At 36.9% G+C, this 144,179-nt stretch overlaps 2 protein-coding genes across 4 annotated transcripts; both read left to right on the top strand.

Annotated features, from left to right (window-relative positions):
- The first annotated feature begins 74,942 nt into the window (after window positions 1–74,942).
- On the top strand, window positions 74,943–113,447 carry LOC579050 (rap guanine nucleotide exchange factor 4). Of its 2 annotated transcripts, XM_030990948.1 has the most exons (20): window positions 74,943–75,151; window positions 77,425–77,498; window positions 85,726–85,791; window positions 91,754–91,988; window positions 93,915–94,098; window positions 101,669–101,814; window positions 102,636–102,859; window positions 103,485–103,603; window positions 104,080–104,241; window positions 104,728–104,884; window positions 105,606–105,743; window positions 106,708–106,777; window positions 107,232–107,378; window positions 107,786–107,883; window positions 108,574–108,699; window positions 109,095–109,273; window positions 110,352–110,442; window positions 111,239–111,442; window positions 112,471–112,580; window positions 113,195–113,447. In XM_030990948.1, the coding sequence occupies exons 1-20, from the start codon at window positions 75,079–75,081 to the stop codon at window positions 113,265–113,267; spliced, it is 2,676 nt and encodes an 891-aa protein (XP_030846808.1). In that variant the 5' UTR covers window positions 74,943–75,078; the 3' UTR covers window positions 113,268–113,447. The 2 variants fall into 2 exon arrangements, with proteins under 2 accessions (XP_030846808.1, XP_030846807.1); XM_030990947.1 differs by lacking the exons at window positions 74,943–75,151; window positions 77,425–77,498; window positions 85,726–85,791; window positions 91,754–91,988 and adding an exon at window positions 97,622–97,648 and having other exon boundaries at window positions 93,919–94,098.
- A 7,453-nt stretch (window positions 113,448–120,900) lies between these two features.
- On the top strand, window positions 120,901–143,856 carry LOC100891122 (beta-1,3-galactosyltransferase 1). 2 transcript variants are annotated; one of them, XM_030990946.1, is made up of 3 exons: window positions 124,993–125,307; window positions 125,680–125,835; window positions 139,651–143,856. In XM_030990946.1, the coding sequence occupies exon 3, from the start codon at window positions 139,694–139,696 to the stop codon at window positions 140,966–140,968; it is 1,275 nt and encodes a 424-aa protein (XP_030846806.1). In that variant the 5' UTR covers window positions 124,993–125,307; window positions 125,680–125,835; window positions 139,651–139,693; the 3' UTR covers window positions 140,969–143,856. The 2 variants fall into 2 exon arrangements, with proteins under 2 accessions (XP_030846805.1, XP_030846806.1); XM_030990945.1 differs by lacking the exons at window positions 124,993–125,307; window positions 125,680–125,835 and adding an exon at window positions 120,901–121,270.
- Window positions 143,857–144,179: the final 323 nt, after the last annotated feature.

Genomic DNA, 144,179 nt, shown 5'->3' with positions numbered 1-144,179 from the left:
GAGAGAGAGAAAGGGGGGGGGGTATAATACGCAAGAGAGATGAATACATAAGAGGTATTTTAAAAGACGGAGAGAGAATGTTAATCCTAAATCACACTGAAAAGCCTAAAATACAGAGTTATAATGTTGTATTCCCTTCTATTGGTTTAAAGATAATGTCTATTAAATATGTCACTGGTCCACTTTTGCATATTTACATATGATTATGATCGTGATGCATTTAATGTAAAACATTTTACAAGTAATTTCTCATGAAAACGTTCACGCTTTTTTTAACAGAGAAATAAGGTCGCGATTTGGATTTATGCTGGTTCCCGAGATGAATAAAAATTGTTACCAATAAACGTTGCAATAAAATAGTTCTGTTCATGTGATGATTGTGACAATCATAATTCATCATTGATAAATAAAGTTTAAATCTTCTCAAAACTTCATTTATCCATAATAATTGATCAATACAGAGGTGTTCAATAAAGATTGATCCATAAAGTTTTGAGAAATATTATCTATCGAGAATAAGTCCTTTTGTCCCAATCATTTAATGAATTCCAACTTTTTGGTGTAATGATATTAATCTCTAATGATAAATAACAGTATAAATCACATTATAATGAGGAGAATCTCAGATTTGCGAGACGTACTATAGCCCTTGTCTTGTCATTAATTAATGAAAGGGGTAAGGGTTGCAGCTCATCCTAGAACTTTGATATCATTAATAATAGTCGCCACATTATATTCGGGTCGGGCAGCTGTCAATTCATATTCGAGCAATACCCTTTTTGATGTATTATCTTGTATATTATGTGATGTCATTGTAATATTGTCCAATTCTTTATGTGTTCGCTTCGCTCGCTCCTACAATTTAGAAACTAGGAAGTTAAGATGCGGGCAAGAAAATTCAGCCCTATAACGAAGTGTTGCCCGTATACCTTTGCCAAGCAGCCCATGCATAATCGGGCCAAATTAGTCGGCATTACACTCAGTAATCCAATTATTACATGCATAACAAACAGGAAAGAAAGAAAACATATTACCCCCCCCCCCCCTTCCCCCTTCGTCGTTTTATTCACTTAATCTTCAAAACTCTCTTTTAACACGATACTATTATGACATCGAAGAGTTCGTTTTTTGAGGCAATTATCATGCAAAGCACGTTTAAGATTACTTAATTTTTATATTTTGAAGAGCGCCACCACATGTTTTTAATAATTGTGATTGCTGAAAGAGTTCTATATGAATAGTTACAATATTTCTTAAATTAGTTTGTGTGTTAGTGGTAGTGATGGTGTTGGTGTTGATGTTGGCAGTGTTGGTGGTAATAGTTTTGGTGTTGATGTTGTTGGTGGTGATAGTGGTGGTGTCAGTGGCGTACGCAGGATTTTTCAAGGGGGGGGGGGGGGGGGGGGTTTAAAATCGGGTCCAAAATTTCGCAACGACTCAGGAAAATTTGAAAATCGCGCCGGCCAAAAAGTCGCTCAGTGGGGGGGGGGGGGGGGGGGGGGGGGGGGGGGGGGGGGGGGGGGGGGTAAGAGGACACTTTTTTTTTGGGGGGGGGGGTCTCGAAATTTGAAAATTTGACATTTTGCTCCGTTGGGGGGGGGGGGGTAAGGTCACCTTTCTCAGTTCAGCCATGGGGGTAATTTTTTTTTTTAATAATTTAAAAAAAAAAAAAAAAAAAAAAAATCCAAAGGGGGGGGGGGGGTTTTAGGGATTTTTTAGGGGGTTTAAACACATAAAAATACCAAAGGGGGGTTTAACCCCTAAACACCCCCCCCCCCCCCCCCCTGCGTACGCGCCTGGGTGGTGTGATGATGGAGGTGGTGGTGGTGTTGGCAGTGTTGATGTTATTGTTGTTGTTGTTGTTGGTGGTGGTGGTGTTGGTGTCGGTGGTGGTGGTGGTATTGATGCTGGTGGTGGTAGTCCAGTTGAAGTATGGTGATGAAGGGGAATGCGGGAGGGGCGTGACTATGTTTTCAGTTTTCGATCCACAATTTTGAGAAGTGATGAAGTCATGTCCAACCACTCTTCTCGTTTCTTACTTTCAGATGGGAAGGAGAACCAACCCCAGATTCCCTTTTAAGCTTAGAAAAGCATTTTGATTTGTTAATCAAGAGATCAATAACACTATTGCATGAAAATGGAAAAAGCAGGAATAAAACATTTTCTACCAAGTCATTTTGTTTTAATCTCTTTGCTAGCTCGCAGATTATATTTGTCAATGGACTAATGTCAGTGTACATGTTGCATAAAATAAAGGATGGAGGCCAATCACGGTACACCCTTTTGTGAAGACTCTGAAATTAAATCGATCTCCGTCTCTGTGTATCTCTTCTCTCTCCCTGACTAAGAGAGTGAAGAGAAAGAGAGAGAGAGAAGAGAGAGAGAGAGAGAGACAGACAGAAGTCCACCATATCTCTCTTTTCTTATTCCTCTCTCTCTCTCTCTCCCCCTCTCTCTTTCTTTTGTCTTTTTTTTCTCTCTCTCTCTCTCCCTCCCCCCCCCCCCCTCTCTCTCTTTTTGGTCTTTTTTTCTCTCTCTCTCTCTCTTCTCTCTCTCTCTCTCTCTCTCTCTCACAACGAACATTATTGGGTTGGTTTGTTTTGGGATTGGGGTTGGGGAGGGCGTCGATAATTTAAACTCACGCTAGCTGGATATGCCAAGCAGCTGCTATTAATATTACATTTTTTTAAATGTTTTAATCAAAGAAATGAAGAGAAGTACAATATAGATTTTAAAAATAATAATAAAAATAATTATTGCTGCCAAATTAAAAACATAATGACACAATAAAGGTATTACATAAAGAATGGATAAGAACGATTTTCTCCATTCATTCAGCTTTAGTTCAAGATAAAAGAAGACTGGGTCAGGAGAGGTTTTGAAGGAGTGAGGAAAACGTTGAATTCGAGATTCCCACACAAATAGCCCACCACCCATATTAAAACGACCGGCTGATCCAGGGAGCCAGGTGAGATTTGGGATGTCAAGTTGCGAAGTGTGTTGGAAACATGAGTCGAAATCGATAGACCGCCTTCTCTCGTTCACTCTGCGTGCTTTATAGGGGCTTTTCCCGTTCACTTGCTTGGCGGAAACTGTGATCTCTCAGAGCTTCTCATCACGTGCGAAGAAAAGACATCACCTACATTCGTAACGTGGTGGAACTCCGCCAGCTAGATCAGTGCAGAGAGTGTGCTCTTCTTCATGTGTGTGTCCCGTGCGTACACGTATGGCGAGGGAAAGCAGACTTGGCAACTCATCCAGATGTGTAGTGCTGAGGACTTTTAACGTTCATCGTATGTGGTGGCAAACAGCGCTCTTATCCACTAGAGAACCAACTGTGGGACTCCCTGTGAAAAGATATCCATTTGGTGATTTCAAGGGTTATTTCTCATCGTAGTTATTCGTGTTAGAAAGTTATCTATACAACAAGGATAATTTTTACCAGCGTATTGTCGCAAAGATGGCGACCCAACCGCATCAATCGCCTCATCCTCCAGCGGTGTGCGGACGATCACCATCGCCACTTCGTCAGGCGAAGATTTCGACTGACTGGGCTATGAGGTTGGATAAAAAGTGAGTTGTTAAGTTGCTAATGTAAATGAATGCCTCCGAAGTCTTGTAATTTTACTTGATATTTGCTATGTGAAGGAATATTGTGAGACTAGAATATGTTGATTTTGTTCAGTTTGATTGTTCGACAAGCTTACTGCTTATGCATAAATAGTCTGCTCAACTTGTTTTAATCATGAGAGAAGAGAGGGGAAGAGAGAGAGAGAGAGAGAGAGAGAGAGAGAGAGAGAGAGAGAGAGAGAGAGAGAGATAGAGAGAGAGAGAGAGAGAGAGAGAGAGAAAGGGGGGGGGGGGGAAGAACGTGATTATCAGTATGATCATGTCTTTACTTGATATTCAGTTACCATCGCCAGCAGCAGTAATCTCCCCATCCTCATTGCCATAAAGGCATCATTATATTCATCGTCTCCTTCTTGATGGATGGTCTTTATCGTCTTTATCTTCGTATTCATATTCAACATTAACATTTGTATTATTATTACCACCAATCGCCACCACCATCATCATCATCATCATCATCATCATCATCATCATCATCATCATCATTGCATTAACATCATCATCATCATCATCATCAACATCATCATCAACATCACCACCACCATCATCATCAATATCATCCTCCTGATCATCATCCTGATCATCATCAAACTCTGTCAGCTTCAATTAAATCATCACCATAATCATTATCATCTATAATTTTCAAAACTTAATAATCACTACCATCTGCCAGTTTAAATGTCATCATCATCATCATGAATATCTACCATAGTTACCATGTTCTCCAAAATATCTAATCTTCCTTATTATTGTTTCAACATCAACAAATTGTAATTTTGAGGTAGTAGGAAAAAAGACTTCTTTTAATTGATTGTATCTCTTTTCTCATATACATGAAGGCTAAACTTGTCAAACTAGAATTATCAAAGCTACTATAAGTTTGTCAATGTTTTCAAGAGAAGTTGAATGGCTGGTTGATCTAAGATTCATCTGATAAGATGATCCTTCCTATCTTTAAGAAAGTGATCAATTAAATTAAATTCAAACTGTAATATAGAGGAATTACCATGGCATTGTCAGCTCACCATGTAAACTCTCTTCCCCTTTAGTTTGTTTTATTTTCTCTTTGGTTTTTTAAACTATGTTTTAAACATTTCCTTCTTAGTTTAACATTGTCATGTACATTTTGTTAAAAGATTATTGTGTGAGCACTCAACATGAGTTAGTCCTAGTTTTCTCTTCAAAATATATGCTGGAAATTGATATGAAATAATATTAGAATACACAACTTATTAGAGCATTAAAAAAAATGTATATATGCATATGAGTGTGTGTGTGTGTGTGTGTAAGGGGGGGGGAGGGGTGGAGTCAAACACTCCTAATGATTGAAAAGTGTTCTCCAGAAACAGGCCATGTTAGGATTAGTAATTTTCTCCATGTTGGATTTTGTTCTGTCAAAATAAATACATGCTTCATTTCTAAGTGTTCATATCGTGCCCTACCAAACTATGAAATCAACTCCTTTGAAATCCCAACCACTCATCTTGCCATACCATCTCTACATGTAATGTGAAGTCATGGGGCTAGTCAAGGGCTGTTGACCCCATTATCAAGTTGCAGAGGTTTCAAGGTATGATGTTCTCCCCACAGGGATGAATCTATCTGAGATGGTCTCTTAAAGGGACTGGGTATCTTTGTCTCAGATTCTGAACAAAATCCTGAATTTAGCTCATACTGCAATGATGATTATAAACCTTTTGGTCAGTCAGGAACCCCATGACTTTTACAAGCCTATTGCCTGTCTGATTATCAAGATATTTATGATTGGAAATTGAAATTTCAAAAAACATTTTCCTAACTTTTTTTTAAATAACACTACAGTCTATGGGGGAAAATTAGTATGGTAAAACCGGGCACTTGAAATTTTTACTTTTTTGAGGCACTTCATGATCATTTGAAGTGCAATTTTCAATATTACACCATATCGCAGACACTGATAACATGTAGGGCCGTGCATCTCAGATTTAACATTGTTAAACAATGCCTTTAAAAAGATGCAGGCATGCAGGCTGGATATGGCTTTCTATACATGTACATTGATCCTGTGATGCAGATAGCTAGCGGACAACCTTCAATTCACTTCTGAAATCGAAGCTTTGAATATCACTTCCCCGCTTTCATAGATGCTTCTTGGAATTATCCTGTGGTTTTCACCGAATAAGTCATCGTTTACAAATTGGATTAGCAATATTCAGCAACAGCATTGCTAATACAGCTTTGCTAGGCTTTGAAAAGCCCTGTTGACATGTTATCAAAGTCATTTGCATTTTATATGTTTGTTAAATCTCTTGGGCAAATAATGAAATGGGGAAAGAAAAAAAAAATCAAATCAAGTACATTTAAATAATTTTATCTGTAAAAGATTTACTGAAGGCCTAGAACCAAATTTAAAAAATATAGAGAGAGAAATATTTAGAAAAAAATTGACATCAGTTTGTGGAAATATTTATGTTTTTTTGTTTGTTATCGTTTCTTTAGAAAAGAATTACAACATCATAATCGTTCAAGGAGAATCATAAACACTTCTTGAGTGCCCCAAATACCTGATAATTGGCACAGTTTGCCATTTACTCAGTTGATTAATCTGTTTATCCCCATCTAAACTATAGAGCTTCATTTGGCGATGAAGTGGACAAACTTATAGACTGACATGATAAATTTGCATTAAAATTTCATTATATGGAGCTTTCAATGTAATCATGCTTTATTCATATTCAATGTGTTTCATGGATATAGTGGCCTAATTTGTTTGAATGTGTCAAATGAAAGTGGTTCAGAATAGGAGACAGACATGTATGGTAAGGGAGGGGGAAACTATTGACAGGGATGAAGCGATGGGATAAAATGGTAGACTGAATATTTTACTGACAGTAATAAAGATGCTAATGATGATATCATTATATTCTTATTTAGTTGAATTACTTTATCCCTCCCGTGCATCTCCTTTTTCTACCGACATACTGTTATACAGTCTGTTCTGTTTGTTAATATTAATTTCATCTAGGATTTTATTCCATTAATAGCATCAGATCATAATTTGTGTATCTCTCCTCTCTTTTGCACAGGTAACTGTTATCTTCTGTACCTGTCTTATATAGGCAATATGCATTTCTTGTTTCTACTTTGATCTTTTTCAATGTTTTTCCCCACCCTTCCTGTTCAACGATACCTGCATGTTGTTTCTTTTCTATCACCCCTTGAATCTTTACCACCCCCCCCCCCTCTCTCTACAAAGACTAGTTTGAGCACAGACTTTAATTGATACTTTATCACAATTCCTAAAGCCTGGAGCAGAGTCTAGATCTGTCAGTTTCTAGCTGTTAAGTATGACGCCTATTGTAGTCTCATATTACAGCCTCTCTTATGCACAATGACAGACAAGGATTTGTGTAGACCTGCAAACTATACATAGACACCTTAATGCTTTTCTCTGTTCTCTCTCCCTTATGACAAAGTCAACTGCATTTAGAGTTGAAATTCCAAGATAGGGAGGTAAAATCTGCTGTGTTCATCTCTCTTTTAAATCTAGGAACCTTTTGTTTACTTCAAAGCCTTTAGTCCCAATTGTTCAATTGCTTTTCTTTTCACTATATTTCGCAGATAGATTTGGATGGGTATGTAATAAACACCATGCTTCCTGGTACTGGATAGTTTGTGTGTGTTAAGATCAAGGAGATAAACGTTTGCCTGTGAAACGCTCTCTCTCTCTTCTTTAAAAAGGAAATCTTTTGTGTCTCTCGTGATAAACGTTTGCCTGTGAAACGCTCTCTCTCTCTCTCTTCAAAAAGGGAATCTTTTGTGTCTCTCGTTCATCATCCCCTTTCTTGTATGTTACTTCCCCATCTTGAGAAACAAGCTTAGAAGTGTAATGTGTGGGGGCATTTCCTACTTACATGAACCTCTGTCATATCAATGCTTAGCTCTGCATCTCTTGCTACCATTAAAGTATTATCATTTTTCCCCTTTTCTTTGGGCTTTCCATCAGCTCTTCCTGCTCTCTTTCTCTTTCATGCCCCCCCCCCTCTCTCTCTCTCTCTCTCTCTCTCTCTCTCTCTCTCTTTCATACACCCTGTACCTACTATGCAACAGTTTGAATATAATAATGTAATTATTATAAATTCCCCTTACTTTATATTTTCCATTCTTACCATGTATGACTTCTAACCTACTTTTCTGCTTATAATTCAACCACTTTCTTAATCCTTTACATATATTATAGAAACAGTTGCTTGGATTTAAAAAAAAAAAATGTAAATAATATATAGTGATTGATTTTAAATGCTACACATAAATACTGTTAAATGTTACCAATACTGTTTGAATGAATGATTGTAACAAGTAAAATATAATGTTATGTAATGAAGCTCATGTATACAATGTATCGCATGACATGTAAACATGCACAATTCAGCATTTTGGCTGCGAGGCATTGTTTTTTAATAAAACCATTATTGAATTGAATTGAATTGATTTGTCTCATAAAATAAGTTGACCACAACTAGCTCCCACAGAGTGCACGTGCCACTGGCTTCATCAGGCAGGTAGTTCCATTATGTGAATGGGTAAATTCTGACAACAACATACAACCAATCAAAACAAGTTTAATACAAGAAGAAAGCTAACGATTACTAGTAGTATATTCATTAGCCGCTCACCCCAAAACCGCCTTTACCACACTGGAACGAGTGAGAGCTTGCGAGAGCGACCAAAGTGCAATTGAAACTCACTCTTTTGCTCCTCCCCAATGCTAAAAGAGACAACGTTGTGATGGATAACTATGTTTTTTTCTGAAAAAAGCACAGAGAAAGTGCATATTATTTTGTTATATTATAATTTTTGAAAGGTTACCCAAGTGACTCCCAACACCCAAATGCTGTAAAGAAACACACTTTTTCATGCAAAAATACTTATTTGTTCTTTGCGTGCAAGTTAGATTGAGCGGATGATACAACGTTTTCATATGTAGGTCAAGGCTTTATTTCGCCTCCTTATTTGGAATCTTGTTTGCCTTTCAAGTACGTTTCTTGGTCTTCTTTCCTTGCCATTTTACAGGAACTGTAGTAGTTTAAATTAAATTGAAAATTGATTTTGTTCTTACCAGTATGATGTTGACTCAACCCATAGATGCCTTTTGGAGTGCTCTTTTAAGAAGATACACACACGTATCTACATGAAGGAGGAAGCCTGTAGCTATGATCAATATTACACACTAAACAGCTGCGGTTTCTCTTTCATCTCACTCTCAGCTAAAGCACTAAATTGATTCTTTTACCAAGAATACCTCTCATAAAAATAGCATCAGCTTTTGCGCAAGGAGGTAGCACTACATGTAACTCATGATTTTGCTTTTAAGTCTTATGAATGCTTTTAGATATAATTCTTCAGTTTCTTCACCTAAAGTGATATTTTTATGTGCTTTTTGAAACAAAACAAAAGGGAAAAAGACTTGTAGATTTATACAGACTTTAAATAAAAATCTTTAAACGATCTCGGAACATAATTTTTAAAAAATTTTGTGCAGTATTTTACTTACTATGTACTGGCCTTGTAACATCAACAATGTACAGTATGTGTACAGAATTAATGCAGTAATGAGTCTCCGGTTATTGGCTTAATTCAAAGCTAATAAGTACCTTCATTTAGCCAAGGGCATGACTGTTAATTTCTACTACATGTAGTTCTCTTCAACCCCCCCCCTCTCTCTCTCTCTCTCTTTATATATTATTATCTCTCTCCCCTTTCTCCATTGCCCTCACTCTGTCTCTCTCTGTATTTCTGTCTGTCTCTCTCTCTCTGTCTCTCTCTGTCTGTCTCTGTCTCTCTCTCTGTCTGTCTCTCTGTCTCTCTCTCTCTCTCTCTCCCTCGCTCGCTCTTAGTCTGTCTCTCTTTATATCTCTCTGTCTCTGTCCCCTTCTCTAATGCCCTTTTCCCATCATACGTTGAATATTACCAGAGAGTATTACCATAAAACCTCTTCATTGCATTTGTATTCAATTATTTATTGATACACTGATAGAATTTGTTCTTTGTATTTAAAATGTTGTTACTTATAAAGTTATAAAAAGGTTGACATTTGGTGCTCTATATATACATGTAGGTAAAACAGCAATCTCAACAATTTAGTTGCAGTCATACAGGTTTTGAGCTAGGTATAAATTGCATTTCCATAATCCATTTCTGAGGCATTGTCAGCAGTGGTTAACCTGGCATTAAGTTGGCATGACAAACCAGAGATAGAAGTAAATGGAAAGCCTTGATCACCAATGTCTAGAACAGACGAGGCACCTAGCTAGCAAGCTAACTAGTTTGTATGCTTTAATAATAAATAACAATAACAACATTTATAATGCGCACATATCCACCCCAAGAGATGCTCAAGGCACCTGTGTTACAACGTACCAAAATGAGTTCAGTGTATGAATTTATTATTATGCGCTATATAAAAATTACTTTATTATTATTATTATTATTACAAGTTATGTCACCATATTACAAATGGTATAAGAATGAGGATTTACGCTGATTTCCAGAAGATCAGTGTAAATCCTCATTGCGATACCATGTGGTCAAACTGCAGTGTTTTAATAAATATGATGATGTAACTTGTAATACGCTGAACTCATTTCGGTATGTTACAACACAGAGCTAAGTGCATATAGGACCTTTGTCGAGTGCAGTTACAATGCATTTTAATGAACCTACAGAGTAAGAGAGGACCTTGGTTGATTAACATCCATGCATTGTATTAACATCTAACACTCACATCAAGAGAGGTATCTAATCACTTTGTTTCTTCCTTTTTTTCAATGATGCCTTCAATCTTCATGCAGACGTTACCATGGTGATTTTTCAAGGCAATGAATACTGGAGATTTCAAATTAACATGTAGATTGGCAGGTGGAATTATAGAATTCATCTCAATATTGTAATTATGCAAAGACAGTTATCCATATTGGTGTGTTCATATCTTACTAAGATAGTAATTGGTCCTTCCATCTATCATTGGCACGGAAAGAAATTTAATAAAGGAGAAAGGCGAGATTTGGATTGAAATCTATAGAGAGTGAAAGACTGAGGGATAGATGGAGAGGAGAAGAGATGAAAGAGAGAGAGAGAGAGAGAGGGAGGGAGGGACAGAGAGAGAGAGAGAGAGGGAGAGAAAGAGTGAAAGAATGAGGGATAGATGGAGAGGAGAAGAGATGAAAGAGACGGGAGTGGAAAGAGAGAGAGAGAGAGAGAGAGAGAGAGAGAGAGAAACAAACAACAGCAAACATCATCCATTGATAGTAGCTATCTCACCTTGGGAATTACCCTTCCTTCTCATCCATTACTCATACCCAATACCATTTCATCTATTACCCCTCCCTTCTCATTAAAACATGAGACCACCTTCCCAGACATTGTGCATGCTTTCAGGTGCACGTAATATTGACAACATCACCTTTTACCTCAAAATGCTTCCAGGAACTTTTCATTTTATCTCCCATGCTAGTTCCCCAGGCACTTTCCAATATTCAAATCCTGCATAATCCAGCCATGAATTTTTAAAGTTGCACGTCCCTAAGCAAATCACTTCTCTGGCAGAAAGAAGTGCAATGGGGAAAAACAGAAGCTAGTGTGAGAGAGAGGGTAAATTAGGGACTCTGATAGAGATTCGTAGATAGAAACAGAGAGAGGAGTAAGAGAAAAGAACTAAATAAAGAAAGAAAGGGAGATTAACAGAGTGAGAAAATAGAGAAGGAGAGAGGAGAAGAGAGAGCTGGACAGACAGACAGACAGACAGGCAGACAGACATAAAACCTATACCACCTTAACTTACAGAGCCTTGATAGATAAGAGGTTTGAATATTTGACTGGAGAGTGCAGATGTGAAGGCTATAGGTATTAATTACATTTAGCCTTGCAGGTGTTTGATTGCTACCTGGTAATATACCAAAATCCATTGTCGTTTTTATTCAGCATTGTGAGTGTTTTTACAATGGCGCCTGGCTGAAATGGTTTTGGTTATATTTATACATATGAACGTTAACAAAATGGTCATATAAAAAGAAAGAGGCTGGTATAATGGTTTTGTTATTTTGGTTTGGAAAAATGCTCCTTACGAAGTTGAGGGAGTGAATTACATTGTGTTCCTCTTCTGATCCATCCTCACTTCCTCTTGTCCACCCACCTCCACCTCCTCTTCCTCTTGTACAAGTTTTGCTTTTTATTTAGGATCCTCAAATTTACATTGTGTTTTTTTTGATAAATATTGTGTATCTACACTTCTCTAGGAACACCTTGGTACATACCACACATCATACTTAACTTCGGTTATCTACCCATTATGTTTGTTACTCTGCAGTTTGTATGAATCTTAAGTGTTTTTTATGCAAATGTTGGAACAAATAAACTTCAACACTAGTTGTCTCCTCTCCCCCCTGAATCTCAAGCTCTTGTCTCAATCCTCTCTCATCCTTCCTCTTCCCCTCCCTGTTCCTTTCCCCTCTCCTACCACCTAATTCTCCCCTCCCCCTTGCACTATTATCCCCATTGTCCCCATTGTCCTCCTTCACCTGAACCCCTCCTGTTATCCCCTCCATCTATATGTACCTCTTCCCCTCTCCTCTCGCCCCTTCTACCTCTCTCTTTTTGCCCCTTCTACCTCTCTCTTCTTATCCACCTTCCTTCCTTTCCTCTATCCTGTTTACCTCCCCTTGCTCTCTCCACCCTCTTATAATTATCACCTCTTCCCCTCCTACCTCTCTTCTCCTCTCACCTCTTTCTTCTCCTTCTCATCACTTCATCCTAACAATCATCTCCTCATGTCATCCTTGTCTGCCTCCTGTATCATATCAATCCCCCCACAGGCGCAAGCAGAGGTGTGATTTTCAAGAATAAACTCTCCAAATTGGACAAAAATCTGTCCGTTGGCCCTGAAGCCACCAAGCATATTTGTTACGCGTGCTGATGCGAACCTACCTGACAGTGATAATTTGATGAAGTTGTTCGTCTATGCGTGTATTCATCCTATTAGCGCATACTAGCGAGCGAACGCATTGCATGCATGAAATACCATAACTATCGGAACAACATGAAAATCATATCCAACATGCTCGATGATGATCATGAATACACAGGGCTCACAATCAAATGCTTACATGCAAAGAAACATATTTTCTATTTTTTTTTTGTATGGCTATTGAGCTGATTACAATATTATTTACATGTATTGTATGTCCTCAATCATTACCACTATAAAAATAGCAAAGACACTGAAAAGTAGTGTGACCAATAGAATACTAATGGAAGTGAATACATGGTTAATTGGTTATTCATTCATTTGTCTTTATAGATAAGTGACACTACAATGAGATTTATGATCTAGGACTTTATTCATCCCTTGAATGTGGCTCTTTGATATAATGGCAAATGTGGTGGTTAGTAGTGGTGGTTATTTTACCTGACTGCTAAGAAAGCATAAATGCTTGTTAGTAAGCAACCAGAGGACTGACTGCTTTAGCCCTCCGAATGACCTGGTAATAAGGATTAATGCCTTACCAAAGGGCACTAGCACATCGCCTTAGTTTTGAACCCGGGTCGCAGGATTACGAGGCCACTGCTCTACCAACTGAGCCATCGCGCCATCATAGGGAGAGAGAGAGAGAGAGAGAGAGAGAGAGAGAGAGAGAGAGAGAGAGAGAGGGGGGTGGGAGAGAGGGGGAGGGAGGGAGAAAGAGAGAGAGAGAGTGTGAGAGAGAGAGAGAGACAGACAGACAGACAGAGACAGACAGACAGACAGACAGACATAGACAGACAGACAAAAAGAAGCATTAAAGAGATGGCTTTGGAATATAAACATGTGGAGAGTGAAAGTGAGGATAAGAAGAAGTACTTAGAAGAAGATTTAGCATTTTCCTTACCAAAACCAGTCAAAATGATAATTATTTGTTTTCTGGGTGAAAGTAAGAATACAAATAGTTAAGTGGTTGGTGAATGTGTCTATGAAACAATATGAACTAGGCAATAATTTTGTGAACAACTTCACTGTGACCAGGACACAAAACTTAGTCAGGGGGTGTCAGATAAAAGAGTACTCTTTTGATCATGCCTGAAAAAAAGAACAAAACAAGTCCCTCCCAAAAGTCAAAATATAAATTTCAAATCTGTAATCTTTTGCGCATAAAGCTCCTGTCATTGTACTTCAGTTTCAGAGCCTGGGCCAGAAATATTGTGAATTGTGAATACAAATAAATTTGATTGCCTAACCATAAAAGAATCCATTTAGTCAAACTCAATTTAAATGTCAGATCCATAGCTAAGACACTTCAATATGGTGATATAAATAATATGTCATTGCTTAATCATTAAAAGTTACAAGTTAACCTGATCCGTCCCTTTAACAAAGAGGATTGATGAGAGCAATAGGCAGGACTAATTTCCTCATTTCATGGTTGAATGATTACCCAGAATGCATCATGATTGAACTCATTGAACTCTGTTTCATCATTGAGGGCTTCATCTTAGAATCATCCAAGTGGACCGGAAACCCTCTCCACCGTTAATAAATTGGCAAAGCTGCTGAAATCATTATGATGCAGTTCATTATTACACACTGGAAGTAGGTATATAGATCCTCTAGAAGGACTTTGTATAGAATGGGCAATATTCAATCAATCATTTACCTATTTAGAATTCATCAAGATATAAATAGCTTAAAATATGACTGTGTCAATGTGTCCTCCACTCAGGGATGTAGCTGGAGGGGGAGCATCCCCCCCCCCAAAAAAAAAAGGAAAATTGAAAGGAAAAACAATGAGGAATGCAGAAAGGAAGAGAGAGAATGAGAAGATGCTGCAACTGCTTCTCACTACTCTTCACTTCAAGGCCTTATTTTCAGCATCTTATTCACCAAGAAAGATTGTTGCACCCCCCCCCCCCTCTACTCCCCACCTCCACCAATACCCTCTCAATGGCCGGACCAATGCTATCACTATGAACATGACAGACAATGAAAGCGGACACAATATACAGTTCCTCAGGTAGACAAAGGAACATCCCTTCACTGCTATTATGTAAAAATGTGTAGAACAGGTGAATATGCATGTGACACCTGTTCTACACATTTTTACATAATAGCAGTGAACGGATGTCCCTTTGTCTACCTGAGGAACTGTATATTTTGTCCGCTTTCATTGTCTGTCATGTTCATAGTGTATACCTCCGTTATTACCACACTGTAATAGGTACCAGTACATTTGAAAAATTGACAATTTTTTAACTTGTGTACCCCTTTAAGTTCTATTCTGTATATTAACCAGTAAACTCCTTTTAACATGATAAAAATACATGCATATGAACAAATTAAATAAATAGAACAAATATTTGTGGATTTGTTCTTATATACCTTGACACAAAAGTTACTAGATGGTTTGAAAATATTTCATAGAATTGCTTGGCCTGTGTATGCATGAATGCAGAACATACACCTTCATAGATTAATACGTTTCATTGCAGATTCATTTGAATTGAAATGGAGAGGAATCTCTTGTAGATGCATGCTTCTTTTCATTTATGATGAAAGAACTTGACCACAAAACCCAACTAACATGGGTGTACTTCACAAGATAGTTAAAGCTTGAAATGTATTTCGGAGCTAGTGGCTAGATTCAAACCAAATGAACACTTCGTTGGTGAAGTGATCAACTTGTAATTAAATCATCAAATGCATACCCCAAACCACATTGACATTCAAGTTTTAAGTTCATTTGTTTCACATTTCACAAAACAGAATTTCACATAAATAATAAAAAAATTAGAACATGAAGAATCAGTGCTGTAAGTCAGACGCCATGTTCGTGTTCGGTTCGGTTCGGCAGAGTTCGGCAATTTTTCACCCGAACTTGGTTCTGTTCGGGATTCGGTAATATAATAGCAGGCAGCGTTATAGCCACGGTGGTTGGCACTGGGCGGGCCGGCCGACCGGGCCTGACCAGCAGGGAGGACTTCTGCCCACTCCTGATGAAAGACACTGCTTCCGACCAGCACTAATTTCACATAAAAAAACTGCTCTAAACGTAATTATTTGTGAAGAAAAATACTACTTACATTTGTATTTCCGTCTTGAATCGTGTTTTAGTTTCATTTTTAAAAGAATCATGTTTTCAATTTGTCAATTAATGATATTTTTTAAAGATTTGCCGACACTGTTGTTGTCAAATGTTAGAGTCAAGAAAGCTGCCATCTTGAATAGCGGCCCAGGCTTGTCGACTACTGTTTTCTATAAGTGTTTATTTTCAATAGGAAAAATATAAAATCCCTACTTTCCTGAATAAATAAATACCATACTATAATAAATATTTATTTCATTATTTATATTGTAAAATTTGTCCGATATTGTTACAATGAAAATATTATTTTTGTTGTTGAATGGGTTTGAGCTGAACTTGTTTTGATCAGCGCCTAGAACGCACTGTTTATGGCTTGCGATCGCGACGTAGCAGAGGTCAGGATTTGGGATTTAAATGGCGCCAGTGAAGTCGCGCCCACTACTGGATAGGCATAAATCATAAAGGAGGAAAATGGGAAAAAAGTAAATATAAAATGAGCAATCATGACATGAAAATTAGGTTCAATATGACAAGTTTTTAGCTTGCGAAAATGTTAACATTTTTCTGCCTGCCGAACATCCGAACCCGGCCTTTGCGTTCAGTTCGGTTCGGCTCGGTTCGGAAGTGCCATGTTCGGCGAACTTCCGTTCGGTTCGGCGGTTCGGCTACAGCACTATGAAGAATACTCAAAGTATGACATTATAGTCATTGTAAAGATGTCGAAATTGATTGTTTTAAATGGTAGTTATACAGGGTGAAATGTGAGGAGCCTATACAAAAGCTTAGCTTGTAGATTATAGATTCCCCTAATTTCATATAGCCTGTTCCAAACGTTATTACTCATCATTGATAATATTTCAGATCAATTCATATTTTGAAGATATGAAAATGTACATGAAATTTTAGCATTATGTATGGAAGTATAACAAGTTAATTACATGTAGATGTACATTGTTGAGACAGAGAGAGAAAGAGAAAGATAGGAAGAGTGAGGGAGAGAGAGAGAGAGATATATATATAGAGAGAGAGAGAGAGAGAAAAAAAAAATAGGTAGAGACAGAGAGAGAGAGAGGGATGGAATGAGGGAGGGAGGAAATGATCATAATTTGATATAAAAAAATAAAATACAAATATAGATTTTTTGTTTGGTTTAATAGCCCTATTAAATATAGATTTTAATGAGGGACAAACTGTAATCAATTTTAGCATGCTTTGGTAAACAGCTTCAAGCTCTCGTGGTTTCTTCTCTCAATTATAAGGGATGGAACGACTGTCAGGAAATTAAATTTATCCTATTTTCTAAGAAAGAAAATCAATAGTTCCTCTAGAGAGAGCATAATTGACTGCAATGTTTGCGTTTCATTTCAAAATTGCACTCAATTTCACCGATATTGATTATAGGAGCTAAAAAGCACATATTGCAGTGTTTTGTGTCAATAAATCATATAGCTGAGTTTACCGACAGACAGTGTTTGTTTGTGCTTTTATGTACATTGCCTTCACTGTGAGAAGAAATAATGATATAGATGCATTCTATTTTCAGCATTCTGTTTTTTGCCATTTGTCCTTTTATGATTCCTTTACTTGATGTTGAAGTTTTGTTTTGTTAAAGGTAATGCAAAGTTGTGGGAAATTTTGAAAATTTTTGATATATTTGGATGCCCCTGTTGATGAATAATAAGCACTAAAAAAATCAGCCCCTAAAACCTTTCTGCTTTTAAGAAATTTAATAATCAAAACTTTACCGGTGCTCCCGGTAAATTTGAAATGTTTCAAATAGCGCCTAAGACCATTCCATGATAGCTGCGACCATGAAAATCTCAGAATATGCAGTTCTGATATATAATTTCGAAAATGGGAATAGCAAATCGGTCGATCGTAGTCAAGAAACATTGTTTTAGAGCTAAAGTAATATCAGTCTTGAGAGGGCGCTTTACAACATAAAGAGTTTATTATTTACAATTTCATCACTTTAGACTTGATTTTAACCAATTGTAAAATTGCATATGCTTCCAATATGTTAATTTGAAACAAATTCATGACCCCATACCAAAACTTTGAAATACCTTTAAATCGTATTCATCAATCAAAATCTTCTTGTATTTGAAATGTTACTACAACATTCTGTTACCACATATCTAGAGGAGGAAACAAACTTGCTACTTTGTGTTTGTTCCTCTGCTTATGTCCCAGACAATCAAACTGTATAGGAGACATACAAATTATTTACTATTATATCATATAATTTTCTTGTCTTCACACTTTATTATCATCAGACCATACAGTGAGATTATCCATTCTTTTATTATATTACTTTTATATTGTGTCTCTCTTTATTTCCAAGATCTATCGGCCATACAGGACTCAAATTACTTTGAGATTATCTACTCTCAAATCATTTCATTTTGTTGTATTTTCTCTGTTTTATCATCAGACCTCTAGATCGTACAGTTGACGACATAGAGATCATCTACTCTCGTCTATGCACACTCAAGGTGTTTAACCGTCTTCCTCCCACGCTCATCCAACAGATCTGTAGATGCTCACAGTATGAAGACCTAGACAAGGATGTAACATGTAAGTCATTGTATGCCAGGATCTCGGCAAATAATTACATGCCTATAAGTGACTCGGTACAATGTTAAAGGTTGATGAAAAAAATGTGTTATTTTTGTATGAAATGTTATTTTTATTATATTCTTTCTACTGTACTTACCCTCTAAGAGGCAAGAAATCCTGAGAAAATTCTCAAACCACAAAGATATTTATGCTTTTCTTTGAAGGCATCACTGTTCAACACCCTCTAACAGTGATTAACAGTAAAACTCTGGGACAATTCCATTACACTATTGTATATCTTATAGAAATCATGTTAATAGATATTATGTAATACATCATTTTAATGTTTGCACATGAGCTGTCTTAGATATTTCATTTCCCATAATAGGTGTTTTTTCCTTTCTTTTATGTATTTTCTTAATGCTGCGACTATAGTCTTGAAAACTTAAAAGATTTTTCCTCTTTTATTAAAAGCTATGACCTAAAAATGTTTTAATTATGAATACATTGGCCCTGGAATCAAAATGTATAGTAGGTATGATATTCAAAAAGTACATTCAGGTTGTCAGTGAAAAAAAAAGAAAAATGAGAAGGACAAGCAAGAAGTTAATTTCTTGTAGTCATCTTATGTAGAGTATGCATATTCACAATGACTTTGCAGTAATTAAGCACTGCTCATCACCTCAGCTATATAGGTGAACCGGTCAGTTCCACATGTTATGTCGTCACTGAAACTGTAACGTCACGGCAAATTTGAACCCTGTTGACCAGTAATTTAGAGGGGTTCAGAAAATGAGGTTTAATTTGCATTCCTGCAATAATGAAAGGGTAAATACTTTCATTTCTTTATATTTGTATTCTACATTCATTCAGTTTTCCATTTAGTTGTATTTTCATTGGATAGGGTCTTTAACACCCTTCAGACTCTGAGCAGACCAAATGTAAGAAGTTATTTCAGTCTAGTGGGGTATAACAGGCATGTGTTTTGTAATTTATTACATAAGCAAAATGTGATGGTCAGGTGTTTCTTACGATTTATAATGATATTTAAATCTTTAATGATCTGGATTATTTCCCCCTTTTCTATATCAGCATCATTAACATTTGATCAGATGTTGTTAGACCATAAGTATGGCTCTAATAATGTGCTTTCCTGAACTACATGGTATGACGGCAGGCATAATGACTCACCATTAGCCTATAATAAAGTATTTGTTCTTGTCCAAAAAGTGTTAAAATGAGTTTGAATCTGTGTAGGAGTGATATGCTGAACATTTCCTTTGTTTCAAGATGCCCTTTTTGTTTGTTTTGGTTTAAATTCTGTAGTATTTAGTTTGTTAATGAGTTCTACTCAGGATTTATTTTTAAAACAAAATATGAACATAAATTTTGAAGCCTTAATTTTCAGGTACTTTTTCTCTTTTAATAATGTAAAAGAAAATCAGTGATTGCTTATGTTTGTCTCTCTTTGTATGTTCATATATATGCCTCTGTCTGTTGCTCCATATCCCCACTATCTCTTTCTCTGTTAGCCTCTTTGTCTTTCTCTCCCAGCCTTTCTATTTTTTCTTCTCTTTCACCTTTCCACTCACATTCTCTACCCATATTCCAGCTTAAATCCTTACACCCTCTCCCCTCTCCCCCCTCTCTCTCTCTCTCTCCCCCTCCCTCCTTTCTCTCTCATTATTTTTTCTCTCCCTCTCTCTTTCCCTTTATTACGTTCTCTCTATATATTGTCATTCTAAAGCAGTCTCTATTTCTCTGTCTCACTTTCTCTCCACACCTTTTCCTTTCTCTCTCTCCCTGTCTCTCCCCCTCTCCCTGTCTTCCACCCCTCCTCTTCTTCTCTCCTGCCCTCTCTCTCCCTCTATCTCTCTCTTGTAGTGTAAACCATGTCAGCACCATTAACATCAATATAATGTATTTGATTGTATGGCTCCAGCCTACCTTCTTGTGTATTAGGTCCCAATAAATGCATCATTGCTCTTCATAAGAACGCAGGAGTTAGGATAAATGAAGTCACATTAGGCTTAAATAAGTCAGACAATTGTGATGTTATTATACTGGAAGGAAGGGGTCAGGATTGAAGAACAACCTTTCAAGAGAACATATCAAGTCACAAGGACTCTTGACCTCCTGCCCGCATTATTAGAAAATAATTTGTTGATGCAGTGCAGTACAATATTAGCTGTCCTCTACATGTTTGTATGATAGAAGAAGAAAATTGTATGGTATCTTGATTTAGCAATGCAAAGTGTTGTTTACATTGATTTGAAATGAAAACAGCAGATGAGAAATTTAGATTTTCCTTTTAAAATGAAATGAAATTAAATGTACAATTAAGTCACTAAAAGTCACCAAAATTAATATCAAATTTGAGTAATAATTGGAACCCATCTATGCAACATGTAATGATAATGTTCAAGTAACCATATGGTTTATAAACGTTGTGACCGAGTTCTATAATTGAGAGTGAGTCTGTTATAGCAGAGTAGTTTGTACAGGAATAAAAGGAATACACACCAAAGACACGGTCATTTTAGCTCAGGAAGCTGACCCGTACCTTTGAAAGAAATGGATATAAAATGACTTTCCTCCGGGGAGTACTGGATAGATTGCCAATCCAAAATGGCTTTTGGCGACATCCTAACACACACACACACTCTCTCTCTCTCTCTCCCTCTCTCTCTCTCGCTCTCTCTCTCTCTCTCTCTCTCTCTCTCTCTCTTTCTCAACTCTCAGTTTTGTGACTTTATGCATTGACTTGACTTTGACTTAGGTGCATAGGACGGTGTGTCCCCTTGCTCCCCTACGAGAAATCATGTTCCAGTCTGATCTGTCCTGGGCTCGTTGCTCTGCCTCTTGTGTGGATAATCCCACATCGTATTGAACCTGGTCCTTCCATCTCTTTGGAGGGCGTCCCCGAGGTCTGCGTCCATTAAAGTCATTTTGGAATGCTTGGTATGGTAGGCGGTGATGCGGCATGCGTAAAACATGGCCAAACCATTTCAAGCAACGTTTGGTTATTTCCTCGCATATGGTGCTTGGGATGTTCAGTCTCTGCCTGATCTCTTCGTTCCTAATCTTGTCCATTAGGTGAACTCCAAGGATGGTCCGGAGACACCTCATTTCAAATACTTCAAGCTTATTTCTATCAGATTTTCGGAGAGTCCAGGATTCTGCTCCATATGTGGCAATAGGGAGGATAAGTGCTCTGTAGATCCTGACTTTGAGACTCCTAGAAATATCTTGGTTGGACCAGATGGCACTTTTCAGTCTTCCGAATGCCCAAGCAGCCAGTCGTGTACGTCTCTTCACGTCCTCTTCTATGGATGGAACTGTGCTGCCGAGAAAGACAAATTTTTCCACTTTCTCAATGTTGGTGTTGTTAAGTGAAATATCTTGATGATCCTCTGTCATGACTTTGCATTTTGTTGCATTGATTTTCATACCCCATCTTCTACAAGCCTTCTCCAGTTCATTTGTTGAGATTTGGAGGTTTTCAAATATGAGTTCCATCAGGGTGGTGTCATCTGCATATCTGATGTTGTTGATACGCATGTCACCCATCTGTATTCCACTTTCTAGTTGTTGGATGTCCTTCATCACATATTCCAGGAATAGGTTGAAGAGACTTGGAGAGAGGAGGCAGCCTTGTCTTACCCCAGTTATGACATCAAACCATTCAGTTATCTTTCCATTCACCATAACAGAGCATTTGGTTTGTTTGTACATGCTCTCTATGAGGTCAACTAAGGGCTTGTCCACTCCAATGGAACGCAGACATTTCCAAAGAGCTTCTCGCCATATGGTATCAAATGCTGCTTTAAAGTCAACAAAGTTCAGGTGGATTGGTATCCTTCTTTCTCTGGCCTTTTCGATGATCTGTCTGACGACAAACACAGCATCTGTGGTGCCCCTAAGACTTCTGAATCCACATTGTTCCTCCGTCAGATGATTCTCGATAGTTCCTTGGATTCTCATGAGGACCATTCTACAGAAAACTTTCCCGGGTATTGAGAGTAGAGTTATAGCTCTGTAGTTGGATGGATCCAGCTTGTCTCCTTTCTTAAACACTGGGGTGATAAGACCCTTGCTCCAGTCTTCCGGGGTTTCACCTTCCGACCATGCTGCATTTATTATTTTGAGCAGGAGTTGTCTCATTGGTTGTCCACCAGCCTTTAGAGTTTCAGCAGCTATTTTGTCCCACCCGCAGGCCTTGTTGTTCTTCAATAGTTTTATTGCCGTCTCTACTTCTTCAATTGTGAAAGGTTCACTTGGATTATCTGTAGGTTGTGGGTCAGGTATGGTCAGAAGAGCATTTTCGTCCCTTGGAAATTGCGTGTTAAGGTGAATGCTAAAATGTACTTCCCAGCATTTCAACACATCTGCGGGAGCAGTTTTTAAGATGCCGTCCTTGTTCTTAACAGCAAGTTGCATTTTGTCTCTCTCACCAGATAGTTTCTTCACCTTCTTGAAGAGCTCGTGGCTGTTGTTCTTTGTGTGAGCTAATTCCATCTCTTCCACCTCCTTGTCAAGAATTTTCTTCTTCCACTTCTTCACTTCATACTTGACCGCTTTATTAAGTTTTGTGTAGCTTTTCTTGTTGCGGGCCGAGGGATTGTTCATCATGAGGATTCTGGCTTTCCTCCTTTGTTCACAAGCCTTACAGACCTCCTCTGGGAGACCTTTAACTTGTCTCGACCTTTTGAAGCCTACAATTTCCTCTGAGATATTATTGGTTGTATCTCTGAATTTCTTCCACAGCTCATCCACATCTGTATCCGGGAGCTGAAGTAGTGGTTCAAAGGCACCTCCAATCCTGGCTTTGAATGCTTTTACAATGTTAGAGTCATTAAATCTGCCCACATCATAGCTTTTCGGGAGGCTCTTCATTCGCTTGGCCTTTGTAGGTGAGAACATCACATTAGCCAGTACTAGATTGTGGTCTGATCCAATGTCTGCTGAGCAGTACGATCTGCAGTTCTGGAACGACTTTAAATTGTCTAATTTGGTGATAATAAAGTCTATCTGGTTTCTGTAATGTCCACCTGGGGATGTCCATGTTGCCCTTCTACATTCTTTGTGTTGGAAGTAGGTGTTACACACTGCCATTCCTTGTAACATGCAGAACTCCAGAAGTTTCTCCCCTCTTCTGTTGATCTGACCTAATCCATACTTGCCCAAAGCTGGTGCCCATACTACATGGTCTGCTCCTACTTTCGCATTAAGGTCACCTATGACAAATATGTTCTCCTTCTTAGGTACCTTCTGAATATGCAACTGGAGTGCATCATAGAAAAGGTCACTTTCTTGCTCACTATGTGCAGATGTAGGGGCGTAGACCTGGATGATATTCATGATCCCTTCTTTCATGTTGAATTTCGCTGTGATGATCCTCGGTGAGACTGCTTCATAGCTCACCAAGCAGTGCAGGATTTGCTGGGAAATCATGATGCCGACTCCCTCCCGACTCGTGTTATCTTTCCTGCTTGATAAAAGGATTGAGTACTCCTCTTTGTTTATAAGCGTCTCTGTGCCAGTCAGGTGTGTCTCACACAGACCTAGAATATCCAGATCAAATCTCCGGGCTTCTTCAAGGAGTATATCCCAGTGCCCTGCTTTCTTCAGTGTTCTCACGTTCCAGGTTCCGATGTTCAGCACACCAGATTTCCTTGTGTTGTGAGAGGACTGTGAGGTGGCATCTTTAGTCATGTCATGTACTTTATCTGTTCGTGGTCGATGGTTACCCTTTTTCTGGATACTTACTCCCTTTACATTGTTCTTCTTCTTCTTCTTCATGGTGTTCTCTTCTGTCGGTGTACTCCGCTTTTCTGAGTTCTTCTCTGCTACGTTGTGTACCTGTGGAATTGGCAGCAAATCATCCGGCAGATTTCAATTCTTTATGCATTATCTCATAAAAATGCACAATTTCGTCCTGCAACCACCTGCCTGTAACTTGCCTCGTCCATTGCATTCAGGCAGCGTGACTAGACCATTAAGATATCGACTGTCCAAGACTGCCTGCCTACCAGCATTCAAGGGATTTACACACCTGTATACACCGACATTGAGCCTCTATCTATAGCAGCACATAGTTTTAATCTTTCTCTCTTTTTCCATCCTTACTTTTGAGCAAAAAAGCAGAGAAAGACTCATTATGGTAGCTTTCCCCTTGAGCGATAGCTGATCTTCTGAGAGACAGATGTGACCACACATTGCTCCCGGGTTCTTTCCTGATTTGTTATCAGATTGCTGTATCAGGCTTGCAGGCCGGGAGGATAAATCTTATTTAGCTCTTCTATGTAATCAGTGATTTCTGTTTATATATCATCATGCTTGCCCCCCCCCCCCCAGGTACAGCACACCAATCATGAACATCATCCCTTATACCTGTCTGGGCCAGCTTTAAAGGGAATTTGTAACATAAAATATGCTCATAAGTAAGTGACGCTAGTGTAGTCCTTGTTGCTAAACAAATAGAATAGAGCTCATTAAATGAAAAAAAGAAATACATAGGTTTTTGGAAGTAGAATTTAGCATTCTTAAGACACTGATAGTGCAGACGAAAAGGATAACTGTACTTTGGTTTTCTTAAATCAGCCGTGCTAAATCTGACTAATTCTAAGAAACCTTATTTTGTAAGTTATACAAGGTATAATGAAGATCTTTGTTTATGCAAATTATTTTTTATAATAGTTTGTCCTCCTGATGAGCTATTCATCTACATCTGTATATTTAATTTTTTCACATCGCAGCAAACTTATTCTTTTTGGTATGATTTCCCTTGTGGGGCAATTAATACTCATCCAGATTAAATCCCTTGATAATCAACTCTAATATTCCTTCTGTGTTGTACTAGAGTCACTGAATAGATGAAGTTTATGATACTCTTGCATGTGGACTTTGTCACGATCTATTGAGGGCAAGAAGGACATGACTTCAGTCTAAAACTAAATGAGTTGATGTCCATCTGGCACTCAGTAGATGATGTTGGAATACTATAGCTCATGTAACAGACAAAAACTCCTGCAAGGTGAATAGCTTGGTTACTAAGAAGTTAATCAAATGTCTCTGTTACAATCGACTCCTTAGTGTAAATATCATTTTTTTTATATATATGATATTTTCCCCACTACTCTATGTCATTTTTATCTAACATGTTTCATTTCAATAATGAATGGAAAGAAAAAGAGAGCTAGACTGATATAAAGAAATATAATGAATTTAGATTTGTCTTTATTATATGCAGTATTCACAAATGAGAAATACACGTACATATGTAGGTCATGATAATTTCCGTATAAATTGTTGAGCATGTCAAACTCCTTGACTGGATTTATGACTTCTTTTCAGCCATGCCTGTGCGTCCTTCATCCAAGCAATTCTGGACTTCCTATTGCATAAGTCCAGGGGCTTTCTCGGTCAAGAGAGAGTGCAAGGACACTCTAATACCCCTTTCATAGTGGCCTGATTTTCATCGGATGTTTCCGGACGCTCCCGATGAAACGGCCAATATGAATGGTGCAGAGGAGAAAAAGCTGATAGAATAGCCGATGAAATAAAGAGAAATAGGCGTATAAATTCTCTTTTTATCGGTGTGACTCTGACGAAACGCCTACTGTGAAAGGGTTCGGGAGTAAACACAGATGAAAACACAGAAGAAAATGGTCAAAGTTGTTATGTTGTTCTGGCTAAAGCTTGTGTATGCCGCCCTTTTGTGGAGCCCGGCTAGCTGCACACTGCGCTGTCTGCCGAATAAAAAAAAGCGTGCGCCAGCATGCAGCTAACAAGCGATTGCGCAAAAATTGTTCACTTCCTGCCGGGGCTCGCCACAGTGTGTGAATTTCAGCGGCAGTATGAAAGGGACAGCAGGGAAAGCGGCAGTTTCACCTTTGTTTACGTAAGGCAAATTCTATCAGTATTTTTATTGGTGTGACTCCATAGAAGCACTATGAAAGGGGTATCAGTCGCCTATCCCCCCCCCCCCCACTGACCTCGAGTGGAGGTCAGACCTTGTCCTCAGTTTGAGGTCAGACCCTGCCCTTCGCTCAAGGTCAGCTTGTAATATTTCTGGGAGGTTGGCCTGCTTGAAAACAGTATGAATAAAGCTCCCTATAAAAGCCGGGAAGATCCATAAGCAATGAGACTTTTTTTTTAGTCTTTGCACAAGTTTGCTAGCGTTTTGATAATACATGTAGTTGCAGAGGACTAGAGATCCTTCAAATATGGAGCTGCATGCCTTTCCACTTGATAATCAAATAACTTGATGAATGGAATTGAAATCCACTGACTCTTCTCTTCTGTTACCTATGGTTTGTGTGGTCAATGCTCAAGCGAGATCCGCATACATAGTGAGTGTTTATAGACAAGAGCACTGAGATGGACAGTGCATTATTTGTTTTAAATTTGTTACAGAAACACATAGAAATAACGAGGATGCATGAGATAGGGAGAACGAGAGAGAGAGAGAAAGAAAGGGGGAGATGGAGAGAAATAGAATGAAATAGATAGAGAAAGAGAGATGGTAAAGCAAGGAAGCAAATAAGAGATCAGATAAATATAAAACATGATACAGTGTAGCTGAAATAGGCAGTGACAGTCACATAAACAGGTTCAGACATTGAGACCAAGGCTTTATTAAGGGCTGTTTGACATAAAGACATCTACCTTGGCCTTTAGCTGAGAGTATGATACTTAATACTCAATATTGATCAACAACAACCTTAGCTTGTTATGTCTGATAGAAAGGGAGGAATGGAGATCATTGGAGGAAAGGAACTGTCAAGCAGATGAGAGAAAAGAAAAGAAAAAAAGGGAATGAGACAGATATGTTTTTGAAGGAGTGAGGAGGATTTACAATGACTGAGATAGTGATTTGATTTGATTTGATTTGATTTGATTTATTGGTTTCTGCATCTTTTTTTTTCTTTTTTCATCATACATTTTCATGAACATAATATGGTTTGATACAATATTTTAAATGTATATAATTTTATACAGATAATGAACGAATTTAAACAAATATATTGAATGCATAATTAACATACATTAGATGCAGGAGGGCTACAGAAATAAGAGGGTGAATGATGCTACTACTAATGTAAATGAATATTGACATTGTTTACTGTACATTTAGAATTGAATATGAAGAACTATTTTAATGGTTTGACAAAGTTATTTCCAATGAAGTAAAAGAATGGAATCAGAAAGGTGGATTTAACATTGAAAGAGACATCAAAAGAGGGTGAGACAATCTATAGCTTATATCTAATGAAGATGAACACTCAAGATGTGTCATCTATGTGAGATGGTGAACGTACAAACCTGATTCATTCCCAGCTTTGGAGCTACAATGATCCATCTCGTCATTTCTATTCCTACCGAACGCTCTTCCATTATGACGACGGGTGAAGATAAGACATCCGCATCCAATTTGGAATGGGAGCTCCCTCTCCCAGGGTGTGAGTCTAGCTGTGATGAGCACACCGGATGTTCTTTAGCACCTCTTTCTATTGCAATGAGATAGGGTCAAGTCACACCTGCCCAGGGCCAGTGGTTTAGTGTGTGTCCAGCCGTATGGAGTGGGTGGGGGGGGGGGGGGGGAGGGAGCACACCGGATGTTCTTTAGCACCTCTTTCTATTGAAATGAGATAGGGTCAAGTCACACCTGCCCTGGGCCAGTGGTGTAGAGTGTGTCCAGCCATGAGGAGGAGGGGGGGGGGGGGGGGGGCACTGCCATCACGGGGGATTGGTTTAACTGGGTAGATGAAATGCAAGAGGAGGGCTGGGAATAATGAGAGGGGTTGATATGAAAGCAGAAAGTACCACTAAGCTTCTTTTCATGTTACCTTCCTTCTTTCCTTTCTTTTCGTTTTTGTCTTTCTTTCCTTCTTGCCATTCTAGGTTAGGGGTGGGGAGGGAGGGGTCTCTGACTGTAGCTGTGCTGGTCCATATAGTTTCTAGTAAGATGTCATTTGATTAGATAGCAGAAGCTTTTTCCCTGTTAGTTGATTGGCTGACAGCTTTAGGGATTACTTTGCTTTAGATTTCCAACATTTCATTTCATCCAAAAGTCATTTTCACTTACTAAATAATTTATTTTCCTTTAAAGGTTTAATTTACAAGATAATTATTGTGTAATGTCTCTCACATAGTATACACTTCATGACTTTACAAATACGGTCAGTCAATTTCGTTTATTGCTAAATGTATCTTTGAAGATTAATGGCCTCGCAATAGATATAGGAATTATCTGGAGCCTCTGCTAATTGAAAGTTAGAAGCTTTAAATTTCATTCTGTTTACCTTGTTTCAATGTCGAAGCCATTATCCTAATTGGTTTTCTGTATGATATATGGCCAACCAATATCTTTAAATTGAACCTGTCTATCAAGGTTTGTGTTTAACATGATGAAAACGTAATTTCATATTGTATTGCAGGTAGAGTCATATTGTACAGTGTCCTCTGATAATCAATACATGTATAGATATAGTTGTGATATATAATGACTTAGTATGTAGTTATTAAGTGTTCTATAGCAACATTATTTTGCATGTCTCTGTTCCTTTCATACCAACACAACTCTCCCATTACAGCTAGCATAGGGCTGGTGCTCATAATGAGATGTTAATTGAAAGATCCAATAGTGCAAATGGAGGCTGGATATTGAGATCAGAGAGGGACTTTGGTCATTCATTAGAAGGTGTTCTACCACCTGTAGAAAGGGGGGGGGTGAGGGTGAGGGGGTCCCCCTCATCCACCCCCTTTAAGTTTTTCAGTACCGGCATTTACCCTTTTCTCAAGCGATATTTTGTTATAGATATTTCAATGTCCTGTCCATATTTAAGATTCTTATTACTCTTTAATAGCAGGTAGAGTAAGGGTGAGTCATTCCAGCTTGAGATAAAATACCCCCCCCCCCTCTTAAACTTTGTAATACCATCTATGCCCCTTTATTCTGCTTTATACCAGAGGAAGAACCGATTCTATGATCTAATTCTTTGTCTATATAGTAACTGACTACATGTGACTGCTGCACTGTGGCTGTGTGAGTTCAATACATTGTTGTCCTCCCTATTTGTATCAGTGAATCTTGAGGTATCATCTATTTATGAGTGTTTGGGGCCAGAAGGATGTTAACTCATAATATAGGAATAAGGACTCTTTGACTGCAATCAGAAAACTTGGATTCTGTGTATCAGCAGTTTGTGTTGATACATGTCTGCAGACAAGAATAGAAATCATCTTCAGGTTGTCTTCGAAAGAATAAGGTAGATTTGCATTCCCAACTTTTTTTTCAAGTTTCATGAAGTTAGCCCAAAGTTAAACATATTGTATGCACATTGAATGCTTCACAAGCATAAGGGTGCGCATTAGAAATAAGTCATTCTTCATATTGTCATTAATAAGTGGTATACTTGTGTATACTAACATATACATTGTATAGTCTGTATTGATTAGTTGATTCTTTCACGATACTTAACATTTCAGTCTGGTAAGACACATCTATAACAGTTTGCTGGTAGAAACATGTCTCTTTCAAATTTCTGAAACATTAAACTGTATTAACCCTAATAAGGCCGGGGAAGGGGGGCCATGATTTTTCTGATTGCTCGGGAACGCATATAATATGGATGGCGCCCTGCCGCTCGCTGACTTTTTTCTTTCGAGTCTTGCGCAACTTTTAAAAGAATTGTTTGAAAATCGGACCTGCGGTTACAAAGTCACATGACCTTTTGTCTTTGCTTGTCAGCCCAAAAATCGCTCATTTTCGTGATTTGTGTACAAAACATGGAAAAGTCATTTTTCCTAAAAACAGATCAAACATGGGTTATTGGGTCTTGTTTAAAGTTTAGGTGGTTGTTTTTGGAGTCAAAATAGTTGAATTGTAGTAAGAAATGAAATAAAACAACAAAAACATTGAAATACATAAGTTAAAAAAACAACGAAATACATAAGAAATTACAAAAACAAGGGATAACATAAGGAATAAGCTGGCTGTTCCAAATTTTTTTGTCGTATTATTATTCAGAATGGTCTAATGAATATATGTAGCGAAAAAGAATGCTTAAATATGAATAATATATGATTTATGGGTAAAAATGTGATTTTTATGACTTTATTTGCATAAATTACCATAAATATGCAAATGAGTGAATTTTTCAAAAAATTGAAATTATCATATTATTCTATACACTTCACTTGACATGCGTGCAAATTTTCGCAGCGACTGAGATCTTAAGGGGGGGGCCATAATGCCCCCCCCCCCCCCATACTAAGACCTCAAATAGCCCGGCCTTTTTAGGGTTAATCTGTAGAACAAAACAAGAAATGAATTGAAATTACTCTGACTACGGAGAGAGACAGTAGAGAACTAAATTTAATTGATTGGGAAATATCTTCAATATAATTTTGGTTTTATTGTTAAAAGAGTACATGGCAAACGTCTGGAGACCAGTAATATTGTCATATTGACAGAAGAGTACAAGAAAACATGAAATAAGATTTAAAAATGTACATTCATAGTAGTTCAATAATAACTAAAATAGGAGATCGTGAGTTCATGCATTAAAAATATGATCTTTAAACAACAGTTCTTTTTATTGAATTGATTTGGATAGATGCTTACAAGGGTATAGAGTGGTGAAATTTGACGGCATAAAAAATCTAGTTTTAGAATTTCTCAATTTGAACTTTATTTTCCGAAAGAGCAGAAAAAAAAACAATTGAATATGTGAAGTATTGGCTGAGATATGACCATCTGAATATATAGATTTCCTATAGGAACTTAGTGTTATTTTGCTCTGGCTCATAACATTACGAACCAGAGAAAAATGAAGTTCAAATTGAGAAATTCTAAAAATAGATTTGTGTGATGTCACAGCTCGATACTCTATTGCTGCAGTGGATGCCAGTAGTATATATATTTTGCATAAATGTTTCATTAAAAAAAAACACAGTCTATTTGTGACAATGGTTTTAAATAGAAGGGAAAAAATGCAATTTAGTAGTCACAAAAAAGTACCAGTTTGACTAAATTTGAGTTAATGCTGTAGATGAGGTAAATTTGGATAATGAACAAATTACATGTATATATGTATATATGTATATATATATATATAGTAGGCCTAAGCATTTCTATGATTACAAGATAGGATACCAACTTGAATTGACACCATTTAGAGTTTTTTGTGCCAACATAGCCAAATATTTGCTTTAAGTTTCTATAAGTGTTTCCTTTCTTTTGTGAATAAAATGTCACTCTCAGCTTGCTCTTCCTTACTCCGTATCCATCTATCATCCTAATTCCTGTCCCTCATTCTCTCTCTCTCCCTCCCATCCTCTCCTTCTTTCCCTCTCTCCTTCCCTTTCTCCATCTATCATCCTAATTCCTGTCCCTCGTTCTTTCCTCAAGTCTTCTTGTGTTGTTTGTGTTCCATACATCCCTGTGGACATGTTCCTTGGAATTTGCACTCGCCCTCTTTTATTATTTGATCAAGCAGTTGTTTTTCAGCACCAAAAGTTTTACTTTGGGGAAAATCTGCATAGAATAATTTAGTTTGTATGGCTGGATGCTTACCAGGGGCATGGTTCTATGCTCAGTTGCTCACGAGTATGAGGAACAAACTTGATTTTGCTTTCATTTTGTGCTTATTTCAACACAAGCAGGAATATATAATGTAATGGAAAGCAGACTGGCGAATAAAGAATAAAGAAGAAAGTGAGAGAGAGGGATACAGAGAGAAAGAGAGAGAGAGAGAGAGAGAGAGAGAGAGAGAGAGAGAGAGAGAGAGAGAGAGGTTGGGGGATTGGGGTGGGAGGCAGGGTGAGATATTTTAAAAGATCCAAAGTGTTATACCTCCTCTTCATCATATTCGTTATTTTCTTTACCTGCGAAGATGACCTTTAATGAATAGTGTTTGAGTCTTGCATCAATCTTGGATTGATTTTTATAGTTCTTTGTATTACTTTTAGCAAGTGGAATAGAAACTATAAAATTTGACAAAGGAGCAGGGTATTATTAGCATAGATAAATCTTGATATAAACCATGTATACTTCAATGATTACCAATGATTGTAAACGATATAATTCTTTGATTTTCACAGTATTTCGACAAGGGGACCTGGGTATTAACTGGTATGCAGTCCTAAGTGGTAGTTTAGAAGTACAAGTCAGAGAAACATCAAACAATAAGGTAAGTTAACTCTCATTGTAATAATAATACTGTGGTTTGTTTTAGTGATTACGCTAAGTAATAGTAAAATGCTTTTTAAGAAACAAGTATTATTGTTATTACTATAATATATATTCTAAGATTTAAACAAATTAAAGAAAAGATTTGACACAGAATAAGGTAATGATGAAGCCAAATTTGAAGAAAAACAAATTTTAAGAATACTATGGATATTTTTTCTTGTCGACAGGCTGATTTTGCATTCTCGGCACTGAAGAAAACAAACAAAAGAGTCAAAGTTTTTCATGAAATGTTAACCACTTGAATGATTTAAAAATAAGTTCTAGAGTTTATTTGAGTTTATCATTGTCTATCTGCTGAGAGGCACAATGGAGTTAACTTTCATTACATGTATGTCCATGCTCTGCAGACGATCTCTCAGACAGTTCTAGTTCTAATTACCACTGTGTTGTAATGGAGAGGAGAATCTCATTTCCTTTAGTCCAGTAAACTGTACACCTGTATTAGGCATGGTTGAGCCTAGCTGTCACACTAAGTATGACCAACGATGCACTCTCTGTAACCATGGCGCAACATCCACCCTATAGCCTTCTTCAGGGATGAGAGCATGGTTGATCCCGCCTCCTATTCTCTGCGTTACGCTGGTAGATTATGAAGGCTGTTTTAGAGCTTATCTCATCAAGAAAGCAAGCAAGAGACTCATCTGGCATCCCACTCATCAAATTGACTCAGGCCGTTATGGAAACATCGATTCGGGTCGGGCTCGCATCATTGCCACCGGTTGTCGTGGAGATTACAGCATGGTAGATTTCCAAATCAACGGTGATAGGATAACCATCTGATCACCATACTCTTTCCTTTTTGAAAGTGAAAGTGAGATTCTTCTCCATCTTTACACTGGATATGTGAGGTTTAGGTGTCTGATCCTCCCTAAGTCCCGTTGGCAATTAGGGTTAGATGTTAGTTGATTAGTCTTCAGGCGTTTCGAAGTACAAGTGGATCAGCAGGATTGAAAAAGAAAATTATTTTGTGTGAGATCAAGATTTAAGGACACAGTCTTTTGGAGACCTTTCCAGCAGAAATTCAGTCTTGCCAAGATGATAAATTCATTCTGTTACAAGTTTATAATACATTTAGCATTTATTTATGTTTGTTATTGAAATTCTGTTTCTAATTTTAATCTAGTTTCATCTTCGTCTAGTTGATTTTTCAATTGCTATCTTTCCTTCTTTGATAGAACAGCTCTGTTTATGTTTTATCTTTTTCCTTTTTCTTTAAACAAAAAAAATTGTTTTAAATATTTTCTCTCTCTCTTCTCTCTCTCTCTCTTTTCTCTCTCTCTCTCTCTCTCTCTCTCTCTATCTATCTATCTCTCTCTTTTCTCTCTCTCTTTTCTCTCTCTCTTTTCTCTCTCTCTCTCTCTCTCTCTCTCTCTCTCTCTCTCTTTTCTCTCATTCTCCCTCTCCCTCTGTCTGTCTCTTCCCTTCTCCCTCTCTCTCCCCCTCTTTCTCTGTCTCCCTCTGTTTCCCTCCTCCGCTCTATCTCACACTCTGTTATTCTCTTATTATTTAACTCTTCCCTTCAGTCTTGCTCTCACTCTCTCTCTCTCTCTCCCACTCTCTTGTTCTTTAACTTTTCCCTTCAGTCTTGCTCTCTTTTTATCTCTCTCACTCTCTTGTTCTTTAATTCTTCTCTTCAGTCTCCATCTCCCTCGCTCTCACTCTCTCTCCCACTCTCTTGTTCTTTAACTCCTCCCTCCAGTCTCTCTCTCTCTCTCTCTCCTCGTCCCCACCTGCCATGCTCCAGCGATTGATTCCTCTTGTTCTCTTCCTCTCTCTTCCTCTCTCTCTCTCTCTCTCTCTCTCTCTCTCTCACTCTCTCTCTATATCTCTTTCCCTCTCTCTCTTTCTCCCCCTCGTCCCCACCTGCCATGCTCCAGCGATTGATCCCTCTTGTTCTCTTCCTCTCTCTCTCTCTCTTTTTTTCTCTTTCTCTCTCTCACTCTCTCTTTCTCTCCTCGTCCCCACCTGCCATGCTCCAGCGATTGATCCTTCTTGTTCTCTTCCTCTCTTTCTCTCTTTCTCTCTCTTTCTCTCTCTCTCTCTCTCTAACTATCTCTCTCTCTCTCTCTCACTCTCACTCTCTCTTGTTCTTTAACTCTCTCATTCAGCCTTTCTCTCTCTCTCTCCTCGTCCCCACCTGCCATGCTCCAGCGATTGATCCCTCTTGTTCTCTTCCTCTCTTTCTCTCTTTCTCTCTCTTTCTCTCTCTCTCTCTCTCTAACTATCTCTCTCTCTCTCTCTCTCACTCTCACTCTCTCTTGTTCTTTAACTCTCTCATTCAGCCTCTCTCTCTCTCTCTCTCCTCGTCCCCACCTGCCATGCTCCAGCGATTGATCCCTCTTGTTCTCTTCCTCTCTTTCTCTCTTTCTCTCTCTTTCTCTCTCTCTCTCTCTCTCTCTAACTCTCTCTCTCTCTCTCACTCTCACTCTCTCTTTCAGCCTTTCTCTCTCTCTCTCTCTCTCTCTCTCTCTCTCTCTCTCTCTCTCTCTCCTCGTCCCCACCTGCCATGCTCCAGCGATTGATCCCTCTTGTGGTTGAAGAGGTAGATTTTCTCTTCCACTTGACGTATACCTCAAGAGTTTGTTTGACAATCCCACACACAGCTATAGTATGATGCCCCATACCCTCTCACACTCAGCATTTAATCTTAAAGTGACATCCCTCAAGCCCTTTCACACTTGATGTGTAAACTACTCTTTCACATTCAACATGAAAGCTTATTGAATGTTCATGTACCTGTAACCTTTTTGTTATTGCAATTATTTATACCATGTATTTTTTTCCTTTACTGGGAACTACTCCATACAAGTTTTTATAAACTTTTTTGTAGTTTCCATTTTTTCTCTTACTATGTATTGTTTAAATTATGCTTGAGAAAAATTAATAAACTGAACTGAACTGAACTGAATATGTAAGGTCCTATATGTAGTACCCTTTTTCATTCAACATAAGAAAGTCTTACACTGTTTCAAGCACTTTTCTACTCATTAGGCAGGGTACTCTTGAATCGTATTGTATTCAGCAAACCTTTTGAATAGACAAAAATGAAATAGGATTATGTATTATTTAAATTGGGACAGAGAGCATATTAACATCATTTTCTTCAGACCATTTAAAAATGCTTTCTTTTCTTCCGCTTTTTAATCTTCAATTTTACCAACATCAAACATTGCAATATTGACTATTGTTTGTATATTTCTCAATCCTTTAGGGCTCAAAATTCTAGAATTTTTCATTATTTTTGTATTACCTTATATGAAGAATAATAGCCCGAGGACTCATCCCTCATTGAATGATTTAGTGTTTTGTAAGTATTATCTATGTTCAAGGTCAGACCCCCTTCTTCTGCAAATCCCCTGCATCAATTCGAAGAAGGGTCAACAAAATATAATTTTTTCTGGTCCCACTATTTGGAATAGTCTCCCTTTAAGCATTCGTTCTTGCACCTCAGTCGCGTCATTTAAGAGAAATTTAAAAACTCATTTGTTTTCTTTGTAATTGTTATTTTTTAGAGTGTAATGCACTTGGAGAGTATATAACTATTCTGTTTGTATTTTAAAATGTAAAGCGCCTTGAGCATGCTCATGTAAAGGCGCTAAATAAATACCAATATGTATGTATGTATTAGATGTGAAATGGTGCCAGATCATCCATTTTGTTGCTTAAGGCTTGTTTTACGTTGTGTCCTTACCAGGAAACCTGATCTGATTGTTTTCAGAAACCAAATTACATGCAGCTGCCGAGTGCTCTGTCTTCTTGTTCCATTCTTTAAGAAAAATGGGAGGAAATATGAAATACTTTGTGACAGTGGACAGTGGGGAGGATATCAGTTAACCAGCTTCCATAATATAGATGCCATGTTGCTTTGCATGCATCTTTCAAGATTCAAGATTCAAATGACTTTATTTCTCGTGCAAAACATAGTACAATGACATTGTAATGTTATTTGCAATTTAATATTAGTATATATATATATATTACAAATAAAAGACAATGAAACAAGACAAATTTATATAATAGTAATGGCACGAGAAAGGAGGAACTAACTAGAAGCAGAACTCGTTGAAGTATTAGTTCATCAGAGGCTGTTTTACAATACATCTTGAAAACAAAGTGTACATAGCAGGGAATAATTTTCCTCAAATTTTTTGATTAGCAATTTCAGCCGATGGATTAATATTTCAAATGAAATTCTGTACATTTCTATGGAAGAAAACTGCTACACAAAAGATATTTTGTAAAGCAGTCATGCAAAAATGCATAGCAAATTGCGATGCGATACCAGGAAAATTATTCCCTGCATAGAAAATCACAAGTTAAAGAAATATGCAACAATAAAGAAATTATGAATTTGGGGAAGGAGATAACAAAAAAGAGGATAAAATTAGGGGAAAAAAAGAAGGCAAAAAAGAAAGAAAGATAGAAAAGGAAAATGAATGATTGGAAACGCTCTAGAAAGAGGAGTTTAGATCATCAGAAAGACAGCGGAAAGATGGAGAAAGGGATTGAGCCGATGAAACATCTACTATAGATATGAACTTAGCAGACAGATCAGATTAGGTTTCAGCCCTCTAATGCCTCTATGTATCATAACTGGTTTAGACTCTCTGATTTTTACCCTGTAATAAGAAAGTATATTAACATGGCAGACAAATACTTGCTTTTAACCCATGGTCTTATTTTTAATACTACATTTGTTTATTAATCCAATTGTTCCTTGTCAAAGAAGAGCATGAGTACATCTTGAAAGTATGGTTTCACAATCGCGAAGTCATATAACGTAGTACAATTTGTTCAGGCAAAATAAATGATCTAATTCATCATTCAGTTGGTGATATCATTTTTTTCTTTGTGTAGGGGTTACAATTTTTTTAATACTATTTTAGTCTGATCAAAGAATAGTGGGTTCCTGTATAGGGCTCATATCTGTCAGATTTGACACTCCTGGCGCTCTATAACCATTACCCCAGCATTAGCATGGCTGCCATTTCGGCACTCTAGAATTTCAAGGATTAATTCCTGCCTGGTACTCATTTACCTCACCTGGGTTGAGTGTGACAAATGTAGATTAATGTCCAGCCAAAGAACAAGGATTCAAACTTTCTATTCAGTGGTAAACAGTCTGGTGACTAGTCCAGACCACCATTCTTTTTCATATGAATATAACTAAGCATTGTTTATCCTACTAGTATTAAAGGTAGCATGATGTCATCAAACTACCATAGTGAAATGTTGTTGCATAGTTAGATGCATCGAGAATGTAGAATGGATAATTTTAGAAGATGATTATGTCATGGTATGGATGTAGAACCACATTGTTAAGATGATGGACCCAGTGAACCTTTGTACTACCCTTATTTGACTAAACAATAGCATTAATAATTTGAAAGCTTGGGCCTTGTGCTATGTTTGGTGAATCTTATATTTTATTTTATTTCATACTACATGTCATTTCTTTTCTATTCTTCTCTAACAGGAAGCAGTAACTGTTTGTAAGCTTGGTCCTGGTGCTATGTTTGGTGAATCAGTTCTGGATGATACTCCACATCAAGCTACCGTCGTTACCAAGGAAACGTGTGAATTGATAAGAATTGAACAACCAGACCTCAGATATCTGTGGGAGGTAGGTAACAAGAAACCTTGATTGATTGATTGATTGCTTGATTGATTGATTGATTGATTGATTGATTGATTGATTGATTGATTGATTGATTGATTGATTGATTGATTGATTGATTGATTGATTGACTGAATGATTGATTGATTGATTGATTTATTGATTGATTGATTGATTGATTGATTGATTGATTGATTGGTTTATGGATAGATGGATGGATGAACGGATGGACGGACGGACTGACGGATTGATTGATTGATTGATAGGTTGATGGATGTAAGTATGGATGGATGGATTGATCAATGACTGGAAAGGATGGATCAATATATGGATGTAACCACTCAACCTAAGATATCAATGAGTACAAAGAAAGTTGATTAATGAATGAATTAGTGGATTCGTATATGGATAATTTATTCATCTTAATTATTTTATTGATTGATTGCTGGTATTGTATTGATGATTCAGTAGACAACATTTGCATGTACATTGATGGATCATAGCATATACTTATATTCAGAACAAATTAGGTTCAGAACCATGTTGCATTATACATTTTCTAGAAACATTTTAGATCAAACTAAATAACCGTACTGATAGCTACTCAATAAGATGGTTGATAGAACAAGAGAAAGAGAGATATAATTAGGCTGAGATCACAGGAAAATAAGGAAAGACAAAAGGGCATAGTTTGAGAGAAAGAAAGAGAGATAGTTTGATTAGAAAGAAAGAGAGAGAACAGCAGAAAGAGAGTGAGAGAGATACTGAGTTAATTAGATAGAAAAGGAGAGAGACAGAGAGAGAGAGAAAAAAAATATGGAGATCATTAGATGGAAAAGGAGACAGAGACAGAGTGAGAGAGAGAGAGAGAGATACTGAGATAATCAGTTAGTAACAGAGGGAGAGAGAAAGAGAGGGAGAGAGAGAAAGAGAGAAGGAGAAAGAAAGGGCAATGGCTAGGTGAAATGAAACAAGGACCGACATTTTTTCCCATCATTGAAAACCTCTTTAGTGCTAACACCTATGTAACATGACCTAACTGCGTGCTATTTGCATGGTCTTATGTTACATGCTCATTGCTACTCTTGAGTTTAAATCTTAAAAACAGATGTGAAATTGTTTTCAAACACGATCAGAGATTCTTCCAAAGCCCTATTCTCTGCAGCTTTCCCCAGCCTCAGGTTACTTCTATCAGAGTGGAAATTTGAGAAGTATGTAATGAAATCTAAATAACCTAAAAACATAATTTCAATTGCTACACATCACAGCGCCATCCCGTACTAATGTCTTTTGGCAAGGCATTAATCTACATTTGCCACTCCATTACCAGGAGAAAAATGGGGATCTGGTAGGATGCTCAAAGCAAAGCCTTTGTGATAGTAATTGCCATATGCCCTCACGGTGCCAATATTGAAGGAATGCTCCCCAGGGTGTGGAGATGGTGCACACTGTGTTTGAATGAAGCCCATGACCGAGAATATAATATTTGAAATGCCCTTAGAGACAGTATTTTGTATTAAGCGCTATATAAGTCCATATTCACTATAAAGAGAGAGAGAGAGAGGGGGCGGCTAAAGAACTACATGATAAATTCTCTGAAAATACGACTTGTAGAGAAAGGAAGAAAGTGGTGAAATAATGTGATGATTGGAGACAAAAGGAGGCAGACAAGGAAGAAAATTCACTGAAGGATCGAGGTGCAACCACAAAATTGCTGAGGGACGATACTTTAGGGAAAAACTGTTTTTGATTCGATGGGAACAAAACTCAATTACAATTGAATTTTGTCGTGTATTGATCTTGATGTCATTCAGATGGTAGGTCGTTCACATTGAGAGATATAGTTTCAATGCTTGATAGATCACTTTGAGCTGTTAAAGGTAATACAAAGTTTTGGGAAATTTTGGAAATTGGATGGATAGTGATTCTTTACAATTTTGATATATTTGGATGCCCCTGTGGATGTTTTATAAGCACTAGAAAATTAAGCCCCTAAAACCCTTCTGCTTTTGAGGAAAATTGAACATCTAAATTTACCGGTGCTCCCGGTAAATTTTGATAAATTTCAAATAGCGCCTATATACGACCGTACAATGGTAGCTGAGACCATGAAAATCTCAGAATTTGTAGTTGAGATATATAATTCCAAACGGGAATAGCTAATCGGTCGTTTTTAGTCAAGAAACATTGTTTTATAGCTTAATTAATATCTTGAAGTTGAGAGGGGCTATGCATCATAAAGAGTTTATTATTTACAATTTCATAGCTTTAGACTCGATTTCAACCGCGACAACGATTACCGGTACTTAATATTGTAGGATCGCATATGCTTCCAATATGTTAATTTGAACCAAATTCATGACCCCATACCAAAACTTTGTATTGCCGTAATTAACGTTGTATAAACCGCCCTCGTGTATTAACCGCACCCCTCTTTCGCCCTAAAACTTAAAAAACAGTAGAGGACCCAGGATAGAACCTTGTGGTACGCCGTGTAATAGAAGAAAAATTGGAGGAATTATTTTTATCAACTACATATTGAAATCTATCAGAAAGATTATTTTCAAACCAAGATGACAGACACATTTGAGGTGTTGTTCTAGTTTCCGAGTGGTGAGTCAACACACCGATTACTGGGCTGGGAGACATAGCGCCAGGTGGAGGGGCATAAATCGAAACTTTAATTTTTTTTAATTTTATTTTTTTGTGTACCGTGTATAAACCGCACCCCCGACTTTGAAGTTTTTTCGGCGGCAAAAAGGTGCGGTTAATACACCATTAATAACGGTACCTTTAACTTGAGCTGCAAATCATACTATAACTGCGCAATATATCTAAATGTTTGACAGATCTTTAGTTTGACCCATATCCAGGGTCTTTGAGGTGTTCACACTGAAATAAAAACCACAATATTGAAACATTTGACAGACACACGATTCACACTCATGATACAATAGATGCCTGCATATTTGAAACGTTTAATGTGTTTGACGTTTATTGCAGTTCTTTAAGCTGTTCACACTCATAAGATGAAAGCACTAGTAAATAATTTGATCTTATCCCTTTAATCTGTTCACACTGTGTAACTTAACATTTTGACAGATGATTTGTTTGCCTGAGATCACAGATCTTTCCGGTCCACGCTCTGCTCTAAAGTGTCCTCTTGATGTATGGTTGTCATTGGAACAGCAACAATTTATTTGCTTGATTGAAATTGATCCAAGTCTACTCTCTCACTCCTCCCGGTTTTCCTCTTTTAGATTTGATTACGACCATGATAGATCACTTTGGGGAATCACAAACCTCTTTAACAATATACCTTTACCTTTCCTAAGATTCCTGTAACTGTTATTTCTTGTGTCCTAAGCGCAAAAAAAGGCCTTTTTACTTGACAGACCTATAAATGTATGGAATAGAATAGAAATGTCAAGTTTCTGAGAATACTGCATGGAGACCTTGATTATTAATTGCAAAGTTTAGAAGGCATGTATTATGATGATATTTGTGCCATGGCATGATAATTTGATATCAGAGTGTATCTTGTCTTTTGTCTTTTAACTTCAAAAAGTTAAGTTCATGTAAGCAATGGGATCACCATTAAGCACCTATAATACCCTTATCTTATGTTCTATGACTTTAACCTACCTTACCTTCCCCAAAGAAATCTTCCTGTGTGTTCTCATGATCTATACCTGTAGCAGCTAGAGTGCCTAGTGAAATGAATTTCACTGCTTGGGTGACTGACTGACATCACCTTCTTTCATATTGAGAGGTTAACGTCAGGTTTAATCTAGAGCTTTTGTCACTGTCTCATTTTCTTTACAAAGTTCTTTCTTCAGATCTGTAAACACACTCTTCATCTATGAAAGCTTCTCTGTCTATTGTCCCCAGACAATCATAAACCGTCTGCGTAAAAAAAGGTTAAGTCGACCTTAATAACTTCCCCTATGAATTCTCTCTATAGAACTCACAATGTCAACACCTTCAGGTAAGCCAAGTCCCCTGGGTATCGCATGTCGCGAGCGAATAACACATTCTGCGTGTCATCAGTAAATTTCATTAAAATGACTTTCACCATGCTCCCCTCCGTAAGGCAAGCTTTTTTTCCTCCTCTTACGAGGTCAAAATTAAATAGAGAGCGTAAAATGAAATTTCTATCCTGTGTAAACAGTGTTGGAAAAAGCTGCGTAAACAAGAGATTTAGCAAGGTAACCATGTCGTCTTATATTCAGGTATTAAACTTGCTATAGAGTTTACCCAACCTACATCGTGTTTCATTCTTTGTGTTATAAATTGGAAATCCTTAATGTTCAAATACTAGAGCAATTCGATCAAATATGAATAGATTTTGTATCTTAGATATTTTTCAGAAGCTCACACCTAAGCTAATTTTATCAATTTATGAAAGTGTTGTCTTATTATAACTGCATCTTTACAATGAATAGTCACTACTATTAATTCTTTTCTAATATACTTTTCTTAAAGAAATAGTGACATCATCATGTATTCTATGGTGTTGTGGACAAAAGTGGTCCATTGTTCAAAGATGTGTGATCATAATCTGGGTGATATCTGAGCCCCTTTGTGGCATTGTATAGTTGACATGAACAATGAACAATGCTCCCCATTGATAACAATAAATTGAAGTAATTGGGAGATAAGAAAAATCATGATACTAGCTTGTTACCTGCTCAAACATATCCCAAATGGACTGATTCCAGATCTACTGTAGATAGCTGTTTGTTCAGAAGCAGGAGGTGCACTCTACATGGATTACTTGCATCCAAGCTTCAGCATTGATGATACAGGGAATTTTTTTTCAAATAGGGGTTAATGTCACCAGGGACCCGTTTCACAAAGCCTTTTTTGATTGACAAATTACAACAATCAGTGACAAATCTGCTGATAACGAAAACTGTCATTTGTCACTGACGACAAGTTCTGTGAAATGGGGCCCAGGAGTTAAAAAAGTAAATATGTATCGTGCTGAAGTATTCAATACAATAACAATCATTCTAAAAAGTATTAAATAAAAAACACTCATTGGAATGAAAACCTCTCGAAGTGTCTGATTAGGCACTAACCCTCAATCAAGAACTTCTTTAAGAATATATACGTAATTCACTTTGAGATTCACTTGTAGGGTGATACATGATGATTGCAAAATCAAAAGAACCTGTCAGATTCAAGTTAATAATTTTTCTCTCTATCAAAGTGCAAGACAAATAGCAAGAAATCTCTTGTTTACATTAAAAAAATAGTCAAATGATATATGAAGAAATAGTACAGGATGAAACTATAGGTTAGTTTATTAATGTTCATAATGGTAGTTAAAAGCAAGAGGTTCAGCCAGATGAAATGGAGTATTGATGCTATCCATAATGCATGGTAAGGATGCTGCATATCAACCATGGATAGAAACTGTTTGGGGTCTAATCCAGGAGGATTTAGAATGAGATTCTGTGGATTTCCATAGGATATTTTACCTTCAATATAATGCTTAAATGCATTGGAGTTATTTTAAAAAAATGATTCCCCTTTCTCGATACTATCTCTCTGTCTTTCTCCAAATCTTTTTCCTGAATCCCCTTCTGTTTTAAGCATTCTTTGCCTCTATTTTACTAATACTTTACTATGCTTGATCATCTTTTCCCTCACATCTCAATCCGCAACTTGAAATGGATCATAGAAAATTATTAATATTTATAATTTACGCCATGCTACACAAATATTAACATAAGATATATACAGTGAATAATGACACAGGAAAGTTACCTAGAAAGGTATAGATAGTGGGTTGTGGCTAGTTTATCGCTGACAGCCAACCAACTATGATTATTTTATTTGAATACTGTACATTCATACTTTTCTCCCTGTTGATATTCAAAAAATCTTAATAGACTTAATTAAGTCTTTGAATTCAAAACTAAATATTTACTGAATTCCTACAATAAAGTTTACCCCTAAGAACTATTATAAGTCATTTTCTTTCATACTACTCCTTTGAAATCATTAATCCAGTAACCTATAACACAGATAATGAAAGATAAAACCACCTTAGCGATTGATCTACCTAGCATAGTGGTGAGATCTTCCCCAGTTATACAACATTGTGGAGGAGTTAAAAATGAAGAGAAAGTAAGAGAGACTCTTTTGCTGCTTTCCAACAAGCCTTATGGTTTGATGCATCAATTATTTTTAGAATGCAGAATAACATTTAAATTCAGAAATAGCATGTGAGATTCTGTGGTCTGTCCCGGGGATACATTCTTGTGGTTTTGTGGTTTTATTAGGAGTGATTAATGATGCTTAGCTTTCCCCGCTCATGAAGTGCCTTATTACATTTAGGGGGATTTTATTTCACTTCATGCCTAATCCATCATTTTCAGCAATATGAAAATTATTCTTGCCATCGTCACTTTCTTCATCACCGATTTCATCACCATCTTCATTGGCAATCAGCATCATCATCATCATCACTGTCATCTTTACCATCCTGATCATCATTTTCATCTTCCTCCTTCTCCTTCTCCATCTCCTTCTCTCCCTTCTCCTCATCATCACCACCATCATCATTTCAATCACTGCATCATCTTTGTTGTCATGTTTGTCACCATCTTTCTAATTATCAAAGTTTAACATTCAACAGATATTTCAACCCTCATTTTTCTTTAAGTTTCATCTTTGAGCATGACGTATATGGCCCACAAAATATGACATTTTACTTTAACAGTGTCTGTATAATTGAAAGTCAGTCAATAAGTTGTGCACTTGAGTGTTTGCATTCACGTCTATCATCCTTCCTGATTGTATATCATCATATAGTATGATGCTCAGTCTAAGTGATACTTGGTAAAGTTCAAATCTATATTCATGTAAAAAGAGCAGAAGGATTCAATAATCATTAACTGCATCATGAAAAACATACTCATAAAATCTATGAATTTACTTTTCGCGATATTGAGGATGATGTTTGCATTTCTGAGTGCATTTTGCAATCGATATGGCATTTATGATCTCTTTTATAATCAGGTGTGTGGTGAATGTCAAGTACATGTATATATAGTCTATGGAGGAAAGGAAACAGAACACAGACCAGTCACTGTGTATTAAAGCTTCTCTAAAGTGTTGGGAGCCTAAAATTATGATGGCAAAATTTCACTTAAATTTATTTGTATGAGAAAGAGAATGTCATTTAAGACATGTTTCTGCAAGGATTTTCAAAACAAATGTGTTTGAAGTCGAATATTGATGAAATAATTCAAAATCTAGGTTTTCTGCCTACAACAGAAAGCACAAATTAATAATTCTTTTATCAATATTTGTCTTCTAACACATTTTTGTGGGGGAAATCTTTGCAGAAGTGTGTATTTAATGATATCCTCTTTCACATTATGTTTAAATTTAGTGAAATTTTGCAATAAAATTTGTGACGAGTTCGGGGCTCCCAACACTTTAGAGGGGTTTTAACTCATTAGCTGCTGAATCTTAATCTTCAATCCCATAGGCTTTAATACAGGAGCCACCCGTTACCTATATGCAAAGGGTTAAATATGTTTTATTCAGTCAGGCAAGTAAGTCAAAAGATTACTTGCTGGGATACGAAAAACAACAACATTTTATTCAACTTGATTTTCAACCATAATATATGATTTGTATAGATTGACCATTGTTTGTTGGCCAAGGTTGTTTTCTTAATTGTAAGAATGTATTGCTGGTGAATTAAGAGTTAAACTATTGGACTTCTGAATCAGTCATCTTGCCCTGTCTAAAGTACTAAGCATCATTGAGCCAAGGCTCCTCCTACATGTATGCACTACGGCATATATTGATAGTGAAATCTTCTCACTTTGAATTCATGCAGACAGAAAGAAACAGGTCGAAGAGCATGCAGGCAATATGATTTATTCCGCATCCCTTCCGCTATAGCTGCATTAATCTAAATGCAGCGTAAATCATTGATTGCATGTAGCCTAGGCGTCCGAGTGTCAAGTCAGTGTCGTGTTGACCATACATACCACATGCCCTTCAGAGCTTTTGTCTCGTCTTTTGCGCATTTCAGTCTCAGTTTCAGTTCAATTTTCATTTCCAACAGAATAATCAATATAAAGAATTATGACAAGAAATCTATGGCAGAAATCAATGGACATTAATATAATGCATTTTGCAAATCATGAGTTGAAAATACAATAGAATGTAGGTCTATATATTTGCTGTAAGTTATGCTTCTCTTTTTTTAGTAAACACTGTGGAAAATGAGGTATCTACTGAGAAGCAGAGCTTGGTGACAATATTGCTTTGAAGTTAATTGATTAGAAGTAAATTGATTGGAGAGTATAATGTTGAATAAATAGTATCTAAAGAAAATATACATCTACAAAGTGATTGATGAATGTGTATATATCAGAGAGATACTCTCTTTAAAAAAAAGGAGTGAATTTTCACTCTATTTTCACTTTCTTGGGAGTGACGTCCGTGATCACTTGTTTAGGAGTGAAAATCGATTGAGTTTAGAGTGCTCTCTAAGAAGAAAAGAGTGAATGTTCACTCTATTTTCACTACATTTTCACTCTCCAGAGGAGTGACGTCCGTGATCATTTTTTTTTAGAGAGTAGAGAAATAGAGAGAGGCAGAGAGAGGGGAGTATTGACAGAGAAAGGGAGAGAGGAAAAGAAAGTTAGGTAGAGAAAAAGAGAAAAGTGTGAGTGTGTGTGTGTGTGTCTGAGAGAGAGAGAGAGAGAGAGAGGTAGAGAGAGAGAGAAGGAGAGAGAGAGAAAGAAAGAGAGAGAGAGAGAAAGAAAGAGAGAGAGAGTAGTAGGTGTTAACCTTTTAGTTTAAAGAAGTACGGAATGAAGAGTTAGCAATAGACTGTTTGACAAAACGATGTCATGAAAGCTGTGTTAGATATTTATGAGAATGAGCCATTTCCTCTGCTCTGCTCTCCTCTGTTGAAGACACATTATTTCTTCATCAGCCAATGCTTCTATATTTAGACCCACCCAAGGCTTTATAGACATGGTTTCCTAGCCATAATGTGTTAATGCTACTGTTTCTCGATCGATCGTAGACAGGATGGGATAAAGTTAGTGTTTTTAAGGTCAGCATCAGAATCTGATTATAGTACTAACTGATCATCTAACTCCATGGAGACAGTATACACATCAACTCAAAATCTTCTCTAAAGAAATAGTATTTCATGAATTTTCATATAAAGTAAAAATTGGGTAAAATTAAGGCCTGTTTATATGTGCCCTTAAAACCCTACATTGGCTCTCACCTACCTACACAATGCCTCTCATCACATAGAGCGCTTTGATATTCTCCTCTGACACCACAATACTTCTCCTCTCTTATCAACCTTAAAGATAAACTCCAGTACTGGTAAAAAAAAAATAATAATTCTCACAGAATCAAACGAAACTTACACTGAATGTTCAAGATTACAAATAAATGACATGTGCCAAACAATTTTGGAAGAAAATGTATACTGGCTGAGTAATGAGCATAGAAAGACAAGGAAATCAAGGTAGTACTAGCCCCGACACCATGTGTGTTGTCCCATATGTAGCTTTCTATGTGAGTGCTTGTTACTTTACCAAGACTCGGTCAAATTTATTATGATTTTGATGACTCCAGAACCTTGCAGTGCACACCAATACTTACATGCTACATGATCAACTGTTTCTGATCCTTTCCACACCTTTTCTTTCACAATGCAATCGCATTACCAGTACTAACGTTTATCTTTAATGAGCCATGTCGCTCTGGTTTCTTTCATCCAATCAATCTACTCTACTTGTCCCCAAAACTAAATGATCATGGGAAGATAGAATGTTTATCTTTGCATCTCCCAGGATGAGGAACAGACTCCCAAAATCATCGAAAGATTGTAAAACTGTAGATCACTTTAAGAGAATTCTTTATAAACATCTTAATGATAAGGGTTTTCCCCTAATTTTGTTCTGTTCTGTTAGCACTTTCAGAATATTTGTATTATTTTATTTAATCTTTATATTATAGGTGTCTTGGGCACCATCTGGGTTGATATGGTGCACACTGTAAATGTTTGCATATTATTATCAAAAAGTCATGCGATTCTGCCATTTGCCTTTGTAAGCAATCAATGTTGTACAATTACAACTTTCTAATACTATTATGTTTAGGTCAGTATTCTCTCAAACTATGCTTATTTTTCTTTTCTCAAACCATGTTGAATATATTATATAATCTTGTATATTGTATTCTACTTTTTTGAATCAATGTCAACAACCGAAATAGATTTCTTTGCTCCCAAGGTGCCATAGTATAAACATCTCAACGTACATCCTGAAGTCACATAGCTTTCTAGGTATACCATTGCTATATGATTCATCCTCTTTAATATTCCGGAGTTCAATAAAGTACTTCTGATGTACATTATGATGATATTTCCTTCCTGGAATGGCTCTTGTTGTCGTATCCATTCTGAATCTCACCTGAACCCTGATTGATTTCATAGAAGCAAAGCCTAGCTTTCTGCACTGTGAATCACCTGCCATGTAGCTGTATGTATACACACATAAAGCTTGTAGCCATTAGGTAAATGATGTGACACGGACGAGATGGTATTGTTATTCTAAAGGATGTACGTATTCCCATCACCAAAGAATTATGAAATGTCAGCATTAGACACACATGTACATGTATGAAAGCCTTCTATGTGAGTTGGTACCAGATTGCTAGTTGATGTATTTTTAATTAAGGGAGTGGAAAATGCAATACCGTGTTTGCTCGCGATAAGGCCACAGCGCCGTATAGGCCGCACTCCCGATTTTGACATTTAAAAAAAAAAAAAAAAAAAAATTGTTGAAGTCGGGATTTGATCTCTTGCGTACAAATGTTGATGTGACTAAAATCACCGCCTAAGACCACTCGAAAAAAGAAAAAAGAAATATTTTTGTGGAAGTCGGGATTCGATCTCTTGCGTTCAAATGTTGATGTGACTAAAATCAGCACCTTAGACCGCTCGGCCATGCCACACTGATTGCTAGCAAATGGAGTTTTCTGTAATGTATACATTGCGCCTCTCTCTTGTGTATTGAAATGGATTCAAAATAGCGACTTCGTGTGCTAGATGCTTCGCGGCAGCTCCGTTAAACGGGCCCTTCTTTTACTTTTGCAATGCATTGGCACGAGCTTAGATCAAGATCTATCGGTAGATGTTGTTTTTGGAAGTTTATTTTCATCTTCATGTCAACAATGCAAGATAAAATTGTAGGTAAGATGTGTGGAAATGTATAGTTATTGTACTGTTCGTAGATCTAGTCCCATATGTGCAAATTCGTGCTGGTTTTGACTTTTTTTAATTTTTAATTTTTTTAACTCTTTCGCCGCATAGGCCGCACCCGACTTTTTGATATTTTCTCTTCCAAAAATACTGCGGCCTTTACGCCGGCAAATACGGTAAACCCTTTTTTGAGGAGAAGATGGTGCTTTCAGATTTAGGTTTTATTTTATTTAATTTTGTATTATTGGATGTTTAGGCTCTATGTACAGTCTCTGTATTAAAAAAATTAAAGAGATGAATATTATTATTATTTATAGTTATGATTATAATACAGATGATAATAGAGTTGTCTGTACATTTCTTCCCTGTGATGATAACATGCCTACCTTAATCCAGGGTGATAATAATGATAATGTGGACTTATATAGCACATAATACAAAATACTGTCTCTAAGCACTTTACAGATATTATTACACTGGTCAACAGGTTTATTCATGCACGATGTGCACCATCTCCACTCTTTGGGCAGTATTCCTACCACAGCATGGTCACTGTGAGGGCATATGGCAATTACTTCCATAAATGTTTTCGCCATCCTACCGGGTCCCCATTTCTCTCTGGGGTATAGAGTGGCAAATGTAGATTAAAGCCTTGCCAAAGGACGTTATTGCTGTGTCGGGAGCGAACCCACAACCTTTGCATTTCAAGTCAAGTCCTTAAAATATAGGACTACAACACCTCTGATAATATGGGAGGGCTTTTAGAACCATGCATATTAGAGATAATTTTTGTTTTTACCAAAATGGTACTATATATGTGTTACATCATAGGTCATACAAGATTTGATATTTTTGAGAAGATCCAGGAGTGGAAAGGAAATAGAATGTGATGATAATAGTTAAATTAATTGAACACATATCTATCCCAGGTGATGCTCAAGGCTCTCACAAAGAAAATAAAGAAAGAGAAAATAGAATGAATCAGTAATGCCCTTGTAACATGTCATTGAAATGCAATAATTTATTTAAATGCATCCAAGATATCCATCCTGGCTCAGCTAGGATGCCCCATGTACGTGATCATAATTATGTTCTCTACACACGCCATTAGCTGAAATAACCAACCATTATCAGAGGGGTTTTTATTTGCCAGCTCTTAGCCTCCCAAGGACGTGTGTATCCATAGAGAGGGAGAGTGGAACAACTCTACAATCTGGAAATATGATATCATGCAGAGGAAAATACCTAATGTGGAGAATTGAAGGGCATCCACTTAAGATCTGCAAAAAAAAGGGGGGGGGGGGTTAAAGATCAGTTCTTGTTTTGTACAAAATTACATATAATCTGCTGAAAGCTAGGAGGACCTAACTACCATCATTTTATAAAGAATTAATGACTTTCTAGTTCTAAGCCGACAGCGTTTCTGTCTGCAGTCTGTGGTAATTACAAATGCTAATATCTGGCTATGTATAATTGTTGGATGAAAAATAAACTATTTAAATCAATCAATCAAATAAATTATGTATGATAACTTTATTTTTAGTAAAATCATACTACTAATCAATTCAAATTATTCCCCCATGTGATTTAGTAGATTGATTGATTGATTTTTATTCGACAAGCTTCCAGCATACAACAATATACACACCTGTACAATAATAACAGATCAGAATAAGTCAGCTTGAACAGGATAACCCACGAAAGCTCGAGAGCTTATTTCCAGTGGGGTCCCTAAGCATCTCTAAATCACAGATCATATGTTTTTCTAGCTACATCATTTCATTTTCATCTGAACTTCAAGTTAACCTGTTAACTACTGAATTCTCATATTCACAATATATCTAATTTGGGAACCATCAGGACCCAGTAGACAATGGGTTAAATACATACATGCAGACCTCTTGCTGCGTGACCTAGATAAAAGTTATTTGAGGTAACAATGTATTGATTGTCAAGATGTGACTTTAAATGTTGAATTACTTTCTCTATGAGGGAGCAGTCACTAAGAGCTGCTGCCGTGGATGTCTGTAAGTTTTAATGTTAATGCCATTTTTACTGTGCTGAAGAATATACATATTATATAGAATGACACTTTTCTTTTTGAGCTTTGCTTTGTTTTTATGTTTATTTGATAGCATATATGGCTGCTAATAACAAGTTTAAGATTAGGACAGACATTGTAGGATTCTTACCTTGAGTTATGCTCAATGTGAAACAAATTTTCTTTAAAATTATCCTTTATAGATATTTTGCAAAAAATTATTCATTACACCATCATAAAATGTGCCTTTAGGTTTTAAGAAAAGAAGTTGCCAAACTGTCTTTGTTGGAGCCAATGGGGTGTTAACTCTACAGTAGTAGACCTTCTGCTTCTAAAGGAGATGGTACCCTGCATTTAAATGAACTCAATAGGACACACAGTGACTCTCTTAGCAGGTGGTACTAATACATGGATAGCCGTGATGAGAATAGAACATTGAGGTCAAGAAATCAGTTCTCATTGTATACTAAACACGCTAAGGTCTGTCTACATCACAGCCAATTCTTCACTTTCTGCTTTCTCTTCTTTGATAATTCACAAGGTTTTATGAATTGCTCAGGGCAACGACTTGTCTGCTTCAAATCTTGGCACAGAGTGTTTGTATAACATCAGGGTCCTAAATGGCAAATTGTACGGTGGGCTGGACGTCCAATTTCCTGTTACGTCTGGTATGCAGACACAGCATGCATCAATGATGTAAAAACCAACGTGGTTACTCGTTTTAGAGTGTCAGAGTAAAAAAAGAATTTATAATCGAGGATGGATCCTTGGTATTTGTGAATATGTATGAATGTCGGGTATGGTTATGAGCATTAGGGGATGGAAGCTGGGAATTTATGAATAGCCACTGTCTGGTCCTTGGATTGCTATTGTTCGTCACTATGTTTTTTTCAAACTGTCTTTCCATTTGGAATAATCTTTTGAGAACCAGGGAGGTGTTTCACAATGATCCTAAGTCGAACTTAACTCTGAGTTGGTCTTAAACATTATGGAGAGCCTTGTGTAGCCTTGCAATAAAATATATTCACAATTAAAAAAATTGAGGTATTTTAGACTTTCCATAAATTCCACATCAAGAACATGAAATCTCCCTGATAGTAGAAAATATGAATGATTTGAATGAACATTTTATGCCTTTTGAAATTAGTTTTTACAAAATATTTTCAAAGATGCTAACGGCTTTCCATGATTGTTAAGTCCAACTTAAGTTCAAATTAGGATCTTTGTGAAACATCACCCCCCCCCCCCCCTCCCCCCTGTAGGCGTTATTTTTTTTTGCGGCACAGATTGGGGTTAGGTGCATGTTGAGCCTATGGGAAAGTTCAGGGTTAGGGTTAGGGTTAAATCAAGACCTCTTTTTAAAAAAAAGCCCCAATCTGTGCCGCAGAAAAAAATGACACCCCCTGGAGTTATACTCTAGTCAATCCCCTTCCTTGGCTCTCTCTTATCAGACATGTCTGTCTGGGGTTACTATCAGATGAAGATATGAAGGTACTAACTTACAGAATTAAATGTTGTGGTCTAAGGGATATTTCTTTGGACTGTCGATCACATGATGCGAGGCTTGAGTCCCATCACAGCATGCATGACTTTTGGCAAGACATTAATCTACATTTGCCATTCTCCACCCAGGTGTTCAATAGATACCGGTAGGAAGGAATTCCTTGAATTCTGTGAGCACCATGCGTTGTGCGCTTCAAAAATATCTATTATTATTGTGTCACATGAATAATCTTATTCATCTCTACTATCACACCATTATAAATTTAATCCTGAATAATTATTGGTTAAAACAAAGGATTTTTTGTTTCAGACATGTACATAGACTTCAAATAAATCTCATCCTTTTGAATCGATTATGCATGTTACCCTTAGGTGAAAAATGAATGCCTTTTGTACCTACACTTAGGCCTATTTTTTTTCTATCTCTCTTAAAAGTTTGTTATGACCACTAGTTTATTGTGATGATCAAAGGTTAATATATAATTCATACAGACAACCTTTTTTTATTTTTACAACAAAAGGCTTTGTATCGAGAGTGTATAAGTTTACTGTCCATAACAAAAAATGAAGGAATGAGGGTTTGTGTTTGATGAGAAAATAAAAACAAATGTTGTATTTGTAATACACTCATAAGGGCCATATTGAGAAACAATGAATGCAATCGCCATTATATCCCAAATTTTTTCATTGGGTTTCACATCATACTCGTCAATTAACCAAAAATCACATGATTTGATGATTTACTTAATTCTTCAAAGTATAAAAACATAACAGTATGTAATATGATAGCAGATACGATGAAAAAAAGTCTTTTAAAAGAAAACTGATTCTTGATGTATCTTCCCTTATCTCAGTCTGTCTCTCTGTCTCTGTCTCTCTGTGTCTTTATATCTGTTTGTGTGTGTGTGTGTCTGTCTGTCTCTCTCTCTCTCTCTCTCTCTGTCTCTGTCTTTCTCGTTCTATTCACCTGTTTTATAGAGCTATTGAGTTTATGCTGTTTCATTTAAATTAACTGCTTTGTATTTATTTTTCATCAATTAATTTACAAGCAGTGACCCACGGCTAAAATCCCATTTAAAATGGATTTTATTCTTTGTTTGTTGATTAGCAATAGAAAAGTCTACATGCCTTGCCCATTAAGCTCTTTGCCATCATACATCAATGACAGAATACAGCTGTAAAGAAGCTTTATTGTTTCTTGTTCTGAAATATAGTGTGCCCCATTCTACAAGGATGACAGAGATAAATAGAACACTGCATCCAGAATGAATATGTGGGATGGTAGAGTGTTGATTGATGGGTATATTGCCTGTAAAATTAGATGCTCTTAATAGCGTAACCTCTAGCACTAGTTTGCCCAGTGGCAAAGTGAGCCTTATGGCCCTTATAGAAATCACTTTCCTGTCATGAAGTAGATGAAGATAACAGATGATGCGAAGGCAATGGAGCGATTACGTTCCATCAAAAATCTCTAGCCGTAGGGCAGGAATATAAATTGTAACAATAACATGATAATACCTCATAGATCTGAAGTAAACTCTCTTCTCACCACGTGTAATCAGGAGTGGGAGAGTTATGGAGGTGGTTGTGTTGTTGATTGTGATAGTTGAGAGTGGTAATATCAGATCGTAAGGGAAGTGGTAGGTGTTAGAAGGAGAAGTGTTTTTTGTAATACTATCATAATTTAGTAGTAGAAGTAGTAGTAGTAGTAGTAGGAGTAGTAGTAATAGTAATAGTAGTAGTAGTAGTAGTATAGTAGCAGTAGTGGTAGTAGTAGTAGTGGTAGTAGTAGTAGTGGTAGTAGTAGTAGTGGTAGTAGTGGTGCTGGTGGTGGTGGTATTGGTATAGCTAGTGGTAGTGGTAGTTGTTGTGGCAGAGATAGTTGTTTAATACTACATAGTGGTTTTGGGTAGTGTTAGTGGTATGGGTGGTTTTAGTCAGGAATTTTAGTGGTACTGTTGTGGTATAGTGATTTGGTGGTAATGGTGATGGTGGTAGTGGTGCTGGTGGTGGTGGTGGTGGTGATGGTTTAAGCTCCAAGCTCTAGTGGTGGCGATAGTAGATGAATGCACCACATGTGCTATAAGTAGACTATCCACCGCAGGTAGCAAGATTCATTTTCGATGCATGAGTGGTTCTTTAAAGGTTAGAATGGTAACTATTAATATGGAGCCAGATGGGTGATAATCTTTAGACCGTATCCACCGGTCTCTGGAATGCACTTAAAGGTAAGATACACATTTCTGTGAAAATAAAATAAATTTGAAGTTAACAGAACAGGTGTATGTATAGGCCAGATTGACTTAATATTCTGATCTATTGATTAGATACAGAAGTAAATCATATTACATCACATGATTTTTCAATCTGAAATGAGAGGTCTCATATACTGTAGAAAACACACAATATTGAATTTGAATCCTTTCATGTTATATCATGCAGCCATAACAAGTCTATTTTTATTTGATTGAGTATGTAATGGTGGCAAGTTGTTATGCTTTCAATTATATTCACTGTGAATTATTGAAAAGGATTTAATCTTATCAGGGGTTCATTGTAGGATGTATAGTCACATATAGTTAAACCTACGAAAATCATTTGGACCAATATACATGACATACTTCAAATAACGTATACAGCTGCAGGACCTGAGTGTTATTTGATATACCTGCATTTATCCAAGACAAGGGCTTTGATGATTAAAACCTCATTTATAACTTCATGAAGTACCCTTCAATCATTTATTTATTTATTTATTTATTTTGTTTTATTTACCCAGGGTATAACCCCATCAGTGAGTAAAACACTGTTATACTCGGGGGCCCTGCAATAGTACAACACAAATTACAAACATGTAAATGAATACAAAACAACAAATATTAAAAAACATCAGACCTGCACAAAATATTAAACTTTTAAGAAAGAAAAAAACTATAAGGCTCCCACAATGCCTCATCAAAGTAATCAAATACGTGCAGCTCTATCCATTGTATGATAAGTTTCAAATTGTAAAATAAAATGTTAAATAGAAATGTCTTCAGTATCAGAGTACTGTAATAATGCAGGCCTCATGAAATTATCCATTAGCTGTGGTGATAATTATATGATGCATTCTGTTTCATAATCATATTCATTAAGCTGGTGTGTGATGGTGAGCTCACAAGGTTATATTGATGATTAAGATGCAAGATAATAATGTATTTGAGTGAGTACTGTATGATGGTAATTATACCTGGATGACTGAAGGCTTGGTAGTGTACATGTAGCACCTGATCCTCATAAGTGATCTCTAACAAATACAAAGTAAAAGCTGGATGACTATGACCATACATGATACCTTAGAGCTGTAGCTTCTGTTATGTTTGATCTCTTTTGCTCTTTAACTATTTATAGTTATTTTTGTATTCTTTGAATTTAGTTTTCTTGAGATAACTTAATGGTAAATATTTAAATGGGATTTTATTTTTTGAATGTTTTCTTTACTTCTCGCCTGCTTATCAGAGTGATATGGTAGTAAGTAATACAATGTAAAGTACTGAAGCCATGTAGTGTAACTGTTAAAATGCAATATAACAGTCTAACCATTATTAACATAATTATGACATACAGGAATACATGTATCACTTCTAAACAAAAACAAGTACATGATTTCAAATCATTTAATTATCCATATGTCTTTTATGATTTGGGTTTTTAGTTTTAAAAATAGAATTGTCCTAAGCATACAAGAAAAAAAATTGCTGTCAAAAGAAATTTGTATTCTAGATGAACTTGCCTTTCAGACACATATGCAAAGAAGATTTGCTTAGCTGTACGATATATAGATGAGTAAGACTGGTATATAATCTCTCTCTTATCTCGAGAGCTCAAAAGACAGTAAGATTTGTTGAGCTAGCGTCATGCTTAATCTCGGAGTTATGGACCATATGATACCCTGCAGGCACTCCACAAGTTTGACTCATGGCGTCTATAATATTAACAATCTTATCAGAAATTGCAAGATGAGAGAGAGCATGAGGGGAAAGAGAGAGAGAGAGAGAAAGAAGAGAAGAGAAGAGAAGAGAAGAGAAGAGAAGAGAAGAGAAGAGAAGAGAAGAGAGAGGGGGAGGAAGGGGGAAGTGGGGAGAAAGATAAAGGGGGACATGTGTAAAGTAGAGAAGGAGAACAAATACGTTAGGGCTAGCAATGGCGAGAGAGAAAGAGAGAGAGAGAGAGGTAGATACATAGATAGATAGAGAGAGAAGGGAGAGAAATTTGAGGTTGACAAGCCGCCGATAAACAGACAGACAGACAGACAGATAGAAAGCGCAAAAGAAGAAAGAATTGGAAAGGACTGTTTGACGGACGGCAAATTTGAGGGAGAGAGAGAGAAAGAGAAACACTAGAGGCAGATGGAGACACAAGGAGACTAATAGTGTAAAATGTTCTGATGATTCTTGGTGAATATCCTCAAAATGTCAATTGCCAATGATTATCATTACTCATGCATTCAAACTGTTATGAGTCACTGCATTCATCCTGGAATTGGCTTTGATTTCTCTCTCATCACAGACCCACAGTAACCATTATATCACCTCTCTCTCTCTCTCTGTCTGTATCTCTGTATATGTCTTACTCTCTCATTCTATCTCTCTGTCTGTCTCTCTCTCTCTCTCTCTCTCTCTCTCTCTCTCTCTCTCATCACAAGCCTACAGTAACCAGTTATATAACACTCTCCATTCCACACCATTCCTTGGCACAACTGTTGCCACGGTTGATGTTGTTGCTAGGTAGTTGTAAAGAGAGATGATTAGCTAATTTTAAGACAAATTAATCTTGTTCTTAACACTTTCTGTGTAGGTTGAAAGCAAGATTTAGGTAGGAATTCAGAGGTAGTCTTGTTAGTTCTGTCTGCTGCCTGAAAGAGGGGCATAAGAGCTAGGTTATATTGGCAATAACAGCCTTCAAATAACGGTGTGTGCGCTCTATAAGTTTACACTATTATTATTATTATTATTAGGCTTACTGATCAAAACTTCAGTTCTCTGAAGATTTGTTTTGTTTAAGATTTTATTTCTTATACTTGTGACTTTCTAGATGAAGATAAGATTGTCTATTTGGATCCAGAAGGGCATTAATTCACAAACCTTGAGCACAGAGCTGCTATCATACCCTCCCTTCTGGCTCTCAACAGACTCAAAGTCACAATGTAAGCACACAGTAATCTCTGCATTCATACTAGCGTTCAGTCTCACGATTAGTTTCTACTCCATTACTTCATTACCATGCCTTTTATCAGCTGAATTTAGCATGCAGAATGACATGAGATTGGATGGTTGAAATATGTATTTATTATACCTGAGCACTGGAGCATCCTACGAGGTCATGGGATGGGATGTTTGCTCGCTTGCTTGCACACGCTTGGTGTAATGAATTTTGCTTTTAATTAAATGGATTAACGCTTGATGTCCCAGTAGCATGTCCTAATGAAAGGCATATTGGCAGGTATAGAGGTGTAGAGTGTTGATGATGCCTTAGTTACAGAACAATGTACAGCGTATGGCACATGTTGGGTTTCCAGGGGAAAGCATTGTTAGAAAGTAGTGACAAATAAATGCTCTATAAACTATACATGATTTATGAGATTTTAATGCAAAGAAATAATCTATAAATATATTTACCTGAGTGGTGGATAGTCATTACTTGATTGAATGATCAAAAAGCATGAGGGTTTGTGTTTGATGAGAAAATAAAAACAAATGTTGTATTTGTAATACACTCATAAGGGCCATATGGAGAAACAATGAATGCAATCGCCATAGCTATTTTCATATTTGTAAAGATCTGGATCAGTCAACTTGATGTCAAAACTAAGGATATCTTTGTGGGCTCTTTAACTTGTCAAATACTGAATACGTTCATTCCAATAGGATAAGTATAGGTAACATGTGCATCATGTAGCCGATGGGTTTACTGAGCTTAGGAGTGCAAATGGGGGCCAACTCTGTGGTCAATCTAGAGGGGCAATTAACGGTCTTGTACTTTTGATTTTCCCCATTTTTAAAGATGACCCCCACCCTCAAAAACCGCATCCACTCAAGCTTATTAGACTGGATGTTATGTATCAAATTCTTGTTCAGATTAGTGTGTGGTTAAGCAACCAATGATGATGTGTACTTTATTGATGTGAGGTATATTGGATGTTATGTTTGGTGTAACTCAGATCACATTAATTCAACGATGTGAGGTATATTGGATGTTATGTTTGGTGTAACTCAGATCACATTAATTCAACGATGTGAGGTATATTGGATGTTATGTTCGGTGTAACTCAGATCACATTAATTCAACCTCACTTCCCTCATTCATGATACAGGATGTGGTGTTTCCGAGCTTCGCGTTGCCAATTTGATGAGTGTATAAGGACAAATATGTTCTTCTCAACCATATCAGTACAAGATTGCTTTTTTAGTAGTAGATGTTGAAATGCACTGCAGAAGGTGATTAGAAGCAAGAAGACATAGATTGATGATAATTTATTTGGACTTACCCTTCCAGGGTGCTACAAGAATTTTTTTCACCACTTGCCCTGTCGGGCAAGTGGGTTTTCAATTTACTTGCCCAAACAATATTTCCACTTGCCCAAAACTTTAAAGCGAAAAAGGACTCGAGGTTAAAGCATTTATTATCTCGTAATGATAAGTTAGTGTTTTAGATAGCAAATTAATGCACATACATGTACAGTGTAACTGTACTGAATAATAACCTAATAATATATGTCAAAGAAAATGGTCAACAAAGGATGGTTGAAGGTTTAAAAAACGCATTTTATTGATTCTCCATAAATAATCAGATTCACATTCATCTGATTTATATGAGCAGCGAGTTTTAAATAATATGTTCACAATCATTAACAGTCATTATGAATAAATATCAAACATTTGACTTTTTGTACTTACTAGAAAATCCCTGTTGTTTATTCCATTCCGATTCGCACGTGTTCATTTCCCTAGAATAATGACGTCATATTTGGCGTGATTCAACCAATCGGCAATCAGAGAATAGCAAAGGCCTGTCGGTGCGGCCTGCATGTGCAGAGCTAGAGAGAGAGAGCGCGAATAAGCTCGCAGCTGGTACGATCGCGCTAGCTGTCTCTAGCTAGCTCACGGCCGGCCGTGCGTGGAGGCGGAGCGGCATTCATGGCTTGAAGTGTCACTGTTGCATGCGCGCTGAGCTAGCTGAGCTGGCTAGCTGTCTGTGAAGTTTTTTCGAAATCGGAACGATCGCTTTTTTGCTTCTGGATTTTGACGACGGGTGAATGGTAGAGTTCTTGGACACTAGGAAATTACTGTAAAAGTATCACTTGCCCGAATCGGGCAAGTGATAATTTGATTTACTTGCCCGACGGCTCAATTTGGTTGCCCCGGGACGTCGGGCAAGCGGGTTTGTCGCGCCCTGCCCTTCTAGTGATGAGTATTATGAAGTTTTTTGAAAACACAGAATAGAATCCTCATTGACAGTGATGCTTTGTAACATATGGTTTTTAATAGTCCATTTTTCTGTTTCTTAAAATTTACATTGCTAAATGAAATTGAACCTCAACGCAATCACAAGAAATGAATAAGATATAACCCACTCAAGGGCAGTTTTAAGCTCTCACATCGCCCAATGAAAACACAACATACGGTCCCATGTTGTTTTATTCAAATATGATTTTATTAAAAGGTGATGAAATAACAAATAGAAACAGCGCAAGAGTGGAATTCTTGTAGTATTTGAAATCATTTTTCTAAAGCAAATCATGGAGATCCTTCAATAAATTATAGGTATTGTGACCTATATGTCCCATTACTGCGTCAGTGTGTATGCATGCAACTATGAAGTAATACATGCAATTAAGGAGTCTTGGATTCAGAAGGGAAATGACATGTGTTAGAAGGAAGCAAGGTGGGAAGTGAAAAACAAAAATGGCCTCCAGCTTGGCCGAGCAGACTGCTAGCTAGCCCTCTTTGTCCGTTCATCGTGACTCCTAGCTCTAGCTGATGATATTAATAACCTGGTTCGTGATGTGATAGCTGTCTTTCAAAGATCCCTAACGTACCACTGTGTTGCCACTGTGATTGTAATAATCACGCTCTCTCATTGGATTTTGCAGTGTACCTCACTCGTTTGGTGTTGCAGTGTACCTCACTCGTTGGGTGTTGTGTGTTGCAGTGAACCTCACTCTTTGGATGTTGCAGTGTACCACAATCATTGGGTGTTGCAGTGTAGATAGATAGAATAGATGTACCTTACTCGTGCTCACATGATCCATAGAGTCTACCCCTATACAAATTTCAGTGCGCTTACACGCGAGCTCGTCAGCGTGCTCGCCAACGAGTTCGTTGACGAGCAAGCAGACGAACTCGCCAGCGAGCTCGTTTCGTTCCAAATATGCAAATTAGCTACGAGCTCGTTGGCGTGCTCGTTGGCGAGCTCGTTGGCATGCTCCAAATATACACGCTCGTCATTGGCGAGCTCGTTGGTTTGCTCGTCAACGAGTTCGTCGGCGAGTTCGTCAACGAGTTCGTCGGCGAGTTTGTGAACGAGTTCGTCGACAAGCTCGTCGGTGAGTTCGTCGACAATCTCGTGGAATGGCTGCAAGCTTAATGGTAAACTGATTGATACTTCATAATCGATATTGGCAATATCGATATTACCAATTAGGTAATACCAATATATATCGATATTACCAATTAGGTATATTCTATTCTCAATTGTATTAACTCCATCACATAGATCATTTGAAGTGTATTCAAGAGTAACATTTAAAGTGACTCAGGCTCGTACACATATATATATACTAAATATGTATATTGTTTCTTGGTTAGTAATCATATAATCAATATCAATCTATTGCTAAAACGTGAATTTAATTGTAAAATGATCAGACAAAATAATCTATTGGTTAATAATGGCAAAAGGAAAATAGAAATCACAAAAATGATGTGCATTGTCTTAATTTGCTTTACAAATCATGATAAATGTATTTTTCTGTCACACGTGTAAAGTAATAATGAATATTCATGAGATGATTGGTTTCAATTGGCCCTATTAGACTTTAATGGGATTTCAATTGGACCAATCTGCCCCATTAGACTTTAAAAGGTTTTCAATTGGTTTTAATTGGACCAATTGAAGTCCAACTTCAGGCCAATTTGGGTCCCATTAAAGTATAATGGGGCATAGGCCAATGGGGCCAATGGGCCCAATTGGTCCAATAGGGACAATCTGGACCAACTGAAACCAACTGAAGTCCTATTAAATTCCCATTGAAACCTGTTAAAACCTATTGAGACCAATTGAAACCAATTGAAAATTAAATTGGTGTTCAATTAGTTTCAATTGGATTTTCGTCTTGGGTACCTAGTTACAACAAAAAAGTGAGTTAGTGGGGCTGAAGATAAGATCACATATTGCACAACAAAAAAGTTTGAAAAGTCCGTTAATTCCTCAGCCTCCTCTTATGTAATAAATTCCTCTTATGGTACCAGTTGAACTTGAAGTAAATTGTTTGGTTTGACAGAAGCTAAAAAGACAATTAACAGTGCTAATTAACACAGGAATTTACAAGGTCATGGGCTCAGCCTGCAACCTCATATGGTACTGCATGTCCTACAAAATGGCCGCCTATAGCCTTGCTTCAGACTGTATAATTTCCCACTTTTCTGTGGCAGACCTGCCGCAGACTGTTCCTGTGGCATACTGGTATGCGGCAAGTCTGGAGCAAGCTTTCGCCCTGCCGCAGATCCGCCGAAGACTGTTCTCTGTGGCGTACTAGCTGGTATGCGGCAAGTCTGGAGCAAAGTTTCGCCCTGCCGCAGACCGTTCCTGTGGCATACTAGTATGCGGCAAGTCTGGAGCAAAGTTTCATCCTACCGCAGATCTGCCGCAGACTGTTCCTGTGGCATACTAGTATGTGGCAAGTCTCGAGCAAAGTTTCATCCTGCCGCAGATCTGCCGCAGACTGTTCCTGTGGCATACTGGTATGCGGCAAGTCTGCAGCAAAATTTCATCCTGCCGCAGATCTGCCGCAGACTGTTCCTGTGGCATACTGGTATGCGGCAAGTCTGCAGCAAAATTTCTTTCTGCCGCATACTTCGGCATACTCTTTGCCGCAGACTAAAAGTCTGCCGCAGAGCTGTGGCAGGTCTGCGGCAGGTCTGCGGCAGGTCTGCGGCATACTTTTCACTTTCCTATGGGGAGTTTACCCCCGAGCTCGCCACGAGCTCCCCAGTTTAACCCGAGCTCGCCATGAACTCCCCCTTTTACCCACGAGCTCGCCACGAGCTCCTCGTTTTACCCACGAGCTCGCCACGAGCTCCCCCTTTTACCAACGAGCTCGTCACGAGCTCCCCAGTTTATACCCGAGCTCGCCACGAGCTCCACCTTTTACCCACGAGCTCGCCACGAGCTCCCCCTTTTACCAACGAGCTCGTCACGAGCTCCCCCTTTACCCCTGAGCTTGCCCACGAGCTCCCCAGTTTACCCGCGAGTTCGCCACGAGCTCGTGACGAACTCGCGCACGAGCTCGCCAACATTTAGTAAGATCGTTACTAGCGTCCTGGAAGCGTGTTACGAGCTTAAAGCCTAAAAAACGATCTTAATAAGCTTACCACGAGCATAATACGAGTTCGCGACGAACTTAAATTTGTATAGGGGTATGCACACGTGTAGGTTTCTGTGTACCATATGTGTTACTACAGACTTGAGGTGATAATATTATGAACAGTGTGAATAGTCTTATATATTGACACCCCCTGCCCCGCCCCCCTCCCCCCATTGGAACCCTATGACACCTCTAGACCCCATTCAGCTCCCTTAGCAACTATACTGAAACTGCCATCATATTTGTCACATTGCCTTTATCTGGTATTCTGTTCTCTTACCAAATCTAAAGTGTCTTTTAAAGAAACTTATAGTATGGGTCCACATCTACTATAGATTGTAGTGTATGTATAACACGGTTATCTTTTCTTTTTTTTTCTTTTTTTGTAACAATGGTTAAAACGCCTGTCGTTGTAATTCAGTCTGTTGACGTGTGATCTTGTAACAGTAGCTCTGGGCTGTATGTCATCATAGATAGGGTAAGGGTTAGGTTTGCATTAGGGCTTTAGGTTAGGGTTAGGGTAAAGGCTACCATAGTGTTTAATGAAGGTTTAAAGTAAACAATTTGTTTTCTGTGTGGTAAAAGAATTTGTGAAAGAATTGTTTTGAATATGTCTTGAATTGACTCTTGAATGTTCGATGTAGGATTTATTGTGACAGGTCAAGTATCACTTACATTGATAACCATGATATGGGACTAAGAGCACTTGACATTTGTGCAAGGTTGTAAGAGATGCTTCTCCTTCTTTAGACTCCTAATCAGTCATTCTGTTTCCTCTCCCATAATTATATTTCCATCAATATGTGTCACTCATAATAACCTTTTTCATTTCTTTGTTAGATATTAACCTCCTCAATCTGAATAACATTTGTTATTTCATATATATTCGGTTTGTCACTTTTTTTCAATCCTTTTTTGTCTCCCTCCATTGATCATTCCTTTCATTTCTGTGTTTTAAAGGGATCCAGTAACTTTGTCTTAGATCCTTTAAAAAAATCCTAGATTTAGCTCATGCTACAATGATAATTATAAACCTTTAGGTCAGTCAGGAACCCCATGACTTTTACAAGCCGATCGCCTGTCTGATTATCAAGATATTTATGATTGAAAATCGAAATCAAATTTTGCGTTTGCCAAACGGTTTTCATAACACTACAGTCTATTGAAGAAAACGAGTATGATAAAACCGGTCACTCAAAGGTTTTTATTTTTTTGAGGCACTTCTTGATCATTTTGAAGCACATTTTTTTAGGGCTTCAATATAACACCATATCACAGACTCTGATATCTCGTAGGGCCGTGCATCTCAGATTTAACATTGTTAAAAGATCCCTTTAAATACATGTACACGTTTCTTTCTTCTGCATGTCTCTGCTTCAATTGTCTTTTAATAATTATGAACTAATGATGTTAATTTGATTGTTTGTTTCTCTACCTTTTTGTGTCTGCTCTCTTCCTCTCTTGCTCTCAATTTCTTGTCCACTTACTCTCTTGCTATCTCTATCTATTTCTCCTCTTTATGTCTCCTTTTTCACATGAATTTAGTGATGATTTTCTTTGTGTTCAGCTCACTTGCCCAGGATAAATGGAATATTTGTACATTGGTTTGATATGAAAGTAAAACAACCTAAAAATGAGGCCTGAGTAATATTCTTTTATTATCTCATATCAAATATATCTCATTATAACCTTCAGGCATATAATATGTTACATATATGACTGTGGCTTATTGATATGAGCAATTTAATTATTGAATGTTGTGTCACCCTCGCATGTCTAGCTGACGGCTTGTCTCTACTCATGAGTTTATTAAGGCATCATTGACGCCTGAAGAAGTTCATTTTGATACGAAGCTTCTATACCAGCGTTATTGAATACCCTGGACTCAAGGTCATTGATATTTTGTGTTTTATCAAGAGGATATGATTATCACTTTTAAAAGGTCATCCCATGACTTAGTTATAGTAGGCAATATCATATGGTTTGTGTGGAATGGTTATTCTCTTGGTTGAAAAGGAGGTTGATATATTTTCTAAAAATATTTTTTCATTTCATACAATGTTTATTACATGTAAACATGTTTCAAGATGTGAAAATATGTAAGGAGATATCAAACAATAGGCCGGGCTTTACATGTTATTTCATTTCCAGGATTAGTTGCTTTAGTTATTTCATTTCAGTCTCTACAAGGTTTACAAGAATCTTTATAATCTGAGTTTTCATGTCTATAGAAATGAAAGAACAGGAATTGTTTAAACAGGGCTGACACGTTTTCCCTATGAACTTTACATTTGATCCTTTGTTGATTTTTTTTTCTAGTTTTCTGAGACTTTCGATGAATGATTTACAATATGATAGAACAGAAAACATGAATTGAGTTCAAACAGAGGCCTCTTGGTCAATGAGTTTAAAGGATCAGTTTCACTTTTGTTTGCTAATTGCTGTGAAGAAACCAACTGCTCATGCCATCATTTCCTACAATATCTGCTTCTTAGGAAAAAAAACTACTGTTGGTTTATTTTACATTACAATATTGTTTTCTGAGCCTATATCATCCCCCCCCCCCAAAAAAAAAAAATTACCCATAACACAAATTTAAAAGGAAGATTATAATCACCTGGAAAGACTACTTTTCAGGAAGTCTCTCTATTGCCTCTCATGCGGTCAGTATAATTCACACTTACCTGTATTCTTTTTGTTTGCATCAAAGATCCTTAGCAAATTATCTGTCAGGTTTGGCTTCATTTCTCAAGGGCAGTTGATATCTTCTTGGTGACCATGAGAGTGTTTCACAAAGACTTAGATTGACTTTAAGTTGGACTCAGCTATGGCAGGCCGTTCATGCCACTGTTTGCTCTCACCATTATGAACTTTAGATAATATATTTTCCTTCAATAATAAATTATAAAAAATATAATTCTGTAGATTTGTGACCATGATTTGTAGGTCCGTTGAGATATACAAATGCCATTAAATGGTGAGAGCAAACAGTGGCATGAATGGCCTGCCATAGTTAAGTCCAACTTAAAGTCAATCTTAGTCTTTGTGAAACACTCCCCATGTCTTGTAGATACATTTACGCTTTGCTCACATAAATGATGTTGGAAAATTGTGTGTTCTTTTTATGATGTACTCTCTTTAAAAAAAAAAGAATGAATTTTCACTCTATTTTCACTTTCTTGGGAGTGACGTCCGTGATCACTTGTTTAGGAGTGAAAATCGATTGATTTTAGAGTGCTCTCTAAGAAGAAAAGAGTGAATGTTCACTCTATTTTCACTACATTTTCACTCTCCAGAGGAGTGACGTCCATGATCACTCAATTTTTTTTAGAGAGTAAGCACAATACTCTTCACATTCGTCTGTCAATCTCACAATGCACCAATAATAAAGTAGAGACTTATGCATAGTACCTGCATTGTGTGTATAGGTACATTCTTTAATCCCAAATTCACTATTTATTTACACATAATGAACAAAAAGTGCCGTGGTGAACTTCCCTGGTTTCCCATACGTGAACAATCCTTAAAGGCATCGTTTAACAATGTTAGATCTGAGATGCATGGCCCTATGTGTTTTCAGTGTCTGTTATATGGTGTAATATTGAAGCTCTAAAAAAATTGCGCTTCAAAATAATCATGAAGTGCCACAAAAAGTATAAATCTTTGAATGACCGGTTTTACCATACTCATTTTTCCCAATAGACTGTAGTGTTATAAAAATCAAATTTCAATTTCCAATCATAAATATCTTGATAATCAGACAAGCGATCGGCTTGTAAAAGTCATGGGACTCCTGACTGACCTAAAGGTTTATAATTATCATTGCAACATGAGCTAAATCCAAGATTTTGTTGAGCATCTGAGACAAAGATACCCAATCCCTTTAAGAGTTTACTTAATTTCTCTCAGAGGTGAGAATGTCTGGTTGGTCTATTCCAGACGATCACCTGCCAGTTAATTGAGCTCAGCTGAAGCACCTGACATTTTAGGATGAAAAACGGAGAGACCTGTCATATTTTCCACCTCCCCGTCATCTTATCAAAATGAAGGCAGGAATTCTTTATTGATCCTGCTTAAGCCTCTTTCAGACATGCATTGGTTAAGAGCCTTAAACACAGCTGCAGGAAAACCTTTTTGGTGAAGCAATAGCAAGAGGCATTATTCTGGGGGTAACAAAAAATATATATATGGTGCATATGAAAATGGTCTCTTTACGGTTCTAACTTATCTTGATGTTGTAAAATACAGATATACAGTATCTTGTACATTTTATGTTTTTTGTGTAGTTTGCAACTCAAGAATAAAATTGGACTGTTTGAATTAGGGCCATTGTTGAAAGCTTTTAGATGAAAGCTTTGATATGTCACATTCTTAAGAAACATGCGTTATACTTACTCCATGAGGCTTTGAAACACAACTACTTTAATGCACTAATTTTCATAATGTTAAGAGTGATATCTCAAAGATTCTAAAGCTATTCTAAAACAATATCTTGTTGCATAAATAAGAACTAATTACACAAGAGACTGAGGTAGACAATGATGGATGATGAATGGTTTAGATATCAGTGTCCTTGAATTCAGAAATTATGAAAAACAAGGCAAATAGTTTTCCTAGGATGGGGTCATCATGATATTGAATGTTTGTAAGAATATACCCACTTAAAGAAAAAGTTGAGTTCTGGGAAGAGGTGAAATATAATTAGTGAGCGTTATCATTGTATTATGCGATTGTGGAAGAACATCAGATAAAAAATGTTTCTTAAAAAGCATGGCTCTTCAAATGCCTTAATATTCTAAATATGGCATGTAACATCATAAAAATCAGGATGGGTTTTTATGCCACATGTTTATGTAGTCCCATATACATATTTCTGTGTACAGTGCTTGTAACTTTACTAAGACTGGGCCAAATTTTTTATCCTTTTGATGATTCCAGAACCTTGCAGTACACACCAATACTTATATGCTAGATGATCCACCTTTTCTGATCGATTCCACGTTTCTTTCACAATGCAATCACATGACCAGAACTCGACTTTATAATCTTTAAAGCATGTGAGCCAACATATACAGAGATTGGCTAAACCAGAAACTTGAGTGATTTCCAAGACAGACCTATAAGTGGACATGACACGCTATTCAGTTCACCAATTCTTGAGTGAAAATTGAATGCTTGAGGTTCAATGGGGCAGAGTCCATATCGGTTCATATCGGTTTTGGTCATTTCCTTTCATCAAACCTTTCAGATTTCATTTATATTCTGTAAAAGATATCTCTATCTCAATTCTGTGAACGAGATGGCATTGAAGAATTATGATATGACTGTCTACTATTTCTATCTTTTCATGAGGGACATTTTGATTAAGTATACTTCAATTACCAGTGGTATGTTTATTCATGTATTATATAATAGTAAAGATATTAAGTAAAATGGGATAAAAGTGAGAGAGGATTGTGTACAGAAGTTTCCAGAAGGGATCAAAAAGAGATAGATGAGATAGAAGTGAAAATTAAATATGTACTACATGTGCAGGTAAGAAAGCATAAAAGGGCCCCAAGTGGAGTAGCAGGAAGAAAATGGCATAGAAAACTAAATATTACTGAACCAAGGAAAGAGAGAGAGAGAGAGAGGATAGAGGACAAAGAGAAAAAAAGGGAGAGAAGAAAGAATGACTGAAAACAGGGGGAGATAGGAGAACAAAGGTATAAAAGAAAAACTTATTAAAGTTGAAAGGAAGTTGATAGATGACAGCAGAGGAAAACAAAATTAATTTTTGTACAAATCGGTCTAGAAAAGAATAACACATCAGAATAATGCATCTGAGCAATACACAGAGCAGTTCAAAGATTATACTCTGCCTTTTAATGTTAAGAAGAAGCTGCTGCAAAAATGTTGTTCTCACGTCCTGTAACGGTTGCCCTTCTTGAAAAGTGCCTAAATTTATCTCTTTGTGGAACCTGGAAGTCTGTCTGTCTCTCCGAGATGAAACCCAGCTCTCCGATCATGAATCATTTGTAACTAGACCCTGGCAGTCAATGCTTTGAGCAAAAAAAAAAACCTCTTTAGAAATCAGACATGAAATATGTTACCATGGCAACATATCAATCCACATTAACCACATTTATTAGAGTGAGGATGGTTTCTAGCGGTTTCCTCTCGATTTAGCTTTTCCTGCCTCATCTCTTGCTTTTAAAAAGGCTTTTTTTTTTACACAAACACACTGAAAAACAAAATAAAATCCTGATTGCGAACCCTCAAAAAGTGCTGTGGTTTTGGTGAACTTTTCAAGTAATTGGAACAAAAAAAATAAATCTTAAGGGGAAAAAGCTCTGATTAACTGGAAATGGAAACCATTTTGACAGGATCTTGGTAGATCCAAAGCAAGTGATTTGATATTCAGATAGCCTAATGCTGTTTTTCCATCGTCTCAAAAAGTGACAAATATCAAGCCTTCTTAGTTTCAATTCTATTTTTAGTTGTCATATATAGACAACTAAGAGGACACTAGAATAAGGATTTTGCATGTATTTATAGCCCTTTTGAATCAGCAATAGACATGTGACGTTCATTCAAAGCATTCCTATAGTCCTCACTAAAGAAGATGACGACATTTCAAATTGTGGTCATAAATGAGGTAGAAATCTATGTTTCTGTTCTTAAAGGGACTTGTTCAGGTGAGGCAATTGTGCTAAGGTATTGACTTCAATGCTAGATGTACAGTTAAAGATAATCTGAAAATTTGAGTGAAAACGGTTCATGATTCATGGTACAAATTGGGGAAAACTGGTCTGATCGATTCCTTAATTCTCCCAACTATAGTAATCTAATTTATTTACATTTTAGATGAATGTAAATCATCAGAAAGCAATGAATTGGCTCTTTATACCATCCCAGACATTTAAGTGTTAACAGATTTTTTCAAGCCTGTCTTATGTATTATCTTCATCAAAAAACGGTTGGGAAAATTCAAAAATGTTTAGGAGAATTTGCTGTTAGAGGGTGTCACATAGTGACGCCTTCAAAGAAAACCACAAATATCTTTGTGGTTTGAGAATTTTTCAGGATTTGTTGCATGTTAGAGGGTTAGTACAGTAGAAGGAATATAATAAGTAACAGTTCATACAAAAAATTACGTATTTTTTCCATCAACCTTAAACAATGTTACCAAGTCACTTTAAAGCTGGTCAGGCTGGTTCAAGGGATTTAAGCATGGTATAAACTAGAGAGCTCTTCTTCTCATATTTGATGCAGGTAGTTGTCTGGTAGATTGATGGTCATATGATCTTCTGCTGACAGCTAAGAAAAATGTGCCTCGTAAAAACTCCATCTTTTAAACCCCTACAGCAGGACGAGCATGCATCCTGGAGACGTTTAGAGCGCTGTGTTCACATCTAAAGATATTCTTGTCGTATTTCATCCTAGTCTTACTTGGTGTGATGGATAGTTTACTAGGATTAAGTCTTAAATGTGAACAAGGCCAATTTTGTATAGTGTCACTGTAGAGTTTGAGTGTGTATATTGATAATGTTAACAAGGTCTGTGTAATAGAGTACAGTATCACGGTAGAGTTTGAGTGTGTAGATCACTGAAGGAATATTTGAGTCTAGTGTGAACAAGGTCAGCGTAATTGAGTACAGTATCACAGTAGAGTTTGAGTGTGTAGATCAATAAGGGAGTAATTGAGTCTAATGTGAATAAGGTCAGTGTAATTGAGTACAGTATCACAGTAGAGTTTGAGTGTGTAGATCACTGAGGGAGTAATTGAGTCTAGTGTGAATAAGGTCAGTGTAATTGAGTACAGTATCACTGTAGAGTTTTAGTGTGTAGATCACTGAAGTAGTAATTGATTCTAGTGTGAACAAGGTCATTTTAAATGAGTACAATATCACAGTAGAGTTTGAGTGTGTAGATCACTGAAGGAGTAATTGAGTCTAGTGTGAACAAGGTTAGTGTAAATGAGTACAATATCACAGTAGAGTTTGAGTGTGTAGATCACTGAGGGAGTAATTGAGTCTAGTGTGAACAAGGTCAGTGTAATTGAGTACAGTATCACTGTAGAGTATGAGTGTGTAGATAACTGAGGGAGTAATTGAGTCTAGTGTGAATAAGGTCAGTGTAATTGAGTACAGTATCACTGTAGAGTTTTAGTGTGTAGATCACTGAAGTAGTAATTGAGTCTAGTGTGAACAAGGTCAGTGTAAATGAGTACAATTTCACAGTAGAGTTTGAGTGTGTAGATCACTGAAGGAGTAATTGAGTCTAGTGTGAAGAAGGTCAGTGTAAATGAGTACAATATCACAGTAGAGTTTGAGTGTGTAGATCACTGAGGGAGTAATTAAGCCTAGTGTGAACAGGGCCAGTATGAATAGTTTGGTGTGCATGTTATAACCAGGGTAATGGAGGAATAAGTGATTCTAGTGTGAACACACCTTTGTATGGAGAGTTTGAGTTTGCGTTGGTGAAAAGAGAACTGGGTAGAGGAACAAGTGAAGTCAATGTGAACGAGTCTGCATGTCATAAATGGTGAAAGCAGCCTTTTGTTGATCCCATTCTGTTGATCCTCGGTTCTTTTAAAGGTAAAGACCAGTATTGGAAACGCCCCAATTTAAAAAAAAATGAAATGGAAGCTCTTATTACCAATCATGTGAAAGAATATGTTTTGACTAATACATGATGATAACAATTTTGCTGGGAAACCGCCTACTAATTGATATATTTGGTAAATTACTTTATCTATTGGGGTGTGAGAGATATAACGTACGTGTCGCGCACGTGTACGTAGTCCCATATATATCTTTTTGTGTACAGTGCTTGTAACTTTACGAAGACTGGGCCAAATTTCTAATCATTTTGATGATTCCAGAACCTTGCAGTACACACCAATACTTATATGCTAGATGATCAACCTTTTCTGATCGATTCCACAACGTTTCCTTCACAATGCAATCGCATGACCATAACTGGTCTTTATCTTTAAGATGAGAAGGATTTAAGAGTCAGCTGTAAAGATGTCATTAGAGGTGATCATAGATCCATACAGACAGTATTCACTAATCCTTATTATAAAAGATAATCCTTAGTTTGTCACTAGTTGAGTATGCACTCATACTGTTCCACTTGTATCAAAAGATTTACATGTGCCAGATACATTCATATTTATTTTAAAAAACAGTTTTGGTGTCTTAATATCTTACGATTGATAATATTGTGAAGAAATTCTTAATTTAGGCTATATCACTTCCCTCTGTCGGAGCATAAATGCACTCCACTGCATGCATTGTCACAGAGGCACATAATTGTGCACAAGCAGACATCTGCTGGTATATATGACACCTTACCGCTGTACATTGTATGTAAATTATTCTCACCTCTCATATTACCTACCGGTACTTATGAATAAAAAGATATTTCACAGCAGCTTAGAATTGTCAGTACATCCATACATGGATAATTTCTCCTTTAATGAATAGCTTTAAAGTGAAAGAAATATACATCCATGTAAAATTGTCTTTTGATTTATTGACAACTTTACCTAACGATTTGTTTACTACACAAGTTTGTGCCATCTGCAGATAATGATTAAAACTTCCACCAGCTTCTAACTCATTTTACCTGCTAAATTCATCCTAATTGATTTTAATACAAGTACAGGTGTATAGATACATACTTCTCTAATTGCTTGAAGAGAGGGGGGGCTCACAGATGACTTCTCCCTTTCATTAGAGTAATTAGCAGTGGGATTTTAGACTTGTATCTATTCTGCAGCAGAGTCGATCTTAAAAGCATTACATGAAATCTGTGGGATTACTCCTGAAGCCTAGCAAAGGTAGTAATTAGTCACTGACAATCGGTCGTGTTTAATAGAGCACTACCACATCTTTTCCTCATCATCAATTCAACAATTACCCACGCAGTATTAGCAACACTAATTGGCCGGACGGCAGCAAAACGCACGCACTAAACGCCTTAAAGGTAAAGACCAGTAATGGTCATGCAATTGCATTGTGAAAGAAACGTTGTGGAATCGATCAGAAAAGGTTGATCATCTAGCATCTAGCATCTGCAAGGTTCTGGAATCATCAAAATGATAAGAAATTTGGCCCATTCTTCATAAAGTTACAAGCACTATACACAGAAAGATGTATATGGGACTACCCTATCTCTCTCACACGACCATGAGAGAAATAAATTTACCAAATATATGAATTAGTAGGCGGTTTCCCGGCAAATTTTTTATCATCATGTATTAGTCAAAACATATTCTTTCACATGATTCGTAATGAGAGCTTCCATTTCATTTTTTGAAATTGGGGCGTTACCAATACTGGTCTTTACCTTTAATAGAGCGACATGTTGTGTATTTGAGATGCCTGGATGTAAACGGCTTACAGCATATCTGATGTTTAAATCGATCTTTCTGTGCGTCTGTTTCTCTCTCCTTCTCCCTTTCTCTCTTGCTCTGTCTGTCTCTGTTTCTGAGCTTTATTACTGCGTCTATGTCTGTACATGTATGTTTGTCTCTCTCTCTCTGTCTGACTCTATGTCTGTTTGTCTCTCTCTACCTATCTCCCCTTGTCTGTTTGTCTATCTCACTCCCTCTTTCTCTATCTGTCTATCCATCTATCTTTCTATCTCACTCACTGGCTCCATGTGGCTTAATATTGTTTGTTCTGATGTTGTGTAAGAATGTGACATAAAGAGAATTAGGGTTATCAAACAATTTTTAATGGAAGCCGTGTGAAATCTAATCATGTATACAAGCTATAATTTGATATTTGTTATAAATGGGAGGGGGGGTTGAAATACAAATTAATTTCATTTGATGTATTTGTATGTGCAGTTGAATAATTGCAGATATTATATTTCAGTTTTCATTAATAAATCTCTCGTAAAGTTAATTGGTGGTATTATTCCTCTGCATTTAGTTTTGTATTAAACCAATCAGAAATGTTTGTTCAGTGAAAATGAAATTATCTCAATTGGATATACATGTACATGGATGTGAAAGCCACATTGCAAGAGTATTATTCTAACAAAGTAAGATTATTTAATTTTATGAAAAAAATGAAGTGTGGATTGAAGTGATGATATTTGCTGTCAATGTAGATTTGTATGATGGTATGATATCATAGTTTATGTTTTATACATATAATTATGATCAATATTAGGTAGTATGTTTGGTTTGAAGTTTTAACTTAGCTTCCACATACATGTTAGAGCATTGAAGAAACATCTTCCCACTAGGGCATTCACTGCTACACCTGGTTTGAGAGAAACTACATGTTCTGATAATTACTGGAGCTCGATTAACAATTTACAAACGAGCAATTTATAAAGTGCCTCCAGAACTTCACTCAATAGAGGTACAAATTGTTGAAAGGCACAAGCATGTATACATTCAAATATGATAAACTATATTCCATATTGATCTGCGTCTTCTCTAATTCTCTCTTCTATATTTCATGTAGAAAAATCGAGCGGGAATGGAGATGCTTCTATCACATCGGGTAATCACGGTGCCCCCGCCTCCTCCTAAAACGGCCTTACTTCACCCAGGTGAGAAAATGGCTCTGATGTACATTTTTTCTAATCTCTTTATGCTCTTATTGCTCTTGTTTTAAATAAACAGATTACCTAAACCTGTTATATGATTAAACAGATTACCATTTATGTTCAAATTTGCGACTTTTACTTTTCAGAATGCCAAACATGGACATTTTGAACAGGTATTGGCCTTAAAAGGCAATTCATTGCAACTTTTTTTTTTAAGTTTCTCATAATGGAAATCTATTATTAGATAGAGAGAGGAAAAAGAGAGAGAGAGAGAGAGAGAGAGAGAGAGAGAGAGACATCTGTCCAACATATTGCTTAATTTTCTTGTTAAGATTGTCAACAGCTTTTCATTCATCAGATGATGATTCTTCTCCCATGCAAAGTATCCCTGGGGCTTAAATTGAAATAAATCCTCATCAAAACAAATTTAGAACAAATTAAGAGCAACAATATCCCTTATTAAGAGCCTTAACGAGTGATTACCTGTAATGAATACTCATTAGGAACTAATATGAACGTTGTGTGGCATTCAATTGACTTTTAAATAGAGAGGAAATTAACTCCCTCGGATATGACACCGCAAAACAAATACCATAGGCATTTGTTTTTCTCACTAAAGCTATGCGAAAACAGTTTGGTTTGCAAACAAAAACTTACAAGAAACCATTGAGGGGGAAGAGAGAGAAAGAAGTCATCAATATATGATTATTAAGAAATTATAATGACAGGAACTAGAAGGGAATTAACTTTGTGTGAAAAGGTAAGATTAAATGAATTCTGGTAATCTGGCTCTGAGCAAGAAATCCATCATTGCCCTAGACTAAAAATAAAGTTAACTTGAAAGATTTGTCTTGCTGGTATGACCATCTAACGTATCCAGATAATATTTCTTTGGCATTCAAGTATTGTTTGAAATTATTAAAGATATAAAATCTATAACATAATATAAAAGGACAACAAGTCCTGTAGTTGCTTAGTTATAATGTTTAATGCACACTTTACTTATATGGTATTGTATGTAAGTCAGCTTATGTATTGAATGATGCATGATGTTATAAATGAATACGTTGTCATCAAGAATTCATTAAATAACACCAATAAATGACTTGACACTCCCTGCTTGCTGACGTTCAATATGCTGTCTGGTAATTTACAACATTTAATAAAAATCTGAATAAAAGGATGTCCAATTAGATTTCAAGTGTAATGACATTTATTTGCATTGAGGATATTTATCATGACAAGCATGTTGACTTATTTATATCCCCTGTATGTCTCTTTTATTAATTCATCTGTTCCTCTAAGAGTGAAACATGAGATATGGTGCTAATGAATTTATTTGGATTGAATGTGTTTATTTATTTCAAATGTGCTTTCTTTTTCTCTCCATATTGTTTGGTTGGTTAGGGGAGGGGGCAGTTAAACCATACTAATGCTCTCTGTATATATTATGTTTGGTTGGTTAGGGGAGGGGGCAGTTAAACTATACTAATGCTCTCTGTATATATTATGTTTGGTTGGTTTGGGGAGGGGGCAGTTAAACTATACTAATGCTCTCTGTATATTATGTTTGGTTCAGTGGGGGAGGGGGCAGTTAAACTATACTAATGCTCTCTGTATATTATGTTTGGTTCAGTGGGGGAGGGGGCAGTTAAACTATACTAATGCTCTCTGTATATTATGTTTGGTTCAGTGGGGGAGGGGGCAGTTAAACTATACTAATGCTCTCTGTATATTATGTTTGGTTCAGTGGGGGAGGGGGCAGTTAAACTATACTAATGCTCTCTGTATATTATGTTTGGTTGGTTAGAGGAGGGGGCAGTTAAACTATAGTATACAAATGCTCTCTGTATATTATGTTTGGTTTGCTGGGGAGGGGTGCAGTTATAGGAACTATATATAAACTCTTGAGATTATTGTCAAGGGCTTTATTTTGTCTAAGATAGGGTTACGGTTTGGGTCACAATTGGGTTTTAGGGTAATTTTATGACTAGGGTTGGGGTTATAGAGTCCACGTTTGAACTTTGGTTGTATTAACAATTGGCCACTGAGCAATTGTTGCTGGAGCACGTCTGGTAAAATGAAGATTTGATGGTTCTCCCAGTCATCTCATGCTTATTGGATGATTATAAGGATAAGTGTTGCTATCTTTCTTAAAACAAAGCCGAGGGCAATAGTCAACTGGACATGTTTTGGAGCACAACATTAATAGATGGACTAATGGACTGTATTGTTTTCATTTTTCATATATTTCCTTCTTCTCTCCATCTATACAGAGAGCAGTCCTTCTGTGGATAGCCAGGGGAGGTCGCGGAGGTCAAGCAGGAAATCTAGGTCACCGAGCCCTCAGGTCAGTTCACACTCTCATTTAATCTGGAACATGATCCTAAGATCAGTTCACACTCTCATTTAATCAGGAGCATGATCCTAAGATCAGTTCACACTCTCATTTAATCCGGAACATGATCCTAAGATCAGTTCACACTCTCATTTAATCTGGAACATGATCCTAAGATCAGTTCACACTCTCATTTAATCTGGAACATGATCCTAAGATCAGTTCACACTCTCATTTAATCTGGAACATGATCCTAAGATCAGTTCACACTCTCATTTAATCTGGAACATGATCCTAAGATCAGTTCACACTCTCATTTAATCCGGAACATGATCCTAAGATCAGTTCACACGAACATGATCGTAGAGGCTTTTGAAAATCCTCTCAAGGGCAGTTTCACTACCCTGTTGCATGTTTGGGTTATGTAACTCGTCATTGCAATGTTTGCACAGTTCAAACATGGGATATGGTTATTGAAATTGCCTTAAGCTGATTTTTCACTTGCTTGTGTTTTGCTTTAATTGTAATCTAGTCAATGAAATATACTGGAGACTCCAACAAACTAATCGTGATGCGGTGATAACATTTTGATTGTATTTATTAAGTAACAGCTTTAACAAGCATCTCCGATTATAGATCTTGGCATAGTAGTGTGTCTTTGAACATCAAACAACAAAGCAATATACCTGACTATATTACAGTCAATAGAGATGTAATCAGATTCATATCGATCAGGTTTAATCCATACTTTTGATTTGATTAGCATGCTTCTAAAAGTATGAGATTTAATCTGGTATTAATTCGTCACTGTTTTCACGAAGTGACGTTAGTGAAAAAAAAATTGCATTCACTTTGCGTTACGATTTTCCTCACTACCGTCACTTCGTGAAAATAGGGACGAATTGTTATAATTTCATTTATACATTTTGTAATGAGAAGATGTGAACTCAATATGCATTTTAATTCAAAGTGATCACACTTGATGTTTCATGCAAACTGATTTCATTCAGCTCTTTTCTATTTGAGAACATGAACTCATTAAAATCACTTATTTTTTACATGATTTTACATAGCACAAAGGAAAATAAATCTAACTCATCCTAGATGTGCAGTGTTAACACAAAGCCTCATGAAAAATGTCAGAACTTCAAGAAATGACTTGTGCATTGAAGTTGTGAAGTAACTAAATGGTGATTCTGAATCATTTATGAGTAGATTGATTGATAGATCTAGTTTAGTTATGGGCAAGACTTGGGATCCAATGTAGAGAAGTGAGATGATACAAGGATCATATGTCTGCATAGCAAAGAATGGCTAGTTGAAAATGCAAACATGATCAGGTAATTGAGACCTTCCATGGCATCTCCCTTACACCTTGTTAGACTCCACACAGAAATGCTGAATCTTTTTTTGTCGAGCATAGATAATGAAAAATGGCCATTGGGATAACATAGTTGATATGGATATCTCTCCATGATATCTGCATGAAGTTATAATATATATCAGGGAAGTAAGATGATAAAGACATAAGATGTAATTGACATTCATTCTGGGTTTGATACGAAGATCATATTGCCATGGCGATTGAAGAGGAGGGGAGACCAGAAGTTTGATATACAAGATTTTGCCTTTACTCAAAATCAAGAACACTGGTTTCACATCTTAGGAAGATACACAAATCAGAGAGAGATAGAGAGAGAGAGAGAAAGAGAATGAGAGAGAATGAGAGAGAGAGAGAGAGAGAGAGAGAGAGAGAGAGAGAGAAAATGAGAGAGAGAGAGAAAATGAGAGAGAGAGGGGGTAGGTAAACAGGAAGAGGAGGAGGGGGAGGAGGGAGGAGAGGGAGGGGCACGGGGAGGAGGAGGAGGAGGGGGGAGGGGGAGGGGGAGGGAGAGGAGGAGGAGGAGGAGGAGGAGGAGGAGGAGGAGGAGGAGGAGGAGGAGGAGGAGGAGGAGGGGAGGGGGGAGGGGGGAGGGGGGAATGAAGAAAGGAGAAGAAAGCCTCATATCAGCCTGGTATAATATCAAATTCACAATACCTTAAACAAAGTTTGATAAAAGGTGCCACTAACCATGACTAGTGCGTTAAATTAATAAAAACTGCTGATTATCATTAATCCGTAAAGTGGGTTTTAAAATGGAGATTACCTAGCTAGCTATGAGGTTGATTGATGAGGTGATTTTAATTTGTGATGAATATTCGTAGAATAGATTTTGTGTATCAGTCCACTTGGTAGAGGAGAGTCGGATAAAAGGATAAAATGTAATCTGGTCTCTATACCTACAGGGATGGATGGCCTAAATGTGGGTTGCGTGATTGTATGCTTACTGAAGATGGGATACAAATACTTGAGACTTTCTGCATAAAATGTATCTGTATCAATTGAAATTCTGACTCTATGGGAACATAAAAATAATTGTAACACATTCAGACTTTTTGCAAAGAACCTTCAGGTTCTATCTGATAATGATAATGATAATAATTACTGTTGCTTCTTGTAAGAACTCATGTCCATCACACCATCCAGTGCTCCCGGCAGACCAAATCTATGTTTGAATGAGTCACATTTATTATGTTATTTGAAGAAGCATGTTGTTTGCCTATCCACGCTATAGCAATTTTTTAATGCTGATAAATTTTAAGTTTGTTTGATATTTACACAAAACAAAATATAAAATGAATGCAAATGATACACTGTACACAAATAAAGACATTGTATGGCTATTCATGCATGGAACTTGTGTGAGAAGATGCAACATGAGGTATAGAATGTATCTGTAGAAGAGATAGAATGAGTAGAGTAGCAAGGAGGAAATAAACTATGGTGTTGTGAACCCTCTAGGCTAAACATTGACAGAGCACTTGCCATGGTATTGCTACGGTTACCAAATCAAGACATCCTTCAAGAGAATGAGTTAGATTAGCATCGATCAGAGGAATGATGCTTGCCACGGAACACTAGAGGGCTCCCATTCAATGCCATTCACTCACCGATTCTACTCTTAACAAAAAAGGGGACATGATCAATAAAGCCCTCGACAGGTTTTAGAGGGAAGTCTGCCATCTTTCTCTTTCACGTGCCATGTGTATATATGTGGTCTTGAAAGAGATATGTTTTGGTTATTTGAAACGTGTCATAGACGTTTTTGAGAATCTCTCATAAAGATGATTTTATATCAATGTTGAAATCATATAGTAGTCTCAAAAGCCCTAACATTGTCAAAGTTGAGATCAATTCAAAGATTTTGGAGAGATTAAAAAGAGAGAAAACATAAACCAAGGGAACTATTCATGCAAGAAGAAATAAATAGAAAATAAATTTGTTTTATCTGTCAAATGTTAGTTCTGTAGGGTAGTTCATAATCAGTAAAAGGAAAAGAATAGTGTGATTTACAAGGAAGGCTAGACTACACAGTGAATTCTCTTTTATTGCAAATTTGCCAAAAGATAGTTACAATGTCAAAGCAGTAGTGGATAAATATGATGAATAGGCTAATCTATTCTTCATTGCATGGGTACAAGTGAAATCCAACTTCTTTGAGGTAACTCTTCCATTTTCATTATACATTATACATTTTGTAGCTGACACTCTACTAGTGATAGGTCTACAGCTAAAAAGGAAGATATAAAAAAGAGAGAGTAAACAACTCAAGTTTATATGTGCCACCTAATGCTTTTGAGTCACATTTGCAGTCTAATGTAAATGAAGCCTTTGCCGGGGATAGCATTATGGTCGGGTATGTTTATACTAGGATCCCCAGCCCTCCTACCCCCCCCCCCCCCCCCTCCCCTCCTCCCATTCAATAACATTTAGGTGAAACATGTTTGACATGGATCTGTTTGTTGTATGAGGCCATGTCATTAAAGTTTAATGGCTAGGTCATAACATAAATATAAAGTTCACATCCCTAACCTGAATCCCATATTTATATGAGTCATTGTCATACATTATTAATGAAGATTTAAAGAGACATTTTTTAATTCTAGGTTCTGCATATTGCATGACTTAAATGTGATGGATATTAAAGGGAGCATTGAAAGAAGGGATTTATGAAAGTTTTAAAAGATTTTTCCTTTATTCACAATCAAGAACAAAAGATGATAGCAGTAGTTTTATATCTTAAGAAGATACAGGGGTCAGAGAGAGAGGAAGAGAGAGAGAGAGAGAGAGAGAGAGAGGAGAGAAAGAGAGAGAGAGAGATGGAGAGAGCGAGAGAGAGAAAGTGAGAAAGAGAATGAGAGATAGAAGTAGTGAGAGAGAGAATTTGAGGGTATTTAGTAGATTTGCAATATTAATCTTTTATTCCCAAGTAAAGAAGAAAAAGCCCAATCAGTACCAGTTTCAAATGAAATGATGTTACAAGGGTTTGGGATAAAGAGGTATGAGAGAATAGATGAAGGAATGTTTGTGGGTTTAAGCATTTCTTGTAACACATATATTTAAAACATTTTGAATAGTAATGCTTTCTTTATAAAAATTTATGAAAGGCAAAGCTAGGATTAGTTTCATATTTTATGATACCAGTTCAGTTTATTTTAACCATAAAAATGAAACATGTACATGCAAATGAGTAACATAGTAAACATAATACGGTAAAGGACACCCTTAGAAGCAAATTGCTTGTGGTGGGGCCTTAAAAAGAAAAACAAACTACACATAAATTATATAGTTTAAAAACTTTAAAATAACATGATACAAACACACATGCATGCTCACACATATACATACACACATACATTCAAAATATCCTCCTCAGCTCAAACTTGATGATCAAGGGTTGAAGAGAAAGAGGTCAGATTTTACGAGAAAGATAATAAAATTTGTAAGCTTGAGCACTGATTGAATGCATGATTGAATGACTGGGAACAGAGATAGAAAAAGAAGAATTTTCTTAAAATGTTGACAGAAAAGAAGAGAGTCTTCAACATGAAGCCCATTTTCAATGCTGTGTGATTTGATGCTATTGTTATGGGGAAGAACAGAAACAAGGAGAGAGAAAGTGTGATAGTGTTTATATGCAAATAAGAGGGAGGTAGGAGGAAGAGAATGAAGATTATTATTCCTCCTGTGTGCTCTTAATGGCGTGATAGCGAGATATTGCACTACTCTGTTTCAATCGAGAAATAAACTTTGCATTCCCCGTAAAGTCATCTCAAAGCTGTCCTATCAAGAAAGCTAGCTAATTCATTTTCAGGTTCTAGGGAGCAATTATTGAGGATAGAAATACTGGATTCTCGTTAACGGCATCACTGCAAGCTGTTTGTGTTCCTTTTCAGTAGGCTGGAGATTTATCTCAAAGGGGACAAAAATGTAAAAGGCTTTTATGATTTTTCCATGTGATGATTGTGTAATTCTCTAGTTGATCCAGGGATGTATTTCTCTCTCTCTCTCTCTCTCTCTCTCTCTCTCTCTCTCTCTCTGGAGATCCAATCTAGAGATCAGGAAGAAAAATTGTTCTAATCAGACACTAATGACTGTCAATCAAGATTGCCCCAATTCAAATTAGCCAGCTTCATTCTCTCTCTCTCTTTCTCTCTCACTCCCCCCCTCTCTCTCTCTCTCTCTCTCTCTCTCTCACTGTTTCTCTCTCTCTCTCTCTCTCTCTCTCTCTCTCTCTCACTGTTTCTCTCACTTATTCTTCAACTCCTTAAAGTTGTTTTCTATTTGTTGCTTGCCTTGTTAAAGGCATTGCTTAACAATGTTTCCAGTTTTACAAATTTGAGATGTATGGCCGTACATGTATATCAGGGTCTGTGATATGGTGTAATATTGAAGCCCTAAAGAAATTGCGCTTCAAAATGATCATGAAGTGCCTCAAAAAAGTAAAAGATCTTTGAGTGACCTGTTTTCCCCAATAGACCGTAGTGTTATGCAAACTGTTGGGAAAACAGTTTTTGAAATTGAGAATTTCAATCATAAATATCTCGTTAATCAGACAGGTGATCGGCTTGTAAAAGTCATGGGATTCTTGACTGACCTAAAGGTTTACAATTAGCAGCATTTAGAATCTGGAGCAAAGATACCCAATCCATTTTAATTCAGCTGTGCCCATATTTGTTGTCTTCTAAACTTTTCTCATTTCTCAATTAGTTTTGACCTTTTCCTTAATCGCCTTGTTATCTATACATGTTTAAAGCATTGCCTTTCAGTTCAACAATTGGCACCTTCTTCATAGCTGTTTTAGCACATTTATGTGTAGTTCACAGTATAAAATCATGTGATGAGTGGGTTTTCCATGACTGTCGCATAAAGTTGGCAAAATCAAATTTTGATTTGCACATTCCCGCTGACTCTGCAATCAAATGCCCTTGCAGACTCGAGCTCATATAAAGTCAGACCTACGCAGACAGTTTCCTCATTTTCTCTTCATTTCGGAGATGAGGTTATACGGATCTTAATCTAATACCGGTTAGAAATCAAATCATTCCCAGAGTAGACTCATATGGTCTGGGATGTCTTATTGCCTCATGCAGCACGCACGCGGCAGTGGAAAATCAATTGCTATTCAATTACTCTGCTAAGCAACTTTTACTTTATCCACTTAATGCTAGACGAATAATTGTGAATTATAAATCAAGTTGAGGAGGGGGCGAGGAAGGGTAAGGAGCTGAGGAAGGAGGAATGATGTTATCCCATCTGACCCTCTTGGGAGGAGGTGCTTCTTTGAGAAAAAAAAGGAGAAGAAGAAGAAGAAGGAGGAGGAGAAGAAGAAGAAGAAAAAGGAAGAGGAGGAGGGGGAGGGGGAGGGGAAGGGGAGGAGGACGAGGGGGAGGGGAGGAGGAGGAGGAGGGGAGGGGGAGGGGAAGGGGGAGGAGGAGGAGGGGAGGGGGAGGGGAAGGGGGAGGAGGAGGAGGGGAGGGGGAGGGGAAGGGGGAGGAGGAGGAGGAGGGGGAGGGGAAGAGGAGGAGGGGGAGGAGGAGGAGGGGGAGGAGGAGGAGGAGGAGGAGGAGGAGGAGGAGGAGGAGGAGGAGGAGGAGGAGGAGGAGGAGGAGGAGGAGGAGGGGGAGGGGGAGGGGGAGGAGGAGGAGGGGAGGGGAGGGGAGGAGGAGGAGGGAGGGGAGGAGGAGGGGGAGGGGAAGGGGGAGGAGGAGGAGGAGGGGGGAGGAGGAGGAGGGGGAGGAGGAGGAGGAGGGGGAGGAGAGGCAGAGGAAGAACATGGTGAAGAAGGAGAGAAAGAGGAAGAAGAAGAAAAATAAGAGATAAAAAGAGGGGTGGATGAAGTCTTAAGGAGCTGAGGAAGAAGAAATGATGCTATCCCATCAGACCCTCTTGGGGGATGCTTCTTTAACATTGTGGATTTATTTATCAGGTTTTTCTATTTTAGTCCTATTTGCAATTAGATGGAAGATTAATGAGTAAGAGTCTAGAGTGATATGTGCAGTGATTTCAATTCAGTGATGCTGCAGAAGTCCTGAAACCTTATTTGAAGGTTAAAAATGGATTGAAATCAAATGAATTCTCCCCTTCAATTTAGCACCTAAATACAAAAAGAAACATTTATTGGAGTTTCTTAGTTTATAAGAATTTCAAGAGGGCGTTCTGTGGGGGGGGGGGGGGGTATTAGTATGGTCCCATTATCCCATATATATGTGACAATTTCATCTCATTGAATATATACAAATGGTAGCATTGTAACTATTATTTGCCAGCTAAGAATAAACCAACATCATTCCTTTTCTTGTCTTTCAGAACAATTCAGGAAATCAAATCTTTTTAGTTATATGATTTGTTTTCTCTCTTTTTCACTACTCTATCTTGGGATATAGTTAGAACAGGAATGTGATATAGTATGAGGTTTTAGAATTAGGGAGATTGGAGAGAAATTGATACACATAGTGGTCTAAAATAGGGAGAAGAAATGATCATCAGATACCAAGAAATGCATGATGGAGAAGAAAGTAACCAATATGTGGTGAAATATAATCCAAGTATAATTTTTGCATTCTTTGATAATTTTTTTCCTTCTATTCTCTATAGCACCATGCGGTGTGCATAAAGTTAAACATCCAATCAGGGTTTCTTCTCTCTCATAAGAATAAGCTTAGAATGATAGGAGAGTGAGTGGATGATAAGGATGTTCTAATGATTAATTCAAACCCTTATATTATTACCTGATGAGAGCCAGACGGTCACTAAATCTATTTAGAATAATAACGTTATAATTTGCAATTCTTGCGGCATTAAACAGAATAGATCTCATTGATTGATTTGTTTTCTATTTCTTTCTTTTTGTTTCAGAGGACATCACCAGCCAGGACACATGATGGTTTAGATCCCATTCATCCTGCCCTTCCTATTGTCAAGGTAACACTTTAAAAAATCTTATTGTCTCTCTCTCTCTCGCTCTTTCTCCCTCTCTCCCTCCCTGTCTCTCTCTCCCCTCCTTCCCTCCCCTTATCTCTCTTTATCTCTCTCCCTCTCTCCCTCTCTCTTTTTGCCATCCACTCAGACTTGAGGCCACAGAAAATTGCTTTTGTTTAATCTTTATCTAAAGTGAAACAAGAGAAGGGTAGTGCAATTCATGTTTCTGTATGTATAGCACACACATCAGTGGGCCGTATAAATAGGCCCATCACTGAGCACAAGTTTGCTCCTCCCCCCCCCCCCCCCCCCCCCCCCCCCCCCCCCCCCCACCCCAAAACAAAAACAAAAACTAAAAACCTTTTACCATTCAATTACAGGCAAGGTTTTGACAATGTGGTATTTAATAATCAAAATTTGTTTTCAGACAGTTTGGTGTCTGGATAAGGCCTTAGCTGTTATATTTTCAGGCCTCTTTATTTCAAATTTCCAAAACCTGCTCAGCCTACAGATCCTTATTTTTGTGGTAAGCCTTGAGTTTTTGTTGCAACATTTATTCTTGTCTGTTTTATAAGCCCCTTTTCCTTGATCCTTCTACTATTTTTTTCTGTCTTGTCTTTCATACACACATAATTCCTTGCTTCAAATCTTCTGTGTCTTTGTAGTATTCTATTTTACTCATGTTGTTTTGGTTATTTTTATTTTGAGCTCTGAAATGTTCACACCATTGTAATCTCACAATTTTCCTCATGTTTTGAGGTTTGGTGAGAGAGCATAAAGGTTGTTACTCGCTGCATGTTTGTTCCGGTTTTCATTCTTGAATGCTTCCTTTCCTTATATTGATATAAACTCATTATGTATTCATGAGTTTCCATAGCCTCAAGTGATATGTATCCCACCATGAGGTCCTGCTATATAAGAGATGATGAGTAGTGTGTGCTTAGAGGTAGAAGGGCACTAACCCTGTGTAAAGGTATAGGAGTGAATACCCTTCTGGTTCTCAGCAGATAAATGAAGCTAGCTTGAAGACTGTTATAGTGTCTCTTGCCAGGATTACTGTACCATACCTCTATCGGGATATGATCTTATTATGTATTCATTAACTACCATGCCTATAGTCTCTACAATCCTCCAAATGGGTACTTATCAGGGCACGTTCACACCGCATAGACTCCCCTACAATGCTACTCTGATATGTGTTCAAGTGTTGGAATCTGTTCCCACTGCCTTTAGTGTGATTATTGGATTGTCTTCCCTGCTGGTGAATCTAATTCACAGGCAGGTTAGGACTGTTTTTGTTTCAAAACTAACTGTAAAATGTCCATCCTTCTAAGTGTATTGTAAAGAGATTAATTCTATTCATCCTATTTAAAGGTAAAGACCAGTATTGGAAACGCAGAAATTTCAAAAAATGAAATGGAAGCTCTCATTACCAATCATGTGAAAGAATATGTTTTGACTAATACATGATGATCAAAAATTTGCTGGGAAACCGCCTACTAATTCATATATTTGGTACATTTGTTTCTCTCATGGTCTGTGAGAGATATAGGGTAGTCCCATTTACATCTTTCTGTGTATAGTGCTTGTAACTTTACAAAGAATGGGCCAAATTTCTTATCATTTTGATGATTCCAGAACCTTGCAGATGCTAGATGCTAGATGATCAACCTTTTATGATCGACTCCACAACGTTTATTCACAATGCAATCGCATGACCATAACTGGTCTTTACCTTTAACTTGTTACTGGAAAGCAATTGATGTTTGAAATTAAAAGAGTGAATTTGGTAATGGCAACGTGTTAACAGTGTTGCATTGAATGCTTGTTATGTTCAATATCTTGAAATACCACATGCAGTTATTAATTCTATGATCTCTCAAAAAGTACTTCTATTTTTACTGCCCTTCCAAGAATATAAAGTAGCATTGATATGAAAGTTGCTTTGCTTTTGAATCTTTATATAAGAAATGAAAGAGAGAGGTAACAAGCATTTGAAATAACACCCAAAACGTATCTGAGCATATATATGGTAGTCCTCACTAATCTAAAAATATTTTTATTCAGATGTACTTCATATTTCTTGCCTAGTTTATAGCACTAGCCTCTAGATGCAGGTCACTCCCTCGTTAAGTACCGGCAATGATGAAAAGTCCCTGCCACGAGAGAGAGAGAGACAGAGATAAAGCTATGAATATATGATGATGTGTAATTGTGTGGAAAGAACATTGCATGGAAAGCCATATTTCCTCTTTACCCCAGCAGGATGGGGGGAAGGGGTAGGGGGGGGGGGCAGAGGTTCATTATACGATGTAAATAATAATAATAATAAAGATAGATTTATTGAGCGCATAATAAACCGAAGTTTCTCTATGCGCTTTACAAAGTAAAAAACAATCAAGTACAAGTATATTTAAATAGTTACAAATTAAGAACGAAATATAAAGACCTTAAACTAAAGACATGTAGCTAAGATAATTCATTGCGAGCAAAGTTAATACAAATGGCAAATACTTATGACAAATCAATTAGAGTAGCATATTCAATTATAATACATAGATGAAAAGTAATGTCAAAAATTACAAACGAAACAGGTAAGTTTTAAGAAGGGTTTTGAAAGTCTGTCGTGTGGGAGCTTGACGGACATGCAGAGGGAGCGAATTCCAGAGAGTTGGGGCAGCCACTTCAAAAGGAAATGACACATATACAAATCAATTATAACTATCCCAGCTTTTTTGTGAGTGTTGATTTTTCAGATATTAATTAAATTTCCTATAAAGATTCCCAATCAATACCCAAAATGGAAGTAAAATATAAATTTTTGATGAAAACGTAATTGCTTGTAATGATGTTTAAAATCTAGAAATGTAGTATTGGCATAACAGAATGTGATAAAATATTAGGAATACTGAAAGGTAAAAAATAATTTGTTAAGGGTGTTTATGTCTCATGTACTGGGTTGATGTGATTTTCTCAGCCTGAGCTCACAACTGCATCCCTTCCACGATACGCTATCATCGTGTGTGCAACAATTATAAATAGATTGTAGATGGCTGAAAAGTAAGACAAGTGGATCAAATTATGTGTGTGTGTCAGGGGGAGGGGGAGGAAGGGGTAGTTATAGAGATAGTAAAATGTTAATGATAGTATCGTGTGGGATTGATTAATGAAGGAGAATGCCGATGTGCATCATAGAATGTAAACTGTTGATAATACGTTTATGAAAGTAAAATTATGAGTCCATTTATAAAGGGCATATATAATGCCCCTATTTTGAACCCGGTCATGCCTCAGTATAACACACCCAGGCATTGGTGGGCGTCTGGAGTCGTTAATATTTCAGATCAATATTTCCTCTCCCGCAAGCGACTTCCCGGGCAGCTAATATTCGGTTATTAATAATTCAAGCTGCGGTTTTGTTTTTGGATGTAAGCTTGGCTGAGTTAGCGCTGGACTGATGGATAGCTCTCAGTGTGGGCTCCTTGGGAGATGACAAGTGTGACATGTGATGGTGAGAGAGAGAGAGGATGAAATTAAACCGGAATAATCTTCTCATCAAAATTGTCTTAAGGCTGTGAATGTTGCTGAGGTAACAATATGAAATATAAATATGATGGTTTAATGAAAACGATTGTGCATCATTGATGAACCTACCAAGTAGATATGTAGCTATTACTAAATTATTGATTCCTTTGTCAAGATGTACGAAAAAGTGAATTTAAATAGAAGAAAAATTGTTATTTAATGTATGATATAGCTAAGCATGCTAGTGTCGGGTAATTATAAACTGTTTGCCATCTTAATTATAAAGTGTAGGTGGAGGTTAATACAGGTAACCTTTTACAGGAAGCTGCATGAAGTTCCTATAGCTGTTTGATCTCGCTCGTAATCTTATTACTCTTAACTTTAATCTAATCAGTGATCCGTAACAAACCATGCTCCGTAACTTATGAAGTAGGCAGATAGAAATAGTCTCTCCTTTAAGACCTTTGTAAGAACCTTTGGCAAGGCAGTAATCAACATTTGCCACTCTCCACCCAGATATTGAATGGGTATACCTTGCCTTCTGAAATGTGTGCTCTGTTAATATCCAATATTATTTGTATTATTATAAAAAGGTATTGTATCATATTGTGTAAAGTTAGTTCAATAAGTCTAAAAGAATAGAAAGACAGTATCCTTAGTAATTGAGACTTCTAAGGCTGATCCCTTACTTTAAGGAAACTCATATCATGGAAGTACTACAATGAACTTTCCAGAAGCTGTAGAGGTTATTACAGTTATCCTTCAATGAGATTATTGAAAGGATTGCTAGCATACTGCACACCCTGAGGAAGGATTTAAATTAATAGAAGAAATATCGGAAGAGATTGATCTAGATAAAGAAATATAGATGGAAGAAAATGAACAGATAAATGCTGACAGAGATGGGATAAATATGTATCTAAGCTTGAATCATTTTGAAGATATGAAATATATAGGGTATTGATGACTAGAAAACTATATTGATAACTGAGATCTAGAGGAAAGGATCCTTTGGAGAGAATGAGATACAGGAATTGAAGAAGGAATTGAAGAAGGAAAGGTGGTGAAGAAAAGAAAGATAGAGTAAGTAATGGAGAGAGTAATGGAGAGAGTAATGGAGAGAGTAATGGAGAGAGAGAGAGAGTGTGTGTGTGTGTGTGTAATGGAGAGAGAGAGACAGGCAAATATCAAAATAAGAGGGACAGAGAAATGAGAGGAAAGTAGTGAGTGATGCAGAGAACAGGGGAGAGAGAAAGACAAGAAATAAAACAAGTTAGAGAGAAAGATTTGATATCTATAAATAAATGTAGCAAAGGGGTGACAGAGAAAGAATACAAAATCAGAGAAAGGGATATAAAAAGAGAGAGAGAGAGAGAGAGAGGGAGAGAGAGGGAGAGAGAAAGAGAGAGAGAGAGAGAGAGAGGAAGAGAGAGAAAGAGAATAACTGGTTACCATATGTAATCCTATTTACTGCCATTAAACAAAGTGGATAGTATCTTGATAAGATTGTAACCTCTTGAAGTACTTCTGCAATCTAGAGTTTATCCTTAGGGCATCATAGTGTAAGCTAAGCTCTAGCCCTGCTCTAGCCCTGCAGCTAGAATAGATACCCAACCCACACATCTTGTATCAATGTTGTTATCATAGATTTACAATTCTTGAAGGGTGGGATTACCTACATACATTTTGAAGTATTCTACAGACATCTGTTATTCTATATCTTGTATATTCATGTTTGTCAGTTATTAAATGACAACTTTTCACTGAGTTGAAGCAATAATGTTTTAGGATGTTTAATTGATATTTTTGTTGTTGGTCTTGTTTCAATCAGCTTCAATCTGTCAGTTTTTGTGCCACGAGACTCTAATATTAATTTCTTTTTCTTTATAATATTTCTTTCTTTATTCGATTACAACTGACAAGTTATATATTTAACAATTCTAAAAGAGTATCTGTCTCAATGCTGTTCATTCCTCTAGCATGTCTATATCCAATTAAACTGCACTGTTTCTTTTTTCTTGGTGAATGACTGGCTAAAGATGACTACCAACCATGTGTCTCTCTCACTTCTTACAAGGATAATATAATTGAGACTACAGTAAAGCTTTTAATGATAATAATATTCAGTTCTTGTATAGCGCATGAAATAACATCTCTATGCGCTTCCAAAGAGCGTTTGAAATTATTACTCTAGCTTTAGCTCCGGCAGCCGTAATCAGCGCACAGTGCATTTCAAGGAATAATCCTACCAGGTACCCATTTACCTCATCTGGGTTGAGTGTGGCAAATGTAGATTAATGTCTTGCCAAAGGATATTAGCGCCCTGGTGGGACTCGATCCGCGGACCTTGCGATCCACTTGACCACGACACCTTTAAAAGATGAAATAGTATAATTTACCATGACTGTTTCTACTCCATTGTCTGTCCTGTCTATCCTAGGTTCCATCAGACAAGCAATCTCATACTGGTACAATCTTCAGAACACTCATCTTAGCTAAGTCACCTAACCTCATCAAAGACAGGAAGAACAACCTTCGAACCTACCGCAAGTGCATGGTGGGATCTGAGATGGTTGATTGGTTGATGCAGCAGGGTCAGATGACGTTAGTAAGGTCGCGACCTCAAGCTATCGGGATGTGGCAAGCTCTGCTTGAAGAAGGCGTAATCACTGAAGGTTGGATGAATATATTATCTTTTAGATCAAGGGTGGCGTGTAAAAAGGGTTATAAATACACTGCAAGGGAGGGGGTATGGAGTTCCATTGTTACCCTAGTCTAAATAAGACCCCGTTCTCATTCACTTCGTTGGAGCGGTCTAACTAAGACCCGTTCCTCAGGAGCAGTTCTTAGGCGAGTGAGAACGGTCAAAGTCGTCCAGGAAGTGGACTTCTGGACCGCTCCAGAAGACCACCTCGGGAGGTGGTCTTGAGGAACGGGTCTTATTAAGAGCGGTTTGGACCGCTCTAACGTGCAATGTGAACGGAAGCATACTTTGACCGGAAGTGAGCTAGTGACGTTCCGTGCGAAACATTTAGTAGGTCTACGGTACATACAGTTTGTATTCCGCGCGCGAAAAAATTGACCTGCTGACCTGAGCTTCCATAGCAACAAGACCACTTTGACTCGTGGAGCGGTTTGAGCCATAAAAAACTGCTCGGAGTGTGAACGCTCGCAAACCGTTCCTCAAGACCTGTTCCTCTGGAGCGGTCTAACTAAGACCACTTTCAAAGTGAGTGAGAACGGGATCTAAGACTAGTCTAATATTAGGAAAGAAATAGTGGAAAAACAGCACAGAATTTTGTCAATCTTTTAAAACTATTTTCAACTCTGAATTTAAGGCGGAGGCATATAGGAGATGCAGTTGCGTTTGTCTTGTTTAATATGTGGTGATAATCATTTAATTACATGATTGTATTCATGTGTCGTAACCCTGGGCGTGGACGGTGTATTGGTGTATTATAGTGATTGTTCCAATCATTTTAAGCCTTGTAATTCTCGCTACCCTAAATAGGTACGAAAATCTCGAAATTCGCGAGACGAGGTAATTTTCACTCTCTCGGGTCGTCACTACAACTTCCGGTATAGAGTCCCATCCCGCTGGCGCTAGCGCCTGTGTTCGCTGTGCAGAGTTTTCACGCACGCTAAAATCGATGCCAATCAGTGTAATTTGTACAGATTATAATATATGCATTAAATTTAGTTTGTTTTTATTCAATTTGAATATACAATAAAAAGCAAAAAATAGTTTACAGGAAAGATTTTATTTTTATTCATGTTTTTTTTCTGTTAATCTAAAAGTAAAAAAAAAATAATTGTCTTAAAATTGTGCATGTAGCGACCAGCGTCACAATCACGAGCAGACGATACAGTAAACAGTGTAGAGACAACACTCAGTTCATGTATTTCTCGTCGACCACAAAATGGATAAAAAAACAGTTTCGGAACTTAAAAAAATCTTAACGGACAGAGGAATACCATGCAATGGAAAGCTTCGGGCAGAATTAGTGACTTTAGCACAAAAGGCCGTTAAACTCTAACCTGAAAGAGAGGGTTGTGATCACGAACTTTCCGAGCGAAAGCGACGCTGTGTTGTTGTGGAGGACGGCACAGGAAGCTGTAATGTCGAACAGCTATCCCATAATGCAATGCGCGTTTTCAGGATTTTCCCTGGATCTCGGCAGAATCGCTATTTGGGGTAGCGAGAATTGGATGTACTTCTTGCTTAATTATGCTTGATACTAAATTTGATAAAAAGCATCCAACCCAAGATGCAGAGCATTATATTGATTTTATTAAAGGATGATTTAGGCATCACCAGCCACACCGGCATCTTGAGAGAATACAACTTCTAAGGAAATGATCTCATCCTCCACATTTAATCCAGTCCCCCTTGTAAATCCACTCACTCTTGTTTAATCCTGTCCCCCCTTTTTTAATCCTCCAGTTAACAGAGAGCATCCCTTTCAAGATGCTGAGCATCAGTACCGGTTCCGTGAGGATGATCAAGGCATCACCAGCACACCATCACCATGTTTAATCCAGTCCCCCTTGTTAATCCAGTCCCCCTTGTTTAATCCACTCGCCCTTGTTTAATCCTCCAGTTAACAGAGAGCATCCCTTTCAAGATGCCGAGCATCAATACCGGTTCCGTGAGGATGATCTAGGCATCACCAGCACTCCAACATCATCTCAGAAGAAAGCTGCCGAGGAGGAGCTTCCGGAGATTGTTGGGATTCTAGCCAAGGTTGCTCCTGATGCTATGATGAGACTCATCCTACGCAAACCGTGAGTACTTTGTCCATACGTTGAGAGCCAGAAGGGTATAGACGCAGTGTGAAATTATTCAAGTTTAATTCCACCTTCTTGGCTCTCAATAAACATGTTACTTGATGGGTGATCAATATGATTGGATTTAAGCTGTGTTGGTTTAGTTCTAATTCGTTGGAACAGGTCTAAGGAAGATTGAAAAGTAAACAAAACTCTAGTCAGATAAATGCTTAACCTTAGAGTATATCTCTAGTTTCAACTATTCCAATGAAGTGGAAGAGAGAGTCTTACAATCTTTATATATTTTTAGATAAGCATACAGGTCTAGCACATCGATAGATTCCCTTTCCTTCTTAATATTGTGAATATGACTACCGGTAGTAACCAAATGAAATTTTAGTTTGTTTTCTAATGAGTAACTTGCTCATAGTTTAATTGAAAAACAATATTTTTACTTAGATAGTTAAAGGACTGAGCTTACAGGCTATTGGTTATTGATATCAATTTAATATGTTATTTCCTTCTCCTTGCGGTGTCCGTGTCTAGTTTGGTAAGATTGTTCAATTCTTTTAACTGAATCCCAGATAACACTTTTGTTGTAACAAGTGCATGAAAAAAAGGAGAAATGATTTTGTTATATTCTAATCCAATTTTTAACTTAAATTTATTCAAGCCTATATTTTTAACCCTTTTTGAGATTTGCTTTTGGATAACATAACATTTCCACAGATCCCAGCCTGACTTATCTCAGACTTAGTATTAAACTAACATGTTTTATAATGCCTTTGACATTGTCTGGTTTTATATGTGTAACCCCTTTACAGGGGCATGATAATTATATGTACGCCACTTCAAATACAAACTGATCCTATGCTGCCCTTTTCAAAGCAATCCAAATATTCAGATGTTTTTCCCTCAATATTTTTAGCAACGTGTATGTTTGGTTAAATGATTACTTATTTCTTACGGACTGATGGTAATTGAAATACTTTTGATGGAATGAATAAGGAGGGGAATATTCATGGAGAGAAATAATTAATGGCGAATTTATAAGGAATCTAAGAAATCACAATTTTGAAACAGATTCCTAAAAGAACATTCTTTCCTAGTATACAAATGCAAAACACACACAGTTTTTCTAAGACAGACTTTCATCTTGCCATGCCCGTATTATATATGTGAGTTAATGGCATAGAATGTGATTGTTAGTTTCTCAAAGGAAAAAGTTACATAACATCTACATACCAGTAAGACTTTCAGTTTTGTAATTAGCCATAAAGTGTTACTGTTTTCATTATCACAACAGATAAGATATCGTCCATTGAATTATTCCATAATTACTCAGCAAATATTCATAGTTTCCTAGAAAAGGGAATTATAATTTCAAATCTACTGTTGCACAAATAATGTGCTGGGAAGACCAATACACAATGAGTACTGATTCCTTCCTTATCTGACAGAGTAGAATAGAAAAGATTATATTTCACTATTTAGAAGTTATTTCTGCGCCTCTTACATTAAATACTATTAAAAGGCATTATGATTGACATCTTATTTCAGAATGTTACATTAATGAATAAATACACTACATTACAATATCAATGTAAAATAGCTACAAAGTCGCTTCCGCTGCTGCAAGATGTATATTATCGTTAATGGCGCTTGTCAAATTGATGTTTCTGTGAGTTTGATTTTTTTCTGTTGCTGATTGTATGATAATGTTATGTATGTTTACAAAATTAAGAATGTGCATGTGTTTTATTCTAATTTGCAATTGTTATTTATAACCCCCTGAAAAAGTATTATTTGAGTTATTTAAAAATATATATATATATTGATTAACATGAATACCAAGAGGAAATGAGAATCATTTCTGATTTATCTTTACAATGCATTGGAATAGGAATGAAACCCAAGAAAAGACTACCAGAGATTGTTAACAGACTTAAATTAATACCCTTGTCTTCATGAAGAAGACCATGGTTAGGGGTTAGAAAATTTGTTAAAGAAAACAAGTTTTTCAATTATGACAAAAGTCCCTGTATAGACAGAAATCGATTTTGCTAGATCCTGAGCAAATCTTAGTCACACTTGCGTACAAGCATGCACTCAATGTTTTAATGGAAATTTTCATGTTCAATCACTCATTGTAATATAAGGATAGATAATTTCTGTTTTGTATTATTAATGATTGTGGTCAGTTACTTAATGTAAAAAGATCTTGTCATATACTAAAACATCATCATCAACAACAACGTCTTCATATTCATTTTTATCATCTTAGTGATCATTATCATCGTTAACACCACCCTCATCAATCATCTCCATCATCACCATTATCATCATCATCATCATCATCATCATCATCACCTTCACCATCATAACAAACATTATTATCAATCATCATCATCATCATCATCATCATCATCATCATCATCATCATCTTCACCATCATCATCATCCATCATCGTCGTCATCACCACCACCATTATCATCATCATCATCATCATCATCTTCACCATCATCATCATCATCACCATCATCACCTTCACCATCATAACAAACATTATTATCAATCTTCATCATCATCATCATCATCATCATCATCATCACCTTCACCATCATAACAAACATTATTATCAATCATCATCATCATCATCATCATCATCTTCACCATCATCATCATCCATCATCGTCGTCATCACCACCACCATCATCACCATCATCATCATCATCACCACCATCATCACCATCATCATCATCATCACCACCATCATCACCATCACCATCATCATCATCATCATCATCATCATCATCATCATCATCATCTTCACCATCATCACCATCATCATCATCATCACCACCACCATCATCATCATGCTCAACACCATCATTATCATCTTTTCATCATCATTAAAATACATGACTAGTCACCACAATTATGTTGCTTATTGGAGGAATCTCCTCCTTGTTTGTTACCGGTGTTAGTGACCACGTCACCATTGTCATTTTCATAAATACAAGTATATATCCATTGCCATCATCATCAACAGCCTTTTCAGTGTGACTGTTATTATTTCTCCACAAAGAAATGAACATGTTTTCATCCTTTACATTTCCTTACTCTTACACTGACTTTATTGAAACACAGCACATTCTTTTTGTTAGTTTTGTTCCACATGTGTATGGTAAATGTCTGGAACATTATTGCTTTCACTCAAACTAATTTTCCTTATTTTTATAATTCCCTTTTGGTAAAAGTCACTATAATTTTATTACCATACTTGAAAGGGCCAATATACCACTATCTTTAACTCACTCTTCAAATCTAGTAACTTCATACATTTGTTCGCAAAGTTTACTACAGTTGTACACATTTATTGATTCAAATATTTTTAATATATTAGTTCACATACATGTACATATTGCATGTTTACTTATCTAACTTTTAATCAATATGAATTTCTTTTGATTTGCTTTATATAAAGCATCCCCTTTTTTGTTTCTTGTTGTTTTTTCACACTTCTATACTCACATATAGCACTCCTATACGAGCATGGGGGTTTGAGTAAGTACATTGCTTTGTTGCCATGGTAACTCTTTACATTAGAAATGGCTGAAATTTGAGCTTTGTACCTTTACCCTTCACAGCTTTGATTGGTGATACACAAATGCACTGGACTTGTTTATATAGTATCAGATTTAGAGTAAAAAATATCAAATTTTATATCTTCTCTCTCTCTCTCTCTCTCTCTGTCCCTCTCTCTCTCTCTCTCTCTCTCTCTCTCTCTATCTCTCTCTCTCTCACTCACACACACACACACACGCGCACACACACACACTCTCTCTCTCTCTCTCTCTCTCTCTTTCTCTCTTTCTCTCCCCCTTTGCACATATCTCCCTCTTCCTTTCTGTGCCTCAATACAAAAAGGATGTAGTCATAGGGACAAAAATCCTGTAACTTTAAAAACAACAGAACTTATCTTTTTTCATGGGAAGGGGAGGTGATACATGTTTGCACACATTGAGTCAGATTTCTACCTATGTTAAGAGCCTGCATGATTAGGATTCAATTAGACATTTTTGTCTCGTCTTTAAATTAAGTAATTTTGGATGAATGCAAATAGAAAATTTATGTTGTATCTTAAATTATAAGAATGAATGAATGAATAACTAATCAGGATCCTTTTTGAGCAAGACACTTATAGTCTGAAACAGACAAAACAAGGAATAATAGTACATTTAGTATGACTAAATTTCCCAATCACTCTTTAGATTTTGGGATGCCTATGATCACATAATTGTAGATTGTTTGAGATTTTGCATGACATTGTATTTGTTGCGCTATGACAGCATCAACCCTAACTGATTTACACTTAGAATGTCTATAATTTGTTGCATTTCATCAAACTAAAATGTAGACAGTATTTTTATCAGAACTTTTCTTACATCTATTTCATTTTTATCATTCTTTTCTTGCATCTTTATGCACGCATTCTACTCATATCTCGTCAGTTCTATCATGATTTATAGACTTATAATATTGATTTTCATTGTAGATGAATGTATGAAGTATTTATATGCATGCTGTATCATTGTCATTGGTTGTATGGTATGGCTTCATGCATGAAAGCAAGTGTGACTAATATCAATGATTCATATTTTCATTCCTGGAAAAAGTAATTAATTGCCTGATATTACGAGCTCTTTGGAAGATGCTCATTTTGAAGCTCTAGGTATTGAAGGTTTTCCATAGTTAGTGCAATTGAGTCTGATCATGAGAGTATACAAAGCAAAGTAGAGTGAAATATGATATGCTTTAGATATTGGGGATGATTATCAATGGATAAAGCATGAAATTAACAGAGGGAGATCAATGGATGAAGTCCTAGTTTAACATTTTCAAGTGGGAAAAAAAATTGAATTGTGCTGTTTCCACACAATTTCCACACAAACAAAATCAAGTAAAATGGTGAACAGGTGATATGTTAACTGACCCATTGGCAAAATTAAATCCATTGCCCTAGATAAAATACTACATTGTTTCCATAGCCAATTATTAACAGATGATGAGTATGAGTGATGAAACATAATACATAGTGTCAGAAGCTAAATTATTTGACAAGTGTTAATTCGAAATGGAAATATTTTAAGTTATATTTCTTGTTTATCATGCCATTGAATTCATAATAATTTTGATTAACATTCCCAATATAAGTAATACATAGTACAGTGTATGTGTAATGATATAAACAGGATCACCTATATACATTGATAGTGCATATCAACCTTCACTCCCCTTATAATATAGATATATCACTATTTGTCATATCACATTAAAGCTTAATATTCAAGATATAAGTGTATGTAATAGCAAGCCAATAATCCAAGCCCTTGGTTTGAAATGGCTTCTAGATCTCACCGCCTTGGGCTGTCATACCCTGTGTGATGATTTTTATATGCCTTGATTCTTCGGCTTGAGAGTTGAGACCCATAACAACCGAACAAGGGCCTCTCGATTGTGATATTGTAATAATGTCTAGGAAGAAGGTTCATTAAGCAAGGTACTTAGAATGTAATGGAGGAACTCATCTCATCATGTCATTAAAATATAACCTTAGCTCCATCAGCTGCTGGAGGTAATCTGTCCAATAGGTGATAGACCGGCTTATATGCAGAGTATACCACGGGACAGGGAAGGAATATATTATAATAATTAATTCCTTCATTTCCTTTATAATCCCATTTCTTGTAATATGATAAATATTAAAACATGAAAAATATTCAGTTTGTCAAGTTGTAAATGTACTATTTATATATTTTCATTTTTTGAATATTTTTAAAAGTAAAGTTCGATATTTATTCAAACACATTTATGCTCCATAACAATAATTATATGTCAAGGATTTTAATAGTAGGTTAATGTTTAAAACAAACAAAAACATATTGGTCAGGAATGGATTGGAATAAAATATCTGCATTTTTACTATCTTCCTAGTGGTCTTGATAATTTCAAAGGAGATTTACACATTTCAGACAAGACTTTCTGTAAATAAATCGGGTGCAAGTGTGTGAAGTGTCCCTTATCTTAAAAAAAATCCTTTTCTTTCAGCTAATGAGTCTTGAAGTGTATACAAGTTGTGTACATGTTACTTGAAAAATATATGTATAATTCCATGGGATGTAGATTGGAATAGAAATTGAAAAGAAAAATAACATTTCCACTGCTAATCAACTTTTTTTCTTATTCTCCCCTGAAGGCTATAATAAATTCTGATCTTTTGTGCATTCTATATCTATGGTTGATCCTTCTTTTTTGTCTAAGCGTGTGAAACTCTGTAACTAAAATGTGTAACAGATAACAACTTTTTTCCAGCTCTTACTAGTCTTCTAGTCTTCTTTACTGTACTCAACTAAACCTTTTATTGCAGTGTTCAGCTCATTAACATATATATTTCTTGTTGACAATTTCTTTCTAATGAAGTTCTTATCAGTGTTACATGTTGTGTAAGGTACCATTAACTTGTTTACTTTGTTGTGAAAATTGTAAGATTAAAACATCTAAAGAAGGCATACATGAATTATGGAAGGAAAATAGGTATTATGGATTTGATAATACAATGATCGCTTATTCTTCAATACCCAAAGTATTGTAATCTTAGAATCATAGATTTGATCATAATAGGAGTGGTAATTAAAAGGGATTCTAAACATTTGTCATCATCCATACGATTTGCTTCTCATTTTGATTTGAACTCATTTTCTATCATTGCTGTTCTAAAGTTAAATGGTACATTTAAGGCAATGAAACAAGTACTGTTTTGTTACTAAATAATTTATATACCGTAGTCGGTTAGTAAACGGATTGATTTAATCTAAAGGAGAACATATCTACTCTTTCTGCAGTTGAGAATTTAACCACTGATCTAAACTAACCTCTGTATTCTTACTTTCTGCTCATTGCAATCAAATATATCTTGAGTTCTAAGTTGACTTTTGAATGCAGTGTTGAGTTTGATTTAAATTTTATTATTACATTTCAGTCTAATCTTTGTTAAATTACTATCTGATTGCTTTGAAATATATAGCTTAAATTTCATATCTTCTTCATACTGAAAATTATAATCTAATAAGCGTGAGTGTAGATTATTAGTTGTTTGAAATTGGCATTAGAGTTTGGGCCATTTACCTATTTGGTTACCATTAACTCTATGACGTGTTTGTATAATTGGCTAATACAGCTGTTGTTGTCTTAAATATACCTTATAACATAATATATATAATGTTTATCTTTCTTAGATAGGGACATTTGTTATTTTTAATATGTAGAAAATTACTCCATATCAGCTCCATAACTTGTCCCAATGCTCTACATTTTACTTTGTAAACATTGTCACAAGTCAAGGAAATGACTACTCATTTTCTCATGAACCCCAAGATGTATTTGATATTGACCTCGTAACCAATAAGAGCCAATCTCGAGATACTCATGACCAAAGGGACTTTTTTTTGTAATTTTCCAGTTTTCCTTTTTTTTTTAATAATCAAAATTCTAAATGATGTTGTTATTTGTTTATCATTCTCTTAGTCCTCAGGAGCGAAGTGTAGATGATTTGGAGATTATCTATGAAGAGCTTCTTCATATCAAAGCCTTGGCACATCTGTCTGGCATGGTCAAACGTCAACTGACCAGTGTCCTCGTCTTTGAGTGCCATGAGAAAGCTGGAACTGTCTGTAAGTTTGAAAGGTGTTTTACGTCCTTCAATTGAAATCTGTAGTACAGGCAAATCTATCCTTAGGATGATCTGCCATTGCTCTGTCGACATTTGCTAGATGAGATATAAGTTGTCAATTATGTTGAATGATTGTGTAATTATATTTGATTTTGGTTGAGGATTAGGTATTCTACATTTAATCCTGAGTAATTTTGAAATAAGAATATACTGTAAAATATTAGATAATAATCATCAAAATTGTATGTTTATAGTTGTCTGCACCAGTAACTCGACGATGAAGATTCATGGTAGTGAATCCCTATGTGTACATGTAGCAATTGAAACAGGTGTCACTAATTAATGTATTCTATTTCCATGTGTTTATGTCTTGTATTGCTAATAATTCCTAACATTCAAAATAGAAATCTTCATGGCATTCACAATTACATTCAAAATGGCATTCACAGTGACATTCACAATTACATTCAAACTAGCATTCATAGTGTCATTCACAATTACATTCAAAATGGCATTCATAATGACATTCACAATTACATTCAAAATGGCATTCATAGTGAAATTCACACTCACATTTAAAATGGCGCTCATAGTGACATTCACAATTACATTCAATATGGCATAGTGAAATTCACAATTACATTCAAAATAGCATTCACAGTGACATTCACAATTACATTCAAAATGGCGCTCATAGTGACATTCACAATTACATTCAAAATTTCATTCATAGTGACATTCACAATTACATTCAAACTGACTCTCATGGTGGCATTCAAAATGATCTTCCCCATGACATTGATCCTTTCCTTCCCTTATCAGTATTCCATCAAGGAGATGAGGGCCGCTCCTGGTTCATCATCCTGCGAGGATCAGTCAACGTGGTCAAGTATGGCAAGGGAGTCGTCTGTACTCTGCATGATGGAGATGACTTTGGCAAACTAGCCTTGGTTAACGATGCTCCTCGGGCCGCTTCAATTGTGCTACGAGAAGACAACTGTCAGTTTCTGAGAGTTGATAAATATGACTTCAATAGGATACTCAGGGTGAGTGCTGTACACTTGTGAGTTTCTTATTAAATAGTGATATCAATGAAGTTACAAAAGTGCCTTCAGGGTTTTGCAATTTCTCTCTTGATTAGTTACTTTGGAATGCTTTCTTCAACTACTGATTAGAGGGAAGAGAAAATGAAGTACAGACCTGTTAGATGTGGAAACTGGTAGGAGTTGTTATATTGCACTGCATAGTACATTGCACGTAAACATCTTTTTAGAAGTAATATGTTGATTAAACATATGTTTTCTTATTATGACGTGTCTTTTTTAAATGATTTACATGTAGCAATGTCTCATAGTATGGAGATCCTACATTAGCTTCTGTGACTATTGCTCCAGGCTTTATTTCATCGAAACCAAAGGTATAAGCTTAGGGTTAGGTTTTCACTTTGGTTTGAGGTCGGGTTTAGGGCTATGATCAGGGTTAGGTTTAGTGTTGGGTGCTGGAGTCAAAGTTAATGTTATTAATGTAGGGGTTGCTACAGTGTATTTGTTGCCGGAGCAGGTGTTGTACAACCCTGTTGTTAGATAAAGCCATCATTATCCATGAAAGCAAACTTATCTCCTATGTTTAGTATGTGATAGAGCTCTAGATTGTTTCTGTTTTCCTTTTCAGGATGTAGAAGCTAACACTGTGAGGTTAAAGGAACATGGTCAAGATAGCTTGGTGCTAGAGAAGATACCTACAAGCACACAACATAGTAACAACAATAAACATCATCATGTCAGCTACAGGTGAGGAGAATTCAGTAATGTGTGGGGTACAAAGTGTTTACTTATACATAGGTTTATATAATCTAAATGTACCAGCATGTCTATAGGGCTTAGGTATTGATTGAAGCGATATACTCACTATTATCGAAAAGCAAATTTTGTTGACAGCTTCATCAAGTCGATTTGAATTGGCATGGAATTGATTGAGTAAAGAAGAGGAGATTTTTTTTCAATTTGGGGTTGCAATTGAAGTGGATGTGTTATCACTTATTTTGATTATGGTCTTTGGAATGGTTACCCCCCAAAAGGGTCTATAATAGAGGAGTAGGAAAATATGGGTTGTAAACTATAATGAAATCTTTTATGAAATGTAAGGTTCAATCAAAGAAGGATTAAAAAAAATAAAAAGCGTTTTAAAAGAAAAGAGTTCATTCTGTTTCAACAATGTTTAAAAATTAGCGATAAATGATAAATGTCTGTTTGTTTGTGGTCTGTAGGTATTCTGTAATGGCTGGTGTTCCAGAGAAGATGTTAGAGCATCTCTTAGAGACGAGGATTGATAGCAAGTATGATCCAACAGATACCTTCCTAGAAGACTTCTTATTAACACACATTGTCTTCATGCCGAGTGAGAAACTATGTCCAGCACTCCTACAACAATATCCTTCCACAAATAATGGTTCTATGATCAGTCCTTCAACTGTCACGCTTTCATTCACTGTATGATTCTCCCCCTCCCCCCCCCCCTCTCTCTCTCTCTCTCCCTCTTTCACTTTCTCTCTCTTTCTCTTACTTTTAATAATAAAATTTAAAGCATATTACTTAACTTCCAAAAACGCTTCTAAGTTTGCAAAGAGGGATGTAATGGAAGGCTCATATTTGATCATGCTGGCTATCTGGAAAGAGGAAGCTGAGAATCAACCAGCATGATATGCCTGGAATCCTCTTTCAAAAACATTAACATTTTCTGTGTTATATGAAAAAATAAGATTCTTCCTTCAAAAGATGATGTCATCCATGTATAAAAATTCATCTATGGAGTCATGTTTGAAATCTTTTCTGAGAGGCATTTTTCAAAGAGGGTAATCTGTACCAGATGTGAACTTACCCTAGATAGAATAAATGTTCCTTGACTAGCTGTATACCTATCACTCTGAGAGGACATCATCTAGAGGCCCAGAGCAAGAGACGATAGACCACATTGTCAACAACAAAAGAAGAGTTGTGCAGCTGGTTTGTCTGTGGCATGTGGTCGCTGGATATGCCTTCAAACAAGACACAACCATCATGCAGTTTTTAGAGGTAAGAAGAATCCGTTTGGTATCTTTCAACAGCAAATAAACATAGTCTAAACTGCCTTTAGAGTGACTTCTCTGCAACTCAACTCTTTTGAGATTGCAATGCCAAATATCACTGAGAGAACTCACAGTTACTTTAGTTACACTGAAGACAATTTAGTCACAGCTGTTCAAAAATTTTACATATGTCTAGGTGAGTGAGAGGTACATACTCTCGTTTGCTGAACCTGTTTATGTACGTGCGTTTTTAATTGATTAGGTACAGAATATGGATTCTGATTAGGAGGATGAGATGGATCAAGAATAGTAATATTGTAAACGATTGAAGGATGATGGAATGTACCCCATGCACATTTAGAGAGAATGGTTTGTGCAATGCAACTGGATTTGGGTCTGTTTGTGTTGTCCTTCTTGGCACTTCGTGTAATGATAATAATGTGACATGTAGTGCCTTGGGATAGACATGCAATTGTAAAGTAGAATCTGTGAGTCTTTGGAAATTATGCTTTTAAGACATCATGTATGTCATTAAAGTTTTGCTTAAAAAACAATTGAAGTATAATTTTACAATTTATCTGCAACCAAATCATAGTGTATTAATCTCAATAATTATATGGTTTGTCAGAATGTATTGCAGAAGAAAACATTGTAGTATAATCTTACATTTTGTAGAACAGAATATTATTTGTGTTTTCCTGATGAATTTGCTTTACATTTCTGTGTAGACATTATTCTCAGCTGTGTGTGACGACTGTCCAGCCTACCCCAGTCTTCAGGACCCTCTAGCTAGTCTGGAACAGGTCCTAAAAGCTGTGAAGTCCACCAAGGATTCAGGTTCACATACATGGCAGGTACAGACACAGGTGAGCCGATTGCAACAATTTAAATGTATAATTATCTTCAATTTTCATGTTGCATGCTGCCCTCTTTGGACACGTCTGTGTTTTATTTCTTAAGTTTATATCTATCTATATTTTGTTCTTGTATTAGCATCATACCTATGTTTTGGCCATGTCTTTACATGCGATAGGTCATTAGACATAATCATTATCACAGGGAACATTGTTTTGGTGGCAGCAGTGGGATATAATAACCCTTTAACCATTTGAATACAAATTGGTTTGGGTACAGAATGCAGTTGTCATAGACACCAGGTAACAGCTAACAAGATAAAAGCATGTTCATTCATGGAAAGTGTCAGGTACAGCATCTTATTTTCTGGGGGATCCACAAACTACAACCACTGCTTTTTAGTGGATCCCCCCCCCCCCCATTTCCTCAGAAATTAAGAATTTCTTGTAATAATTTGATTGTATGCAAAGTTTATTTGTATAGTTTCTTGAAAAAAATGAATTATGTATGAAATAAAATGTTATATCTTTGTTTACCTTTCTGTTGGAAATGAAATAAATATGAATATAAAATATGAATTTGCTAAATGTGACAATTAAGTCCAGTGATGTGAGATTATTTCAAAGTATTTTTCATGGTTTCATGATTGACTCACATCCAAGCTCAAGACATTTTGGTGCTATTTCTGTGCTGTAATAGATGATAGATATGGCCTGTTACCTCATTGTGTGTGAAATAATTCTCTTACACTTTCATTTTCTATCCAAACTTCTATTTTTATTGTCCTTTCGTCATGTTTCTTCATCTACAGAACCTACAGCTCTGTTTCCAAAATTTAAAGCATTTTAGACATATTGTTTGATTGTCAGTTTGTTCTCCTTACCATTTCAGATGATTTCATTTTCAAATTTTGTACAGATACACAACCCTCAAATGTGCCTCTTTATTCATCACCTTTCCATAATATGTGTGCAGGTATTAAGTGAATCAAGAACTCATCAGGAAGACGAGCTTCGTAGAACACCTATCAAGGCCAAAGATGAAAGTAAGATATCTTCCTATCTTTTACTCCCGTCTCATTTAATTATTGTAATTACTTGAGGCACATGCTTGTGGTAATTGAATCTTGTGAAGAGGAAGCAGCTTGATCAGCTGAACATTGAAGATTTTCTTACCTGTGAAATTTCACATTACTTTCATATTCAGTAATACGTGTTCAGGATATCTTTAACATACTCATGTATGTCATCTAGGCAAGTTGTGACTTAAAGATCCAAACAAAAAACATAACAGAAATGTCTTTAAGCAATTCACTCTTGCTGCCAATGGACCTATAAACAAAAAATTACAAATTATCGAGTTAAAGAGACACAGATATTAAGGTTTCTAAATCAATCATAAGCTGTTGGTCTGAAGCCTGTCACTATATTGATTGCAAACTATTATTTCCATTGTAAACAGAGTAAGATCTATAGTCTCATTTTCATTACTTTCTGAAGCCATATTCAAGGTTTATTGTGCTGACCACACCTACACCACACTACGTGTTCACATGGATACCTCTGTGACGAACATCATTCAGACTGTCTCAGAGAAGATGTGTCTAGGAAACGACCTGGTGCTCTGTGAGGTCAAGTCATCTGGAGGTAGGTTGGAAACAGGAATAGCTCCGGTAAATAGCAAGCTAAATTAACTTGTCAAAGTTTACTTAATGTTCCTCTCTGCTTTCAGAATATGGCTTGGTGTCCAGTTCATACTAACTTACAAGTTCCTGTCTTTATCCACTGCATTTCTGCAACTATGGCTGTCACAGACCATGCCTAGTCTAAATAACACTTAGGATGTGCTTTACAACTAATTTCTTAACATTACTAAAGATGTAACATTGAGTCCAATTTCCTTCAATCTTTTCAGACTATAGATATAATTTACAACTTTATTTATGTATCTGAATGCAGTGCAAGTATGAACTAATTTTGAAGTTTATATATTTGTCATATCAGTGTTTGGAGCCTATCATTTAAATGTACTGTTTTATTGATTTTATTTTCAGAGCGGTTGTCATTTCACCAGAAGGATGTATGCATAGCAACAAGTTTGAGTTGCAATGGAAGAATATTCATCACCCTTAGAGATCACTTAGATGCCTTGGTAAGTGGATGGAACCTGAGAAGTGCCGGGAGGGGGGATGGGGTAAGACAATTCCAAGTCTGCTTGATTATGCACTTTCCATGATAGTCCTGATTGATATCGGTCAGGCTGAGGAGGATTCAATTTGTTGATATGCTATCTTATAAATGTGACGTGTATTGAACATTGTATCAGAAACATTGTGTATGTCATATATATATTTTATAAGGAAAGATTAATGTGAATATTTGCATCAAGTCAATCATAAATTAACAGCAGAGATACTTAGTGGGACTACCAATAAATTTGAAGTTTATTCAACACTCTTCATACATGTAAAAGCATTTAAAACATACAAATAAAGAAAGGAATGATGAGAAAAGAACAAGATGGTGATAAAAATGACAATGGCAATTTATGAGAGCATTTGGGAAAGACAGAAAGGAGTGATTCCTTATATGAAAACCTACCCCTAAACACAACTATCTAAGCCATGACTCCTTCCCACATTATTGATTGAATATGCACAATGAGAAGATCATACTAAACATTTGAAGTATTTATGTTTGTCTTTAATGGTGTACAAGTATATACAAAATGTTATTATACTTTATGTTATGTTTGTTTATGTAGAAGAGTCTAAAAAGCAATGAAATAATATAGAGTCAGCTTTCATCATCTGCACTGTTAATCACATTGTCTTTCTCACAGACACCACTGCCTGAACAAGAAGGACCAAGCGAGGGCTCTGTTTCATTTCTGGAGCCAACCAGTTCTCGAGAGCTTGCCTATCAGATGACGATGTATGACTGGCAACTCTTTCTCTGTACACATGAGGTATAAACGCAAAAGAAGTCTCAATCGTAAAGCCTCTTTAGCTATCTACTCACTGTAAAAAAAAATACTCACTCGAATAACAAGCTGCACTAACATTTATACCAATTCTGTCAGAGTAATACATTGTTTTACTATACTTAGGAATCCTTGCACAAAATACATGTGAGACAATGCAAAACTATTTACTTCAATACTCCTGCTGCTCTATAGTGCTTAAAGGCTTGTTGTATGGAAGAAAAACAATTTCAAAACCAATTAAAGGTGTTTAGACATACGCTGTGATGGTCTTCAAATCACATTCAAAGGTTAAAAAGTATTATACCAGTATCATAATGACACACTGATAATGATGTTCTAATATATTTTGTTTTTTCATTCTTTCTAAATGTTGTCAGTGTGAGTTCATCTATCACACATTTGGGAGGCATAAATACCGGCGCATCACAGCTAATCTAGACGTCTTCCTACGCCGATTTAATGAAGTGCAATCCTGGATCGTGACTGAGCTCTGTCTGACGTCACATATCAGCAAGAGGGTTCACCTTCTCAAGAAATTCATCAAAATAGCTGCCCAGTAAGGAAATATTTCATTGCTTTTTGCATTAAGAGCAGAAAATCCAAGCTTCTCAAAACATGAAGACTGATAAGAACTATATTTCCAACCCTGACTTTGAGAGGCCACCTGTCTTTTTAGAATCCCAATTCTTTGAACATACTTAAACCTATATTACATGTACCCTGTATATATTTTATCAGATTACTTGCCTGTAAAAATGGCTCTTTTAGATTTTATTTTGTATCAGTACCAAGATAAATACTTCTTCAGTTCATTATTTCCATTGAGTGATGTCAAGTTGGGTGTTAGTTTTAGTGTTAGTGTTTAGAGCAGTCAAGAACTCTTAAATCGAGCTAAAAATTTGCTGATGAAATTAAGAGCCTGATACCGATATCAATGTCGATAGCTTAACACCACTGTGACATCGTCACACAGACATCATTTCACGATGATGATTTAAAAATAGGACATCAAAACAAAAGATATCGTGAAAAGCACAGAATAAATTTACACTTGTTTCTCTGGTCTTATAAAATAACTCATTTTACACAAAAGAATTTATGAATCACATAGTACAGGACCTGTTTCTCATATTTATATTTGATAGTCAGACAATAAATGTGTGACAGTTGTGTGGGTACAACACTAACACCAAACTGGAATTCAACATTTGCTTAATCCCTAGGGGCTATAGTGTTAGTGAATAGGACATTTGTACAAAAAATGTTAACACCAGCCAGAAAGGTCGGTTCAGCAGACTACAATTTTGCAAAATTGATAACACTAGCTACCGGAAATTGACGATATTCAGAGGTCAAAGACTTAACACCAGCTGATTTCCATTTCTGTGTTTAGGGCTGGTGTTAGTGTTTATTAAACACTAACACCAGCCTTAAACACCCAACTTGAAATCACTCATTGTCCTTCTGTTGAAACGTTTTAAAAACCCTTGTGATTTAATTTTGGTACATCTGAAGCGGCCTATTCGGTTATGTAGTTTATGATCTCAGATATCATGGTTTCCCATTGATAACAGCTTAATTTTGATTTTTTTTTTTCTCTCTGTCTCTCTCTTTTTCTGTTTGTTTTCTTATAGCTGTAAAGAGTACCAGAATATGAACTCCTTCTATGCTATTATCATGGGACTGAGCCACATGAGCGTGAGCAGATTAGCACAGACATGGGACGTATGTATCAATCTCTCTCTAGCTCTCTCTCTCTCTCTCTCTCTCTCCCTCTCTCCCAATCTCTCTCTCTCTCTCTCTCCCTCTCTATCTATGTGTCTCTCTCCATCTTTTTCCTTCCTCTTTCTGTTGATTTGTTAAACTCCTGTGCATCCTCTCTTTCTGTCTCTGTATACTATGCATTTCTCTCTTCAAGTCTTTAATGTAATCACATAAAATCAAGATTTATCACAAAGCTAGGTCGTCATACATGGCAGAAGAAATGAATCGTATGACACATCCTAATGTAGTAACCTGTCTAAGTCCAGACACCTATCTCAGATGTGTTTTGGTAGACTGAAGATAACTGAGGTTTAGAACAATTGCATTGTAGTATAAACAGGCCATAGAAAAATATGGTCTTTTCTCCAGGGAAATGGGATAGTCTACTTGAGTTTGCACACACATGAAAAAGAACACCTGTTGCTCGAATAGAAAAATCCATAGAAAAGAATTGAAAGTAGCGAAACAGGTGTTAAACAATAGCGATTGTAAAAAGGTTTCTCAGTATTGTGCTATCGAGATCCCACTAGCAAATATATTTTACTGTTTAGGGTAGCGGAAATTTATAGAGTAGATTGGGTGATACCAATACAACTTTATTTTTTTTGGAGGGGGGGGGGGGATGGGCTTATCAAAATGATCCTAACCATCCTAATGAAATTGTTCAGCAATTGATATATGAAATGCATTGATCAAGCAAAACCATTCCCTTTCTAGATTGACATCTAATTCTTGCTCTTTCTCTTTCCATCTGCAGAAACTTCCCAACAAACTGAAGAGAGTATTCTCAGATTTTGAAGCTTTGATGGACCCATCGAGAAACCATCGTGTGTACCGCCTAGCTCTCTCAAAGATGAGACCTCCTATCATACCGTTTATGCCTCTGCTTATTAAAGACATGCTCTTCACTCATGAGGGGAACAAGACTTACTTTGAAGGTCTCGTCAACTTTGAGAAAATGGTACGTGGCATTTTATCTCTTATTAGACCAGGGGGGTGTTTCATAAAGCTGTTCGTAAAGTTACGCATGACTTTACGAACAACTTGAATATGAAGTGCCAGATAGGATGCCCAAAGCTTCTCCTGATGTTTTAACAAAGTGTGATAATATTTCCAATAACCTCAATTAAATTATGGAAAAAAATATACTTTGCATTAAAAATGTTTGTTATAATAAGAATTTTAAGCTACATTTTTACAGTGCAACTTAAGTTGATGCAGTTAAAAAAGATTGAGCATCCCATTGGGCTTTTCATATTTAAGTCATTCGTAAAGTCATGCGTAACTTTACAAACAACTTTATGAAACACCCCCTGCTTATTAATTAATTCAAATTTCTTCACAAGTATTTTTCCTGTGCTGCATGTTCAGGGAATTTGTAAACTAAATGAGGAATTTGCTATCTACTAAAGATATGGACTTTGAAGAAGTACAAACTCTATAATTTTCATTTAATGGACTTATTTTTCCTTTCATTCACAATATTGAGTTAAGGTTTAAATAACCATGACAACTTTTCTACTTTAAATCCAAAATTACATTTCAAATGATGTAAACAAATTATATGATAGATATGATTAATGTATACTGTAATCTTCAAAACTAATTTAATCTTGTGATTGGTCCTTTCAAACTAACATTTCTTTTTGTTTGGTATCTTTTCAATATTTGTTTCTCTGTTGAGAAAGTTGAATCCTAGTTGCACAATTTTTTTCAAGAATGAAATCTCAATCCAATCCAATCCAAAAGATATTTGATATAGCGCCTTTTCCTTGCAGTTACAAGGCGCTGCACACACGCTCCACAATGTTTGGGCCACTTAAAACAAAAATTAGACACTCAGAAGAAACTTTTAATTGTATACTACTCATTTATTACAGTAACCATATTTAGTGATTGAATTGAAATATAATCTTGACAATGTTATAAAGGTGATAAGGATTCTTTGTAAAACTTTCTAACTTTTGACAATGCCAATCTCTTTGACAGCATCTAGTAGCATCGATCATGAGGGTTGTCAAGTACTGTCGAAGTGAGAACTTCAAACTAGACTCACCTCCAGCAGTTAAGAATGTCAAAGAGATCGTGAGTTATGTCAGGTAAGAAATCAGAATAAGTATGATACATTCTAGATAGTATAGATAAAGAACTAGTGGAACCAGTGCAGGTCAAAGTATTCAATTCAAATGATTTTATTCAAATCCAATGATTGTACCGTATATCTTATGCAATACAATGAATAAGTATATTACAAAAATATACGATGAAACAAGACAAATATAATAGTAATGGCACAAGAAAAGAGGAACTGACTAGAAGCAGAGCTTGTAGAAGTATTAGGTCCTCGGAGGCTGTTTTACAATATGTCTGGAAAACAAATATCTATGGAAAATCAATAAATTAAAAAAATAATCAAGAAATTATGAATTAAGCCAAAACTTAGAAGAAGTTTAGAGCTGTGATTGCCTTGTGATCCCGGCAGCTAATCACAGTCCATTATTTATTACGTGCCTGTTAGCTTCTGTTATATTCTTCAATTTTGGCTTTCTCTTCATTCGTGCGATTTACTCTGATGATTACTAGATGAAAAGCTTTAGTATGTTTGTATCCTTGCTATTCTTCAGACTTGCTTGTTTGACTATCTGTATGACATGTTTAGAATTTCAAACTTAAAATACTTTCATAAAATCCACTTTTGCTTCTTTGATTGTAGGAATCTTCAAGTGATTGATAACACCAAGCGATTAATGCAGCTTTCCTACACCCTGGAACCTCCTAAAACCTGATTTCTACATTGCTCTTTGAAGACACCATAGTATTAATTAACAGGATTCAAATGGCTTCCAACTTCTGAATACTATGTTCAGTCATTGTCAACCTTTTGTATTCCTTTCATTTTTATCATCTTCCATGTGCCATCATTACCACCACCACCACCACCACCACCATGCACCACAATCATCATCATCATCATCATCATCATCATCATCATCATCATCATCATCATCATCATCATCATCATCATCATTATTATCATCATCATCATTATCATCATCATCATCATCATTACCACCACCGCTATTATCATCATCATTAACCACTACCATTCCAATCATCATTACCATCATCGTCATCAGCTTCATCAACAGAAAGGTCTAAATCATTTAAGCCTTCAAATTGTTTCATTACATTATACAATGTAGCTAGTAACATAATTATATAACTCCATTGTTGAAAGGAGAGAAAACTGATTTGAAATTATCCTTACTTTCCAACAGCTAATTATTCAAAAGTAAAGAAAGGCTTTTTTCATGTTATAAACTCAAAATGGCTTCATGGCTTGTGGATCACGCAGAATAAAAAAAGCATGAAGGATACCTTAGGAATGAATGAAAACGAATCTATGCAGGAGTGTTATCAAAAGATAAACAATCACATTGATCTATGCAAACAAATCTGGATATTACTGCAGTAAAGTATTGGCGGATATAATTATGTAGAAACTATTTAAAAGTGATTAAGCACGCCACTTTTGACAATTTTTGTTTAGTTTAATAGGATGACAACTCATTAATATTTGGTTTCATGTTGATTTTAGCCTTTGGAAAACAAGGAAATAGAATTAATCAGTGTCACTGTCCCTTAAAGTGTGTATGAGTTTCAGATGCTACTGGGTGAAGAAGAAAGAAACGGGTCTATTGATTATTTAATTGTATCAAGAACCAGGAAATCAGGACTATACTGTGGTTGAAAATTTGTTTCATAAAATTCACTTTGGATACAATAGAACATGTAGCAGCATGAAGGTAATAGGATGAAAGAATGTGAAACTTACATGCTGGGACTTCTTACAGTCTTCTGCTATCACTGTGTCTATGTATTAAATGCAGATGATTATAGATTGTTAAGAAATTTGCTGATTTTCCCTAAGAGAAAGAGAGAGAGAGAGAGAGAGAGAGAGAGAGAGAGAGGGGGGCTAGCTGATTCCCATAGCCAGTTTAGTGGTGCACGGGACTGTCATATTAAACTAACAAAAAACAGCTATCTTATACTAGACATCAGTGATGGAATTAATTTTTACAAATTACTGACTAGCAGCTGTATATTGTTATACAAGATGTGATGCCTTTGACTGGATCTCATTTGGTCCAGTATTTAGAGGCCTCTGATCCTTCATCATTGTAGTGCATTAGGACCAAGGCCAGGCTTGTTACTGATTAAGATCTAGTTAGTCATCTACATGTACTTGGTGCAATACTCTACTATTTCATAATAATATAGAATTTTCTGTCCATTTTAACAAATTTAATTCAATTTCATCAATGTGCAGATCACTTTTGACCTGAGAATCCAGCAAAGTGAAAATGTCAAAGTTAATTCATTCATTTGTGATTCATGTTGGTAATTGGTCAATCAATTAAAACACCTGTCCATTCAAGTTGATAAGACTTCATTCAAATTTGTCTCACCTGATGATCCAATGCAGAATGTCTGTGTGCTTTGAATTTCAAGATAATTCAATTGAAATTCGTTGGATAGACATAGATATTGGGCTAAACTGTTGTGAAAGGAAGGCAAACACTTTCTTCATAATTATATATGCCTTCTTAATTGTTGAATAAGATGTATGAAATAATCAATACAAGCTTTTATTTTATAGGTATACATATAGTTTCCCTTTCATGAATCTTATTTCAAATGTCAAAGCGAGAAAACAAATGAAATTTCCTAGGGACAACAAAGGAAATGCAGACGATTGTTTTTTCCATTACCGGTAGCCATTTCCTCTCTCTCATGAAATCAATCTTTTTTTAGGTGTGAAGTCCCTAAAGCAGTCACATGGTTTCCATCATTATGTTGTAAACTTATTCATTCATATTTTAGAAGGCAAGCTGACTGGGAATCATCATGACCAAAGCCAGAGCAATCAATGATTACCCCCCAAAATAGAATATAAGACAGAGAGCTGAAGAACCCACTTGAATTATTCTGATAATGATAAAGACTAATATTCATAAGCCTACTCAGCTATGCTGTTAAAGCCCCACTGCACTACTTATTGGAATTGCACCCTCTATATAGCAAACAATGCCTAATCGGTGCCTGTTGGTCCCCCATGATCCTCTTTTTCTTATGTTAATTGAGAGCTGATTTGATGAGATAACCACCTGTCAGTGACCTTGCAGGGAGGTCTTATCCCCTGGGTAAACTAGTGCAGATGGGCTTTAAAAGGAGTATTCCTCCAAATACACATGGGAATGAAAGGATTGAGCCTATTAATTATCCATGAAGCAAACAAACGCATGACAAATATTTAATTGGGCATTGACGAAATTGATTGCAAAATGACTTTATTGATTTGTGCAATGGTACATTGGCAGCTGGAGGTTAGCAAAGAAGATTTAACTTTGACGAAATTGGATACATAATGATAAAATTTAGTAGACAAAATTTAAAATGAATGACCAACGACGAAATTGACATTGAGATATGCAAGACACAAAGTTTTGGGCCGAAATTCAATGAAACAATTGTGAAATTTAAGGAAAAAGTGTTAAAATGGACGGGAAAACATATATATCCTTTAGAAACATATTCTCTCTATAATTGGAGAGCTGAAATTGAATATCAACAAATTCAAAAAATTATTTCATCATGGAGTTAGTTTTGAGATAGCGCCATAGTTATATATATTATCTCATTCTTCATTGTTTAAATTATTTTCTTGTTCTTTTAAAAATATGCAAATTAGAGGGCAGTTTGATCTGCCGCATTATATAATTCCAAGTTGTTTCAAAGCTAACAGGTTATTTCTAAGTCAAATTAAGTTATAAAACAACAGATTATAAAAGATGGTGATTTTCTTAAAGTGCCTTGGTAATGCAGTGATCTATATCTGTAATATTTGTATTCATGATAATGTGTAAGTGTATAGAAAGATGTATAAAAGATTATCTGTATATCAAAATAATGAAATATTGTATTCTTTATTCTTCAGATCTTATGTTGAAAATGTTTGAAAATCTTCACTCCATCTTTGTCAGACGTAATATTCAACAATGATATGTTCAATGTTAGATTTATTTAAAAGATGTTTATGTTCTTACTCTGAGCTGATCATATTACGACGCATTCCTATCTATGTGTTCCTTCAAACTGGTCATTGTGTGCTATGTCTATACTCAAGTTATCATATACTTTGAAAAGACACTTGCCTTTAAATTCTTTGATCTATTTTCTGAAAGATTATATATGTACACGCAAACAATCAAATTTCATCTTGATTTTTAAAGTTTCCCCTAATAAGCATGCCTACATTACATATCATTGACTACACTTATATATTTCATGATGTGTTACATTCCTTTTTATCAATATTTATCTATTTTTAACTTAAAACCTTGAAATATTCTCTTCTTGAACTAATATTCAATCTTTGACAAGGCTTTAGAAGATTGTATTTGTGTTTCTTTGGAGTACAGGAGTATTACCATATTAATTCTCCTATATTGGTGCTTAGATACATACAATATCTTGTCAAATTTCTGCATCAACATCCAGTCTAATTACAACAAATTATTATGAGTGTGATTTTTTATGGCACACCCTATTACATAGAATGACAAGAGTGATACATATTTTTAATTCATTTTATATTTGAATCTCATCATAATCTAGTATGATAGTTGTTATACTTGAATGTTTTAACATCAATTAGGTACCATCTCTCAAACTTCACTACTAGATGTCCAATATTAATTAGCTGGTATTAATAACAGCAGAAACAAAAATGATGACAGCATTTGTTGTATACAGGGGTTGTATAAAAGCATATTTGCTACCATTAGTTTTAGGGTGCATATATGATGGAAAATTTTCTGTAGGGGAAATGGGAATATCTGATTTTGTTTTGTTTTAGTATAGAGCAAATGGCAGGGGGTAACCTCGCTAGTCATAAGGGTGGCTATTCATAACATGCAACTTCCTATACGTGAAGAACCGCTATTCATAAAACGGAAAGGGGGTCACTATTCATAAAGGCGAAAGGACCGCTATTCATAATGTGAGATGAGGGTCGCTTTTCATAATACGCATAGCATGAATAGCAACCCTCTTCTCATATTATGAAAAGCGACGCTCTTCTTCGATTGTTAACAGCGGTCCCCAATTGGGGAGAACTTTGCAAGATATATCACAGAGTTGTCGATCTGTGTTTCATTGATCTCAACTTTTAAAAATCCCAAATTGTTTTAATTTTTATTAGGATTTTGCTCAAACCATCACTGACCTGTTCCGTTCTTTTTTTATTAGTCTGCTTCTAGTAAAACCAACTTGATATCAGAGTGGACTTACCCTCTCATGCATTTTACAAGCCTTAACAAAAACATTTCTCCATGTAGTCTCAAGAGGATAATGTTCCTTCTCCCTATCAAAATTTAAAACATTTTTGACCGACTTGATCATTTCCCGTATTAAAAAAGTTTGTGGCTTTATAACTAGGTATATGAATAAATGAAGGACCCTGTAGAGTATGTTATTTATTATCTAAGTAAATGCAGTGCACTTCCTAACTCGCAAGATGACACGCAAACAGGAAAAGACCAGAAACTCTTCCACACGCAAGGATGTTATCATGTATCCCTGGTGGTATTATAACGGAACTAGTTTATTCAGGTTCCATTAAAAAATGGATTAAACGAATACGAACCCCATTTTTTTATATTGCTGTTGGTGGGAAATATTATGTCTTCATCAGAAGAGGCGAAACACAATCCGTGGTTTAGATTTTTTGGTTAAATGTTTGATCTTATAAAAATGATTCCTTGCAAGAACAACAAAGACTACGTTATATTCTTCAAGTAATTTAACTACTAGTAGGATTAGAGTCCCCCAGCAAAGAATTGTGCCCGGCATACTCATATGCCCGCCCTCGTGTGTCTAATTGTTCAGTGATGTATTTTTTACATTTCTCTATCTGCCATGATATTCACAAATGTCTTTGTTTGTGAATATTTTCACAGATGATCTCTTTGACTGATTGCGACAGTATTGTGTTGTCGTCTTGCAATAAAACAAATCATCTGATGTCATTTGTATTCTCAATTGAAAAAGAAAATTGTGTTTTCGTAATTTTGTTTGTTTTTTCTTTTGTCAGTTTTCTCCTTAAGTTGTCCGATTTACATTATAATACTTTGATTCTCTTCTGTTTTTACAATTAACGCTGAGTAAATGAAGTCTTAGCACTGACTGAGTGCGAAGTTGAAGCATGAACTAATGTGTAAACAGAGAGCAGTGACAATAAAACCAATAGATGGAAACGGGACTGGAAGCGAGAAAGATACATATATTGAAACTGTAAGAAAGAGAGGATGCAGGAAAGAGGCAGACAGACAGAGAGAGAGTCGAGAAAAGATGGTGTGATAGAGAGAGAGAGACAGAGAGAGAGAGAGACAGACATCAGGCGCGGATCCAGGATTTCTTATGGGGGGGGGGGGCAAATTTGTAATCTATTTGGAATTTAGTGTGCTGAAATTTGAAAATCGTGCCGGCCAATATTTCGCTCAGTGAGGGGGAGGGGGTACTGAGCACTATTTTTTTTTTTTTTTTGGCCCTCGAAAATTTGAAAAATCGCACTGCCCCCCCCCCCCCCCTTGAGCGCCAGGGGGAGGGGGCCATCTCCAAAAAAAGGTAAAATTATCGTTTTTGTACATGACAGACATAGAGGGTGGATGAAAGAGAGAGAGAGGGTGGAGGGAAGGGAGATACAGAGTGACATTTTAGGCTGATAATCGGATAATAGTAATTTCGATGCAAGCATTGTGCACCCTGGTTCCATTAGTCCTTCACGAAATCAAATCACGAATAATCAAATGAAAAGCATGTGCTATGATACTTGCACGAGGCATGTCTACTGACATTAGTAGTCTAGAAAATATTTGAGCCTGAACATATTTAGCGATTGTTTTAAAAAAAATTGAATAGCTAAACGAAGAGGATGGCCTATACAAAATCGCAAATACGCGAATAAATTTCCAAACTTACACAAATAATATGCAGGGAACGATTTATTGTATTCATAGTTTCGTGGTATGAAATTCTAAAAAAGAACATGGGGGGGGGGGTGACAAATGTTACTCTCATAAAGGGACTATGCCTGTACCAAAACTATCTTGGACTGTTTTATTCCTTCCAATATATACGTTTCAACAAGCTACTTTTTCATTTCATTCGGCCGTGTGTGCCGATATCGAAAAACTTCAAGTGAAAATTATTACATTAAATGGAAACATTATATACGTAAGCATCTCACCGCATCTCACCCCTCCGCCCCCCCCCCCTCCCCTCCTTCCTCGCCCTTATTGAAGGAGCCAGGCCATTATATTCCTAAAACATTATATTCCCGATAAACATGTTTGTTTAAATGTTTTTTGACTCCACATGCAGCCCCTATTAATAGAGATACGATGGCGGTGTAGCCTATTATCCCAAATAAGCCCTGGTTCCGTCCCTCCAATAATTGTTTCATTTTCTGTGTTTAGTTTCTTTTTTACCGTCACAATCCCTACCTTCTATCTTTATATATGATTTATTCATTTAATCTATCGTTCATTTATTGGTATATAATATTTAACTAGCAGCACAGGCTGAAGGGGTCAGTTTACAACTAGAGTAATGCAACATTATAATAATAAATGCCCTTTCCACCGAAGTCCCTGGCTGTAACATGATTATGCATAGGGTTGTTGTAGTTGGGTTTTTGTTTTTCGGAATTCAGTCAAATTTGACTATTTACGCCCTGTCTGGTTTGGGGTTAGATCAGTCGAGGTAGTCGAGTCGTAATTTTCTCACAGTAACAGGCAAACTCAATACAAGGGTCAGCGGCCCATGATTACCAGTATTCAGTAGCTTCTTCGTGTATCCTCCGATGCACTCCAGGGAATACATGCGGGATTATAATTTGATTGCAGTAGGATAACATGTGAATTATTTATATACCGGTATTTGTATTCAAATACACAGGGTTTCGTAAAGCTTAGCCTACAAAGGTACACGTTGATGTCACTCTTAAAACCCCATTTTGATTCTGTTCTTTCTTTCTCTCTCTCTCTCTCTCTCTCTCTCTCTCTCTCTTTTTTCTCCCCCCCCCCCCCCCCCCCCCCTCCATCCCTCGCTCATTCCTCTAGCTCCCTCTCGCTCCCCGGTCCCTTCTCTCTCTCTCTCTCTCTCTCTCTCTCTCTCTCTCTCTATATATATCCCCTCTCACCCCCCCCCTCCATCCCTCTCTTTCTCTCTAGTCTATAGTATATAACTGGTCTACATTATCTCTATCTCTCTCTTTCTCTCTCCTTCTCTCTCTCTCTTTATCTCTCTCTCTCTCTCTCTCTTCTCTCGTTCTCTCTCTCTCTCTCTCTCTCTTCTCGTTCTCTCTCTCTCTCTCTCTCTTGGAGGTGACAGGGTCATAAGAACTGCTAGCTCAGCTCAGCTGGTTAATTCAAGATCAAGGAGAAAGAACAGGATGGTGAATTTGTGATTTCCTGTGTAGCTCTTTCTTCCTGCTATTACGTTGCCTCGTATACACTGTGAATACAGACTTACTGACTCAAACAATAAGGCATGATTCACATTGCAGCACGTATAACGCACGCAATCCGCAGCTGTGTTTTCAGCGAGTTGAATGTCTGCAATGGCATTTGCATGTCATCTGCGGGACTCTGTAAGAATGTAACCATGGATTTATAATATTTGATGGATACTCGTCGCTATTTTCCTACCGTATTTTGCAGTACTGGTGAGTATAATATTATTTGAAAGAATCATACAGCATGTGGACCTTGTTTGTGCATGTATCCTGCATGTGATTGCCTCAAAATAGACTATCTATCAATCTATTCTCTGTATCGAATGTAGTACGGGGTGATTGTTGAAGCGAAACGCGATCTTTAGTTTGAGGAGCGAAGTGATTAACAATGCAACTTCAGAGATGCAGTGTATAATAATTATGTCAAATTCCACTTATTAACGTGTCGATGCGATGGGCAGTGTATCTACTTCTAGTAAACGTATGGCTGACTTAATAAGATTATTCGCATACTTTAGAGAGGGTCGATCTACATATTAGAAATCGTACAGTGGCAAGTCGGCGCCTCAACATATTCTGCATTATTTGTTATATTCAAAACATGAGCGTATGGAATATATCTGACTGAATAATCATTCAGCTTATATTTCATAATGTATGCATATGATTATATGTTATGTTTTGGCATCATTTTTTGTTTTGTTAATGTAGTAGTAGTAGTTGTAGTAGAAGTAGAAGTAGTAGTAGTAGTAGTAGAAGTAGTTGTAGTACTAGTAGTAGTAGTAGTAGTAGTAGTAGTAGTAGTAGCGTAGTAGTAGTAGTAGTAGTAGTAGCGTAGTAGTAGTAGTAGTAGTAGTAGCGTAGTAGTAGTAGTAGTAGTATCCTCATATTATTATCATTATATATTATCAAACTCGGCAGAGTTCATCGTCATACTTTTGTGCAATACTTTTGTACATGTCGCTGATCTCCGAGAAGCGGAGGGACAACAACAGATGTTACAGTAATGAAAAGAACGCTCTGAGACCGCGGAAAGGGATACGAGTATAGTTATGACCCCCTTACACGTTAGCGAGTTCATTGTCACATGCTAGCTGCATGCTGCTGAGCCTAAGGCAATGTAGATTGGCCTTAACGTGTAATAATACTCTACTTGGAAGAACCGTGCATGTTGCTGTGTAGATTGTCTTGGCTTTAATATGACCCCCATGCGCATGCAGTACATGTATTAGTCAACAAACACATAGGAGAACCTTCTATCTAACCGTAGGCCTTTATCAAATAGGTCTAAAATGGATACACGATCACTGATCATCTACATGTATTGAATACTGAAAGAGAAACTTGACAATTCATGAACATTATTTATATGAGCAAGCGGTTACCATGCAGTAGACCTATTTTCCATTGATAACGGAATACATCTAAAGAACGTGATTGTGGAGCATGCGATGCTTTCGCACTTCTTCACTTACACATATAATATTGATAAGCAAAAGAAAAAAAGCAAACAGATTCTATTCCAATAATAAGAATGATACCTTTACATTGTTTCTTGTAGGAGAGTCTCATCATTGGCTTACTTTGGAAGCTGTATAAATACTTGAAAACCAAGTCAGGCGGTGTCTTCAATATTCATTCATGTATAGGATGTGGGATTCTTGAGCCCCTTTGAAATACATTTAATTCCAAACAATAATGACAACCCTGTTCCTAAAGTCCATGAAATATGAGCTAGTATTGTCAAAATTTGTTGCTTCGTGAAATTTATTTATTGTATATTTTAATGAAACAAATCATATTTATTCAGGATAAAACATGATCAGTTTAGCTATTTTTCGTGGTCGTTATGAAGGACATACACATTCAAAAACATTTTAGGTACACTCATACAACATAATACAACGAATCATAGCCCATGTGATGTTTTTATATTATTAAATGATAGTACATTTACGATGAAATAGTTTTGTTCTAGCCTCAAATCCGAAGAAAGTGTTAAACATAATAATATTCACATTATGCAATCTTGAGTGAGACGAATGCGTTCCATATTTTTTTGAACTTGCTTGAACTAGCTTGCAGAATCATGACTTGGTTTACATTGGCAGTAAAATAAAACAATTTACCTAATACCTTTTTTTAAATACTAGTAATCTCTGAGAAAGGCCTGCAACGAAGTTGAAAGAATGAGAAGAAGAAAAATATTATTTAAACTGTCAAATCCCATGCATATTGTGAAATTAAACATGGTAGTGTTTGTTCCGGTAAAGTCTGTCATAACATGAGACACACTCTCTCTCCTTAGCTTCCTTCCGGCTTATTCTCAATATTCACATGGATTGGTCCATGTTATTCAGCACCCATGAATTATACAGTCACCCAATGTACCCGTCTATTACGTAGATGTGACTCTGAATATTACATGTGAAAATGAATTATAATGTAAATGTAGGCATGGACACGTGATGAAGACGACCATTATGGTTAGGCGCAGTCATAATCGCAATTTCATGTACGGGGGGGGGGGGGGGGGGGGGGGGGGAGGAGCTCCAATTGACCCGGGGCACATTTAAAGGTGTGCCTTGTATATATACAAAGAGTATCTTTGAGATGGTTTTGGTCTTTGGAACTGTGGCGTCTAGGGTTTATCTTTTTAAGAGGGGAGGTGAATGATTAGAGATAAATAGTTGACCATGTATTATGGTGAAAAGAAACTGCATTGTATTCATGCAGATAACGGTTTGGGACTTTTTTTGTAGAATATCAGAGGGCATGCAATTCGGGGGCACATTGACCCGTTTAGGGCACTTTATGTGAAGAATTAACCAGGGCACATGAAACTTGCAAAAGCATGTGTTAAAAGGCTGTCATTGGGAAACGTACAATCTGTACATTCTGCAAGATGATCATTATCTCATCAAACCAAGTCAGTTTGTGATTATCATAATTATTATTGTCCGCCGTCCGCAGGAAACATAAAAACACCGTCTACTCATCATGTATAAGTATGAACAGGAATATATGATTATTTATGACCCTCTTCTTGTAAGTGTTGTTATTGTTGAAGGCTTACAGCCCCCACCCCATTCCCATCCCGATAAGAACTCAAGGAAGTATTCCAGGTAGATTGTAGAACAAACATGATTGCTTGCCCTACCTAAGAACACGTAATAAATGCAATTTTCATTCTAACTATATTCAAATACAATTATAAATATCGACGGACGTAAGTGTGATTTGCTTCCATTACGAAAACGGCCACTGCGAGCGGACTAGGTGCCATGATAATAATGATGATTGCATTCAACCCAAATATAGCTTGGATCCCACCGAATATTTGATACATTATATCTGCATGTGAATTATCTGTGTTTATTTAATCGTACCATGAAAACCTACATGTATACGACCCTAACGGACAAAGTACTTTGGACTTTGCAGACTATAACAAATATATCACGGACTGTGGACATATCCTATTTACATGTATACTGTATAATGAGAGACAGAGAGAGAGAGAGAGAGACAGAGACAGGGGGAGAGAGAAGGGGAAAACAAGAGGGAAAAGAAGATGAAAACATGGCAATTACCATTGTCTATTACAGTATTACTTTTGGTGAGTGTTTCTTTTGAATACCCCTTGGTATTATGAGGGGGCACGAAAGGCTCCCACCTCCTTGAGCTTAAAAATTAAAGCAAGAGGTCATGAAAATTATTAGATTCCTGATCTTTTGTGCTAATTTCCCCTCCTTTCTCCCCCCCCCCCCCTCTCTCTCTCTCTCTCTCTCTCTTTGACGATTATGCCGACTTAAATATCTGAGGAATTGCGGGTGGTTTTCTATAGCTGCTGACTGTCATGAACTCATGATTTACCATTGTATCTAGTCTTACCCGGATGATGGAATTAAAACCGTATAGCTCTATGACGTCATACCCTCTTCTATTAGTATGCAGCTCAGAAATAAACTGAGACTTGAGTGAATCCTAACCCGTTGTACATTATTTTGTCAATCAGTAATGCAGAAATTATCATCCAGATAGTTTAACACGTATAGTATTGAACTATTGTACATGGAACCGACCGCAAGAAATCATATACCAAGGGTATTTTCACTACAAAAAATTATATCCCAAAGAAATCCTGTTCGGGTCATGTAAATTTGTTATTGTAAATGTAATATTCACCGTTTAACGGGTGATGAAGGCGAAATGCTACCGAATTGCCTTACGTTGACCTTTTAAAGGTAAAGACCAGTATTGGAAACGCCCCAATTTAAAAAAAAATGAAATGGAAGCTCTCATTTCCAATCATGTGAAAGAATATGTTTTGACTGATACATGATGATAAAAAATTTACCGGGAAACCGCCTACTAATTCATATATTTGGTAAATTTGTTTCTCTCATGGTCTGTGAGAGATATAGGGTAGTCCCATATACATCTTTCTGTGTATAGTGCTTGTAACTTTACGAAGAATGGGCCAAATTTCTTATCATTTTAATGATTCCAGAACCTTGCAGATGCTAGATGCTAGATGATCAACCTTTTCTGATCGATTCCACAACGTTTCTTTCACAATGCAATCGCATGGCCATAACTGGTCTTTACCTTTAAAGCCCCTGCAACTTGTGTGAAAATCATTACTCCATTTGTCTCGGTAGAGACATCACCCCCGATCTGAGGTTATTTCCTTAAACAAATTCAGTTGTTCCAGTTTTCATTCCGGAAGATGTCTCGCTGGGCTTTTTATTTGCAGTCTAAACATCATATTGGTAAGAAATCACGTTAGTATAATATTGAGTTTGGGGCTTCGTGATTTTACGTATAATTATAATGTAAAAGCTGTGTGTAATTTTGCTTTTTCGAGGCTGGCTGGTTGAGTTTTTGTCTCGCCTGCGTAGCAAAAAGCGAGACATAGGCGCCGCTTTTCCGGTGACGGCGGCGGCGACGGCGACGGCGACGGCGACGGCGTCAACATCAAAAACTTAACCTAAGGTTAAGTTTTTGAATTTTTGGTATAATTTTTAAAGTATAAGTTCTTAGTCAATGAAACTTTGACTATAGGGTAATCAAGTATCCCCAATCATGTGAGTAGAATTTCAGATCACAAAGTCAAGGTCAAAGGTCATTTCAGGTCAACAGACTTGGACTATGTTGTAGCATCATCATCGAAAACTTAACCGAAGGTTAAGTTTTTGAATTTTTGATATAATTTTGAAAGTATAAGTTCTTAGTCAATGAAACTTGGACTATAGGGTTATCAAGTCTCCCCAATCATGTGAGTAGAATTTCAGGTCACTAAGTTAAGGTCAAAGGCCATTTAAGGTCAACAAACTTAGATTTTGTTGTGGCATCAACATTAAGATTTTCAAAATGCTTCTTCTTCGTTATTTTTCAACCGATTTTGATTCTGATTGTTTCATATGATAGGGCTAGGAGGGGATTTAAAATTTCTACACAGAATCGTGAAATTTATTATCTATGCTAATTTATGCAAATTTATTCGAAATCACAAAAAAGGCTTCTTCTCCTTCATTTCTCGATCGATTTTGATTTGGTTTGCTTTATATCGTAGAGCTAACTTTGGTACACTAAACTTCCACACAGAATTTTGAAATTGTTATCCATTAATTAATTATGGTAATTTATGCAAATTTATTCCAAAAATAACAAAAATTGCTTCTTTTCCCTCATTTCTTGACCGATTTTGCCTTATCTGGTAGAGCTTAATTTGGAACAATAAACTTCTACATAGAATTGTGAGATTTTGCTCCATTGATTATTTATGGTACTTTATGCAAATGAAATGAAATTATGTCCCTTTCAGGGCATCAAATTTCTATTTTTTGACCAGTTCAAAAGTGTACCACATAAAATTTACGATATTTGTTGTTGTGAGATGCGGATGAGCGCTACGTCATTGACGTTCTGGTTTATCATATTGAATTGCGTTATGCAGGCGAGACCGCCGAGAGCGTTTCCCTTGTTTGTTTTGATATCCGGAGTGTCCGGAAAACGCCGGATCATTTTCATCCGGAGTGTCCGAAAGACTCCGGATCATATTCGTCCAGCGGGAGTAAAGAATGAAGTATTTATATTCATGAACATGGGTATAACTTGATGATAATGAAATAAATACCTCATATTAGAATGAAAAAAAAAGTTATCATTATTTGCTATTAACGATTACTATGAACCCTACATGAAAGCTTATAAATCGGTCAAGGGCTGACCATATAGAGTACCGAAGTGTAATGTCATGCCATTTTGTCGAGGTTTCTGGTTCCAAACAATATTGTGCTCAACAATGGCGTGATGGTCGCACCAGTAACCTGGGCGACGAGCGAATTTATCGTTAGCTCCTCGGTACTCTAAAGGCCTATACACATTTTTGTTTAATGTGTTGGGAGCCAGCCACCAAAATTTGATGGCAAAATTTCAACTCTATTGTATGAAATAATGAAGTGGAAGAGGGCATCATTTAACACTAACTAATTTTCAAAATAATTGTGTTTGAAGAAAAATATTGATGAAAGAGTACACAATTTGGGTTCCGTTGTATGTAAAATACTCGAATTGTGCATTCTTTTATTGAGTAATATTTGTCTTTAAACACATTTGTTTTGAAGACCCTTGCACATGTGAGTGTCAAAGGACATCCTCTTTTACGTCATAACTTTGAAGTGAAATTTTGAGACAAGATATTTGGGGAAATTTGGGGCTCCCAACACTTTAGGGGGGCTTTGATATTGTACTTTTGTAGGCAAGCCATGTACATTAATAGATACATATGATAACAATGTACATATATATCATACACTCGTACTTCATACTACAGTTCATATCATTTTGAAATGAAGTTCTTGTTTAAATAGGTGAATTAATATTACTACAATAATGTCGTTGCCGCTCATGTGGTAAATTTTGGATTTGTTCGTCTCATCAACCGTGGCTTGGATGTAATAGTTAGAGACTGGTTGCTAGTATGTCGATCCTTGTAACCATGTCAGTCGTGCATCAGGGATCTGTTATTGAGTGCATGTCATTGTTCTGCCAGAGATGTGAACTGTCTACATGTACTAGTACCTGTACTGTAGTTCTACTAAAGAGTGCTGGTACAGTACACGCCGAAAATCTCCGCAACACGATTACACGATTTATTTTTAGGATTACACGGTTTACACGATTCACCTGAATCGTGTAACTGTGTAATCGTGTAAATTTACACGATTGAAGAATGTCGCTCTGAATCGTGTAATCGTGTAAATAGTAAAGTGCATTGGTCGGATGATTCGACCAGATGTAACAATCGTGTAACTGTGTAATCGTGTAAATTTACACGATTGAAGAATGTCGCTCTGAATCGTGTAATCGTGTAAATAGTTATTAGGGTTATAAGGGCATTGGTAGAACGATGCGACAAGCTGCAACAATCGTTAAATCTTATCCTGCTTACACCAATTGCTTTATACACAACTTACCTTCAGTGTACATCAGTTAATTACTGTACGTTATATTCGTGTATAAACCTCAGCACTTTCCACTAACATGTATCGTATACTAATCCGTGAGACAAGGTAGGAAAACGTCAGAAACAGGAAGACATGATAGATGAAATAGTAAAGGAAAAAAGATAGCTACGAGGAGAAGGGAACATATAAAGGGAAAATGAGGGTTGAAAGGCACGATAAAGATAAACAGAAAAAAAGAGAGAAAAAAGGGAAAACTAAAAAGTTGACCGGAAGAAAAGAAAGAGTGAAATAGAGTGATAAACAAAAAGAAGGGCGAAACCTAGTAAAATTAACAGAAATGAGAAGGCTATGAAACGGAGAGGAAAAGAGACAAATTAATAAGGTAAGAGGGGAACATAATGAGGGAAAGAGAGGCGAGAAAGATATGGGGAATGGAAAGATATTGAAAGAAAGAGAGAGAGTGAGAGAGAGAGAGAGATAAAAAAAAAAAAAGCTTTAGTTGGAAGAAAAGGGGCACCGATCAGATTTTAATAGGGGCATTTATCGGAGTTGATGGGGGCATTTATCAAAAGTGAAGAGGGGCACTTCTCGTACTTAAAGAGGGATACTTACTAGAGATTAAAAGGACACTAATGAGAATGGAAAATGGACACTTATTGTAAAGGAAAATAGGAACTCGTCGAAGGAAAAGGGGTGTGTGTCAAAAGAAAAGGAGCACTTATCAGAGTTGAAAAGGGGAAGGGGCACTTTTACAAATTAATAGGGACACTTGTCAAAGTAAAATAGGTACTTTTCCTACATACAAAGGGGCACTTTGGGGGAACTTGAAAAAGTGGGGGGACACTGTGACGCTAGCTAAACGTAACTCAAAGACAGTTGGCCATTCACTTATTCTATTCATTCTCGGCTTGCAACTGTTCCCTACACTCTGTAGCCAGTGGCGTACATGTAATACCTATTGTTCAGGGGGATCCTATCACTATGAACATAACAGACAAAGAAAGCGGACAAAATATACAGTTCCTCAGGTAGACAAAGGAACATCCCTTCACTGCTATTATGTAAAAAGGTGGATATGCATGTGACACCTGTTCTACACATTTTTACATAATAGCAGTGAAGGGATGTTCCTTTGTCTACCTGATGAACTGTATATGTTGTCCGCTTTCTTTGTCAGTCATGTTCATAGTGTATGTTCAAGGGGAACCCCCTGAACAATAGGTATTATGTAAGGATCTCTGCCTGTAGCTAGGGCAACGGCCTTTGTCCCCGGCGAGGGTCAATGGCAGGCCACATTCAGAGTAAGCTTCTTTTGTATGTGACAGGAAGTGTGCACTTAAGCCTTGACCGTAGCTCTTTATACATATCGCTGAATAATGCAATGTTGTAAAAGGTAATTTACGAAAATGAGGAACGCTAAAAAAGCAATATGTGATCAAAGTCTAAGGCCCGAATTCACATAGGAGGTTTGTCGACAAACCTTGGTTTTCGTGCGTCATATGACGCGTTTTTACAAACCAGGTTTGTAAAATGGATAATGATTGAATAAAAAAAAGTATAACGATATTCATAGTAACGAATGAGCTGGTGAACCGTAATTCTAATTGGTACAGCCTTGTAATGTAAGAGTATCACAACATACTTAATTATGTTAGCCCTCCTTTACATTTTGTAATCATTTTTACTTATTTACAACTTAGGAATAACAAAATTCCCCCTTCCTTCGTCGTTCATCGCTTTTTTCTTTTTTCTCACCGAGGATTAAATCCGAGAGTGCTTTTCGGGAAGTGGACTGATTTGTTTAACTTTCAAACATTCTATAATAAAACTAGAGACAAGACACTGCAATTAAAAATATATACAAGAGAAAGAAAGCGTAATCTTCGCTATCCCCTCGTATCGTCCACGTTGTCCTCGTTCAACCAAGAAGTAACTTCTTGCTTTTACTGAACTAGACGTCCTTAACCTGCTCACCATCACCACTGAAAATAAATTGTAACACAATTCCAGCGAGCAATCGAATCGTGTAAATTTTAAATCGTGTAATCGTGTTGCGGAGATTTTCGGCGGGCAGATTACACGATTACACGATTCGACCTGAATTGAGGAATCGTGTAATTTTACACGATTACACGTTTACACGATTCAAATTTCGCTTCATTGGCAAAAAACGAATCGTGTAAAAATAAATGGTTACACGATTCCCGCGAGCAGTCGAATCGTGTAAATTTTGAATCGTGTAAATCGTGTTGCGGAGATTTTCGGCGTGTACTGTATCTCCTAACATCTCATAACACAGAATACACATGATAAGGCTATACACTATGACCCCTATAATATGATAGTGACCATAACGGTAATACGATGACCGTGATAAAGGACTGTGTTGGCCTTCGTATAATCTATCTATCTATATTTTTTGTATCTATCAGGCTATAGTTCATCCAGACGTTGGACAAAGTCCTCCTCATAACATTTCCATTCTTTTCTGTCTCTAGCTGTCCTAGTCCAAGCGGCCGTTCCCATGTATGATGTTATATAATCTCTCCATCTTCTCTTCTGCCTTCCTCTTTTTCTGTTTCCCATCCTTAGTTGCCATTCTGTTTTGTCCATCTATTGTCCTGAAGTCTTGCTACATGTACATGCCCAGCCCATCTCATTTAAAAAAAGGCTGCGTTCTGAACTTCCGGTAAAGATGAAAATAGTCTGTGAGCATCAATCTTTGTATATTATGACCTTTTATAAGAATTCCATAGTTATTAAATGTCCGCTGAAAAGGATTGTTATGGGCAAGATGCCCATTACAAGAAATAACTGAAAACTTTAGCAAAATAACACATTCGCATTTACATTTTTATATCGAATTCTAAAGATCTTCGACAATGTTTAGAATTTGAGAATTGAGTCAATTTAGATCATTCCATAACTTGACAATACACAGTATACATGAAGTCAACGGTCAACATCAAATTTCCCCTATTGCTTCCAATTTGTTCCATGACTGTTTCTTGTTTAAATGCAGTGGCGGATCCAGCCGGCGGGAAGAGGGGGGGGGGGGGCTCAATCCGTGAGAAAATATTAGTTGCGACTCAGCCGTCGGTGAATAAGCGGGGGGGGGGGGGGGGGGGGGGTATTAGGAGGCACTTTTTTTTTGGTCCAATTTTTCAGGAAATATTTTGCGCCGACTCAGTCAGCCGGTGAATAAGCGGGGGGGGGGGGGGGGTGAGACCACTATTATTATTTTTTTTGGACCTTATTCGTGAGATTTGTTTTTGTTTTAAATTCTTTTTTTTGTTGTTGTTTTAAATTCTTTTTTTGTTGTTGACCCGTCAGCCCCCCCCCCCCCCCGCGGATCCACGCCTGTAGAGGATCCAGCCGGCGTCAAGGGGGGGGGGGGGTAGCCAAATCTTAATACAAAATTTAGTGCCGTCTCAGCCGGCCGGCGAATAAGCGGGAGGGCGCTTTTGTTTTTTGTTTTATAAAGGTTAACTTTACGTTATTATCCTATTTTTTATCGTTTTGGGGGCTGGGGGGGGGGGGGGGGGGGGCCGGAAAAATCGCTACGTGGATCCGCCCCTGCTTAAATGGCACTGTATTTGGTATGTTAGAAATAGTTACTTTAAAAAATCAAATATTAGCAATTGTACTGGAAAGTGGCAACATAGTTGGACAACATCTTCTTCTCTGGCTCATGCATTGTGTACATCTATAATAATCTTTTTGTAGATTTTTGTCATTAACATTTAGTGAACAATTTTTTTAGATTTTGTGAAAACTCACTACTCCAATGAATTTGAACTCACTACTCCAATGAATTTAAACGCACTCCCGAAATGACTGGGACATCATATTATTATTTATTATTGCAAAGAATGTAATTTAGATTGAGTTTGATTTTGATAATGAATTATGCCATATGCTGAACTTGTCGTTATTAAAATCATTCGGAGTCTTAACCATCAATTTCAATATAGATTGTATACGAGTTGCCTCAGTAATTGGCTGAGTAATATCGATGTGTTACGGGAAAGACTGAGTAAAATTGCATTCTGCAATTATAATGCAACGTCGTGTAACTTTGGAGAATGGATGCTGCATCATTCTCTGTAATAAGCGTGTATAGAAAAGATCGTGATTATTATATTAATTTGTTTAATATCGAATTAATATTGATCGCCAGACTTCATTAAAAAAATCAACCAAGGCGGTCTCCATAGCGTTGTCCATCCCCTATTGATATTTGCAAACATTCAAATGACGTACTCCGTTAAAATGTGATTGCTAGCCGCAATACAACACGGTATTAAAGGTACTATGTCCCTTTTGCAGCCAACCTCAAATTCTGTAGAACTTTGCAGGAATTATGAATATGCATGTATGTCCTATCTGTGAAATTTAAACGTTAGCAGTGTCCTCATATTCAAATTATGCAAGGAAACCCGTTTACTTGCTAGACTTCACTGTCAGACACTATTGAGTGACTGACTGGCTTTTTTCTTTTTTGGTAATAACATACATGAAAAGAGCTGTAAAGGGTACATGAGCATTTGTCTACATCAATAACCCACTTCTTGTGATGGCCAAGATTAAACTGATTGAATCTTTGCGCAGCATAAAACGTATGACCATTCGGTACAATTGTCTGAAAATCAAGACTATTACTTTTGGGCTCTACAGCCCTAAAGTCGATTTGACAACTAATAGTCGTTATTTTCCCACTTGAAGACATTTACAAACCCCCCTTTTTTTAGGGAAGTTCTAAATTAGTATTATCTTTCAAATGCAGTCGGAATTTAACTTTTTCATTTTTTGGCCTGCAAATGGGACATAGTACCTTTAAAATCGCCCTTGGGTTGAATTCTTTAAAGACTTCGCGATCGTGATGTTATAATCAAATGGGATAAGGAATGGAGGACACGAAATTGCTTTCATGAATTAACTCTAGTTCCAATTCTAGACTAGTTCAAGGGCATGATGGAGTGTGCTACATGTACATACCAGTATCTCGATATATTGATAACATTTGCTGGTACATCAGTCGAATAGTAAGATCAGTATCATAGGTTAAAGGCCCGGCCCCGCATGTTCCCTCCTTTTGAAAACACCCCCTAAGTCCGGTGTGTAAAGTCTTTTTTTGTGTATGTACGAGCCGGACTTCGGTGCGTGAAAAGTACCCCTTTACAGGACATTTTGGTAACACGCATGGTATTCCTCCGTTCACGGAGTGGGGGGGGGGGGGGGGGGGGGGAGGGGGGAGGGGGAGGGGGGCGTATTAATTTATTGATACTCCTAAACAGAATATAGGACATCGATATTATCAGGAAGCGTATCTTAAAGGGAGTGTAGCATTGCAAATACTGGTTAACGCCATCTACGACTTCTTGTGGACAACTGCACTTTAACGAATGGACTTGATTAGCGTGTGAAGGTATATTGAAGGGGGTGTAGCATGACGAGACTACGTGTCTTTCCCGTGGCATGAACGGCCTGCCATCGATCTTAGTCTTTGTGAAACACTCCCCAGGTCTGTTTGTTATCAATTAAAAAGTAGGACAGCACCTGACACCTGTACCCTTGTACTTCACTATCTAGCTCCTGTTATACTATACTTCTCAAATGTCGAAGCTTAGTGGTCTTTGAAATTAATACTCTTATCATGAGCTTTATCCGAGGAGCGAATGATACATGAGATCATATACTATGTATGTACAATAGGCGGGTATAATATACAGGAAGAGGAAGAGATGTGTGTTGTGTAAGAAATATGATCATAGTAATACTACTGTGTGTGCAAAGGGCAGGTAACAGGGGCGGATCTAGCTTTTTGCTAAGGGGGGGAGGGTTTTACCAAAATAATGACGATGCGGAGCATCGTCCACGAGCCGCGAAGCGGCGAGCCGATTTTTTTTGGGGTGTTTATTTGAACCCCGTAAGTGATGTTTTCCTGGCATCTATTAACACAATGGAGACCATAAAAAAGCAGTGCATGATAACGTCTTTTTAAATCAAGTAACAGTTTAATACACAGAGTTATCATGTGTTTGGTTAAGTTACCAGATGAGTTGAATATCTTCTCACAATATTTGCACTTGAAAGGGTTTCTCTCCAGCGTGCGTTCTTTTTTCTTTCTTTTTTTTCTTTCTTTTTTTCTTTTTTTTTCCTTTTTTTTTTTTTTCTTTTTTTTTTTTTGGCCGCCCAAGGGGGGGGTTTAAACCCCCTAAACCCCCCCCCCCCGTAGATCCGCGCCTGGGTAAGTGTATAACATAGACACGGGCAGACAGGCGCGGATCCAGGATTTTCTCTTTTTTTTTGCTCCCGAAAATTCGCTCAGTGAGAGGGGGGGGGGGGGGGGGGAGTAGTGAGCACATTTTTTTTTTTTTTTTGGGGGGGGGGGGTCCTCTTAAATTAAACAAATTGTACCCCTCCCCCCTTGAGCGCCAGGGGGGGGGGCAACCCCCCCCCCCAAAAAAAAGGTAAGAATCACGTGTTTTTCCATGATTTTTTTTTCTCAAGGGGGGGGGGGGGCCGGGGCCGCCCTCCCCCCCCCCCCCCCCCCCCCCCCTGGATCCGCCACTGCGGGCAGATGCGGGCAGATGTAGACGTATGATCAAGACACTAAAATACAATATAAGGGATTTGTTGATATTTTGAATGTGTTTTTTATTACGAACAAATAGATCAGTATCAAATACCCCCTGATATTAAGTTTTGATAGAAGCAGAAAAATGAGAGAAACAAATAAGTGAAAGTTTGAGCAATATCCGATTAAAACTAGGAAAGTTATGATTATTTAAGTTGCGATCAATCAAACACAAATTGGCATCTCTGAGATGAATCTTGCGAGGTCCTTCCCATTTGCTCTGTTAATACAAAAATCAGAAATGTCTATTTTCCCTCAAAAATTATATTCAATCATACATTCACCCTAATTATAATTCAACATAATTATTGCAAATATGTGTCTATACAACCCTTGTAATTCTGAATGAAACAAATCTATGACTTCATCAATGGAGTAAGAAAATTAAAATTGATGACATCTTATATAATGTACAGAGCAAAATCAGCAAATGAGAGAGGCAAGCAAATGAAAGGTTGTTGTGCTTCATTGATTACAATTTCAGCACTGGCGTACTGGGGGGGGGGGGGGGAGGGGGCTTGAAGCGCCAGCCCCCCCCCCCCCCCCCCCCCCCCCCCCCCCCCCCCAAAAAAAAAAAAAAAAAAAAAAAATTGAACCATGACAAGTGATGTATAAATGTTCGTGATATTTCAACAAAATGCTAGTTTCTCCTTTAATTCTTGCAAACTGACCCATTCCCAAATAGCCAGGAAGAGCATATGTTTTTTTATAGTCAATAAGGGCCTTATAGTGGCCTCTAACATGCTACCCACCACTCGGGCTGAGCATGCACAGATATGCGAACTGCACATATAGTGGGGGAAATTGAATTCAGACAAGATTAAGAGTAGAAAACGGTACAACGAATCGTCTTCATTCTCTAATAATTTAATGAAACGGCAAAGCTTCCACGCTTCGCGCGGGAGGGGGGGAATTGAAGTCAGACTAGGATTAAGAGTCGAGAACGGTACAACATATCGTCTTTCTCTAATGATTTGATGAAACGCGAAAATGATTTCAGACAAGGATTTAGAGTAATAATCAAATGAAACAACAAAGCTTCCGTGCTTCGCGTGGGAGGGGAAAAACTGAATTCAGACAAAGACACGATAAAATGAATCGTCTTTCTCTATAAATTTAATGAAACGTGAAAGCTTCCGCGCTTCGCGCAGGATGGGCGAAAATGAATTGAGACAAGGGTGAAGAGTAATAATTTATTGAAACGTCAAAGTTTCCGCATTGGGGAAATTGAATTCAGACAAGATTAAGAGTAGAGAACGGTACAACGAATCGCCTTCTTTCTCTAATAATTTAATGAAACGGCAAAGCTTCTGCGCTTCGTGCGGGATCGAGGGGGAGGGGGACTAAATTCAGACAAGGATTAAGAGTCGAGACCGGTACAATGGATCGTCTTCTTTCTCTAATAATTAAATGAAACGTCATAGCTTTCGCGCGGGAGAAGCGAAACAAGAATTAAGAATCGAGAACGGTACAACGGATCGTCTTCTTTCTCTAATAATTTAATGAAGTGCCAAGGCTTCCGCGCTTCGCGCGGGAGGGGGGAAACTGAATTCAGACAAGGATTAAGAGTAATAATGTATTGAAACGTCAAAGCTTCTGCGCTTCGTGCGGGAGGGGGGAAATGAATTCAGACAAGGATTAATAGTCGGGACTGGTACAATGAATCGTCTTCTTTCTCTAATTATTAAATGAAACGTCATAGGGAGGGGCGAAACAAGAAGAGTCGAGAACGGTACAACGGATCGTCTTTTTCTCCAATAATTTAATGAAGTGTCAAAGCTTCCGCGCTGCGCGCGGGAGGGGGGGGGGGGGGAACTGAAAAAATAAATTAGTTCCTCGCCCCGGGTTTATAGGGTTAAAATTGAAGGCATTTGGACATTGGTATTTTTATATTTGTTGGTATTTGGTGGCTCGTTTTGTCGGTAATCGTTGGCCGCTACACCCTCCCCCCTCCCCCATTTTAAAAAGATCTAGCCGCGCCCCCGATAACGACACAGTTTATACACTCGAGATAAAAGTACCGGACCACCGTCTTTGTGCATTGTGCGGCATCAAAGCATAATTTATACAACGTCTCACGATTCGACAGATCACTTTTCTCTAACTTCTAACGCATCCCCTCCCGCGCGAAGCGCGGAACCTTTGCCGTTTCATTAAATTATTAGAGAAAGAAGACGATTCGTTGTACCGTGTTTTACTCTTAATCTTGTCTCAATTCAAGAAGGCCTTTTTTTTCCAGGAAGTGCCGGTGGACATTAATGCGCAAAATGTGGTTCTCAAATTGCAAAAGTTCCCTACTCTTGAAAGGGGTAGGAGATAGGAGATAACAATTTAACGTCATATTATTCCAGGAAGTGTCTGAAAATGTGCCTAATTTGGTTCTAAAATTGCAAATGCTTCTTACTCTGGGAGGGGGCCGGAACCCACACCCAGATCCACCCCCTGCTTGGTCGCTCCACTCCCTCGCCGTTAAAGCCTCGTTCTGTCGCTTCATCGTTTTACATATATTTCACCCCATGCCATTTTGTGCCCCCCCCCCCCGCAATGAAATTCCTTGATCCGCCACTGATGCCCATACCTCTAGACCCCACTTTGAGAAACGTTCAGCGGGGACTGCATGTTAGAGTGGGGATATTCGGATTTTTGTCAGCCCCCCAAACGTTTTTGCTCATTACGCCAGTGAATTTCAGACATTCCTAACCTGAATAGTTTTAATCGGATTTTGTTCAAACTTTCACTAAACTGCTTATCTCATTTTCTGCTTTTATGAAAACCAACTTAATATTAGGGCCTTAAATATCCCTTTCCCTTAAATATCGAATAAATTAGATTTTGTGTAGTAATTTCGCCCTTCCTTGTGTATAAACAGAAACAACCTCGCTATCTGTAGAAAATCCAGATGTTGCTTTCCAAACGCTGATTTTTATTCAGGTGACCTTACAGCAAGGAATATTCCTACTCCCTTGTATGAGAATAGATATTAAAGTAATTTTGTAAAAATCTTTGATATTAACAGCTTAAGTTTTGAGAGGAAATTTTCTATCGTGTTTCTATTTTTCTATTGACTTTCTATCGATATCTGTATAGATGAACGCGACTTAGGTAATGCGGTGAAAAAACCCAATAACAAGTCGCTCGAATTCGTTCGTTACCATAGCAATTTATTTAACGTCGGCTTAATCTTCAAAATGTATTCTCCATCGAAAACTGTCTTACCTGTATATGGGAAATATAATAACGCACCGAACGAGTATTATTTGAGTTAGCATGTTACCAAGCAAGCTGTTTTACAGCTGTATTCGAGGCTTTAATATCCATAACCTCTCTCTCTCTCTCGCTCCCACTCCTTTCCTCTCTTTTATTCAAGTTCAATCTCTATAATTACGAATATATTTTTCATTCACGTGAAACAACGATGGATTTATAAATAAGCAGTATAATGATAATTTCATGAAACTTGAAAGGAGAAAAGGAAAATCACTTTTCTATAATACCTATTTTTACATGATAATATACAAATCTATGGGTTATGATCCAGATTCCAGTGCGTATTTTTCTATTTGCACAGCTGGGGCCTGTTTCATAAAACGTTTTATCTATAACAACTGCTAAATTTCTATGACAAATTCGCTCTCAGCCAATCACATGCCATGATTTCAGTAGCTTATAACAGTAGTTTGTAACTTGTTATTGATAACAAGTTTGCTCTCAGCCAATCAGATGCCTTGATTTCAGTAGCTTATAACAGTAGCTTGTAACTTGTTATCTATAACAAATGCTAAATATCTATGAAAAATTTGCTCTCAGCCAATCAAATGCCGTGATTTCAGTAGCTTATAACAGCTTGTAACTTGTTATTGATATCAAGTTTTATGAAACAGGATCCTGGTCTATGTTGACAGTGAAAATAAACGTAGATGGAGAAATAATTGAAAATCCACAAAATCTATATAGCAAATGCGTTTAATGAATATTTTGTTGGTATAGGCCCAAATCTTGCCAATGTCATTCCCGACGCTTCTAAACATTTTACAGATTTTCTCAATGATCCTAACCCAAATTCAACTTATATGACATGCACCTACTTATATGAAACAGCAGTTGCAGGCATCAGGCCATGATAATATTAGTAACATATTGCTTTCCAGTAGGTTCCTGTTTCATTTCATAATTTTGAACTTACTTTGTCAACTATGTTCTTTATTGTGCAAACAATTGATATACAGTGTATGAAATGGAATAAATTCGGATCAATCAATAGTCATGATCGACTTTTATCATGTATTTTTTTTTTTTTGGTTTGTTTATAAATGACATCCTTTTATAACGTTGGCTTACATATAACATCTATTTATTTACAAATGATCAGCTCTTTGTCCTCGTCAACTAGGATTTATACGTTTAGCCAATTTTCCCATCCCATTGTTATCTTTCCTGCGTTAAATTCCATCTCTCATTTTCTACCACCTTTGCAGATTTGTCTTCTTCTTGATTGACTTGTAGCACGCCCCCAATGCCATGTCTAGTCAATCAGATGGGTTAATGATGGCACTGCAGGACCTGTCAACGTATGCAGGGTTATCCCGTCACAGGCGCATTAAGCTGTATTTCCTTGGGATGGTACTATTCAATGCCTGCCTCTATCTCATCATCTACCGTGGACATAAAGACGTCGTTACTGGGAGGCAGGTATCCACCTCCAAACCACATGACCTGGGTGTCATCTCGTCACGTGACCTTAGTAAAGTGGCTTGTGACCCGGAAGTGATCAAGGATATTGTTCGACACCATGGTGAGAATGCTAAAGAGCAAGAAGGGAAGCTGTGTCCCAAGAACACCAAGACTGGAGAAGAACCTTCAAGAGGATTTCTCTCAAGGTTCCTAGAATGGTGGCACTCTGGATCAGAGGATAATAGTACAAACACGCACAGGAGTCTTAGCGCTTCACATGACTATAACCTGGTCTTGAATGAACCAGAAGTGTGTAGGACTAAAGGCCGAAATGAAACCGATGTCTTTTTACTTGTGTGTGTGTTTACAATCCATTCGAATTTTGAAAGGCGGAAAGCTATAAGGGAAACATGGGGGTCGCAGAAGATCGTAAGGGGCAAACAGATAATGACGCTGTTTATGCTCGGTAAGTCAAAGAACCAGTATCATCAAAGACTTGTCGAATTGGAGAGTAAGAGACACGGTGATATAATTATGGAAGACTTCGTGGATTCTTATCAGAATCTAACTCTGAAGACTATTATGACAATGAAATGGACCAGCCAGTACTGTTCGGATGTTAATTATGTCATGAAAACAGACGATGACATGTATATCAATTATGACGCTTTGATTACGCATCTAACGGACCCAGAGACACCAAAGACAAAGCATTTTGTAGGAAATAAGTTCTCCGGGAACGCACCGATTCGAAACCCGAAAAGCAAGTGGTATGTTCCGAAGAAGATGTATTCGAATCCGCGTTACCCGTCCTTTTGTTCGGGTACCGGTTATGTCATGTCCGGTGACATCCCAGCTCGCGCTTATAACATGTCACTGCATACACGATTTCTCTATTTAGAAGATGTATACATGGGACTATGTATGAAGAAGTTAAAGATTAAAATGACTGGACATTCTGGATTCCATATCGACAACCAACCATACAAGTACTGCGCTTATAAGCGAATGATTACGACACACGGGAAAACGACGACAGAGATGTATAGAATATGGGAGGATCAGGGATCGCGAGCTGGAACGATATGTGTCGGCATCCACAAACCATTGCATAGACATTAATGGGAGTCATCGCAAATATACGCCAGTCACAAAAAAGAGACTGACACGTGTTTTACTGATCAAAGAAATCACATGAGTATGGCTAATATCTTGTCGATTCTCGGTGGGATTTGAAGCAAAGTGACTGAGTCATGAACGGAGTATACTGTATATCGTTAGCGAGTATTTTGGAGAAGTGATTTATGGAACCCAATATGTTCCTATTGCCTATTGATAGCTAATGACACTGCCCTCTAAAAGCCAAGCTCAGTCGTTTTGTAAGTGTCTTCGAAGTGAATGAATGCTGTACAAGACCTCTCACATAAAGAGTTAACATTCCAAAGATAAAAGGCTAGACTGTGTGATCGTGATTGGTTGAAAGTCAAGATACAAACGTGTACGTTTGATTCATTGATTGTACCTTTTGAATAGTTTATGCGAGAGACCTCTGTTCGTCTTTTGGATGTAGGATATATTCCAAAATACTGTGTGCTGGTTTACCTCTGCAAGCTTTTACACAGGGTCTATTATTAAATACCTACACAACTCCAAGTGATGTTATGCCAACTCCTTTAATGGTGCTATGGTTATCGTTATTTTTTTTTTTTTTTAGAATTCTGCTTATATTGGATTCATTATGAAGCATTATAAAGGAGATATAATCTTGTTTTGGGTACTTTGCAATGTTGTACCATAATGTACATGGGCTTTACATATTTATTAACTGAAGTGATATTATTGCCTAGTCGATAGTACTGTGGAATATAATATTTTGTGCGTTAATTTGTTATGGACAAATAAAAATGTATATTTATATTATCTTTATCATGAAATTGTTGTGTATCATAGTTTCCTTTTAAGCCCCTCCCATTGCTAGGCAACTAAAGCTTTAAGTGTGCCACATGTATCAAGCTGTATTTAATGAATGCTATCGCAGCCATGCATACACGTCTAATGGACGCATTGTTGGACACATGTTCCTTGTGAATTGTGATGATTCAGTTTCAAGGCTGGTATAATAATTCGTAAATGATGGTGCTTCTAATGTCTCTTAGTATTATGTGTATACTTACATGTAGTCGCGGTAGAGGTAGGGCTTCCTGATATGGTATTAGTCATGTCGAATGAACAGGTGTCGGAGAGGTTTCCTCCTCGTCATGTAAGTATCAGATCAAATGCTGGAAATAGCCGAATATTGCCGAATAAAGCCGAATATAGCTGAATATTGAAACGAAATGACGTTAATTCAAAGCACAAGATGGTAACCAAGAATATAAATATGGGGGTTGAGAATTATCAAAATACATGACATTTGAAAATAACTGCATGTACTGCCAATTATGTTTTAAGGTCAATTTAGCAAACGCAGATTAAGTTTTTCAGATAGGAATTAAAATTCGTATATATTTCGTTTCAAGCTCTTTTAGGGGTGAAAGGAGTGTTAGCCAAATGGGTCAAGAATTTTGTTAGCAAATTTGTTACAATAAAAAAAAAGATTTTTTGTTGATATTTAAGATTTGCCAACAAATGTTGAAAATTAAAAAGAAATTCCGAACTGAATTTTCATAGTGGTGTCGCACACGCACATATTTACACGCCGACACACCTCTCTTTTTGTAATGTACTGCCCTAAACATTATTTAACGATTAAAGTTTAGCTTGCGACTTCCAAGTTTTTCTTTCCATACTTTAAAACCAAAATGCCACCCTCACGAGAATACTTTCTAAACGTCAGAGGTATCATGAGAAGTGTGCATACATTATGAGAGTAACCTGGTCTACTTCAAAGCGGAAATGAGTAGTCATTGCCTGCCACAACCTGTCTAATGATCATCTCCAATACGTCACGGATGCATTTTTATAGAGAAGGTGATATTTATAAGAATACCCGGTATGAAGCGAACCTTTCATGGACCCCGAGTATCTCCCTCTATTAACTCACCTGTTTGAGCAAAGAGAGGGAGAGAGAGAGGGGGGTGGAGGTTGGGAGGGGGACAAGGGTAACGGGAGTGGATACAGACAGGACGAGGGGGGGGGGGGGGGTTGAAAGAGGGAATCTTACACATTAAATACATGGCAGGTGCATGGAAGGGTATCGTGTCATAATTATATTATACAAGTATATAGGAATAACAACTGGTGTAATTTTGAAAGAAACATAACGTTCTAACGCGAACCAGACGAACTTGTCTGTTTTACATGACATCTGTTCTGTGGCCCAAGGTTATTTTTCAACTGCAAGTGAAAATCTCTTCATTGTTCTTCTTCCTAGTTCGTCCTATATTCTATCAACCATAGAGGGGCTTGGAAGAAGGCCTAATTCAAAGCGGAAAGCCGAAAGGTTCGGGGGATAAATCATTCACTTTGGTGAACAAAAGATGTTCTGGAAAAGCTGTCATTTGCCGAGTTTGCCAACATTCCTATCTATTCATTGTAATAGTAATTCAGTTTTAATTAACAATCGTAATGCGTTAGTGTCATGGCAATCGACTCGTTTTACAGGTCAATAAAGGCATTTATAATTTTTATGTAGACATATTTCAAAAAGGTTTATCTAGTGATTTAGGAAAAGATTCATTTCGTTCATCAGATGCATAGGTAAATGAAATAGTAGAACGACGAGTTCCCAAACTCCATTGGTAAAGTAATGTTATAACCATGCTGTACTTATTAACGTCGCGAAATAAATTGTTTGTGCTTCGCTCAGTTCTGTATTACATGTTGGTGTTGAATCGAACATCTACTTGCTCTTTGGCTGAAAAAGTATTACAAAGATACAATCTAAATTCTATCATCTATAAATGCTTTATGTCTGTGACATTCTTATTGTATTGCCATAATTGCTACTCGCTATGTATTAATATATTTTGTATCTTTCATGTGTAATAAAAATAACCAATGACGCTAAACATTTTCACAAATGTGTTTTCTTTCCAGATTTGTTAAATCGTTGCAGTTGTTCCGCTCTGAGATCTGGTTACATGTTTCTATTCGATCCTATCGTCATTAACATTCAAACAAATTACAAGAAAATTAGTTATAAAAGAAACATACGTTTATCAAGCGCATAATTATTATGTCCTTTGTTTCTCAGCGACTGACACATTAGATGCAATAAACATGATCTAAAATGTGATCATCAATGATATTTACAAAAACAAATATACATGTAGATAACATGTAATGTATTGCATGAAAGAGTGAAGTGAGAGTTCAGAATTAGCATTTCCTC

This window comes from Strongylocentrotus purpuratus, unplaced genomic scaffold (assembly GCF_000002235.5).
Source record: "Strongylocentrotus purpuratus isolate Spur 01 unplaced genomic scaffold, Spur_5.0 spur5_scaffold_19, whole genome shotgun sequence".
Classification (NCBI taxonomy): Eukaryota; Metazoa; Echinodermata; class Echinoidea; order Camarodonta; family Strongylocentrotidae; genus Strongylocentrotus; species Strongylocentrotus purpuratus.
The sequence above is the reverse complement of the archived record's forward strand: the minus strand, read 5'-3'. Positions and strand labels throughout refer to the sequence as shown.

What these genes read in the sequence shown, in the direction of transcription:
- LOC579050 (XM_030990948.1), top strand. Translation starts at nt 75,079, where the DNA reads ATGGAGATGCTTCTATCACATCGGGTAATCACGGTGCCCCCGCCTCCT. An exon ending in CATCATCATGTCAGCTACAG is followed by an intron (nt 103,604 to 104,079) that starts GTGAGGAGAATT and finishes TGTGGTCTGTAG; the next exon opens with GTATTCTGTAATGGCTGGTG. An exon ending in CATGGCAGGTACAGACACAG is followed by an intron (nt 105,744 to 106,707) that starts GTGAGCCGATTG and finishes ATATGTGTGCAG; the next exon opens with GTATTAAGTGAATCAAGAAC.
- LOC100891122 (XM_030990945.1), top strand. Translation starts at nt 139,694, where the DNA reads ATGTCTAGTCAATCAGATGGGTTAATGATGGCACTGCAGGACCTGTCA.